Genomic DNA, 113,187 nt, shown 5'->3' on the forward strand with positions numbered 1-113,187 from the left:
GACAATCTCCTCTGAGTTTGGAAATGCACACAAATCTATATTCCCATATAAGAGTCAAGTTTTCTTGAAATGCAAGTATTTCCTTTGCCAAAATTGGAATGAAATAACACTGAAACTGAGATAAGCTTGTCAGTGATTTCCTCGACTGTTTTCTCCATTAAGCCATGCTGCATTTAGACTCCTATAAAGTCATTTAATTAGCCTTTAATTGCAACCCTAAACCTTAAAACACACATCTATTAAAATGAAAATGGATAATATAGTTTTTAATGTTTGTTGAGTTGCTCACATGCATTTTTTTAGGATCAGTGAGCACATTTGAAATGTGGCTCCTCAATGCAACCCAGTTATAAAAATGCATAATGTGTTGCCCCCCCCCCCAAAAATTGGCATGTACATTGATTGAAATGATATGAATGCATTGCAGCAAAAGTAACTCCAGAAGACGTTTGGCAAAACAAAAAGAAAATGTGTGACTGCTCACCAACATATGAAAAAAAGCGGACAGAATTTTACTTTCCCTTTCAATCATGGACATTGTGAAAATTCTCCTGAGCTCTACAACCATCAGTTTGTTAAAAGGCTGCATGTCATTCGTGATATGTTTGACAGAAACAAGCGTATAGTCGTTTCTGAATGGAATTATAATTCAAACCTGAATTGTTTTCTGGGCGGCCCGGTAGTCCAGCGGTTAGCACGTCGACTTCACAGTGCAGAGGTACCGGGTTCAATTCCAGCTCCGGCCTCCCTGTGTGGAGTTTGCATGTTCTCCCCGGGCCTGCGTGGGTTTTCTCCGGGTACTCCGGTTTCCTCCCACATTCCAAAAAAAACATGCATGGCAGGCTGATTGAACGCTCTAAATTGTCCCTAGGTGTGAATGTGAGCGTGGATGGTTGTTCGTCTCTGTGTGCCCTGCGATTGGCTGGCAACCGATTCAGGGTGTCCCCCGCCTACTGCCCGAAGACAGCTGGGATAGGCTCCAGCACCCCCCGCGACCCTAGTGAGGATCAAGCGGTTCGGAAAATGGATGGATGGATGAATTGTATTCTTTTAAAAGTGCCGCTCTAAAAGACATACGGAGCTTATGATTGTCTCGGAAATTCTCAAATGGAGAAATAACCACTTGAGAGAGGAGTTTTTCAAGATATACTATTATCTAAGAGCAAAGGAAAAAGCAAAACTGCAACACATTCTCACCGGTGGAAGACCCTGTTGAAGTTCACAGATGACATTTCATACAGTTTTCTACTTTTGCTGTCTCTGTCAAGGCCATTTATTGCAATTGTGTACGATATCAAGGCCCTAATCAATACACTGCCATGCCATGTCATAAACTACAGCAAACTATTATTCTTATCCATGCATCCATTTTCCAATCTGTTTCATACTCACAAGGGTCGCGGGGGGTGCTGGAGCCCATCCCAGCCGTCTTCGGGCAGTGGGCGGGGGACACCCTGAACTGGTTGCCAGCCAGGGCACACATAGAGGAACAACCAACCGCGCTCACACTCACACCTAGGGACAATTTGGAGTGTTCCATCAGCCTTCCACCCATGTTTTCGGAATTTGGGAGGAAACCAGAGTACCCGGAGAAAATCCGCACAGGCACGTGGAGAACATGCAAACTCCACACTGGAAGGCCGAAGCCGGAATCGAATCCTGCCCCTCTGCACTGTGAGGCTGACATGCTTACCAGTTGCCCATTGTGCCTTATTATTATTATTATTATATTGTATGTGTATTTTTTATCCTGATTTGTCTTCTCAGCAAATAACTGCTGTCCTTAGTTGATCTAACGGCTGGCGGGTATGATTAGTGGACATAACACTGATGACATTTTCAGAGCAAGGTTATATTAAGCGCTCTGTGCTTTGGATCAGCCTGCGTCACCAGTGGGATGAACGGTAGAACAGGATGACATGAAGTAGTCGCACTTATTTCGTCCTGTGTCTGTCTGCGACTGTGTGTATTTGGGGGCGGGTGGGGCAAGGTGCATCTATTTCATGAGCTTAAGGGAGGATAACTACAGCATCATTACTAGTCATTCACCCTTTCCCGCACCCTGTAACCTGATAACATAAGCTGTTAACTGTAGTAACCGCTGTCCCTGAAAGGATGAAAGAATGAAAGCTGCCACTGCTGATGACGTTTTGGTGATTCTCTCATTCGTTCACTGTCACTTAAATCCTATTCAGAGTGGTACGTGTGTTTCAGAATTTGTCATCAAAACCGTCTTGAGCAAATGATGAATGAACTTGTCAGCATTCGAGGAAGCAAAATCATTATCCGAGATTGTTTGAGTAACTTTGTGAAAAATGAACAGGACCGAACTCCAGAAGCATTCGAGGGAACGAGTCTGTTTCCCCACAAGACATTTGTAGAGACTTCAGCAGGTAAAATTATTCACACTGTCCTCCACTTTTCGACGTGTACTGCAGCCGTTGATAGATTTGTTCGACAATCTCACATCGTGACGCCGACGTCATGTCGGAGACGGCTGCCAGGTCGCGACACTCATCATTGTGATGGCAGGTAAACACATGAAGACAAATACACTCACCGACCATAACATTAGGTGCACTTCCATCGTCTAATTATATCAAATGCAAGGGATCTCACACATTTGCTGCCTTTGCAAAGGCATTGCCAATATCAGGATGGTATTCATTTAACACAATGGTATCCAAACTATGGCCCCGGTGGCATTTGCCCTCCATTTTTCAGCGGCCCGCGACATGACAAAGACCAAAATAAATAAATAAATAAATAAATAACCCTCACTAAAAATGACATTTGACATAGGCCGCAAGATTTGTTAAAAAAGGTGATGGCGGGCAGAGTGAGAAGGGAGGCTGTCAGAATTATGTGCGCCATTTCTATTCATACTTTAGTTGAGATACTGTAGAACCTTTGTCTGTCATTGAAGATACAAGTGTATATACAGTATATATATATATATATAGAGAGAGAGAGATGTATATATATTGTTTGGTTTGGTTTTTTGTGATTAAAAGAATAGAAGTTTATCTTCAAAACACTGTAGTGAATAAAGACAATTCAATTTTTGAGGCAAAAATAGTTTCTTCCACTTTGTGGTCTATGGCTTATTTATGAAGACATCACATGAATTAGCCTGAAGTAATTGAAAAATGTCACCTTACTACAGTTTTTTTTTCTGTTTTGGGGGTTCTGAATGTGGAGGTGGAACTACTCTGTGAGCTAGACGGCTGTTTGCCACCCCAAAAACTTGGAAATCCTTTCACAGAAAGCTGATGAAATTAACTAGATAATCCAAACAGTATAAAGTAACCCTTTCATCCTTCCATTTTTCTCTCTGTGGCTCTCAAACGAAAAAGTTTGGGCAGCCCTGGTTGAACGACATATTTATGTATTTATGATATCGTCTCACACACACTCCATTGGTTTTCTTATCTACCCCCCCCCCCCCCCGGTTGACCACTTGGATGTCAACATCGGGTGCCGTAAAATGTGCATGCATTTGTATTTTATGGTTCTATCTCCTGTGGTTTTACCCCGATGATGCAACCTAAATGGTGTGCTGCGGAATAGTGCTATCAAATTTCGAGTCATCTGTCCACATTTGCTCAGGCTTTGTAAACAACATTTCTCTGGCAACATCTTGGTGATTACGTGTACAATCACCCAAATCAGGCCATGCAGAATGTGCCAGAAATCATGAATATTTCAATTTCGACACAATGTAAACCCAATACAAATGGGGGATCCATCCATTCATTTGCTCTGGCGCTTGTCCTCATTAGGGTTGCAGGTAAGCTGGCCTGAACTTGAACGGCTCATCAGCAAAGTGACAATTAATATGAATTTTATTCAGTTTTATGCAACACTGTGCCAAACCCCATTGAGAAGAGGGCAGGCAATTCACACGTTAAATATGAGTCTTTCAAGTCAAACAGCCCTGAGGTTGTGCAATCTTGAAATCCCAAACTTTTGCAGAAAATAACCCAAGTGTAAAAAGTAACACAAAATTGTGTCGTACTGTACATACAAGATGCTAGCCAGTGAGAGCTCAGCTCCACCTCACAAGATGTAAATACTCACCTCAGATACAGAGGCAGACTTAGCATTAGGAAAACACGGGCAATTGCCTTGAACCCCAAGAATTTCAGAGGGCGCCAAACATCTCTTAAAATCGATTAATCGGATTAATTTAACCTTTTCATGCACTCTGTTACCTGATAACATGATAAGCTGTCCACTGCCGCTGTCCCTGAAAGCATTGAAGCGATTATTAGTACTTCCACAAGTGCTGGCATGTCATGCTTTGCCCCAACTAAACTGCGCAGCGAAACCCTTGTCTGCCAACTTACCCAACAAGTGGCATCAGGTGATGGCCATCCCTTAAACCAAGCTGGTTCTAGTGGCGACACGCCGAGGGCCTCAGACTTTAAAATCTCTTGGCCCCTGATCCAGCCACACTACCGTCCTCCCCGGCTCTAACTTTGATCTTCTTAAAGCTTGGACCAACAGATGAGAAGAAACTGTCAAACCAAATCAACTCACAGTTCTTCTCAATAGGAAAGTCCCAGCTGGAGCAGAACTGCCACGAAAGGACTCGGTGAAACTGAATCGCCTTTGCACCGTTGTGGGCCATTTAAGCAACAATATCATCACTTTGAAACAGAGGTGTCCAAACTATTGCCCGGGTGTCATTTGGGTATTTATAAGCAGCCTGCAGCATATCCTAAAAAATGATATCTGTTACTAGTGAATTTGTTTTACATACTGTATAGCTTTTCTAAATTTGCATGGATGCAAATTAACTAAATACAATAACATTTTTCTTCATGATGACAATTCAGGATGACACTAATATATAATTAATATGCAATTGGTTTATTAACTTATTTTGGTGTGTTTCAATATTTCTGTATTTGGAGGAACAGGTTTGGACACTACTGCCTTAAATGTATGGTCCAAATCACATTTTGACCCAAAAATAGAAAGTGAGAGAGGGATTTTTTTTTCCATTCATCCATCCATTTTCAGAACCGCTTTGTCCTCACAAGGGTCGCGGGGCATGCTGAAACCTATCCCAGCTGTCTTTCGGGCACAGAGACAAACAACCATCCACGCTCACACTCACACCTAGGGACAATTTAGAGTGTTCAGTCAGCCTACCTTGCATGTTTTTGGAATGTGGGAGGAAATCGGAGTACCCAGAGAAAACCCATGCAGGCATGGGGAGAACATGCAAACTCCACACAGAATCGAACCCTGCACCTCTGCACTGTGAGGCCGATTGACCATCAATCAAACAAAAATGACATCACTGTTTCTATTTTTAATGTCTTAGTGAGAAGCAACTCAGCATTAGTATTTCACAACGCAAAAATAGTTACTATTATAAAATAAAATGACTATAAAAACTTTACTTTTAGAAATCCGTGCCTCAAAATACATTAACATCTTGGTGGGTGGGCACAGAGAGACATAGAACACTGCCAGCTTTCTTAACCGGCTGGATTGATCATTAGTGAAATGGGTGTCAGTAGGTGCTTTGTTATGTTCTGTGACTGTACACTAGGTGACAGTGTTGCTATAAAAATACTGTTGACATGAAAAAGGTTGTGCTGATATTAAGAAAATTAAATGGCAACACTATGGCCTTTTATTTTGTCCCCTGACACCACATACTTAACCTGGTAAGGGACAATTAAAGAGACGGATGAAAATCCACTTCCGTCCTTGCTAGTCTGTCCTTTTTTATAAAAAATCCTCATGCTCCATTGTGTGTCCCAAAAATGGGCATCCATGGACTGACAGACAGACTGTTCCATCCCAGGGACAGAATGCCCTCAGAAAATAATGCGCATGTTACACTGCATCGGCTTCAAGCAGCAGTCATCTAGACAAAGTTACCAGAGAAGGCAGCGAAATTCATGAGCTCTGTGCACTTCTCAGTGATCCCATAGTGAGCCATAGACAGCCGTATCATTGTGAAATTTTCAGAAGTTGAAGTGGCCATAAGTACAGATGACCACATATATTTTGGTACTGATTGAGTGCCGTTCTCTGGACATTATGTTAGGGTTAGGGAAGTGGGACAGGGGCGTGGTATATCGCTCCCTGGAAAAGGGACACTTTGAGAGGACTTCGTTATTTACTGATTTCGCCAAAATGTATTTATACTTTTTACAATGTACCTCAGATAGTCTCCAGTTTTCAACTGACTCATAACAGAAGGAGCCAGAAATGGAATGCATGGAGCGATTGTAATGAGCCTGTTTTTCTGTCTTTTGCAGCGTGATAATACACACTCCCATGTCGCGCAGTTGTGAACAAAACACATTTATGAACCCCGAGCTTTTGAGATGACAAAATATTGTAAGGAAGAAGGTCACCCACACATCCATTTTCTGATCCGCTTTATCCTCACAAGGGTCACGGGGGGTGCTGAATCCTATCGCAGCCATCTTTGAATAGTAAGCGGGGGACACCCTGAACCGGTTGCCAGCCAATCGCAGGGCACACAGAGACAAACAACCATCCATGCCTACACTCATACCTAGGGACAATTTAGAGTGTTCAATCAGCCTGCCATGCATGTTTTTGGAATATGGAAGAAAACCGGAGTACCCAGAGAAAACCCACGCAGGCATGGGAGAACATACAAATTCCACACAGGGAGTCCGGAGCTGGAATCTAACCCTGCAGCGCCGCACTGTGAGGTCAACGTGCTAACCACTGGACCACCGGGCCGACGATAAAAGGTCATGATAATCCTAAAACCTAAGACGTGTACAAACTCTGACAATACCTCTGGGCTATGTGGAGGAAGTCTTATTGGTCGATCACTTTTCTTTGGCTTTTGCCTCTCATTTTCATAACAGGACATTTTCTTTCAAACTTCAACTGACATCTACTGTAATAATCAACGACTGAGCAAGCCAAAACCCAAATGTCAATTTTGTCATCGATAGGAAAAGAATTTTTTGCATTGTAGCACCTAGCTTACCAACACAAGTACTGTGTGGGTGCGCCTGTGTGCGTGCGTGCGCCAGTGAGTGTGCATGTGTGCATTTTCAGCCCACAGGGTGAGCGTGCTGACGTCAGCATGGTGGTTATGAACGTACATAGCCAATGATGGTAACATTGCGCACATACACACACACACACACACACACACACACACACATGCAGACTGCTGCTTGTTGCGTTGTTCTGTGCGGCCACTTGACTTGTTGACAGTTGTTACTATGCACAGGCACGCAGCACATCAAGAGCGGAGTCTTGTCGCACGCACTCTTTGATGAAGCTTTTGGCATTTTGTTGTTTTCGGGCAGCTGGTGTGTCCTTCGTTGGACCCTCTTCACACATCTGCTGCTTTATTGGCTGCACAAGCATTGTGCTTCATCACATCTGAGCGAGATCAGGCCATCTCGTTCAGATGTGATGAAGCACGATTATTTTCACTCAAGTGTGACTCAAAATGCACTCCAAAAGATCAATGAAAATTATAATAGTGTTGTAAAAAGCATCCATCCATCCATCCATCTATCCATTTTCTTCATCACTTGTCCCCATTAGTTTTCGGAGTCAGCTGGAGCCTCTTCCAGCTGTTATTGTGCAAAGGTGGGGTATCATTGTATTTGTATAATGGACAAAAAAAAAAAATTTGGAGCGAAATACTGCCAGATTTGGCGAGGCGGCTCCTTTGTCACTTCCTCCAAGTCGAAGTCGCTGCCCGTCTTCTGAAACAACAACGGCGGAACGTTAGCGTTTCTCTGGCAACCCCATTTTACATACTGGTGGTGCTGTTGTATGTACCGCACAAGAGAAGTGTGGCAATCATTGCCACTTAATGGTATCTGTACAACCAGCCATTTTCTTGTGATTTCAATCAGGCAAGCCGGAGAGTGACATCGGATCTGACACTGCGATGACTGGTGCTAAAACTAGTGTAAAAAGCATAATGCGTGGTGCAAACTGTTCCACTACATGTCTTGGAAAAAAGTATCCTCCTGGTGCCGGTGTCAAAAAATAATTGAAATGAATATTTAAGAAGAAAAAAAAACAACAGTCGCATGGTCATAGAGCATAGTCGTTGTTACAAGACTCTGTTGTGACGTTTTTGTCAACTGGGCTTGTCAACACTGTCATTTGCATCACTGGCTCCAGCACGGCCGACCCTCGTGAGGATCAGCGGATTAGAAAATAAATGGATGGATGCAAGTTTGTGAAGGGGGCAGCACGGTGTCAACGTGTAAGCACATCTGCCTCACAGTACAGAGGTCCAGGATTCAATTCCGGGCTCCTACCTTCCTGTGTGGGAGTTTCTATGTTCTCCCTGTGCCTGAGTGGGTTTTCTCTGGGTACTCCAGATTTTCTCCCACGTTCTAAAAACATGTATGGCAGGTTGATTGACCCCTCTAAATTGTCCCTAGGTGTGAGTGTGAGTGTGAGCGCGGGTGGTTGTTCGTCTCTGTGTGCCCTGCGATTGACTGGCAGCCGGTTCAGGGTGTCTCCCGCCTACTGCCCGAAGACAGCTGGGACATGCTCCAGCCCGCGACCCTTGTGAAGGATGGATGGATGGTTAAATCCTCAGTTTGTATTCACCACACAGGTTCCAAATCATCTAAACTTGAATAAATGAATAAAGTGCTTTTTTTTCAATCACGAATGAAAGGGTTGTAGTTATTACTGTGATTTAAAGTACCGGTAGCGGTAATTCCCGAATGAGCTCCACAAACAACTTCAAACAGTACTAAGACAAAATGAGAGGTGGGTAGGCTGGAGTACAGTATACTCAAGTGGGTGAACAGGTATCATAAAATTGGGACATTATTACTCCATATTTTTACTTCAATTCTAAAATACGGTACAGTATTTCCATATATTCCGATGTCGGATGTTCCTCTGTGTGGATTTGGACAGTAAACACAGTACTGTATATCTGACGAGAGAGACGAGTGCAATATATTCAGAGTGCATGGGACTCAACAAATCATTTCCAGTCCATTTGTGGTTGAATGCATGTTTGCTAGCTCTCCTTTGAAATCGTCAGTCAACAACGAAAAACGTCAAGTCCACACAAAATAATACAATGTTTCCTCTGCTCCATTTAGTTTCAGGTGATATCGTCTCTGTTGGATAAACAGAAACATTGTGTGCATCATAGACTATTTGCTGTGTGGTTAACATGAAGGAAAATTTCAACAGTGTAAAATGTGATTTACGATCCTGTGATTATTTCTAATGACCTTTGAAACCATTATGGTAATAGTCTGTGGAAATTGCAGGTAACTGGTGCGTGTGCATGTGTTGCGACATATGAGGCTCATTAATACGTTTGTCGAGAGGGCAAACGTGTGTGTGTGTGTATGCATGAGAGTGTGCGTATTTCCCTGTTCCCTTCCTTAGTGTAGTTACTATCCACTTCCAATAAATTTGCTGTATATGTAGTTGTTTAATGTCCATTTCATTCCCAGAGGGTAAGCACACACTGTTGGTATATAAATCCTGCTGCAAGAACATCTTCTTTATTTGTTTCCTTAAAAAGACAAAATTTCACTTTAAAATGTGGCTTCGTATGGCCAAATTCTTTTGACTGTCAGGTCAGGAACGATGACTTGAATGTTTAAAACTTGTAGGGCTTCACTGATGAGTTAAGATGGGACTTGTGAGCGTCTGTGAACACCCCCTCCCCCTCCCAATTTGAGGGAACCACACACTGTCGTTTAAACCAGCGGTCCCCAACCTTTTTTGCGGCCCAGACCGGTTTAATGTCAGACATATTTTCAGGGACCAGCCTTTAAGGCCGAATAGATACAACAATATAATATGATATGATCTGCATGAAAAGTGTGGTATTTTCGCAACATAATAAACACGAATCATGACACGAGGAACGTTCGATCTGGCCGCAAAATTCTCTGGTCGCTATGGTAACATTTAAACGTTAAACTTCAAAATAAGATACATCGCCAAAAAAAAAGTGCATGAAAAATACGACTCACCATCGCCGCATGTTATGCAGAGTGGGCTTGTTGCGTGGGAATCTCTGGCTGAAATGAATCTGTATCTTAAGTAGGACTCCTGTACCGTCTTATTAAATGTAGCTTCTTTCTTTTTTTAAGTCGTAGGTTCCTCTTCTGTCTCCTGGCTGGGCCTTGTTCCCTTCCCAAAGGAACTTTCCAAAGACGTTTGTTTTTTAACTCATTATGCCAGCATAATGAGTTAAAAAACACTCTTGGGTTTCATTTTAGCGGTAACCTATCACGTGACCGAGAAGCGCCACCTTCCCCTTGCGTCAAAAGTGACATCATGTCGAGGATATAACAGAATCCAATAATTTTTCTAAATACAACAAGTTTCGGATTCCAAAATGAATAAAACGGAAGTAATGTAAATGACTGTATTTGGTCTTTCTGTGCGACCTGGCACCAAATGTGTCATGTTCCGGTCTCGGCAGCAGGTGGCGGGCTGAGCATTCTTACTGCTGCACACCTGCTGCCAATCTGTCATTATTGCACATGGAATTTAAGGACCTACTTTCTGGCATTGGTTTGCCGGAGAATTGTATGCCGTGCCACTGCTCTTGCCCGTGTGTTAAATTCTCTCGTTCTTGTGTTCGATCTTTTCATAGTTGCTATTGTTCTCCTCGTCAGATATTCTTTGTTGATTCGGTTTTCGTTTTGATAGTCTCGAGTTATTTTCATGCTTGCCTTTTGTGCATGCGCTTTTTGTTGTCGGGTTTTTTGTGTATTTTTCTGGTCCTTAATTTTGACCAGCGATTTTTGTTCCCCTTTCTTACGGTGCGATTCTTTTGTAAATAAACATTTTTTGTACAGAGCTCTTGTTGGAGTCTGCTATTTTGGGATCCGTAAACATTATTTTGTTTCGAACGAAGCGTGACGTCTTCGCTTCGTTCGGAACGTGACAAAATGACCCGTGGACCAGTACCGGTTCGCGGCCCGGGGGTTTGGGACCACTGGTTTAAACTGTATCAGACCAGCTTCACTTTGGCTACAGCTAAATGATGAATGGCCCAAATTGCTCACTTGTTTTTTCGGAGTCATGGGCATGACAAGCCATCCCATTGGTTTCACTCTGCGCACTTCCATATAATCAGGTTTTGTTTTTCATGTTAAGCAAGATGATCAAATACTTCAATTGGAATCCAACATTCCAATTGCTATCCAATACTCCTACACAGATGACATCAAATATTTGTTTAATCCTGAAAGACAGTTTTCATTTCTTTACCAAAGCTGGACTACATCTCACATCGCTCCTTTGTTGACATGAAAAAGTTGCAAATCGCACTTGGAATGTCTTCCTGTCAGGCCATGATGGTATTGGGACAAATCACCGGGAGTTGGCAGCGCGCCTAATGATTTCGCAAAGGAGATTACAGAGTCAGTTGCTAATGGCGAATCATCATACATCATGGAAGCTGTCAGGTGGTAAAAGACAAATGGAAGTGAAACAATCACATGGAACAACTTGTGGATTTCTTGAAGCCCAAGTGAAGAGTGATTCAGCGTTTGTGTAAGGTTGTGCAAGGTTGCAGGTAGAAAAAGATCCTTTTGGTCTGCAGCATATATTATTCAGTTCGTATTTATTCATATCCATCCATCCATTATCTGATCTGCTTATCCTCGTGATAAATTGAGATTGATGCAATTGAATAACATAGTAGTATGGAGTAAATTAACCATGTTAGCATAACAACAACCATTCAAAAGCTGCCCAAACAGGAATAGCACTGACTTAATGAACTGTAGCCACCTAAAGGCACACAGATCCCTCCTCTAAATACAAAAGAAAAAAATATATATAATAATAATAATACCCAGTTGGAAGGTTGAATTTCATGTTGCACCGATAACAAGGGAAAACACTTTCATCAGTATCTGTGAGTACGAACCAATGATGCCATTTACTGATACTTATAGAACTTTGAACGCAGCGCGTTGTGTCTTTAGCTCGCTCGCATGACACTCACTGATGCGTGATCACACGTGTTCAGTACAGGCCGAGTAAACCCAATCACCTCTGACGTCATTTCACTCACAACGCTCAGAAATTCCAGAGCATATTCCAGAGCCCACGTGTGGAAGGAAAATACGACGATACCCAAGTAAGTATGTTACCCCTGATACTTCAAAGGCGATCATTTAACCCGCGATTATTTTACAACCAAGTGTGTGTGCAGTTCTTAAGAATGACAAGAAGAAAACGTTCTAATATTTAGTTTTTTCAAACGGCATGATATCGGTGACTACTGTACAGCTGGGTTTTGGAGTCGGCATCGGGGGCCAAAAAATGGTACCGAAACAATGCTCGTTGAAATCAATGTTCCCTATGGACGATGGATATCATACAAGCAAAGTAACAAGAGACAGCATACAATGTTTCAAACAAATAAGACTGCATTCTGATTATGCTAATGTTCATACGTGTATGTGCGTGCCAGTGTGTGTGTGTGTGTGTAGTTGTGATTCTTGACAAGTGTCAGAGAGGATTTAATTAAACCCCTCACACTGCATTTCTTCATCCCTTGTTGTCCATCTCAGCAGTCCGTGCAGACACACAGGGCTTCATGTCTTATATGAACTAAGATCAGCAAGCAAGATATTGCAGTGGGTGCAATTTAATCAGAACCACACATTTCTGAAAAAAAAAAAAGACCAGAGGATTACTTTTTCCTTCTTTCTTGTTTTCTTTTTTCCTCTCTATAGTACAAACATCTTACCATTGGTATGGTTTTAAAATCTTCGGAATCGATTGTGTTTATTCTGGGAAAATGCATTTAACCTGACATGCAAATTAAAAATAACAATAACAATTTTATTCTAATTAATGAATTCATTGGCTCAGTGCAGTTATGCATGCTTCTGCCTTTCATGAAGACACCCCTGGTTCAATTCCCGCCCCGCGACTCAAAACCTAGCTGCTCCCAGCCCCGCGCCTGGACAAAATAATGAGTGTGTTGCATCAGGAGAGGCATCCATCCATCCATCCATCCATCCATTCTAATCCATTTATCCTCACAAGGGTCGCAGGCGTGTTGGAGCCCAACCCAGCTGACTTCGGGCAGTAAACGAGGGAACACCTTGAACTCGTTGCCAGCCAATAGCAGGGCACACATCGACGAACAACATTCACAATCACAATCACACCTACGGACAACTTAGAGTGATCAATTAACCTGCCATGCATGTTTTTGCAATGTGCTTGGAAGCTGGAGTACCCGGAGAAAACCCACCCAGGCAAGGGGAGAACAAACCCCACATAGGAAGGCCATATCGAACAATGCACCTCTGCACCGTGAGGCCGACGCTCTAACCAGTCAACCACCGGGCATCAGGAAAGGCATCTGGCATAAAAACTGTGGCAACTAAGCCCAATGTTGCAACAACAACAACAATTATTGGCTCCGTCTGAAGTCCTGTTGTAACAAAGAGCAAGAACAATGTTCGTGATCTCTCCAAGCCTATCTTTCTCTGTCCTTCCAGCTCGTCTTGAACGTGCTACATTTCCTCTTTTCTAGTTCAATTTTTGGAACGGTGTCTGTTTGTCACATTTGTATTGGTGCCGGGCTGCCTACAGCAACACACACCGATGTGAGTTGAGCTTCAGCAGCACCCAATGAGCACCCGGAAAGGGGTCAATAATACAGCCTGCCCCCTTTTCCCTTCTCTGCTGTCCTTCTGGTAAGGTTTACCACTCACACCAGTGTTGTCAACACTGTGTTGTTCGATAATTCCATCATGGCAGTGAGGTTTACAGTTTGAGAAGAAAGATGACCATTTACCGCTGGATATGTACTCCATGTGATTGTAATTGGTGTTCAAGACTTTGCATTTACAACTGGTGCATCTCATATGGTTTCCCTCCAGTCAGCTGCCAAATTCAATCAAACCATTCACAAGTCAATCAGATATTATGGCAGTGGCGTCCCGTCAGGGCCAGCAAGGCCTTCTCTGCTGGCCTAAACATTCTCAGAAAAGTAAATTTATTAAATTTACTTTTCTGAGAATAACATAAATTAAATGTATGTTGTTTTATTTTCATAAATATGTAAACAAAATTATTCTCTGTATTCTTTTCGTCATATTATTTCCACTTAGTCGAGTGGCTTTCAATGTTATTTTAAATAATATTTGTAAGCGAACGGGCACAGTCAGGTTGCAAGAGCCAATCAGATCACGAGTCTAGAGACTCGTGATCTGACTCGTCTGCGTACGAGGGCCAGCTAGAAGGCCTTACGTCGAGACTGACCGTGCGCGTTCGGTGATTGGATAAGCGCCTTTTCTGTTTACTGAGAATTGTATCCTGATTTGTTCAATAAAGACTCTTTAAAAAACAAAAGATTGGATTAGCACCTGCAAGAGCTATCACTGCATTTTAACCCAAAATGGCTGAAGGAGAAGACGTTGATCTGGTTGCGGAACAACTTTCCACAATTTTCAAGACGGACCTTCCACGAAAGCTGGATATCGTGCGAAGAGGTCGCCCAACTCCTGCGATAGCTATCCTGTCCCAGCAAGGAAAAGGGTTCATTCTCAGACAAGCAATTATGAACGGTACCCGTGGCTCACTGCCTCTGAGAAACGCTGCAAATTGTACTGCTGGGAATGCCTATTGCTTGCAACTGACCGATTTGGTGTTTGGAGCCACACTGGATTGTTTTACCAAGGCAGCAAGGAAACATCAGAGCACGGCTGGGCACTTACAAGCTACGGTGCGTTTAAAAACGTTTGGGGACACTCGCATAGATCTGCAGCGCAATGAACAGGCACTACATTGGTGAGTAAATGAATTTTATTTTATTTATTTATTTATTCTTGTCATTTTATTTCGTTAGTATTAAATTAATGGTAACAAAATAAAATGACAAAGATACAAAAATGTATCAAATAAATCTGCTCACCTGCAATTTATAATGGCGCATTGTAGTCACCTTTGTGCATGAAAGTTCATTCAATCTCAGCTGCTCAACATTTTCAGTTATTTGCTGTTGTATCGCCGATTTTAAAAATGCAAATGATCTGTTTACTTTATTTTCAAATAATCGTTTGTTTTGTTATTGTTTGGTTGGTGTCTTATATGAAACTGCGACATTGTGCAATTTTTTGGACAGACTTGTTTAAGATCACACAGCGTAATTTGGGTGGCATTTTATTTAGTATTTTTAAATCATCTTTTTATTTTTGACAATGTCTGTAAATTTAGTTTCCTGCTCTTAATTGTGAATGCATACTTGATGGTATTCAATGCTCCTGAAATTAAGTGCTGCTTGACGAGCCTATTGTCACGTAGCAAGGTGGTGGTGGACCCCAAAAAGCAGGCAGGAGGGAGGAGCAGGGTGTATTTGAAGAAGTGTATTGATAAAACATGGAAAACTAAATCCAAAACAAAGTCATGAAAACAAAATGAATCCAAAGTAACAAACAAACACCATGGCAGAAACTAAAAACTCTCAATACAAAAACATGACCAAAACATGACTGAAGCTAAAACATAACAATGAACTAAACATGACTGAAGCTAAAACATAACAACGAACTAAACATGACTGAAACAAACATGACAGAAGCCAAGAGCAAACAGCAACAATGACCCGACAATGAGTGGTCGGGCTGGGAGTCCTTTTAAGGCACTAATGACCTAATGACCAACAGGTGTGCAGCATATTCATTTTCATGCCGGACAAATCTAGTTTTCTTTGTTTGGGAATTTAGCAGCGCCTCACTGGGTAATCCAGCGGGCTGTTTCAATTACATGCCCCCAGAGCGCCTGGTAATTTGGTGACAGAAAGTAGACTCGACATTAGACCACGTGAAACCAGGTCTAAATCGTGGTGCAGGTGGTTAATGGGATTTTGTTGGATTTGATTGAAGCGCAGGCAGGAAGACAGATTTTGAAATGCGCAGACGTGTGTGGGGGATGCCATCATATTTCATTCATAAACTTGATTGATATATTTAATGACAACAGCATGCATTGAACACTCTGAATTATTGTAAAAAAAAAATCAATTCATTTAATTATTTATTATTATTATTCTCATCGTCTTTAACATATGTTTACAAGCATCTGCGGACCGCTGCACGGCTGATTGTGTGTGGTGGTGGGAGTCACGGGGGGTGCAATTCACACACAGATGCAAGGTTGAGGGAGAAAGTCTCCACAGCGTCCAATTTTATATCGTCCATATGAGATCTTGTTGCAGTTCCTTTGAAATGTACTCTGCACATGCCTACCTCCATCAATTAGACCACACGTCTCACCTATCGTATGTTGAATTTAAAGGGAACGAGGGGGGCTGCTTCAATTTTCCAGGAATCAGGCCGACTGTGTTCACACCCACAACGGCGCAACTGCCTATTTACCACAATGCCCAAAAAGAAAACTGGATTTTGTACTAGACTTGCACTGGGCACCAAAATAGGGCCATGAGTGTAATCAAGCACGTGTCATGGTGGAGTTGCATGACACCAGCTAAGTGAAACCAAGATTGAACATTTTGGCCATAATTCCAAAAGGTATGTTTGGCACAAGTGCAACACATACTTACAGTGAAGCACAGTTGTGGAAGCATATGCATGCTTCAGAGCTGTTTTATTTTGGGGGGGGGGGGGGGTTCAGTTAGAACCGGGGTCTTAGAAAAGGTTGAAGGAGTTATGAACAACTCAAAATTGCAGTTTTTGTGAACACAAAACCTTCAGGCTTCTGCTAGAAAAAGGAAAGTGTCTGGGACATCCCACTAAAACATTTGAAATTGATTTAGGGTTAGTCAATGGCGCTTTAAATGTTGGCAGAAGTACTGCCATTTAGCATGACTTTGAATGTTATTGGTTAATTCTGAACACATATCCAAATCCCATTTACAAGAGAGTGTACACTGTTGTGCACCTACATCATTTTATTTGCTTATTTTATTTTATTTTTTTCAATTCCCCTCTCGGTGGCCCGGTGATTCAGTGGTTAGCGCGTCGACCTCACAGTGCCGGGTTCAATTCCAGCTCCAGCCTCCTTGTGTGGAATTTGCATGTTCTCCCTGGGCCTGTGTGGTTTTCTCCGGGTACTCTGGTTTCCTCCCACATTCCAAAAACATACATGTTTGACACTCAAAATTGTCCCGAGGTGTGAGCGTGAGCATGTGCCCTGTGATTGTCTGGCAAGGTCAGGGTGTCCCCCGCCTAGTGCCCGAAGACAGCTGGGAGGATAAGCTTGTGAGGATAAGCGGATCGGAAAATGGATGAATGAATGAATGAATGAATTCCCCTCTCAAAGATATATTTTTTAAATATAGTGATTGAGATTTATATGTTTGTAAATGGTGTTTTTGTTTTCTTACATGACAAAAAACTGGCCTTGAAACAAGGATGTGTACACTTTTTATATCCACTGTGTGTGTGTGTTTTGTGTGTGTGTGTGTGTGTGTGTGTGTGCGCGCGTGTGCGTGCGTGTGTGTGTGTGCTCGCGCGTATGTGCGCACTTTTCATCATTCAGCTTGTAAATCTCTATTGCCAGCCAGTGACAAAAGGCCTCAGGCTGGCAATAAGACTCTCAAAACTAACTGTCAAAACGTGAGCGGGTTGGGGGAAAGGTAATTTGTGTTCCTTCCAAAAGTGTGAAAAATGATCTGTGTTTGTGGACTTGCATTTGGTTTGTTTCATGTGGTCTTGTTTTTCTGCATCACATGTACTCCCATCCCAGCGAGCTGATTGGTTGACACGAGGAACAGAGCTGACGAAAACAGGAGCAGACCAGGACGTATAATGGCCGACAATGTATGTTTTTGTAAAAAAAAAAATGTTTTATGACATTATTCTTATGTGTGGGATGTGTTAAGCGTGGATTTGTCCCTCGAACAGGGTCCAAACAAAGTCCTGCAGACAATCATGATATTTATAAAATAATGAACGTGCTCAATATTCAGGACCAAAAACCTTTGTGTGCGTCTCCCGAGTCATTTAACTCCACGAATGAACTGCGAAGTGAACAGAGTGTAGCTAATCAAAGGAAGTGGAAGTAACCAAAAGAAAATAAGGCCAAACCTGCCGTCGTTTTTGGTGAGAAAGTGAGTTCCCTATTTGCCAAGTATGGGGTCTGTCAAAGATTTTAAAAAATGCTCATGTGTCTACCCGGCCTGACCCGAAACGTTGCTTCCCGAGACACTTTTTTACTGTTAATATCGCCATCTTACACTCCTCTTCGAAAATATGTGGGTGACATGAGCACATCGCTAGGACTTTTTGTTTTGTCTTCTCTGTTTGAGATCATGTGCAGTAACGCCTCGTAGGACTTTGCTTTGAGATCGATGGTGGGACGGAATTTTTATGGGTGTGGTGGTCGGTGTTGAACTCATCGGAGCCAGACCACATGCAAGAAAACTGTTAAATGCTTGATTTTCTGTCTTTATGTGTGAGGTCTCTGTAACAGCCCATGATGTTTCATGTGAGGTTATTGTGTTGTGTGTGCTGGACAATCTCCAAGTGCTTCTCCCTGATTGGCAGCCCTTGTCCTCGGCTCAACCCACCAATCGGTGCAAGGGAAAGAGGCCTGATTCGTGATTGGTTTCCAGGAGTGCTACCAGATTACTGCTATGAGTTAAATAGGATTCTATTGCCTTTAGAGGTGGCTGGCTATTTACTCATGGCTGGCTGTACTGTAGTCAGTTCCTAAGCCTCTGTCTTTTGTACGCAGCGCAGCGCACCGTAGCATAGTAACGTAACGTAATGTAGCGTATTGTGGTCGTGAGTGCCTTTGACTGACATCTTCTATACATTCGTATACAGTACTCAACTGTATCACACTCGGATACTGTCGGGAGGTGTCCAATGTGTGTGTGTGTGTGTGTGTGTGTGTGTGTGTGTGTGTGTGTGTGTGTGTGTGCGTGTGTGTTGGGTTGTGCTCCTGTTCCCAGAATCGTGGGCACTCTTTGTGTACATTTAAAACAAAACCTCTTTAGAATCCGACTTTCACTCTCATCCGACTGTCACTGCCAAGTTGGGGTCTTTCACTGCCAAAAGATAATAACAGTCTGTCACAAATAAGAAATCTTTTATGAGTTGAAAACTCTGTGTGCACGAGGCCTTTCGAAGAGTGAGGTCAGAGATGTGTTGCTCATATGGAAGCAGGGAAAACCACCCGCAAACAGTTGTTATGATGGCCCCAAGAGCCGCGCTAAGGATGTATGAGCGCAATCAGTCCAATGTCAAGTCATGTTATTTCCCTTGAGAAAGTAATTGCCATTAAAACAGCCGTTTGGGACGTTCACCTTCATATCACACAAGCCACCCAATTAATTCCAAATAATGAGCAGAATATGATCTTAGAACATAAATTAGCTGATAAACAAAAGGGTCTGATATGCACATAGGAGTTGATTCATTGTTTATAAGACGCGTACACAGTGAAGCTGTAATTAGGGCAAGATTCTTTTATGAGGAAATTACACTTGAATGCAGGGGGCGCACAAGAGCGAAAATGAATAAACGAACGTCATTACTGGTCTCTTGGTGTGATTTTTTTCCCCAGCGTCTTTTCTTTTTCATGTTATTAACATGAAATTGAGGTCATGCCTCACATTTCTCGGCTTGCATTTGAAAAAAAAAGGAAGAGGAAAAAAAAATCTGGTCGTCGCATCATCTTATTGAATTTTGTTGTGTTGAATTCAATTGTAGGCACACTACAGATAAAGATAGAGTGTACCAATCTGGTGCGTGGAATATTAGTTTAATATGTTCTTTCTGTCAGCCGCCAATGAAATATCAGTTGCGGCTCTGTACTCATCTTTGGCTGAGCGAGCAACTCTGATTCTGCGGTGGCTGAGTGCAACACGTATCCTCACTTTGAATCCTGCAGGGACGCGACTTATTCTTCTGGTTCGTCTCGCGCTGACATGTTGGCCTCTCTTGTTATTGTCACGGTTGAATGAGGGTTGTCCTTTATTTCCATTCAGATCATGGATAGATTTCGCCTGTGGCATGCAGGATGCCCGGCATTGCCCATCTGTACAACATGTATGCCTCTTTCAAAAACGATTTTCAACGGGGTCGATGTCATGTTTTGTAATTTTCATCAAGCACATTACGTTAACCTTCAGGTGCCATTAGGGTTGTGCAGAGAAGGAGCCCACACCAGCTGGCTTCAGACAAAAAAAGTTGACTCCACTGGTCACAAGTCAATCACAGAGCACCTACAGAGAGACAGACACTGTTTTATCAACGTCACCTTTAATAGTACATTTTCAAATAAAGTCAACTTGTTCGCCTAGTTGATCAGAATCACAACGGGTCTGTCAACTGAAGAAGTTCCTGACCTGCAGAATAAAATGTGGCAATTAACTGAAGTGGGATGAGTCATTAGTGGGAGGGGAGAGCTTTGGAGTGGAAACAAACACACATTCCTTGAAAACGGGTATGATGCATGTTTTATTTGCAGTGATGTCAACGTGAGCCATAGACCATCTTTGGTCCAATTAGGCGGACCGAGGGCTCGATCCAGCGGACGTTAACTTCCTGTTCAGACTCATGACCAGTTCGATGCAGCAAAGGGAGCATGAGAAAAGATTCCAAACCCAAGCACAATGAAGCAACACTTGAATGCATTTTCATCATCTGGTTTATAATCTGTCAAGAACACGTACTTATACGGTAGTCAAGTGCAATTGCAAATTATCCCATGTTGAAATTTCAGGGACACGTGTTAACCCCTCTATCACCCCTATTCGAGGTTTATCATTCAAAAAATAATAATGGCCTTCTTTTTTTTTTTTTGCTCGACTATTTTTACCTTATTTGATGGGGGCAACTGATTAAGCATAAAATTATCATGATGCTATTTTTTTTTCAATGTCCTGAACACATATTGCACACATTGATGATCCTATGGGGTCAAATTGACCCCAAGCTATTTTGGCTGCACAAAACATACGCTATCTGTGTGTGTATGCGTGGCCTAACATCCCCACACCTGTAGGTGCAAATCATTCCACATTGTGCTCTGCGCATACTGCGATGGGCATGCTCTCTCATTCGGAAATGTCCTCTGGGAAAAGGTTTACTGTCCGTGAGGTTTTGGAACAGCTCTTTGCCACTGAACGTGAAATAGAGGAGAATGCGCCCGAGAGAGAGGATTTTGAGACCCTTTTTTTTAGGCATTCTCATCTGATGAATGAGAGTTTTGACCCTCCTGTTGTCTCTCAATCACCAGCAGAGACGATCCCTTTCCAAAACAATATGCCTATTCTCGAAAATGTAAATAAGATGATGTGAAAATCCAAGTGACTGTGAAAGAATTTGATTGCAAGCGTTCGTGTGAAGTTGGTGTCACACCAACTTATTCACCAACTTATGTGAGTATTGAGTTGCAAAAAACAAACAAACAGAACTCGGTTTTTTTCATTTGAACATGTCGGTCTCTAGGAAATAGACGAGTATCCATCCATCCATTTTCTGGTCCACTTTATCCTCACAAGGGTCGCGGGGGTTGCTGGAGCCTATCCCAGCCATCCCCGGACAGTAGGCGGAGCACATCCTGAACTGGTTGCCAGCCCATCGCAGGGCACACATAGACAAACAACCATTCACGCCCACACTCACACCTTGGGGCAATTTAGAGTGTTCAATTAACCTGCCATGCATGTTTTTGGAATGTGGGAGGAAACCGCAGTACCCGGAGAGAACCCACACAGGCACGGGGAGATCATGCAAACGCTACACAGGAAGGCCAGAGCCAGAATTGAACCCTGCACCTCTGCACTGTGGGGCCGATGCGCTAACCAGTCGCCCACCGGGCCACCTGGACTTGAGTATGTAATTGGTCAATGTTTTATGTCCATATTCTTCTTGTTTTATGTTGAGAGGGAAGAAATTTCATCTGTGCTGTATGTTACACATACGTACAGCACATTTGACAGGAAAGTTGTATTCAATTCAATTCTGTCTGTTTTGCTGCCATGTAATTCTGAAGGCAGACAAGATCACTTAACTTCTGAACAGCCATCAAATGATTAATGCATGTCCATGATGAACCGTTTGACCAGCCAGCCAGTTATGAAAGTGCTAAAATGAAGGCACAGAGAGATGGTCCACTGCCCAGACCAGGCGTTGGGATCTTGTCAAATTTGTAATATCTGGTCTTGCCACACTCTTCTGGGCGAAAAACTATGGAACTAAACGGCAAAATGGAATAAGAATAATAAGAAGAGAAGAAAGAAACTTTATTCGTCTCACAATGGAGGAATTCCTAATTTACAGCAGCAAAGTTATGAAAGGAAGAAAGCAGAACAAAAGTATCGGAGCTGCCGTAAAGTTTGTATGTGTGGATCATGAATATAAACCCCCTACTTTCAGGAAAAATGATCTTCATGACAATCAGTCATTTTTCTTGACATCCAATATTATTACTACGAGTCTTGATGATTATGTGAATGCATTTAGAATTGAGGAGGATTTGTTGACTGTTCTTGGTGTGTTTGGCCTGGTTGTAGTTTTGGCATAATGGGCATTTTTGACGTGAAAAACAGTACAGTACAGTCTTTTGCCCAACTGCTGTTTTGCGTGACCTGTCTGAAATTGATTTAATAAAAGAAAATTATTTTGATTTGAAATCTTATATGTGTTCTTTAAGGTAGTGAGGCATGGGGTATTTTCCGCCATATCGTATAGTGTTGGCATGCATAGTCATTAGTGTTTGTCAAACCACTCAATAGTGTCATTATGGCGCTTGTCAACTCTCCATTGAGTTGCGGTAATACACTATTGAGTGTTGAACAGGCAACACTTGCAAATGTTACTTTAACATCGGGTAGTGTGGAAGCATATAGATACTTGGCCAGAATTAAAATTAACACTCTACAGCAGGGGTGCCCAAACTTTTTGGACCAAAGATCTACAGTACTTTTCGATCAATTAACCTCCCGGGATCTACCCTAATTGGCACGCGCGCACACACACACACACACACACACACACACACACACACACACACACACACACACACACACACACACACACACACACACACACACACACACACACACACACACACGCACGCCATGATGAGAAACAGCCTGAAACTGAGGCATGCAATGCACTTTTGCAGCCTGGTAACTATCGTAGCTCACACGTAGCGTTTTAAAGTGCTTCCCTGGGCCCTCCTAGATTCCTATTCTTTGCCTGTGCCCTCGGTGAATTGTACACGAAGCAAACTCTGAAGGAGAATAATGACGATAAAAGATAGAGCGCAACAGCTCTGATCACAAGCTGCAATTGCAGACTGCTGAGCGCTGACAACTTCCGGTGACGTCATGACGCGCCACCGTAAATTCAAAATTTACCTGCTTTATTTTATTTTTTAAATATTTTTTTTGTGGAAATGAGACTGATAGGATGATTAGGGTGCAGCGTACATTAACACAAAAAAATATATTACTAACATGAACAAAAACACACAAATGGTTGTTTGTTTTTTTTCTCCTTGACACACCTCGGATCTACTTGGGACCTGTCTTAGATCTACCGGTAGATCAGGATCGGCGTAATGGGCACCCCTGCTCTACAGTGTGCAATTAACACCAGCAGATTTGCAATATGGTACTTTGACTTACCTGTTTAATTTTATTTATTAAATCATTTTCCAGATAGCAAAGAATGCTGTTCCAGCCCACAACAAACCACCACATTTTTAAGGAGGGGACGGATGGATGGATGGATAGAAGAAATTCAGGTAATGAAATCAAGGAATACAGCCTATCATCTAAATTGGTGTGTTGGCAAATGACAAAAGAAAACGGTGCCTTTTTATATTCATTTAAATGTGCACTGTACTTGTTCATGTTCCCATCTTTGATTATAAGCTACAAAAGATGCAAAATGCAAAGATGCCCTGTGGTTTTTTTGCCTTTTTGTAAAGTGCTCTCTCTGTCCAATTATGTTAAGTGGGGGGCGGAGTCACTAAACTGCAGCTATTCCAATCACTCAGATCCACCTGTCTCTAATCAGCAGGGGATAGTATTTAGGTTCTGCTCCAAAAGAAGGAAGGGAAGATGCTTGAGTATCCTTCTCCATGCTGGTTTGCTGCGTGCTGTTCCCGCATAGTTCGTGTTGCAACTGTCACAACCAGTGTTGTCGTTCCAGTACAATTTAAGGTTTGTGTAGTTAAGTCCTACCGTGATATATATTTTTAGGTTATTTTTATTTATTATATATTTTATTTATTGTATATTCATTTTTATTTACTTCTTTGATTTTTCTGTTTTGTTTTTGAAAATGGCGTTTTACTTTCCTTTGCTGTTCGATTCCTCTGTGGCTCTGTCCACCCACTTTTTGTTAGTGAGGAATTCCACTTGTTCTGTTCTCGCAACTAAATTTTGTCAACGTTGTTTTGGATTACTGCTCTTTGTCTGCTCATATCACTGGAATAAAGCCTGTGTCGTTGCTCTCAAGTGATGCATGGTGGTCAATTCTCTGGCGGTAAGCCATAACAAGAATTACAAATCCTAATCTAACAAGTTGAAGTATTAAGATGAGGCTCAATATTCTTGAAAGGTGTACATCTGGGGCGGATATGAGTTACCGTTTGAAGACGAGTGCGGGGCGGCAGATCTGCAAGGAGGCGGGCTGCTCGAATCACATTAGACCAGTGGTGCCAGTATTTATACACGCACTGAGCAGACATACCTTCAGACCTACTTCTTGCCACCAAATTACCGGCAGCATCGCTTGCAGTGCCGAAACCCCCAGTTTAGCGTAAACCGGTCTGGCAAATTGGCAAACTTGTAAGAAGGCTTTCAAAAGATGGAAATCAGGATACGCAGGCAATTGCGCTCTGCTGCATATGTGCCATCTATGAAAATAGATCCTTATTGCGTTCATTTGTTTTTTTCCAACGGTTTTTGATGATTGTAAATGGTGTGGAGGCGGATCAAGTCTGAAGATCTTTTTTCCCCTCCTGTCACTGAATTGATGGGGGGAAAAAAGGATAAAGGGTCAGAGACAGAAATTTGACTAAAAAGCTTGACTACATTTGAGACGCAACTTGAGTGAACAAAATGTGAGTTTGTAGTCAACACAAATACTGATCAGACACCTTGATAATGAAACTCCGTGAGGTGAATTTTCTTCATTTGTTTTCTTGTCGCCGGCATGTTGAAAAAGTGGTTAGCATGTCTGCCTTACAGTGCTGAAGTTCAAGGCTTGCTATCTTAATCTTGACTTTCTTGTATGAAATTTGCATGTTCCTCCTGTGCTTATTAGGCGTCCCTCTGGGTATTGCATCTTACTCCCACATTCCAAATCAGGCGTGTGATTCACTAAAGACTGGATGTGAATGTTTGTTTGTACATAGGTGTCCTATGACAAACTGGCGACCAGTCCAGGTAATAAACTGCCTCTTGCCCAAAGTCAACTAGGATAGACTCTAGCTCAGGGGTGGGGAAACTTTTTGGCTCGGGGGCCGCATTGACTTTTAAAATTTGACAGAAGGGCCAGGTCAGCACGAGCTATGGTACATTAAAAAAAAAACTGCATTTGTTGACAGTCCATATCAAACATCAACAGAACAAAAGCATGAAAGTACGGTCTTCATATACTTTTTTTAAATGACAAAAGTGTTGTTGATTACCTATTTTAGCCTGTGCATCGCTGCAGATGGGTTATGATCAGACCAGTAGAAGTAGAGCGATACAGAGGTACTAGGTGGTCGAAAAGATTGCCCCGCCCCCCCCGTGTTCTGCAACTTCAAGTCAATGCGCCACCTGGCGGTGAAATGCCTGTCATTACAAGTCCAATTGAAATGAATGCAATCATTCACATCGAACCTTAATTGTGGACCAACCTTCGGCGGGCCGGATTAAAAAGACCAACGGGCCGGATTCGGCCCGCGGGCCGTAGTTTGCCCACCACTGCTCTAGCTTGTCTGTGACCCTAATGAGGTCCATAGAAAGTACACGGCTTGATGCCCTCTTGCTTGTGGGGACTGAGATCATGCTCATGACTGAGTCTTACAGGAGCTTCGAATAGATAACCAGATGATGTGAAAATAGTGGCGGAAGGAAGTTGGTGCCATTCAAACAGGTGCCATTGACAGCATATTTGAATGAGAGCAGTTGCTCGTGACAGGAAGATTCAGCTAATATTAGCCTCATTAACATACCTGAGTAGTGTGCGAATGCGCACACGTGGTCCCGTTTACTGGTATATGTTTGAAAAGGGTGTCGTTCTAATACACAACAACAAAAAAATGGCTGGTCCTTTGTGACTTAACATCACACACACACTGGGAGAATGCAGTCAAAATATGTAAAATGTGGTTATGTTCAACAGGAAAATATTGTTAGAGGAATCTATGAGCAAAATTGTATCATGTTTAAAGTTTCATTTAATCTGGGCACATCTAAACGTTTGGGTGCGTATCCAGCACCCCCAAATGCCTGTGCACAAAGGCGGAGGGCTGTTGAAGTCCACAATTAGCACGTCAATACAGGTGGGCGATCAAGGGGGAGAGGGCGAAACTCGGTCACAAAAGGGAAATGAATAATTCGGGAACAGCGGTTGAACAACAAAAGACGAGTTGAGAACACCCGTCGCGCCCAGACGACATTGACCATCCGCAAAGTCTACAACATGCTAATTCGATGTAGACCAGACAGAAAAGGCGCCAACGTACTGGTGGTTCAAGTTTGAAAAACAGTTAACCAATCACTACCGAGGAGCCGGACCGGGGGTGCGGCATGCAAATATCGGGGGCAGTGTTTTCCTTGTATGTTACAATAAAAGCTTGAATTGGCGGGAAGGGAGCTCGAGTGTGATCGCGGAGCAACTAACCGTCGTTCGCTCTCAGAGATCCGCTTCCGCCGATATTGAAGACAATTTTCCTGTGTGCCGAGTCATTTCTTTAACTTTGTCCGAGAAAATCTCTGACAAATATTCAGTAGAAGCTCAGGGAGTCAAGGTTTTATGCCAATAACTATGAGAACAACAGTCAGCATATATTCAGAGGGACAAAACAGAAATGTATACAAGATCAAAAATGAAATCGTCCTTGTTTTGACAAACGACAGGTTATTAAGTATGAGCAGTGTGTGTCTGTTGCTGAGAAAGTATGAGCTCAATTCTTTTACATTCATTTGTTAAACTGACAATTCCGCGTTTTGTAACCTTGCTTTGCCTCATGATAGACCCTTCTCACCCCATAATTTAACCCTTCCATGCACCCTGTAACCCAAATACGGTAAGATGTCCACTGTCGTAACCGCTGTCCCCGAAAGGGTTCATTAGTTTTGTTTAATAATTTTTCCCGGGTATCCCACAAAGCCCGTCGTACTTGTGTCCTTGTAGTACACTGCTTAATATAAATGAATGAATGAATACTTTATTGTCATTGCACACTTGTTACAACGAGATTTTGCGGGAGCCTCCACCCCCAAGTGTAGCGTGAAATATAAAAAATATACAGTATAAATACATTGCACTCCCCGTGACTTACACACAATGACATACACACGTTTAAAAATTGAGATTCAACATTATGGAATGGATTTTTTAAAAATTGTGACTATACACTGTTCAAGGAAGGGTTAAAGTAGATTGTTCTTGCAAAATATATGAGTTTGTATGAATCAGGCATTGACATGAGAATATGTCAAATATTCGGCACTAATTTAGAAGCGGCGGCCCGGTAGTCCAGTGGTTAGCACGTCGACTTCACAGTGCAGAGTGCTGTTCAATTCCAGCTCCGGCCTCCCTGTGTGGAGTTTGCATGTTCTCCCCGGGCCTGCGTGGGTTTTCTCCGGGTACTCCGGTTTCCTCCCACATTCCAAAAACATGTGCGGCAGGTTGATTGAACACTCTAAAATTGTCCCTAGGTGTGAATGTGAGTGTGGATGGTTGTTTGTCTCTGTGTGCCCTGCGATTGGCTGGCAACCGATTCAGGGTGTCCCCCGCCTACTGCCCGAAGACAGCTGGGATAGGCTCCAGCACCCCCCGCGACCCTAGTGAGGATCAAGCGGTTCGGAAAATGGATGGATGGATAATTTAGAAGCTTGTCAATTTCATCGAGTAAATGTAAAAAAACAAACTTCCATCCATCCATTTTTGCGGTACTTGTCCTTGTTTTGTTCATAGGCAGTGGTGTGCAAAGTGGGGGGGGGGGGTCAAGGGGGCATCCACCTGAGGGAGGGGGCATTCCCCCCCACCCCTCCCCATTGTTGAAAGATTATGAATGGGCTGCGAAATTACTCCAGTTGGTCAGTCCACCAGATGAGGATTTGGACGACATCTACATTTTTGGCCTTCCGATAACAGGTATGCTGCTGTTTGGTGTGAGCAGTTTCCTGATCTATCGAAAATTCAACCGACGGGAGCAGCTCTATTGGACGAGGCTGCCGGTCTAAGGATGGCATAACGCGGATGTCCAACACTCAGACTCAGACTGTGCTCAACCACAAACTGTTGCGGGTTTGGAGCGTCACAGCAGGATGGACAACAACTTGGAGAAAACTGGAATCCGTGTTCAATTACTGACTGAAATCATGGATTTGGCTGATCGACGCCACTAAAGAGACATAAGCCACGGACTCAAGGCTGTCTTAAATTCTTGGGCAGCCTGCTACCAAAACAACATCTGCTATCTCGACCTTCCCCTGATGAAAATATGCACGGAAGCTAGTCCCCCACCATCACCCCCTCCCTCATACATTCCCTTGATTCACCGTCTTCATTGTTTATGTCTTGTGACCTGTTGTAACTGTCATATGCTTGTACAGGAGTTTTTTTGCCTCACTCAAATTATCCTCAAAATGAGGGTAGTTCGAGCGTGGGTTTTTTTCTCCCTTTCTCCCTCCCCTGTGGTTTCTTTCTGACCTTCCGGTTGAGTGAACGCTGGCGCGTTTTGGCTGCCGCTGCTCAACCCGTATTGTTTTGTGTTTTTTGTTATTGTAAAGTGTCCTTGGGTGTCTTGAAAGGCGCTTATAAATAAAATTTATTATTATTATTATTATTATTATTATTATTATGTGTATCACCCCCCCAAAAAATGTTTCTGTTCACATCCCACTGTGCCACCCACCCGCCAAATCACTGATCGCGCCAAAACATTCGAAGGGGCATCTGTGTTGGACAAATGGGCATGAAGCTCATCACAGGTTGGATGTATGACAGTGAATGGAAAAATCGACCATACCCTGTTGTCGACATTTTTTTTTCTCAGGCGGTCACCCAGGCATCCACTGTGATTTGCATGCCCCTGGTCACAGGTGGTCTGTCGTTTGTCCTTGTTGATGAGAGGGAGGGGTGCAGCATGGATTGGTCACCAGCTAGCCACAGGTGGTGCAATCATTTGGCAACAGGAGTATTCATGAATGTCTGGTTATTTAGGTTCATGGTCTTTGATAATGATAATACCAAGTCCCATTCAGCACAAAGATTTGTGATCTCACTTTTGCTGCCAGCGGTTTCAACAAGGTTGCGTGCTGAGGATTTTTAATGGGGACGGTACAACAGGGGAATAAAAGATAAGACCTGTTTTTGTGAGCCTCTGCAAAATGCGCTTCAGTCAGTTCAGCCAAAGGATCAATGAAGATCCCCAGTGAGCTTCAATTTTGACAGTTTACAAACTAAAAAGCCAGCAGAGAAAGGATTTCTATCTTTCCTCTAACTCCAGGAATGAACTAACAAGAGAGGAAGACAGCGCTAAGGACCGACGTCGAGTCTACGATGAATTGTTTTCGGAGTGAGCAGTGAGCAATTATTGATCAGAGGTTGAATTTTGGTTTTGACTGGAACTGAAACCAAACCTATCGGCATGAAAAATGCTCGATATGCATCGTGCCAGGTGACTTTGAATGCCGTGAATAAAGATGTCAAGCACCCGATTTATACTTCGGTCAGAAGAAAGCTTTTAAAAACCACGCATCACATTATTACAAAGACAGCGTGTGGCTTTTACCATTAAAGTACGCAAAGGCATTTTTCCACGCCGCACACTCATTCTGCTGTCTTTGCTTTCTGCCACCGCATGGACAGCATCACTTGAGAATCAGCAATACTACAACAAACGTACATTTTTGACGGATTTTTTTTTGTTTGTTCTTATTTTGCCATCAAACAGTTCCACGTGCACACACGCACTTCTGGGAAAATCGGACAAAAGAAAAAGTGACCAATAGCCTACGATTCTCTTTGGGAACATTTGGTCTGAACTTTAATCACAGACGCAAGAGAATTCACCAGAGAAATGCATAAATACGTTTGCTTGCCGACACAGAAGTGACCTGACATGTGTCAACAATTCCTGTAGGTTTCATTGTCCGTCACCTCTTTGCCCTCACTGAAATTGAAATGGCACCAAAGTGCATCGCGCTGCGTTGTCGTTACAAAGATTTGGAGGGAAACAGATTGAAGCTTCTGGCAAGCAGATGACTTTTGCGGTTTTATGTTTGGGTTGTCACGCTCATGTGCTCTGAGTACATCTGTATGTGCACGTCAAAGCCATTTTGCGTGTTCGCATGCGTCACTGGCTTCGGTTTCGGGGCCCGGAGAGGCCCCTCCTCCTTGGCTGGGCCCCACCCCTTCCTGTGTGTGTATAAAACATTGCATCGTCTCTCTCTTGCACTCACAACCTGACCACTGAAGCAAAAAGCTCTTTGCGACGTCCTCGTCAGCACACATGGCATCAGGTAAGTATCAGAAAAAGGATTCTTTTGTGTTACTTTCAGGCTTTCTGTAGGGCTACACAACATTATTTCTATTAGCTCTTTCTAAATGAAATGGTATGCATTGGTGTTTTAATTTTATTTTATTTTCTCAAGTGGAACTCAATTTTACAATATACGGCATTTAAAATGAGGCATGCCGGAGCCTTGAATCCTCAAACTGGATTAAATTGAACCCTTTGAGGGACAACGGTTACTACAGCGGACAGCTTATCGTGTTATCTGGCGACAGGTTATCATGAATGGGGCATGAAAGGGTTAGATTCGCTTGAGTTAAAACAAAAAAAAAGATTCAATAAGTGTCACTGAATTCTGTGAACGACTCAAACCGGACCCAATATTATCAATCAAAAATGACTGATCGGGGCCATTAAAGCCATGTGATGAATCGATAATTAGTGGCCATTGTTGGACATCACGTCTTGATTTTCCCAGCGTTAATGTTTAAAAATGCAGAGTGGGGGTAAAGAGGATGAACAGGTGAGAAGGAGAGGAGTATGAAGACAAGTGGACGTTGGAGGACTTCCACACGTAGCAGCCCAACCATTTGAAGAATAAATGGGCGACAAAGATCGGCTGCAAACAGGGTTCATATTAGCATTGAAAGAAGGACTATTTGCACCCCGCCATTGTGCGAAAAAGAAACGAGACGGCTCAATGAGTGATTTCAAGGAAGCTTTCTGTTTCATTTGTGTGAGGACAACGTTTTATGTCAACAATACGACACGCATCATCTGGTATCAAATCTTTTCCTATGGGTTGAAGTACTTTGCTCATTTATCCCTGTCATCGGTATTACGATAAATATTGACTAACGCCAAACACGCGTCAACAATTTCCAAAATTAAAGAGTATTGGTTGTGTTACTTTGGGATTGTGTTGACACTGCAGTTTACATTCCGTGTGTGTGTGTGTGTGTGTGTGTGTGCAACATCACGACTTCATTGTTTTTGCGCGGCATGAAGGGCTTTTTCCTTTCACACCACTCTTAATTGTGAATGTTTGTCTGATCCTCTCAGCTGGGGAGCATACGTTTGTTTGGAGAGCAGACAGAATGGACTTGGAATGGTTTTGAAGTCATGTAGTCAAACTTTTACTTTTATTTCCCACCTTCACCTCTCGCTGTGCAGGCATGAATGTACTTATCTACGTGGTGGTTTTCCTGGCTGCTGTCTCCAAGGTCTCCCTGAGTCTGCCATCGCAATCGCCTGTAAGTGAAACACACACACACGCACACACGCATTAACCAGCAGTTGTATTATGACTTGAGGTGTGTTGCTTTGCTTTGTGAGGCTGCCACATTTTGTCGACAAGGAAACATTTTCTCCACCACAAAGGTCATATGCCAAAAATTGGTCTACGTACGATAAACACACATATGATATGATGGTTTCAGAGGTCTTAGTCTTCCTTTTGGACCCTATCAGTCAATTTAACTTATGCGGTCCTCACACAGACCAGCATGGGCCAAAGATTTGAACACACCTTTTAGAATAAGGTTAGAAAAAAAAGAAGAAAAAAAAGAAAAGTTGCATTTGAATGGCAAGACACACACACACACACACACATTATTATGAATAGTATTCTTCGGAATACTCGGGAGACGCGGCTCTCTTATCATCTCCAGATGACAGAGAACAGATCTGATGGCGCGGCCCTCGTGTCGGGCGGACGGTCGTACAACCACACGCGCCAGGCCCGCTCTGCTGGAACGCTCCCCTCGGCGCAGCGGTCCAACTACAACCAATCCCCGGAAGACGCCGAGGCTTTGAACACCTTGAGTCAGCTCCTGGTCAGACTCATCTCCAGGAAAGGTGCGTGATGATGCGCTTGGCAAACGGAGAGGATATACCCGCTCCCTCTGCATCCACTCATGCTGGGCTGCGGTCCTGCCATCTGCCATTTGCCGCTTCCCTCTTGCTTTCTCTGACTTCGATCCATTATCCCGCTTTTTCTTTCCCTCTGTCAAGCTTTTCTTTTCACCCCTTCCTTATTTGCTTACGTTCATCGCCTGACATTTCTCCGCATTTTCAAGACACCGTGTTGCTCGGGTAAGTCACCGCTACGGTATAACGGCACATAAATTGCTCGACTGCCTTACAGACATGATTATGACCCATGACGGCCCAAGAAAATTGTAGTACGGTCTTAGGTACATAGTCCGAATACAAAGTATTTGCGATGGCGCAAAGCACTACTTTCTCTTATTAGACAGGGCTTTGGCCTGACAAAATGATACTCCTCGCCTCATTTCAACATCGTTCCTGAGCAACAAGATGGCACAAGAAAGGGCCAAAGCACTACTTTTATATTGGATAGGACTTTAGCCTGCTTCAGCACAAAACAGCAAACAGGTCGAGTATTTCAGCAGGTACCATAGGATAGAGGTTGATATTTTTTTCGGCAATCCGGCGGGATTCCCATGGCATGAGAGTCAACTTTAACTTTCATCACGGGATTTGGATGACACAGGATAAAAAAAGTACACAGGATCAGACAGGAGTGGGATCTCCTTTTTTTTCCAATGTGTTTTCTATTCCATGTTGCACGAAATCAGGAGAGTCCATGAGTAGAAAGGGAAACTGTTCAATAAAATGAGTAGAATACAACTTTATTTCTTCTTCTTCTTCTTAATATAGCCGACCTCCAAAATGGGAACGGTACAGGAGTGGACGATCGTTTTCACCGGGATGCGACAAGATTCATTTGACTTTATTTTTGTTTACTAAGGTCTGGTAATGGGATGGGACAGGAATGAAAATGTACTCTTGTGTCATCCTCTCTACCGTAGGATAAGTGAATTTGTGAGGAGCAAATTGCGATGATGAACTCTGTCTTTTCAGATTTCATTGGTGGTGCCGTGATCATCGACAATCAATCGATCATACTCACATTCACAGCTGTGGATACTTTAGAACAGTGATTCCCAAACACTCTACCATGGCACATGAGTGTTACGTGAGAAATTGTTGAGTGTGGTGAGGGAACATAATCAGGTTAACACTTAATTGGCCCCAAAATGAAACTGTTCAACAAATGTTTACAATTTTTTTTTTATTATAACGATGCAAGTAGACTTTTCTACATGAACTTTTTGCACTGATTACAAAACTGACTTAGTTTTTTTCCCCTCTGGTACATTAGGTTTTCGTCTTCTTCTTCTTCTTCTTATTATTATTATTATGAATTAAGGGTTAGGTTCGGCAATGAGTGGAATTTTTCTTTAGTAGAAAGCACAACACGTGGTCAAATGTGGACTGCGCAAGCTTTTATTGGTCAAACTTTTAAAAAATTCAATACCTCAAAGACCTGATGTAGTAGAAAAATATTAGCACATGTTTAAAAATCATGGTCAAAAACACATTTGGCGACACTTGAAGCCATCTCTGATTACAATTTGCTGTTGACCAATGCTATGATTTATTCACTAGAGACGATGTTCACTTTCTATACGGGCAACATATGACGACAGGCATGGAAGTCATTAAATGCTCTTCCATAGGTGGCAGAAGGTACGATTAACCCGTCTATCCACTGCTTTCCAACAGACTAATAGTTCAACCAAACAAGCACACATTTACGACTCCACTTTTTTTACGTTTGATAGCGTGCCGTGAGATTTTTCTGATGTCAAATATGCACCTTGGCTCCATCCAGGTTGGAATACACCATTGTAGAAGACCAGCCAAAGTATTTCAACCAGTCACTTTGTGAAAGTCATGTGACGCTGACGCACGGTTGTCTTGGGTTCTTCTAGGCATGCCCTACCAAAGCAGATCCTCCATTGCCAGTCGAGCCAGCGGTCTAGCGGCTGAGCACAGGATAAAGGACCGAGATTATGAGGGCTGGATGGATTTTGGGAGGCGTAGCGCAGAGGCGATGGACGTCTCCTAGAGGCGCGCCTTCAGTGCAGCGCTGCAGTCGTCAACATTGCCAAAAAGCACCCCCTCGATATGTCCGACTCGCAGTGCACAAACGGCCAAATGTGACACGAGCGTACAGTTGTTAAGACCAAAATGATTCACACTCTTGCATCATACGTAAAGTTTTATTTGGTGCTTGGAAGTAAATGACACAAGATGGTGGCAAAAGAAAAAAAATCACTCAGGAGTTGAGTTACAATCACTAAAGGACACTCTTTGCCATTTTCCGTCTTTCATTGCTATGTTTTACTTCCTGAAAATTATTCAGATCCCTGATTTTTAATATTCCTAATTTTGAGGGGAACTTCATCTGCTTGTTGTGCTCTCGATCATTTTTGGCATACTCTAGTGCATTCAAATCATCCCAGTGAATTTCAAACAATGGATTTGTCTAACTTGAGAAAAAGTATTAATCATTTTGGAAAATGTAAATAATAATAATAATAATAAGAGGATTAATGAAAACAACATATATATTCATGTATACATAACAGTCTTTTGACACTGCATGACTGTAAACTCCATTTCCCAAATGAAAATTCATTACAAATGTTGCAGGGGTCGAAATAATTTTGGCCTAATTGTATACTGTACGTTTATCACTGGATAAGCCATTTAATGAATAAACACTGCTGCGAATCTTAAACCTGAGATTATAAACACTTTTCAAACTACCGGTACATAAGAAATGGAAACGACAGCGCTTATTTTTATTTCCTTTTTTTCAAGATGCAGATATGATGTACTATATTCATATGATAATCTCATTAAAACATTTTATGTCATTGCCTCTTGGTCCCACGTTGCTTCTGGCTGCTCTCAATGTCACGTGTGACTATTTCTAGCCAGAAAATTTTACAATTTGAGAGAGATGGGCATTCTCTGTCCCTGGGATGGAACAGACCCTCGTCCGTCCCGGGTGGATGCCCATTTTTTGGGGACGGTGGACGGAGAATGAGAAGTTTTTATTTTCTTTTTTTTAAAGGGCTAAGCAAGGACGGAAGTGGGTTTTCGTCAGTTCCTCATCGTCCCGAACCGGGTTAAGTAACTACGGACACGCATTTCACTCAGGACTGACAGAAACGCACCTGTTCTACGTGTATAATCCGCCAAAAAGTATCACATATCACCAGTGAGTCTAGTGACCGATGGTGGTTGTGTTGGGAGCTAAGTACTATCTATCTTGACACTGAAACAGTTGTAAACAATTCATTCCAGCCCGTTAAGAAAGCTGGCTTTGCCTGACCTTCCTGTCCCACATCGTGTGTGTGTGTGTGTGTGTGTGTGAGTGCGTGTGTGTGTCTGTGTGTGTGTGTGTTTTACTTTAGTGGGCTGCGTCTGCTTATTCATTCGCATGTGTGGAACGGTTTAGACGCCGACGCGAGGCAGCCATACATTCATTTCAACGTGCTGGTTTCTGAATGATATGGTGCGCTTTTCCTTGGAGAGGGGATAGGGTGGTGGAGGTCCAGAGTGATAGCCAGGTGATGTTGAGGTTGGTGCGAGAGCAGTGGTAGTGGTACCAAACCCAACCAGTTCACATGCACGTTCACCGAACCTTTCATTAATGAAAAATAAAAATAGGATTTTTTTTTTTACATTCAAGTCGATAAACATTTATTAAAAACAGAAAAAACGTTAATAAAATGACATGGCATATGTATAGGTTTTTAAAATTGTATGACGTACTATCACGACAGTCACACGGTGACAATAAGCGAATTAAATTTTCCGCGGCACTGATTGTACAAGCAATGTGATCATCTGCAGACAGCGATGGACAAGCGGGCGTGTCATCACTAATTGACACGTTGAGTGGGGTATGTTTTAACCTCCATGGCAGAGGCTCTGTCGAACCCCTGAGACCGATTCACCGAACCCCAGGGCCTAGGGTTCGATCGAAACCAGGTTAAGAACCTCTGTGCTAGAGCAGTGGTCACCAAACTACGGCCCGCGGGCCGGATACGGCCCACCTCCACATTTGGTCCGGCCCCCCTGAACAATACCAGAGTCTTTTGATTCATTTTTCATCTATGTATATTTGTATTTTATCATAAAATTTGGCTTTTGCAATAAAATATTCCTTAGTTATGAACTATTTTCATGATTAACTATTAGCTAGTAACAATTTCATAAACACATACAGTATAACGTGACATTTGTTCCATCCTTCTGCGGTCTGTGCCGTTATCTGGCAACCCAAGAAAAAAAAATTCTAAACCCGTCCCTCTCAAAGAGAACGTAATCATGGCAAAAAGGTGAGGTAAGAGAAAAAAAATTATTCAGAATACAGGGAATTTAACACAAAATGGAGAAACGATTTTTTTTTTCAATACAAAGAAAAGATTGTCTGTCTCATCTGTTGGTGGCAGTATTCAAAGAATACAATCTGCGGAGACACTATGAATCCCGTCACAACAACAAGTACGATTTTTTGCATGGACAAATGAGAGCAGACAAACTGTCAACGCTAAAAAGAGGAACGTTAGCTCAGCAAAATACATTTGTACGCCAAGCTCAGCTGAACCAGCCATCTGTTTGGGCTAGCTTTCGGTTTGCTCAACTGATAGCAAGCAGCGGTAAGGAGAGTTTGTCAAGAAATGCATGAATGCTGTCGCAGAGGTGGTGTGTCCCGAGAAGAAAAACATCTTTAATACCGTGAGTGTATCAAAAAAAGTTATTTGATTTTGTGTGGGTTTCTGGGAAACAATACATTTTTACGTCTAGGTACTCTTGCAGTCACACTTTTGCTGTTACAAACTGACCCCAGCCCCCCCCCCCCCCCCCCCATCAGAGAAGCGAAAAGTTATGTGGCCCTCACAGGAAAAAGTTTGGGGACCACTGTGCTAGAGTTTTAGGATGGTGAGACTTACACATGCACACGATAGATAGATATCTCTAGCTTTTTGGCACCCCCATGTGGATCTCGATAAAATTGCACATAAATCGAAGATGCTGAGTACCATTTGGAGGTGTTAATTTGCTTTAGCAAGCGTCGAAAAGTAAATTAATTTCCTGCATATAAAATGTTTCTGAAAAAAATTATAGAGTCAAACTTACTTTATGCATCTCTTTATTTGTCCATTTATACAACGTCTTCACACTTTTCGCTGTGGATACAGGACAAGTGACGCCCCGCCCCCCACGCCCACGTAAACGAGCCATTCGCAACAAGACATGTGAGACACAGACAGAATGGTTCGCGATACAATGCGGAATGTACTAAATGCACATTATATAGTAAACATAAAAAGCCGTATCAGCATAATTTATAAGTTACAAAACAATAAAGACTCATTATAATCACATTTACACAGAAAGTGCTTGAAGATAATTATATCGTCACCGAACATCCCATGACAATAAATACAGATTAAGGAACAGCTGATTGCATCAACTTATCTACAATTGTCGTACTGAGAGTTATGCTTTAATGTGGAGGGCTAACCTCAGTTGACTAAGTAGCTGACCATAGGATAGGAATGTAAAAATGGAACTCATTTATTGTTGGCATATGTATTTTTTAAAGGTAAAACTGCGGATGTTCAAGTGCTACAGAAAAATGAAAGAGGAGGAAATCGCTCCTCTTCTAAAATTCTCTCCCGATCCCAACTGTTGATCGATCAAATATTCACAAGGCTGCGATAAAACCGGCCACACGTGTGAGCGCAGTCGCATGGGAAAAAGAAAACGCACAAAAGACATTCGTTGTGACGTTGATAACAGAAACGGTCTCAAAAAGGCATTTTTGCGCAAATGAATCTGGCTTGTTCTCAAATTAAAGGGTCAATAGTGCATCTACTTCCTCTATGAAGTGTGACATTTCATTGCGCTGCAGGACCAATTCTCAAATGGCTCCTATGTTACAGTGGGTGATGGCATGAACTCGGGGAATAAAACGTGATGAGATCATTTAAAAACAACAAACGGCTCAGTGAGGTTCATTCAGGACATGATGGCTTAAGACTTTGATAGAGGAAATTGCTTGTTTCTTATAAGGGCAAAGACAGCTGAAATATGTGGTCCCAATCGGCCAGGTTGACACATTTACATGTAAAAAGTCCAGTAGCTGTGACCAGATGGTAGCTTGGCTACAGAAAAAAAAAACCAAGAAATCACCAAATAACTAAATATAAAGGTGAATTGTAGACTTGTACTAGTGAAATATTATTTAAAATAAACACCCACACCAAGACACATGTAAAAGTCTACTTTTGTATTTAGAAATATGAGTCATCCAGATATTTAAAGAAACTATTTTTATTCTTATAAACATAATTCTCTCCATGTATAGTAAAAAAAAAATGGCATGTGTGTGGCAGGTATACAATATGACACTGCCATGCCTCTGATACAAACTACTGTCTTTGGTTGCTAAAATAGAAATGGACACTTTCTATGTACTATAAGTGAAGTGTGGAAACACGGTCAATAAAGCTACGTGTGCAGGAGGGTGTCAACATGAACGTGGTGTCGCCTGTATAAGGTCATTAATGGCTTGCAGATTGCGGTTTTGCACCATATATACACACACAGGAATACAGCCATGACCAATTCAAAAACATTGGACTCCTTCATGTTGACGGCCACTTTCCCGCAACTTAACGGCATGCGGATGTTTGCATCAGTGGAAATGTCCCATGGCCTCTGCAGCCTTCACTCTTACCACAGGGTCGGGATCTTGGAGCAGCATCACAAGGCCTGAGGATGAATATACACATACACATACACATTCACATTAAAGATAAATACTTAAGTACAGTGAAGCCCCACTAGATCGCGTTTCATCTTTTGCGCCCTCAATATACTGTATTGTGGATTTTTAAGTACCGGTAATCGTTTTTAATGGGCTCTTCCAGTGTACACGGTGAATCAGAATTCAGTGTTGCGTCTCAACATGCCGGACAGCAAGGAGCTCAACTGGATATACAGTAGATGCAGCGTAATCAAGAGCAAGTAGGAGGCAGAGAAGTGCCCCTACTAAAGTTTTTGAATGCAATGTCTTCATAAACAACAGGCAGTCATTCATCGATGATCACACCTCCCTTTTTTTTTTTTGCAAATCCTTTATCATAAGCAAAACGGTTACTACAAGCACTTGGAAGACCTCTTGTTTTCTCAAAGAACGCTGGGCAACAGTGGCATGAAATTCTTTCGCTTTGCAAGAACAAAACTGTATCATTCAACAAGCGTTTGCCTGAATGTGAACAGTACATCGCACCGAGGCATTTCACCGAATAACTTCATAACAACGGCCAAGAGCAGTTAACGGGACAATCAACAATGCAGTACATTGGCTGACTGGCGATTCGGCATTCTGTAAATGACATCACTTGCCGGAGATTGCTTAACAAAAGCATTCATTGCTATGGGTGAAACTATAAACCTGGGTGGTTTGCTTGAAATAGTTTCAACATTAAGTATTACTCAAAAGATGGTTGGCCAAGTTTACTTCACACTTGACCTTTAAGTATAGATCTGGTTGAATATTTTTGGAACAATGTCTTATTTTCATTTTTCCGAGGAGTATTATGATACAATGGTCTGTCATTTCTTGATGGTGAGAGGGTGAGGAAAAGTGTTCAGGGATACTTTGTTTTGAGTCTAAATGTGTTTCAAGCTTTTGGAGGAGAAAACCCTCAAAAAATTACAGGTTTCCTCTCTCTCTCTCAGATCGCCAGTAGGTCTGGACTGTATTCCCACATAATAACAAGTACTGTGTTCGATTGAAAATATGTGACAGCTGCTTCACCTTTTGTGATGGTGCCCATGTTGAGGTGAGCATAATGCTCCTCTGGAAGGTTCCCCAGCAAAAACCCTGAGAAACACACACAGACATATTAGCAGCTCGGAACAAATTAGCATAAAAACACAAGAGCTTGATTTAGAGAATGTCGATGAGCGATCGGCGACTGAACTACTGCATCCAGACCTATGAACATTGCGGCTCCTGCTCGGACTTCAGACCAGTTGCTCTTGAAGAACTGGAGAACGGAAATGTGGTAGAAGTTCAGCATGCCCGGGAAGTCTTGGATCTACAAAAACACCAAACATATTCTCATGATAAGAGAGATTTCTACATTGATTGTGAGCAATACTCTCAAACCAAATATGGACGACCATTCTGAAAACATCCATCATTTTATTTTGCGCCAACCACATTCAGGTCACGGGTGAGCTGGAGCCTATCCTTGCCGACTTTGGGCGAAATCTGGGCTACACCCTACTGGGCCTGGTCGCCAGTCAGTCCAAGGACACACACACAGCACAAGTTCACTGCTGTCCTGTTCTGAAAAATCTGCCCATGTCCTTTGTATAGCCTGTCTTCATGAGTACGTTAAGATTTGGTCTGTCAGTCTGTCTCACCAGATACTTGGTGAGATCGTTGATGAACTCCCCATAGTGCAAGCTCTTGTCCTCATGGAGATGGTTCTGAAACATGGCTGTGATCTGCTCCGAACCCACCATTGGAGCGCACACACGCATCGCATACTTACATGCCTGGAAACAAATGAAAGCACGTTCGTAGAACAAACAATTGTTCCGTGTGTACCGTGCCACAAGTTGATGCCCATGTGGCAGCGCGTTTCCTACCTTGACCACATGTGGGTTTGGATCAACCAGGTGTAAAAGCAGGCTGACCAATACGTTGTGTATCTGGTCCTTGAACACTGGCTCGCCAGAACCAAACTTGGACAGTTTCCCCATAAGGTGAATAGAAGCACAGCGAATCTCGTCATTCTCCTGGGAGCGTACAAACACAGTCTAGCATGTCTCTTATCTCAGAATATCGCTGATCTGCAAAAAAGACTGCTTTTCAACTTACACTCTCTAAAAATGGTTTGATCTTCATGAAAATGTAAACCACCAGTAGGTGGACATTCTTCTTATCCAGGTAGAGAAGAACTTTTGATAGACCGGACATTGCCTCAAGAGTAATCAGTTTGCCTGCACAAAAGATCAGACACAAAACAAAAACAAAAATCAAACAGTGGCATCTAGTCCAGGTACAGTGGATGAGTTGCTATTTTAATCAACCAAGACTAATAAAATATGGTTCGGTTGCGGTGTAAAAGCGATATGGCCGCCATCCGAACCGATTGGCAAATCAACAAATTACACTTGGTTGCAGTTCGGAGATTCACAATTGAACACGTTCCAAAAGCATGACACAAAAACTCTTGCATCTCACACTATATTCTGGCATTTACCGGTTTATGGCGACATGCCATGTGTGGCACACGTTTTGTGTTACGCTAGCTCAGGAAAGGGCAACTCGCAGTTCGCAAACCGCTTGCACCCCGCCCCAACCACACTGAGTGACCCTTGATTCAGGAAAAAAATAACAATTATACAGGCACACACAGTAATCCCTCACCAATTTGTGTTTTGCAGTTTTGCAGCTTCAGTGTTAAAAAAAAGTAGGCTTCTCGGCGGCCATATTGCGGTTATGCTAGTTATGTCCCGATTACATTTTTTTAATCACAGAGCCAGAATCCGAGTCTTTGGTTATAAGTGGACCTGTCAAACGATTAAAATATTTAATTGATTAAAAAAATGTAATTGATTAAAAACGCAACTGTCATAATTAACTCATAATTAATCGTGATTACTCACACTTTTTTTTATAGTTTCTGAATTTCCTTTTATATTTTGTTTGTCCGATTTTTTCCCGTTTTAATGCTCTCATCAACATGGAATCATGGATCAGTTTTCTATGTGCAAAATGCAAATACTGAAACAATAATTTCGATTTTCAATTTTACATGAACATTTTTCACTTGGAGCAGTTATTCACACAATATTACTGTCCATCAACAACAGTGAAAAAAATATTTTGTCACACAAAAGCTCCTTTAACAGCTCTTTTTATGGAATCAAAAGCAATATAAAGAGCAATATAAAATTATAAAGTGCACATCTAAGGTAAACTCGTACTCAGCCTACAGTGGATTTAAACCATGGTTGCATACTTCGTTTTTCTCAAGTTTGCTTTGAACACAGCAGTCAGGCTATGTTAATTCTGTTGGTCCTTCTTGCATGGAAGTCTATCTATGGTTATGTGTCGACATCATTTCGGATGACTACAGTTGGTTCGAGGCACAACACTGGAGACTTTTTCTTATTTTCAGCGTGGTCGCTACCACTGCACCGCTGAACTCTGGACGTGCCTTTCGCGCAACTGTCACTGTCAGACAAACACAGGGAAGCTCCACCTGCTTTATTTATGTGGACACGGAACACGGTAACCTTCCACACAAAATAGTTCCAAATAAGTAACAATCGCGTCAGTGGCATACATCGTATTTGACAGGCTACCTGCTCTTTTTTCACCAGAGACTCATCAACCTTGTCTCTTATTTCTCTCCCGAAACAGTGTCTTCTCCCGCTTGGTGTACCTTAGCCTTCTCCGCTACGTACAATCTCTGTACACAGCTTGTAATGGAGGCTCTCGCTGGCAATCCGTAGTGGAGTCGTTAGATGCAATGCGAATGATTTCAGCTTGAGTCGAGCTGTGGACAATGTTGACAGGCTTGCATGCAGTAGCCATACATTTAGCTATGGCTTCAGCAAATTTGTTCTTCGTCGTGTTCTCCATTTTCTTCGCTTTGAAATGATCCATAGCTGTCTGTCTTAGATGAGGGGGTGGAGTACTCAAATCAGCTGTGTGCTTGGCCATTAAGTGGTATTTCAGACTCAACGTGCTGTGATGATAGCTCAGTTTACGACTGCAAAACATACAGGTAACTTTGGTCTTGTCAGTGGAACTATCTGGCAACTTTTTAAAAGTAAACTTTCCATTCATAAATTCTTTCAGTATCAGTTTTCGGTGTCTTGGCTGCCGTGGCTGGCATAACAGACATGGGCGTGGACCTGCACAGCGCGCTTGTTTTTTTCCCCGGTTTACTTCTAGAGCAACGTAACATCCGCTGTGACGTGTTGCCGCATTAATCTCGCGATAAAAATTTTAATCACGTTAAAATTGATTTAAATTAATGCAGATAATAACGCGCTAAACTGACAGCTCTAGTTATAAGTATCTGCCGATACCAAGTCCCGATCCGATAATTAGGCAATGCATTATGAAAAAAAGAGTGCGCATCAGATTTTTTAAAAAAAACAGTTATGTGCAAACAGGAATGTATATACTGTACATCAATTTGTATTTCAATGTCGTTAGACACAGTATTCATATTACATGGACCATTCCACCAAATCAATGCCAATTACATATTGTAACACTCTCGAAATAAACCCAACCCAAAGTTCGATGTTTACCTTTCTTTTTTAAGCACCACATGTGATGATACACATGTTGAGCAACTCAAAATATGCATTTGTCCATCTCAGGCTTGGTTTTTTTTTTCATGTCATTGTTTTTCTACCAGAACGCTTTGTGGAATTTTAGCATTTAAATGATCAAATGCAGGAACTATCGCCACGGCATTTATGCAAATTGAATGTTCACGTTAAACCTAAGACACATGAATGTGGAGGACGCTTTATAAAAATGACTGATGCGCACGTACACCACTTATGTGGCTACAAAGATGAATGCATGGATTTTTATTGCAATATGAAAAGTAACCAAGACCGAGATGAGAGAGCTATTAACTGTCTCAGACCAGAGAACAGGAAATACCCGTAACATACTGCAGTGCAGTTGTCCAACCTGACAATTACCTGGGTCATCTTTTTCCTCCATGCCTGAACTCATGGCTGCAAGTAGTTCTTTGGCATACTTGTTCACCTGCAGAGAAGAAGGCAATGAATCGTGAACTTGCTTCAGTTTTACCAGCGTTCACACTTGCGTTTACATGCACGTGTACCTTTTCAGGCGATCCGACAGCGATGTTTCCGAGACCCCGCACGGCCAACATGCGGACCGTGCAGCATGGATCCGATATCCTTTCCATCATGTTGTTCATTAACACGTCAATAAACATCAACTCCGTAGCCACGTGATGGTTCAGGAGCTACAAAGAAAGAGTCATTCGTTTCAATATACTATAAAGAAAACCAAAAAAAAAAAGAAAACATTTTGTGAATACGAAAAGATTTCACATGAAAAATGCATAGCATGTGGTTTTACTCGCTCGCTGTCACCTCAGAGAAGAAAGCTGTGACGGTGATACGCTGACACTCATAAATGTTGTTCAAGGTAGGGCATAAACACTCGACAATGGCAGGCAACCTGGGACCGGCATGTTTCGCCATTGCTCTGTTGATGAGAGAAACGGATCTGAATTGAGACCTTCATGGGTAGAGGGAGGTATAGGGGAATGGAAAACGGTGAAAAGAACCTAATTCTTGAGACAACAAGCGGTACCAATTGTCATTTGTTCGGATTGATAACCGGAGGCTTCTACACTTCCTATCCCATTGTTCTGTTCAGAACTCATATTCTTGCAATTACTGGCAGCAATCGTACGAATAAATGTGGTCCAAGTAGCAGTAGTACAAACCCAAATTCAAATGAAGAACTTGTGGAAGGAAGTTGAATACAAAGATGGGCGAATCTTTTTCGATCTATTTTCAATGGAACGAACTCCAAAGACAAGATATTTCTTGTTGAAACTGATAAAAACTTTTTTTGGGGTGCAAATATTAATTTTTCATTTGAGATGCCTGCAATATGTTCCAAAAAAGACGGGACAGGGGTATGTTTAACAGTGCAATTTCGCCTCTTTTAACAACACCCAATAAGCATTAGAGAAGTGAGGACACCAATTGTTGAAACTTAGCTCATGCTCTTTCTGATTCTTGATTGACATACAACTTCAGTTGCTCAACAGTCTGGGGCGGGGGTCGGCAATACGCTTATAAATAAAATCTACTACTACTACTACTACTACAGAGCCGCATGCAGCTCTTTAGCGACATCTAGTGGCTCCCTGGAGCTTTATAAAAAATGTTTGAAAATGGAAAAAGATTTTGATAGTAGGCTAATATAGCTCAAATAGATATAATAATAATAATAATAATAGATTTTATTTATAAGCGCCTTTCAAGACACCCAAGGACACTTTACAATAACAAAAAACACAAAATAATACGGGTTGAGCAGCGGCAGCCAAAACGCGCCAGCGTTCACTCAACCCAAAAGTCAGAAACAAGGGAGGGACAGGGGGAGAAAAAAAACCCCACGCTCGAACTACCCTCATTTGAGGATAATTTGAGTGAGGCAAAAAACTCCTGCACAAGCATATGACAGTTACAACAGGTCACAAGACATAAACAATGAAGACGGTGAAACAAGGGAATGTATGAGGGAGGGGGTGATGGTGGGGGACTAGCTTCCGTGCGTACTTTCATAGAGCTATATATCCTTTTCAAGGATTGCTCGTGGGATTCTAATGGGTGGTTCTCAACCTGCTTACGATAAATACCAATTCGCTCTGAATCAATTGTCAATATTGACCTGTAAGAAAAAAGATAATACAAAGTGTAGTGCATTTACCTTGCCAGTAGCGTTACTCCAGTGATGTGCGTCTTCTCTTCCCTCATTGCGTCCCAAGCTTTATCCTCTTCGAGTCTTTTTAACACCTCATCTAACTGAGCTCTCGCTACCAAGATTCTCAGCGCATCAGCCGCAACTCTGTACAAACAGACAAGACAACATTATGCGTCACGAGAATCTGCTTCACATAGGTGACACACACACACACACACACACACACACACAATGACAAATATGATGCTAACCCTGCAACGTGGACGGAGGCCGTGCGTTTGGTGGCGTTATCCTTTGGTGCAGACACACCAACACTAGCTGCCAGTCTGACAATGAGACAAGAGAAGAGCTGAGAAAACTTGCTTAGCGCTGGCTCCTGGCTCTGGCCATTTAATAACAATTCCTTGAGACCACATGTCATCTGGGGAAAAGAAAAAAAAAATCAAATCCCACATTTGTGACAATCATGCACTGCAAAACCGTGATGGCAGCATGAAATGTGTTTGTCACTTACAGCAAGTGGCTTATTTGTAGCCACCTTAGTTGTTCCTCCTCTGATCAGTGACTCTTTCTTGTCCACGTAGGGCGCCAAGACAGAAAGTTTCTCCATCACTATCTCTATGATTTGACTGGCCACTATGGGGTCTGCTCCCAAAGCCATCCACATCTCACTGGTCCAGCTGAAAAGATAAGAACTAGAACTATAAAAAAACTGATTGATATAGACAGTCTGCGGGGCAAAGGGCTGCCAAGTATTTGCATGAATTCTTTCATGGCACTCAAGTGTGTAGTGACCATATATTTAAAAAAAAAAAATGGGTATAATTTGTTGTATAACTACCTGTCATACGGTAGAGGTTGGTTAACTAGCGTATTGACAACAGTCTGGAGATGTTGAGAGGCCATGATTAGCACCGTCTGCCCAACTGCCACTCTCACCTAAATGCATATACAAGTTATTTGCATGCATAAGACAATCGTGCATTGTTTTGGTTACCATTTGAAATGTGAATACTAAATATTGCCCAATAAATAATTAAAATGGCAAGGTATTGCCAGAGCAAACCTGCTCCTCAGTGACGCTCTGCAGTCGTACATGAAGCACCTCCAGCATCTCTGGTACCTAGCGCAAATAAATTAAGACTGTATGAGACCACAACAATTTCAAACAAAGCAAAAAGTACAGTGTGCAGCAATCAAAGGAAGGCTGGCTTTAAGCAGTTGCACGACCATCTCTTGCAGTGCCCCTCCTCTATTCTTCAGCAACGTGTTCAGGATGACAGAAGAAGCTCTGCAACAGTTTGTCTGACTGTCAACCAGACCCTCAAACAACATGAACACCAATGTGGTCATCTGTGGCTGAGGCAGGCGCTTGCTCATCACCTGAAGTGCATTAGAAAATGGACAGGGATATCACATTGGTTACATTGACATGCAGTTTGATTAAATTGCGGACTCAGTGTAAAGCAACACAGAGTATGAGAGCATTGCTGCTGAATGAATGAAAGCTCCATTCAATAGTCATTGACTGGATATGTGCTGAAACGTACCTTGGTGAGCTCAGAGCAAGACTTGTAGAGGATTGAATGGTCTGGGTTTTCCAGTTGTGTTTTAAGGGGCAATAGACCTTCCACAGCGTCATCTTTATAGTCAAGAGCGAAACCTGAATTTGATATTCAGAAGGATAAATTAAATTAGATTAAAATGCCTTGTATGTCATTATCTAGCAGATGGACACAAGCACACAAAAAAAGGGATGCAAGCACATGCATTTGAAGAAATCTTAAGACTGTACTGTACACCAGGGGTGCCCATTACATTGATCGCGACCGACCAGTAGATCAAGGACTGGTCCCAAGTCCATCCGAGGTGGAGAGGAAATTTTTTTTTTTTTAAAACATTTGTGTCTCTGTGCATGTTAGTAATATATTTTTTGTGTTAATGCACACTGCACCCTAATCATTCTATCAGGCTCACTTTCACAAAAAGTATTTTAAAAAAGAAAATAAAATAAAGCAGGTCATCTTTAACCTACGGTGATGTGTGACTGCGTTGTTAGCGCTCAGCAGTCTGCAGTTGCAGCTTGTGATCTGAGTTGTTGCGCTATATCTTTTATCGTTATCATTATTCTCATTCAGAGTTTGTTTTGTCGGGCAAAGAATGGGAATCCGGAGGGCCGAGAGAAGCATTTTAAAATGGTACGCGTGAGCTACGATCGTCAACATTCTGCAAAAGTGCGTCGTGTGCCTCGGTGTCAGGCTATTGCTCATCATGGCATGCGTGTATACGTGCGTGCGTATGCGTGGTAATGGGTCAATTGCGGGAGGTTGGTTGATCGAAAAGTAGATCTTTGGTCAAAAATGTTTGGGCACCCTGCTGTACACCAGAGATCCAGCAGAGTCGTTTTTTGTAAATCATGTATGCTTTAGTCAGAACAGTTGGAAAAAGGCATGTTTTCAGTTTGAACATGCCTTTGCCTCAGTGCACAAAGCATTGTAAATCAGTAAAATCCATAGTTGGGTTAGTTCCACAGGTGGTCATTTGTCAGTGCCTTCGTCCATCAGTGAGCTTTCATTGATATTTCAGGCTTGCCCAGTCAGTCCAAGTCAGCCAAATGGCGTCGAAAACGGACTTACCGGTAACGCATCAGAAGCGGGTGCCGCATACCTGACACTCAGCCAAATTATAAATAAAGAAAACAGTGTTGTCTACCTTTCAGTCCCACAGAATACAATGACATGTGTACCACATCGTTTTCATTTCACAGATCACTGTGTGTGTGTGTGTGTGTGTGTGTGTGTGTGTGTGTTATTTTTTCTTTATTTGCCTGCATGTCTGTGCTGCGCCTGCATAACGGACTGGGCCCATGTGGGTCGGCCTGAAATACTGATGGAAACTTAGACGATGGGTGAGAAAGAACCCTTTTTAGCTGCGTTTTTTGCAAGCATTTTGTCAATGTATGTCAACCTGAAACTAATGAAAGGGGGCGGGGGGATAATAAATAAATAAACCAGAGAGCCAACACACTATACAAACCCAATTCCAACAAAGTTGGGATGTTGTGTTAAACATAAATAAAAACAGAATACAATGATTATCACATGCTCAACCTATATTTAATTGAATACACTACAAAGACAAGATATTTCATGCTAAAATTGATCAACTTTGTTATTTTTAGCAAGCAATCATTAACTTTGAATTTTATGGGTGCAACACGTGCTAAAAAAGCGGAGACCGGTGGCAAAAAGGACAAAAACACCTGTTTGGAACATCCCACAGGTAAAACAGGCTAATTGGGAACAGGTGGGTGCCATGATTGGGTAAAAAAGGAGCTTGGTCATGCACAAGCAAAGATGGGGCAAGGTTCACCTCTTAGTGAACAACTGCATGAGAAAATAGTTGAACAGTTTTAAGGACAATGTTCCTCAATGCACAATTGCGAGGAAATTTCATCAAAAGTTTCAGAGAAACCAATCGTGCGGCAAGGCGTAAAACCAACTTTGAATGTCCATTACTTCTGATCCTTCATCAAAACCCAACATCAATGTGTAAACCAATGTCAGTCAATACATTTTGACGCTACATCCCTAAGTGCAACTTAAATCTCTACTATGAAAAGCAAAAGCCACTTATCACCCAAAAATGCCGCTGGCTTCTCTGGGCCTGAGCCTATCCAAGATGGAGTGATGCAAAGTGTTCTGTGGTCTCAAATATTTTGGGGAAATTGGGGAGGTTGTGTCCTCCAGGCCAAAGAGGAAGAGAACATGTGGGCAGTTATGGACGCAAAGTTCAAAAGCCAGCATATATGATGGTATGGGACTGTGTTCGTGACAATGCTAGGTACTTAACACGGCTGTGACAGTGACTAATGCTGAAAGGTACATACAGGTTTGGAGAAACATGTTGCCATCCAAGCAACGTCTTTTTCATGGATGCCCCTGCTTATTTCAGCAAGACAGTCAAACTATATTCTGCACATGATACAACACCGTGGCTAAATAGTAAAGGAGTACATTGAGAATTAATACGGATACTAGCCTGACCTGCATGCTGTCCAGACCTGTCTCCCATTAAAACTATGTGGCTCATTATGAGGCATAAAATCAAACTGTTGAACAGATGAACCTGTACATCAAGCAAGAATGGGAAAGAATTCCACCTCCAAAGCTTCAACAATTTGTTTAATTAGTTCTCAAACATTTATTGAATGCTGTTAAAAGGTGATGTAACACATTAGTAAACAGGACTCTATGCCAGCTTTTTTTTAACATGTTGCAGACATAAAATTCTAAGTTCATGATTATTTGCTAAAAACAACAAAGATCATCAGTTTGAACTTTATGATTTGTATCTTGTTTTTATCACAACATCCCAACTCCATTGGAATTGGGTTTCTATTAGATAACAAATGAAAAGTTGAACAATGTTAATAAATGAAAAAATAATAAAAAAATGTGTCCTCACCTTCATAGCGTAGTTGGATGATGAGCAGTATGTATACACAGTCAATGGCGGTGGTGCGGACAGCGAGGTGAGGGTCGGAGCAGCGTGGAGACAGACGTCCCAGAAGAGCTCCAAGGTTGTGGAAGGACATCATGTTCTAGACAAGGCAGCACATGAGAAAAGTCTCAAATAAATGTCTTGCAAAAGCAGTTGGGTCATGCAGTTAAGCGGCACCCGAGTCTGTGTTCACCTTTACTGTCATATTGTCCAAGTAGTGAGTCAGCATGTGAGCAGTGGCCAAGATAGCTCTCTCTCTCTCGTGGTCTAGTGTTGAGGTCAGCCAGCATTCTATGTGCTGTGTAGGACATGACAATGAGAGACAATAAAGCGCAACGGACGGAAACATGAAGGTTACCTATTCATTTTTAGGTTGCAACAAGACAGAATACAAGTTAGGCTTTCAATTAAATGAACTTGAAACTTGCAAAAATGTGACAAAGTCTTCCCGCTGTAAACAACTGTTACAAAACTCACCTTTGGTTGTGTATTAAACTTGTACGCATGTATTCATTAATTAATAAATGTAATAATAATAATAAATTGGATATATTTTATCCCCCTCAGGAGTATTATGGTAAACATCCCATTAAACGATGCATTACAAACATGAAAAATTTGGGAATTACCGGTAATCAAATTTGAGGCATTTATGAGCTTAACTTGTCTCAAACCTCACATTTAGAAACAGTAAAAATCTTGTGGAACTTAAACCCAGAGAAAAGCGGTGACAATATATAATGCAATGCTTAGTTGAGCACCCCGAGTGATTTGTCATAGATTGTATTTCCATTTACAAGAAAGAAACAAATACAATAACCAATGCCAGTCAGGTGTATTGCTTTTAAATGAGTGACATTCAGCTTTTCATCTCACAGTAAGTCCCCCCCCCACCCCCCGCCAAATAAGGCACTGTAGTTTATACTACAGTAACTGATATTTCATTCTACAATTTCCTTTTTTTATTCTGTGCCAATTTCCTCTGGCTTTTGCTCAAGGAAATGTTTAATTCAAGAGAGTTGATGCAGTGTAATTTTAGCAGCTCAGAGTTGTTGTGTATTATTTTACCATCAGGCTTTTGTATTGTATTTAGTCACAATGTATCTCAAGCAACTACAGTGTATGTGGAGACCATGATCTCTCTCCGGTCGGTTTGTTTTGTATACAGTGGCTTTGTTACAAATGAATGTTTTATAGAATAAAACCTATGTTGGTTTTTCCACATTGCTTGCGCATGAAAGTGAAGACTAGTATCGCGATTGGCTCACAAGGATTTTTTTAAGACAAAATCATTGGAAATGATGGTGCACAAATGAGGACAGCCCTAATGAATGTCAGTGGACTACATATGTCTAACGATGTGAAGTGACATTTCGGAACATATATAGAGAACTGAATATACAACGTTTATTATGAGCACAGTAAGTCAGTAATTCATGATCATGACTATTGCCATTGCTACAAAGTAACAAAATACGAGAAAAGCTACACGGGGTAGAAAAATAAGAGGCCTACCTTGAATACACTCTGTAAACTATCAGGCGCGGGATCCTTACCAAGCACACTGCTCAGTAACTCATGCAGTGAAGACAACGTGTCTTTGTACAAGGCCTGCACACAAGATGTGTTGGTTTGGCTAACAATATAGCGTGATAAAAATGTAGTACATGTGCAAGGTTGTATATTAAGCCTCCATCCCACTGAGCGGCGAACAAATGTGAGTGTTCCGAAGGCAGCGAAAGTTCCGTTCCCGTCAAGGTGTGTTCAAAGTCACAAATGTTCACCTGTACTTTTCTTATCACAAGAGACAACACCAAAACTGTTGGCGAACATCTGGTGAGTGTTTTGCGAACATTTGCGACCTTGAACGAACCTTGATGGACTCTGACATATACCCACATTTTTTTCCTACCTATGCCAAGTGGGATACAAGCTTTAATGTGAAATTGTGCTGAGTTCACCTTTCTTTGTTTGGGGTCTAGTATTTCTTCTTCTTTTGTTATTTTCTCTGGAGTGTGCGGCTCAGGTGGAAGAGAAAACACACTGTTCACACACACCTTCAGCAAGTCAAAGGTCTCATTCTCACTCAGTGCAGGGTCGAGAGGCCTGAAGCACTAAAAGGTCAAAGGATAAAACACTGGGGAAATGAAACGAGTGTCACATCAGAAAGTAATAACATCAATTTCACAGGTCTGTTTTCTTTAGTTAGCCAAGATCCGCTGTCAATAGACCTTTGTTGGGGAAAAATGTTTGTTTGTTTGTTTCAGAGACTAAACATCAATAGCTAGTCTACTTCAACTGTGAGAATCCTGAGGAACATAGCAGGATACATTAGGTTGGCACAAGTGCTCATGACCAGGTGGCGCACTGGAGTCCGAAGCGCATCAGCAGGTTCTGCCTTAATAAAATCCTGTCCAAGAAAACAAATCAGAGAAGAATTAATCAACCAATAAAAGTGACAAGGTATTGTTGTACTTGTTGTTTGTTGATGAGCAGCATCACCCCAAAGTTATACTAGCAAACATTTGGGGCAGGGTCAATGTGCATAGTAAAAACCACTAAAGGTGACGTTAGTGAAAATGTACTTTTTCACTGCTTTTATAAATTCACCGTATCAAGTATGAAATTAAACAACCAATTCAATTTTATGTGAGCTCCTCGTCTGTTATCAAGCAATTCTTTCTGATTTTGGCCCTATTGTTACTTCACACCCAGGCAAAAAATTCCCACTCAATTAAATCTTGAATTTAAACTAACACGCATGTATTTGGAATACAGTAGGGTGTCAAGAGTACCTGTCGGACAACCATGCAAACAAGGAGAGAGCATGCAACATCCAGGAGGAAGGACTAAGCACAGTAGACGGTCAGGCACACGCCGCGCTAATCATATGCTTCATCATTTGCTTTATGAAGCAAATTAAAGTGCTGTTCACTCACCTGGATAAGAGCAATGAGTTCTTGTTTGCGGGAGAAGACATAGCCTTGTTTCTTTACACACTCACTGATGGCTTTGGCAACAAGGCCAACACTCTGGATCAAACTTAGTTTCATTGTCAAATCCTATGATTTGGCCACACACACAAACACACAATTACGGGCACAGAAAACGTAGGACACAAAAGAGAGCAAGGTGAAAGGACAGAAACATCAAGATTTTGTTTACAGGCTCAAAAGCCACAGTTCTGAAGAATGTTCACCACCGCCAGTAGCATATTTTAGAAACAGCAAAGCAAAAGTAAATGCTAGAATCAAGAGCAACATAAACAATCTAGCATTAAGATTGAGCCACCGTTGTTGTAGATGAAGAGCTTGAATCAGCGTTGATGAGAGGAGGTTAGTTAAACAGCCACGAACATTCTATGGTCTAGAACCGGGGTCCCCAACCGCCGGTCCGCGGACCGGTACTGGTCCGCAGGGCATTTGGTACCGGGCCGCACAGAAAGAACTTGCCTTAATTCCGTTTTATTTATTTCGGAATACGAAAGATGTTTTATTTAGAAAAATTACCGGATTCTCCGTTACATCCGTCTCTGTCACGCTTGAACCGCGTCAAACCACGCTTCTGCATCACGTGACCGATTACACAAAAAAAAAAAAAAAGACTAAAAAATGAGTAAAAAAACTGCTGGCGATCGCAAATGACTGTGGCCTTAAATGACGTTCGAGACAACTGGATTAAAGTTATGGCTGAATATTCTGAGATCACCACAATAGCACTGTTGCTATTTCCGACATGCTACTACCTGTGTGAGGCAGGGGTTTTCTGCAGCAACAGCGACTAAAACAAAATTACGAAGTAGACTGGACATAAAACACACACTTGAAGTGTCATTGTCTCCTATTACCACGAGATGGGACCGTCGGGTTGCAGAAAATCAAGCTCGGGGCTGTGGCGAGTCGTCATTTTCATGCACTTTGAATTTGCATTGTATCGTATTTTGAAGGCATTAACCATTACAATCGTGATCAGAGTGTTGCGGCCAGATTGCTGCTCCTTGTGTTTATTGTTATTATATTTCGAAAACGCCACAGTTTTCATGCAGCCATACCATATTATTTTGTTGTATCATTTCCGCCACACCTTAAATGCCGGTCCTCTGACATAAACCGGTCTGTGGGGCAAAAAAGGTTGGGGACCCCTGGTCTAGAAAGTGACAGACCTGATTGAAGCTGAGAACAAGCGGTTAGGAGTCAAGAACAAAATGAAATGTAGCCTGCTCAGCATTCATGGAGCAGTCCCCAAAATCTAATCAGAACTTTAGATATTGAAATGAATTTTAATTTGAGCGAGATAGAGATCACATTGTTGAAAACAAAGCAATTACAAGCAATAATGATCTTGTTCATTAATCGTGATCCATGAATGATGCAAGAAGTTCGTCCAAAATGTTTTGTACGGTTGTTTTGTTCACTTTTATGAGCAACAGAGAAAGACTTTAAAAGCAAACCATAAAGCATTTTATGCATAACAAAATACTCCATCATAGTGCCAATACCACTGACAAAATGATACCCTTTGAGTGGAGAAGTTGAAAATGTAAGGTTGTTAAAAAGTTGGCTTCAAATGAAAATGCTTTATGCAACAAACTTATTTATGACTTTTAAGCTTTAGGCAAATTTTCAAAGACAGCATCACTGCAAATGTATCCACCAGAAAAAGGGAAAAGACCAGGAAAGTAAGAAAGTTAACTTTGAAGTTATGACACATCAATTTAGCCCCTCTATCCCTGTGACAATACCTTTGTCTCTACTTTAATCCCAAGAACCTGTATGAAATAGAGGTATTATAGTTACAAGGCCAAATATAAATATTAAGGTTGAAACCCAAGATTAGAAACAAAAAAAACGGCTGCAACATACAAACTAAATTTGTAAGATTTTGCTACTGTTGAAAAAAAGAATGCTAAGATATTGATTATGGAGGAAAAAATACAGACTAAATTTTAAAAAATGTTTCTTCCATTGTGTATCACCACAGTCTTTGTATTACCTTTGTGTTGAAGTGTTTACTGATGCAGCGAAGAATGTCTTGATCAATGCGATTGAGGATCTTTTCTGGAGGAGCATTCACGGCCACTTGACCGTAACACAAGATTAAAGTACTTTTTACCTTCTCCGTCTCAACCTCATTTCGATCCTAAGGAGACAGAGAAATTGAGGATCAACTGATTACGTCAAATGATGAGAAATGGATGGAAGGATGGAATATCTTTTACTTTGAGCAGGTTGAAGATACTTGGGGATTTCTTGAATGCATCAGACTTTCCAAACTCGTCAAGCTTGGCCAGAGTTCCTTCTAAATGACTGTTGGCACACAAGCCAATGCCCAGGGCCACACCCTGCCAAATGAGGAAACCAAATTACTTACGTTCAATTTATTCAAATCCAGTACAATTTTGTCAAACTTATGGGAAAGATTCAAATCAAAATGTTCTACTTTCCTGCTCGTAAACTACTAAATATATCTATCCAACCGCATTTATTGAGAAAGAACAGTTTATTTCTCAGTTGTAGTCATTTTCAAAATGAATACCAAAATCTGATTGTTTTTTGTTCCAGTTTTTTAATGTGCTATTTACTCAAATATTACAATGTTTACTGAAGATGAACTTTCACATTATAAAATAGATGACCATTAAATACAGTGTTTATTAATATTCAATATTGGCAAGCACCCATCGAGCTGTCATTTCGGCTCAGTGCTTCAACCCCACAAAAGTTGGAATTATTTGAGATATGAACTCCAAGTTTAAGTCGAGTCAATTGCTCTCGGCAAATCCAGCTCATGAGAATGTAATAACTTAAAATTGACAGTACCTCTCTTTCAACAGCATCATTGTGTCGTGCTATGAGGAGGATTTCCTGCAATTGTTTTTTAACAAAGTCCTTGTTAAAAGAATGCTGGAGGGTCACTCCAATACACTGATACAGGAAGCTCTGTCAAGGAAAGAAAATAAACATTTAAAAATATTACTTCATGTTGCAATGGGTTCAGCCTTTAAGGAAGTAGACGTGTACCTTCTCGTCCAAAGCATTGTTATAGGTGGAAAGATAACTTGTTGCTTCTGCTGCAAACTGGCAGACCCACTTGTCATCTTCAACAGCCACCAATGTTTTAGCCAGGAGCTGGAGACATACCCATATGGTGAAATTGCATTTCCTTCAAACTTAAAACTTTGATAAAAGATATATACGAACAATCATCATGATTCTGAGTGCAAAACCATATCACTGGCATCAGGTGGAATCCTTACATCACCAAAAATATCACTTTTCACACTGCATCGTCAAAGAGTGTAAGCCATTTTTGAGACTTCAGATTGATTGGTCAATCCATCCATCCATTCATTCTCTACCGCTGATCCGGGATGGGGTCACGGGAGCAGCAGCTTCAGCAGGGATGTCCAGAATTCTCTCCCCACAGGCACTTCTTCCAGCTCTTCCCCGGGGATCCCACAGCCGGCCAGGAAACATCATCTCTTCAGTGTGTTCAGGGACATGCGCGGAACACATCACCAGGGAGGCATCCAGGAGGCATTCTAACCAAATGCTCGAACCACCTCATCTGGCTCCTTTCAATGTGGAAGAGCAACGGCGCGACTCTAGAGCCCCTCCCGGATGAGCGAGCTTCTCATCTTATTCAAAGGGAGAGCCCGGACACTCTGCAGAAGAAATTTCTTTTGGCCGCTCGTATCTGGGATTTCGTTCTTTTGGTCACAACCCACAGCTCGTGACTATAGGTGAGGGGAGGAACGTAGATCGACTGGTAAATCAAGAGCTTCGTCATGACCGACCGAGACAGAGTACACTGCACTTATCTGCCTGTCAAAGTCCCGCTCCATCCTGCAATCACTCGTGAACAAGACCCCAAGATACTTAAAACTCCTGCACTTGAGGCAAGGTGTCATCCGCGATCCGGAGAGGGCACTCCACCCTTTTGCTACTCTGACAATGGTCTCAGATTTGGGGGTGCCGACTTTCATCCCAAACACTCTGCACTTGGCTTCAAACCGATTCAGTGAGAGTTGGAGATCGTAGCTTGAAGAAGCCAACAGCACCACATCATTAGCAAAAAGCAGAGATGCAATACTGAGGCCACCAAACCGGACCCACTCAATGCCTCAGCTTGCACCTCGAAATTCTGTCCATAAAAGGTTATGAACAAAATTGGTGACCAAGGGCAGCCTTTGTGGAGTACAACTCTGACCGGAAATGAATCCGGCATACTGCCGCCAATGCAAACCAAACTCTGACATCGGTGGTATCGGGACCAAAAAGCCTGATCAGGGGTTTGGTTCCTCATACTCCCAAAGCACCCACCACAGAACTCAGAGAGAAATAGTCTATTCAAGGCCACAAATCACATGCAGACTGGTTGGACTGAATCCTATGCATCCTCAAGGACCCTGCAGACTGTGTAGAGCTGGTCAACTGCTCTGCGGCCGGGAAGAATACTACCCTGTTCCTCCTGAATCTGAGATTCAACTTTCCAATTGACTTTCCCCTCCAGCTCCCCTAAATAGATCTTACAGGGAGGCTGAGGAGAGTGATCCCTCTGTAGTCGAAACACACCCTCTCTTAAAAAAAAAAAAAAAAAAAAAAGGGACTGTTGAACAGGACAGTACCACAACATCCAGAGCCTTCAGGAACTCCAGACAGATCTCATTCATCCACGGGGTTTCACTACCAAGGAGCTTTTTAACCACATCTATGACTTCATTCACAGTGATAGAAGAAGAATTCCTCCCACACTCGAGTTTTTGCCTCGGTAAGTACCGAAGCAGTGTTCTGCCACCCGGTACCCGTCACCTGCCTCAGGAGTCCCCAAGGCTTGATAAGCATCACTGACTGCCTGTGCCCACCAGCGGGTTGGGGGATTCACGCCACAACAGGCACCGACCACTTTTGGGCCACAACTCCAATCGTCTGTCTCAACAATAGTCACAGAGCAGGATGCATTTGGACTCAATGTTCCCTGTCTCCTTAGGGGGTGGGAGTTAAAACACTTTCTGACAGGGGATTCTGACAGAAAGCAAACCCTCACAAAAGGTTTGGTTCTGCCAGGTGGGGCCGGCATTGTCCTCCACCATCAGAGCAAACTCAGCACCAGGTGGTGACCAGTTAACAGCGTCGGCCCTCTCTTAAACCGATTGTCCAAAATGTGGCCACAAATCCGATGGCACGACCACAAAGTCAATCATCAAACTGCGGCCAAGGGATTTCTGTCATCGAGTGCACATGGTGTTCTGTTTGTTATGGACAATCTGTGACGACCACAGAAGTCCAATAACAAAACACCATTCGGGTTCTGACTGGGTGAAGCCATTCATTCCTCCCAGTCACGCCCATCCAGGTCTCACTGTCATTGCCCATGTTGAGCATTAAAGTCGCCCATAGAATGAGGGAGTCCCCATAGGAAGTGCTCTCCAGCACACCCTGCAAAGACTCCTCAAATGGTGGGTACTCTGAGCTGCTGCCTGGTGTATTGGCACAAACAACAGTCAGGACCTGGCCACTCACCCCAAAGGTGTAGGGAAGCTACCCTCTCATCCACCGGGTCGAACGCCCATGCACAGGCACTGAGCTGGGGGGCAATGAGTATGTCCAAATTTTGACAGAGGATTCCGCCTGACAGTGACGATATTCTAAAATACACGTTAATTAAGGTTATCCAGTTCAAAAGGAAACAATGGTTATACCTCAGACTGTAGGATATTAGTAAAGTCATACCTCGGTTTTTGATCATAATCTATTCCAGAAGGCTGTTCGAAAACCGATTTGCTCGAAAACCGAAATCACACTCTTTAAAAAAAAAAAAAATCTTTATTGAACACGTCTGCTTACAATGGAACGCTACACGAGGAAGCGTCACTTCCTCGTCTACCCGAGGAAGTGTCACTTCGTCGTGCCAGGAAGGCGACAGGAGTCAAGTGGTGCATTCAAGTGCGCTCAGTTTGGTCGAGAACCGATTTTCGGTCGTAATCCAAGGCATAAAAAACTCGAAATTTTTGGTCGAAAACCGATTTGGTCGAGAACAGAGATGTTCGAAAACCGAGGTTTGACTGTAATTAATTTACTGAAGTGTACATAATCTTACACTTCAAAAACCCACCTGCAAAAGATTTTCATTCCAGCTTTTCTTATTAAGGTCCTCTGCAGTTGTCTCTGAAAAAGGACAAGAAGCACATAAACATTTGAGTTTGACAGATAAAGTCAAAAAAATACTAATAATAATAATGATAATTTTTTAAAAACAAACAGTCTTCTTTAAGCTTGCTTGGTTTAACGATTACTTTCATGCAGTAGTAGATCATTTTTTTTGTCAGGAAACATCTTACCTTCCAGTACTGTCAAAAGAGGGGGGATCTCTTGGTCCCAAACAGCCTCTGTGTTGCGGTGAATGTTAACAGAGAGGATTTGTAGGAGGGAGAGTGATGGAGCTCCATGACCTCTGCTATTGAATGGAAATGCTGCATTGACCTGGAATGAGGCAACATCAAACATAGATAGGTATGGTGAATAGAAGCTACATACACATTTATTTTCAGAATCAGGACTAAATGTTACTCCGTTAAAACCCTATTAAGTTCGAGTGGATATTAAGGGATTTGATATCAACTAACTAAAAGCACTTTGTACTTTTGATTTTCCATTTGTGTGATCACATGGGGCTTGTACTTACTAGCAGTTTGATCATCAGTGTTTGAGGTGAAGGAAGATTGACTACAAGAGAGAAAAAACATTTAACTTGCTATTATGTACAAAAAATGACCAAATCCAGATATGTAATAGAGAGGGTTAAGTTAGTAAGATTAATCACACATGACGACATTTTTAAATATGCCTAAGAGTGTGTGAATTGCTCACGGTATTCTTCTATATTAGGGTTTAGATTTCACATCCCGTACTTATGCCATACTGTACATATTAACAAAGATAGTTAATGTTGCACCTACCTTCCTGTGAAAAGTCTATATTGAAGGTGGGTTCCTTGTTGTCTTTCTTTTTATTGCCAAGTACAATCAGACTCTTACACAGTGGAGTGGTGGCATTGCTGTACTGTTGTGGGGTAAGGTAGTAGAGCAGCTTTGGCCAAAGCACCTAAAACAACATTGTCAAGAAAATGTATATATGAGTTACCTGGTCAAAAAATCAGTACTTATAATAGACATGTACAAGTACAATGGAGTGACTGGTACTTAACATACATCAGCCAAACGTCCAACAGTTGTTGTCAGTAGATGAAGGGTGTTGTCACACATTGTCCTCAGTGACTCGTTTGTTACCTCTTCTGGATCTGCAGGTTTCTGTCCATGCTGTAGGAAGACAAGCACAAACAGAATTACAGTAGAAAAGACAAATACTTGTGTACTTAATCTTCATTGCATCATGAATTTGTGTCCCCCGATCAGAACCCAAGCAGTGTTCTGTTACTGGACTTCTGAGCTCGTCACAGACTGTCCAAAATGAACACCCTGTTCAAATATAAGGGTGTCCATATGTGCACATGGCTCAACGACACCATTGGCCGCAGATCGATGATCGACTTTGTGGTTGTGGGCGAAGATGCCAGTCCAAACTGGCAGACCCAAACGTATTGTGAGGGTTTACTAGGAAGGTCTGACAGAATCCGCCGCCAGAAAGAGTTTCAACTCCCACCTCCGGCAAAACTTCATCCACATCCCGGGGAGGTGGCGGACATTGAGTCCAAAAGGGTGTTCACACGGCAAGATTTGCTCCGGTGCTATGCCGGCGCTGCGCCAGTAGAGCGTTCACACGTGCAAATTAGCTCCGGCGTAGCCCCGGAAAACAGCTTACACCGGAGCAAATTTGATCCACCTCAGGGAGGTGGTTTAAAAATTTGCTCCAGAGCAAATGCTGGTTTGCGAAGCAGCACCGATGTAAATTTGCACGTGTGAAATCTCCGATTTGCTCCAGAGCAAATGCTCGAGAAGAGTTGATTACGTATGGCGAGAATGTGTTGTTTTCGGGCTCTGTCGGACTTCAGTCATGTGTTTGTTTAATAACGACACAAGACATGGCTAGCAACAGTAAGCCAGTAAGTAATACCATCTCAACTAGAACGGGGGGGGGGGGGGGGGGGGTAGTCCCCAAACGTCATCTTTCCTTTTGTAGGAGACTGGACTGTCTCGGAGTTGTTTGTGTAGTTTGTTCCTTTGTTGTGTGTTCACAACCGCCCGCCCCCCATAGAATTTATTTTGTGATTTCCTCTCTTGATTTTCTGTTTGGCGTATTAGATGTTTGCTTTTCTGAGTGTCATTGAAGTCATCGTTGATTTACGTTTTCGGGGGCGGTCACTCTCGAGCAGAAGAAGGAGAAGGACGTGCCTGTCCAGTAGTCGCTTGAGTTGTGTATACGATTTAAAAAGAACCAACACGACAGCTCTCTTTTCTGTCGTTTTGCTCCGCTGCAGAAACTGCCATGTGACCGCAAGTGGAGCTGACACGCTCAGCGGCTTTGTACGTGTGACCACTCCACAAAATTTGCTCCAGAGTAAAATATATTGCAACAAAATACATCGGTGTAGCGCCGGAGCAAATGTGTGCCGTGTGAACACCCCTCAAGTGGACTTAAAATCAGAGGTAATTCGCTGGCTAGCTTAGCGCCGTTCTTTGCGCATGAGAGGTGATTCAGTTGTCATCTGACTGGTTGCCCTGTATGTCAATCAAATAAGGGGATTGACGATACGCTGACATCATAAGTACTGCTGTACATAGCGCCATTGTTTGAATGTCAGCGCCACCACGGAGGCGTTTTCGACCCTTGTCATGTGAAAGCCCGTAAGTCGCATTAAACCAACCAAAGAGCCGCATGCGGCTGGCAAGCCGCGGGTTGGCCACCCCTGCCTTAGACCCTTGGTCTTCATGGAAGGTGTAGGGTGGGGGATCAACACTCAAGGCTCATGTGTTGACCAATTTCAAACGCAAAGTGATGTGGATTTGGAGTCTCTTCGCAAAATGGAAAAGAACAAGGAGTAATTTACATCCAGCCTTGAAAAACTGATCGAGGATTCGGCAAGTTGATGCCATTGAGAGTCACAAGCTAAAAGACTTTCAGGGCTGTCTGAAATAATTGATGGCCTGTTCCCGAAACAACTGTTTTCTGGACTTTGCCCTGGATGAAAAATTTGCACAGACGATAGGACCTATCAGCTCCTAACCTGTCCTTCCCAAGCTTGATATGCCAAGGATGTTTTCACGGAGACAATCCTCCCCACTCATTACATGTAAAGTCTCGAGATTTGTTATACGTCTTTTAAATGTACGCCGCATGTGCTAAAGTTATTTCTCAGGCTCAAACTATGCTCCCATTCTGGCTCCCTCTATTGGTCATTGTTTTGTTTATGATCCTTTGGATGGGTTATGACTAGGAAAGTAAATTACTTGCGTTTTATATACTTGGCTAATAAATGTGATTCAGATTATTCACTTTAATAATTATGTTCTAATACATTTGCTCACTTGAAAAGTTGGTGGCTTCAAGCAAAAGGTGCTCTGCCTGGAGGTGTTTTTATTACATCTACATCTATTTCAACTGAAAATCACTCACGGAGTTCCTCAGGGGTCAGTGCTTGGTCCAAAACTATTCATCTTATATATAAATGATATCTGCAAGGTCTCAAAACAATTTAAATGTGTCCTATTTGCTGATGATACAACTTTCTACTGTTCTGGAATAAATCTGAAACGGCTCCTGACAACCGTAGAAAACGAATTAAACAAATTAAAAAACTGGTTCGACAGAAATAAATTGTCACTTAACCTGAAAAAATCGAAGTTCATTGTTTTTGGCACAAGACCAATCAAACACCAAGCTAAAATTATGGTAAACTCAATTGAGATAGAAAGAGCGTATGAAACCAAGTTTCTCGGATTAGTAATAGACTCAAAACTATGTTGGAAGCCACATATCGATAACGTAAAAAGAAAAATAGCCAAAACCGTAGGGATCCTCTACAAAACCAAGGAAGTGCTAAATAAGAGATCTTTGTACACATTATACACTTCATTATTATTACCATATATGACCTACTGTGTGGAAATATGGGGAAATGCCTGCAAAACAAACACACTCCCTATTCTCAACCTACCAAAAAAAGCAATTCGAATTATTAATAGATCAAAATATACGGAACCCACAAATCCACTATTTATCAAATTAAATACGATGAAATTTTATGACCTGGTTGACTTTAAAATCGCCCAATTAATGTACAAAGCACACAATAACCTGCTCTGCCAAAACATTCAGAAGTTTTTCGAAATTCGAGAAAGCAGCTATGATTTAAGAGGTACCAACTTATTCAAAAAACTCAAAACAAGAACAAACATCAAGCAAAGAAGGGTATCTATCAAAGGTGTTAATCTGTGGAATAATCTCGAAACGGACCTGAAAATGAGTAAATCGCTCGCTGAGTTCAAAAACAAATTCAAAAAAATAGTACAAACAACCTACATCAATCAGAGTTAAAATGATAAATTCAAAACATTAAATATAATGATAAATCAGAACTAAGTTGATAAATAGAGAAAGGTATATAAATATCCATTATGAATACAAGAGAAAATTGACACAAGAGTGTCAGGGTGTGGAAGTATATAATCCCGATACAAACCAAAAGTTGTAAAAATATCACGGTTAAGGGTAAAGTATGAGCCTTAATGGAGACTTCTTTCTTCTTACTTTTTTCTTTTCTGATTGATATAAAAATGATTTATTAGATATAATCACATAACGGGGTAGGACTAGATAAGTTTTTTACTTCTTCCTACTCCCTTGAACATAATAACTGTGTTGAATGAAGATTGATTTCTTTCTTTTTACTTTTTTTTATCTACCTTATTTTCTGTCAAATTATTACTGTATATATGTTTTATGTTCAATAAACAAACAAACAAACAAACAAAAATCTAGATGTAAATACTGTACCATGAAATAAAACCTGGACTTTTGAACTTGCGTCTCATATTTATCTATTGATCTGAAACCGAAACGTCTTAACTATACAGCAAAAACAAAGGAATTGACCTTGCTGTATATCCAGATGTACAGTAAATACCATGAAATAAAGGCTAGAAGTCTGAACTTTCATCTGACATTCATCGTTTCATCTGAAACCCAAGTAACGAACAAAAGCCAAATTAACTGACCAGGCCAGTCCAATGCTTGTGGAGGGGACTGTGCATATATAGGAAATACTTAAATGTGTCTCAGATTCATTAAAAAAATAATAATAATAAATACCTGATATGTGTCCGGTAATGCACAGTGTTGCACTATGAATCGCACCAGTAACTCGCCTCCATCCAACTCCAAGTAACCATGGTGGGCCATTGCACTGATAACCTGGACCACACGCTTCTTAACCTAAATCCAGAGACAGAGTTCATGGTTGTCTAGAAGACAATCAGTATTCTGAATCTAAACATGTGTTACCTTGTTACTGTGGTCAGCCATTGGTTGCCTAATGCTGGCTAGAATCAGAAGCTTCTTACTCTCCATCATGGATGCTGCAACACATTTACACTAGTAACAGATTATCACATAAACAAACAGGGAAGTTGTACAAGAAGTGTAGAACACTTCCATCCATTCATCCATCTAGTTTATACACAGTTTTAATCTCATTACGGTCACATTTGAGATGGAGCCGATCTCAGCTGACTTTGAGCGGGTACACCCGAGACCTGTTGCCAACAGATCAGAGTGCAACAACCTCTCACACCAACATCCACACCTATGCACAATTTAGAGTCTTCACTTAACTCAACATGCAGGTTTTTGTAATGTGAGCAGAAGCAGAGAATATGCAAAACTCCACACAAGAGAGACTGAGTTGTGATTTGAACTCAGAACCTTTTGACGGTGAGGCGCACATGCACCCATGAGAACCACACCACTGAGTTGTCACAGGAAACTGTTAAACACATACTAAACTTTAAAAATGCTCCTCCCAAATAAGAAATATGAACGGGATCAGTGAGGGATAGAAATGGTGGATTTGCTCACTGCTCGAGTTGATGAGGTGACGCAGGACAGCCAGGGAGCCAAACCTACTCCGTTCATTGCTGTTCTCAAGCCTCTGAAGAACAAACATGACCACTCGGTCGGGGAAGGTGTTTGCTAGAATAGAAGATGTAGGTCAAAAGATATTCAAGCATCAAAATCCACAAACTGTGACCAAAATAGTATAAAAATGAGATTTTAAAAGTGTAGACAAATGTGTCAAGAGTGAAAATCATCAAGAGTGAAAATTGATTATACTAAGGCTCAATTAATATGATTATACTCAAAGTGACATGTCTGACGCCAAACACAGGTGGATCTCATTATTGTTCTTGTGACTCAATAGAAATACAGAAATACAATTACAGCTGATAAACACAATTGTCTGTATACCGTGAATAAAAAAAAAAGGAAAATGTTTTGCTACCTAGCAGACTGAAGCAACGAAGAACCTCATTGTGGTTCTTGACTGTAGGAGGGTTATTGTAATCGGCAGAGGTGGACACCTGAGGGGAGAAAAACACTTTCACACATACTGTAAAACTGTAAAAGTTAAAAAGGCACTACCAATCACAAAACAGGGAATAAAGGATAAAGACCGAGCATTGTTAATTGTGAACATCAACGCTCAAAATAAGTGGATTCGCATCGCAGTTTGCAAGTCAAAATAAATATTTTGCACCTCAATCACTGACACTCAAAACTATAAATGGCCGTTTATAGTACAATCCCATGAATGACACATTTCTTTGCAAATAAATAAATAAATGAATCTCGAATTGAGGGGAGGGCGGTATTATAAAGGGGGCTTAATAAGAAACAAGAGTGTTTCACATTGTTAGATGTTCACCAGTACCAAGACCAAGGGTGCCCAACCAGTCCATCGCGTTTGACTAGTCGAGGGGTGTAGAGCTGGGATCTGAAACTCGCGGCCCGGAGGGCGCTAGTTTGAGGCCCCCACCTTGATATGAAAGTTTAATGTTTATGTGGCCGGTGCGAGTTTGATAAGGATGCTGTATGTGTTAGCACTACCTCAGTGCTAAATAGTTACCGGTAGGTCTGTCTGATTCGAAGGCAGACAGCTTAGGAGCACCCGGATAATAGCAGCAACCTGACTGTGCCTACGGTGCCCCGCACCAGCTTGAATTCACATGTAAACCACAGATTTAAACAACCCGCTGCTGCTGAATACACATTTCAACAGATAAACAAGACGCCAGTGTGGCCGTCACCGGAGCCAGGTGCTCCGAAGCACCAGACCTCATGTTACACATGCACAAGAACGGGGAAAATGAGTGCTAAAACGCTAACACTGAGCTAGCACTATTCCATACACACAAGCGAAGTTTTATGTTTATGTGTCCGTGTTAGCGTTAGCTCCATGCGAGCCAAGGTCAGAACCTTTCAAACTTTAATTTAATATTAAATCGCCACTACAAACACTTTGTGTTTACATGGTTTCTGACCTTCAACCAATCAGTAATTGTGCCATGCTTCACGTCATATGCAGGCGTAGGACCCTGGGCCGATCTGGTACCAGTGGAAATTAAGTTCTTTGATTTATTTATTTTTGTCATCTTACTTTGTGAAGAAAAATAAAAATTAAGATATTTGAGAACAGTGGGATGTTTTATCAGAGCTTTTCTTGTAGAAAACCGGAACCAAAGCACTGAAAAAGTGTAGGGCAGGGGTGCCCAAACTTTTTGGACCGAAGACCTACTTTTCGATCAACTAACCTCCCGGGATCTACCCTTACCGGCACGCACACACGCACGCACACGTGCGCGCGCGCACGCACGCACACACGCACTATGATGAGAAACAGCCTGAAACTGAGGCATGCGATGCACTTTTGCAGCCTGTTAACTATCGTAGCTCACACGTACCGTTTTAAAGTGCTTCCCTGGGCCCTCCTAGATTCCTATTCTTTGCCTGTGCCCTCGGTGAATTGTACACGAAGCAAACTCTGAATGAGAATAATGACGATAAAAGATAGAGCGCAACAGCTCTGATCACAAGCTGCAATTGCAGACTGCTGAGCGCTAACAACTTCCGGTGACGTAATCATGCGCCATCGTAAATTCAAGATTTACCTGCTTTATTTTATTTTTTAAATATTTTTTTTGTGAAAATGAGACTGATAGGATGATTAGGGTGCAGCGTACATTAACACACACAAAAAAAATTACTAACATGTACCAAGACACACAAATGGTTGTTTGTTTTTTTTCCTCCTTGACACTCCTCTGATCTACTTGGGACCTGTCTTAGATCTACCGGTAGATCGACGTAATGGGCACCCCTGGTGTAGGGTATAGCAGAAGCAAAAGCATTGAAGAATACATCTTTTTTTTTTTTGGTAAGCCTGATGCAGCCCAGCCTCACCCAGGCTCTAGCGGCCCCCAGGAAAATTGAGTTAGAGACCCCTCGTGTAGAGGGAAATCGGATTCGGGTGGGGATAGGGGGTTAGTGTACACTGCACGCTAAGCATCCTATCAATAAATAAAAAAGGATTCCAAAACAAAATTAAAAAGCAGGTCACCTTTAACCTACAGTTGCGCATGATCTGAATTACCAGACGTTGTCAGTGGTCAGAAGTCTGCAATTGCAGCGAGCGATCGGAGCTGTTGCGAAATACAGTAATCCCTCGCTAAATCGCGCTTCATTTATCGCGGCTTATGTACGTCACGTTTTTTTCCCAAAGAACTGTATTCAGAAAAAAAAACGGCAAATGACTCAGAGGTTTTGTACATGCGTGTACTGTATATACATGTCATTCACATTTTGCGGTACGGATTTTACGGTATACAGTATGGCAAAAATGCGGGACTGTATACGGCAAAATGCAGAGCTGCCAAACGTCACGGAAATCATTGATCACTAATTTGTGCACCGGTAATGCGCCGTGATTGTTCCGAATATTGAATAAATAAATAAATCTGCGTGGCCAATGTGTTAGACTGTCTTTGCACCAAAATTGACGCATTTTATTGGGATATGCGTATTGTGTGTCGATGGTCGTGCAGTTCATATTAGTTCTCCTTACTACTAACTATACCTTCTGAATCAATGCATGAGCCACAGTTCGCGTATGACAGTCTGTTTGTGATGTCACCGGGGAGTCATTTGAGGCCCAACATATACACAAGTAATGACCCACGATGACCACCACCTAACTCTAATTGAGGCCACTTTGTTCTGCTTTTGAAATGAGTTGCTATTACCTGACAGCATAAGTTAACCTAATTATATTACCATCGAATACTTAATTTTATTACTTATCTTATTATATTCCTGTAATTCATTAATATTTCGCATCAAACAAAACCGAGAAAATTCTCTGACTGACTGAGCTTAATCGTCCTTCAAATCCTTCTTGAGGATTATTATCGAACAAATGAACCATCTAAGCAGTTTTACTGTAGTTGATGAGAACATTACCGGTAATCAACATTTACTGTAGTTTACCATTTCTACTGTTTGCTCTTGAGGTGTCTTCATTTTAACCATGAACACTTTCAAAACTTCTACTAGTACAAAGAATAAAACTCAAACTCACAGCCATGAACCTATGATATGATTGTGTTGCATTCTAAAACGCTAGTTCCTCAAGTTGAGTTTAACCACAGAATATTCGGTAGGATATTTGAATACTAAAATATTCTATAGCTGCAGCTCTGCATTCAACCTCCTCGTTATAATTTCGTAGTTGTATTGGTCAATAAAACCCTATGGTTAACAAACGGAAAATTGCTCCTCAATATTAGTAAGTTGCTCCTCAATTGAAGTCATTGATTAGCAAAATTGCACGTCATTATTTAGAGTCCTGAACAGCTGAGCGACAATACAGTGCAATGAAATTGCACCAAACAGGGAAGAACTGTATTATCGCATCTGCCCATTTATCAGTCAAACATTTCACATATCTCAAAGAACTAAAGGCTCTAATGAACCATGTTACCTGCTGATGCAGTGCAAAGAGCAGATTGTCCAGTTGAGTCTCCAGCACCCTGCTTCCCATGTTCACAGAAGCATCAAGAACATGGCAAAGACTCTATACATAAAAGGGGAGATGAAAGACGACAACAAAAAAATGTACTTCTTTGAAATAGGTCAATTATCAACATCATTATAGTTCTACAATTGTTATGTTACAATTGTTATCAAAGATTTAACCAAATATAATTATAATTAGGGATGGGCTCCCAAGTGCGCTCCTGCACCGGTGCGCCAGCTCATCAGCGAGACCGTGACGCCCCGGCTCCACCACTGCGCTGCCACGAATAACACCACCTACCACACCGCAGCCCCACAAGAAGGCAACAGGCCTTCTGGCGAATGCGGTATTTCTAATGCTACCTGAGCGAGGACGTGGCAAGGTCGGCCTCCCCTAGCCTCCGCCTGCGCACCCACTTTCAGCAGCAGCCGCAACAAGTAAGCAAGGATGCGCTGCGGTGCTCTGGGCCGAAAAACCAAAAAGCAAACGGAAAAGCAAACAGTACACGTGTTACATGGGTGCCTTTCCAATGTTCTTAAAGGGACAGTGTGTAAAAATTGGTTGATTTTTTTTCAATGTTAATTATTTCAAAAAGCCACGATTAATTTCAATCACTTACGAAAAAATGTATGTTCTATCACATTGTCTTGTTTTTTTTACTGTAATTGCAGGTGAAGTAATTACTAATTACAACAGGAGGCCGCCATGTTTCGCCACCATCTTTCTGGTAAGGATACCTGAAGAAAACCAATTTAGCAAACGTAGTTTCTCAACATTATGACTACAGCATCTGCAGCAAATGCCACGCATGCACTTGAGAGAATACAGTGCTAGAAGTCATTTGGGATGACGTTTTACTTGCACCTCTGCTGAAGAAACTGGTGGCAGGCTTGCGAAGCGTGGTCTCTCTGAGGAATCGTAGGATGCATGCTTCAGAATGCACGCTAAGAGTTTAGGTCGTTACGTTCTATTTTGTTCGCCGCTAGATGGCACTAAATCCTACAATCGATCGGTCTGTTGATGAACTCTATGAATTACATTAAAGTTCCTTTTTACACTTTTCTGTAAAAAATTAAATTAAATTAAAAGCGCCAAATCTTCGACTCCTGCACAGTCACAAGATAGAAAGACACGCTTTGGAATCGAAACACGATCCTGTTTGATTTTATGTGAATAGGTGCTCGGTAATATCAACCCAAATGGATCCGTACCAAATAAAGGTATCCATCCGTACACATCCCTAATTACAATTTAAAGAAAGAAAAGATGTTGATTCTTAGCATTCATGAGCCTTGCTTTGAAATCTTAAGAGCCAAAATTACTGGTGTTGCAACTCAGGGGCACCTTGCTAATGATGTAGTGCTCGTTGTTTTTCTTATACAAGGACAGAATGGCAGGGATGAGCTTGGGGATGTGTTCCTCCAGTTTATCGCTAGCCATCAGATGGCACATTGAGCCCACTGCCTCAGCTACTGTCAGCCTCAACTGAAAGAAAGACAGGACATATATATATATATATATACAAAAATGTGTCTTCAAACAAAAGGTGATGACAGCAGTGACATTGTTAGATCAAATACTTAGATCTAATAAAACAACTTTCGCAAGATGAAACTTTCATTTACGGTAACTAAATAAGGTAAAAACAGCCCTCTGTATCACAGCAAAGAACAAGCATACTAAGCATACTATTGGGAGTGGTAAATGGATACCTCCCAAATGTTGTTCATCACAACTGCGCAGAAATGCTAAATTTTTCTCCAGTTCTTCTTTAGTGTGTCGTTAATATTATAAGCTCCACCACACAAATGGGTGTTGAATATTGAAAAGGAATAATGGTTTGCTGCTGTTTGGTTGTCCCCACACATTTTATCTCAACAATCTAAACTTCAAACTCCCTCCATGCCTCAATCCAGCCATTTTTTTCTTTAGCCTTTTTCTTAATTAGGATCTACACAGTAAAGTTGGAGCCGAGATTTGAACTGCAGACCTCAGAACCACGAAGCGGACATGCTACACACCACTCTACCATGCTACCTTTTCACCAAAAGCGATATAATGTACTATAATCTTGATGACAGTATCTTATGTGTACGGATGTGATGTTGTGCAAATTGGATTTTTGGATTGGATACAACTTTATTGTCAAATGGGCCATACAGCACAGGTGAAATTTCTTCCAATAGCAATAGATATTTTGCTCGTATGACATTTAATGCTTTATCAAGTATTTTGGGAAGCCATATAATCTGTCTTAAATTTAATTTGACTTTGTGAAAACAAATGCCAAGCTTGAGCAGGCTTGTCGCAGCTTCCCACCTTACAGTAAAGCCCGAGTGCACATGACTTCCAGGCTGTACAGGTGGACCAACCTCCAGTAGCAAAGTTGTGTGCGCTTACCTTCGATTCTCTGCTCTGTAACCAGTTATTGAAAAGGATGTCAAACGCAGCACAGATTTCACTTGAGAATGTGTCCTGCCTGACTGTGGGATCTGGTGCCTTGTCGAGATTGGCAAGGTACTCCAAGATACTGTCACTGAAATGGCGCAGAGCTGAAGAAAAGCCACAAACAGAGGAACAGAATCATATCATTCATTTTAAAGATTCAACTTTTGTTGTTGTCAAAAATAACACTGAAATTCCAGAACTCCTCCTGTGTTATTGATGGAGGTGAATATTTACAGCAGCAATCCACCTACAGAAGGGAGTTAAATACTATCAAAAACTTGAAAATCAAAGTCGGTTCCTACCGGAGGAGAAGACCCACTTCATGTTGTCTTGTTTGGTCAGGCTCAACATAGGCAACATGGTGCCAAGAATAGCGTTTAGGAAAGGCACCATGCCATAAACTAGAGAAAAGCGGAGAGTATGGTGTTAATAAAAACAGTTATATATATATGTATATATGTATATAATTTCCCCCCCAAAAAACAAAATCTTCAATACCCACTAATATACATTCAATGTCAGTTTCCCATGAAAAAATGTGTATAAATAAGTTAATACATAAATGAATGACTAAATAAACGTTTTTAAATAATTGAACAAATTTAAGGGGAAAATGTGCAAACATGGTTTCGTTTCAACAAGCCAAAGTAAATGTGTTTTGTAGTGATGGGTCCAGTGACACCGATGCGTTGACGCATGCACCGGGGTCACAGAGCAAACCACGTGTCGGTGCATGTGCTGCTTCATTACGTCACGTGATTGACACGTGAACTGCACCGGCGCAGTTTAGACTGCATCGGCTGCGTTGACAGTCCAGGCTGCTAATTGACACGTGAACTGCACCGGCGCAGTTTAGACTGCATCGGCTGCTTGGCACAGTCCAGGCTGCGCCACTTAGTCCAGGGGGCGTCGACTCAGTGCAGGGGGCGTTGACGCAGCAAAAGCCCGCACAGTGTATCTAAGGAAGTGCGTCTGGCGACACGATGCCGATTGCAGAAACAAGTAACTTTAATGAGTACCGGTATGTAGTTTTAAAATCAATTTACTTAACTTTAAAACCCACCCGTTTTAAAACGGTGGGCAACTTTGGTCTTCGAGGTCCGCTGTCCTGCAGGTTTTAGATGTTTCCCTCCTCCAACACACCTGATTCAAATCATCAGCTATTCAGCAAGCTGTGCAGCAGCTGGATAGCAATTATAGATGATGTGATGACTGATTCCTTGATTTTAAAGGGAATGAAGTTAACTTGGTTTGAAAAGAAACTAGGTAGGTTACTTTACTTGGTTACTTGCTTTTAAAATGCAACTAAGTTATTTGATTTTAAAACTAAGGTAGTTTTCTGCTTACTTGATTTGAATAGTAACTAGGTTACTTTGCTTGAATTCATTCAATGCCAGCCGTTTTTCTCAAATTGGGAGAGCTGGTGAGCCAGACATTTTTGGCCACTGTGAAAAATTGTTTGAAGGCCTACAGATAATTGAGTTCTCAAGCTATAGAAGCATTGAACTTACCAAAAGAAAGCTTAAAACCCTCTTCTTTCATCAAGAAAAAAAAAGTCTCATGTTGGCTCACACATGTATAAAATGTGCTTCCACCAATGCTTAAAAAAGTATTAACCGCAACTACTCCTGGAAAGCTCCTAGCGTGTAACAGCAAAACTAGACCATATGGGGCAAAATGAATGGTACTTTAGTGCCAAAAACTCCCTCCCACGTTCCAAAAACATGCCTGGCAGGTTGATTGTACACTCTAAATTGTCCCTAGGTGTGTGTGTGGGTGCAGATGGTTGTTCGTCTCTATGTGCCCCGCGATTGTCTGGAAACCGGCTCAGGGTGTACCCCCGCCTACTGCCCGAAGACGGCTGGGATAGGCTCCAGCACCCACCGCGACCCTCGCGAGGATAAGTGGATCGGAAAATGGATGGATGGATATATCATCTTTTTTTTTAATTGCCCAACGTGCAGTTTACTTGAGAATGAATGTGCAAGTTTTCCTACCATTGGAATCAGACAGGTTGGCCAACGTCTGGACCACAAAAAAGTGAGGCAAGACTCCAGGTTGAAACTTGCTCAGTATCTCCTCCATTATCTCATTGATATGTTTGTTGCCAACAGCTACAAGAATGTTACTGGCTTCCTGCTGCCAGTCAGGGACAACTTCCTTTGTGAAACAGAAACAAACTAAATAGATGATCAAGTTCCCCAAAAAACAAAACAAACCTAATGTGACATTGGTCACCTTTGAACGTGTCATCTCATCTGAGGCCAAGGAAATGATGCTCTTGATCCTGGTGTAAGGTATTGCGTCTATCCTGCTGCCAACAATCAGCTCAATGGTTTGAAGAATCACAACTCTGTGACTCACCACCAACTGGAGTAAGAGGACAGGAGGCAGAAAACACAGCAAGACAAAGTTGATATTAAACACAGTTAAGTTGTTTGTCAAAAATTTCAACACAAACTGGGTTACGTATCCATGGTAGAAGATTTGCATTTCAATTGTGGCCAATGGAAAGTTCTTTGGAAGACATTTTTTACTGAGCAACAGGTACTCATTGATATGAGTGTGCAAATCATCGCATCTCTCCCACGGCGTCATGCACGGACACTTTTTTCCCCCCCCTCGGCGGCACGGACTGGTGAAATATAAGAACGGAAGCACTTTAAAAGGATGAGGAAGGACGGGGTCGAAGGGTGATTATTTTATGAATAAGAACGGAGGGACGATGACGGAAGGGCGCGCAGGTCACGGATGGAGGACGGACCGGCAAAGTAGGGTAAAGCGCCCATCGCTGCTATTTATACAAGAGAACTAACTTCCTTTGCATCACTTTTGTGGCGGCATCACCAGAGCGACCAGGAGGAGGAAGCCGTTGTGCAAGGTATGTTGTCAAAAACAAGGCAATACAGCAAACCTGTTGAATCATTTGAACAAGTAACACCCAAGTGATAAAGTGGAAAGCATGGAAATGTGATCCGTTTGCTCAGTCTGCTCACGTAAACATTATCAGTTCAGCCGTTAATAATCAGCCGGCAGCCACTGGACAAAAAGCAGCAATCAAATGCGTCATCTTTTGATCATGCACATTTACAAGTAGCAATGGATGGAGGATCAGAACTTAAAGTATTGTTTTCGTTTTGAGGCATGTTCATTATTATTCTTAAGGAGCCGATCTTTAGTAGTTCACCGAGTTATTTTACTGTTGTTGTTGTTGCTGTACTGTTGATTTAATTATGTTTATTTCTCTGTACCAATGCATTAAAACTGTTAATTTAACAGCAAAGAAAAAAAATTATTTTTATAGCCTCCCCCAAAACTAGGACGAGATCAGTCATGTGACCTTGCACGCAAGTGTTGCAGGAAAAACCCAGTCCAACCAACCAAATTCCTCCCTTCAAGTTTGGCATGGACAGCTACTGCCAACCAATGACAATCGTGCAAAGGGTGGGGATGGTGGGAGGGACAGAGACAGGCAGAGCAAGAGACAGCGTGATAGAGAGTGCGAGAGATAGAAAGAAGGCACACAAAGCTGCAGCAAGACAGCAATGGAGGACATGTGTGGCACCAGGCCGAGCGGAGTGGTGTTGTTTGGGGCTAATGGAAGCGTATGGACTTATTGACAGCTGTTGAACAAAGAAAGCAATTGTTTTAGCAAAAGCCCTGCCCACCTGAGTGACTGGCGATGTTTGAATTTTTTTTTTTAATGTATTTTTATACAATTGTTTTCATGTCAGCGGAATAGACGTTATAAACATGTAAACAGGGGTGTCCCAACTCCGGTATTAAAGGGCTCCCATCCTGCATCAGAATCATTATCAGGCTTCTCTGTGTTTGCTAATGAGCTGATCATTTGAAAAAGGTGTGGTGGAGGAGGAAGCCATCGAAAGTATGCTGGATAGGGACCCACATGGACCGGAGTTGGACATCGCTAATGTAAACATTAACTGTTATACGTAATGTTTATCAGCATTTTTTTGGAAGAACTTTTTGGGTTTCAATTAGAAGTTTTTCAATGCGTTTTCGCAACCGTAATAGATATAATGCTCCATCTTGATTGAATTGGTGATCGAGTATCGTTTTTTTCCAAACTCAGCTGATCGACACGAAAACCACTGATCACATAAAGCATAAAACGTATAATTTGCTTCTCAGATGTATCTTTCCAATTAAATGCTAATTTAATAGACATTGTGATGTATTTTAAATTGGAACGATTGGATTTGTTTTTACGCACACGCATCTTCTAAATCAAAAGCGATTTTACGATTCAAATGATTTTCCGTTACGTCAATATTAGACAGTGGCCAGGTTTACATGTAACCCTGTATTCCGAGAAGAATCCAAAAGAACAAACGGAATGAAAAGGCTCCAGACAAACACCTCATTCAGAAAAGGCTGAATCCATTTTGAATTTCATTCCGCCAATCTGAACAAGCGACATGTAAATAGTTCAATTGGAATAGCTGTGTCCAGTCTGTGCATGCTCTGTTGATGTAACTGACTTTTGATGTCGTAGAATATTCAATTTAAAAAGGAGCAACATGCCAGAGCTCTTCTGTGATGGGTAAACTTGATTTAAGGTACTTGTAAATCGTTTTAATTAAAATGTTTCCTTAATAAAAATGCTAAAATAAAATACTCATCACTACTGTGATAAACTGACAAGTTAACTCCATCTTGACAAATCGTGATGTTCACATCTACCTCCGTATGTCAAACAGCTGTAACACGAGTGATCTGATTAACATAGTGGAGCATGTAACGTAACACATTATTTCACATGTATACAGGTTTCCTTTGGAATTAATTCAATGGGAATGGGACAAGATAAGTCTCCATGTGAACCCAGCTTGTGTTTTTTAAATAATTTTCTAATGCTGGAAATTACAGTGCAGTGAGGTATTACCTTTGGGTGTTTTAGCAGGTAGTCCTGACACATAGCAAGCACTCGGTCAGGCTGCTCATTTGCTAAAGTCAGCATCGACTTCCTGACCTGAGTCTGGACTTCAAAGTCTTTATCATTGGCCGCATCGAGCAGAGCCAGGGTCACCTCTGGAGTAAAACGCAATACGACAGTCACAAATCGCAAAGGTTATCAGAATATTTGTTGTAGAGTAAACATGCAACATAAATGGTGAGATGTGCAAAACACAGAACTGCAGCTGCCGACTGTAGTCTGGAGAAAAAAATAACTAGTCTCTACATAACCATGTTGCGAGTATGTAATGAGAAAAACTAATGAATCAGCTTTAGATACACTTCAAGAAAGAACTCACGTTCCACATCTGTCTCGGCCATCGTGGACAGAGGGCTGGTTTCCTGGGCTCAATGACCCTGAAACCTGCAAGCATTGCAACATACATTACGACTTTTGCATAATCATTATTACTTGACACCCGCCCCCACGCCCCAACATTATGTATGACGAATAAAGACGTTTGTTATTGCATTTATTGAATTCTCTTGGGCCACATTGCAGTGGGTGGAGTATCTTAAGCAGAAGAACTGGACATTAAAACATACTTTAAAATAATAGCACCATATGAAGCGACTTCGCACCAACATATCAAAACCAGACAGAACCTACAAAATCCCAAAGCGTTCCTTTCCACAAGTCACGTCAAAACCTTCCACTACTACGTGGTCTCCTAATTTACGATTAGCTTTAGCTGCTGCTACGGAAGAGCCACAAACGTCCTCAACACAACAGACTAGCGAAAGGCGGAGGCTGGTTAATAGCCTTACTTACCACGGTTTCTGAAGTTGACCGCTGAACAAATAAGTAGGCTTTGCCACGGTTCGCTCTTCTCAAAGTGTGACAGCGAGCAGTTTACCTGTGCGCTGACTGTCACTGCAAGCGTAAACACGCTCGATCATGTGGTCATGTGCTTCTGGTCAGCAGGAACCAATTTGTTGTGTCACGTCACACCCACCATCCCAGTGCTACTTCTTCTATAATGTTATGGCTTCAAACATCAAAGGGCCGCATACCGCCATCTACCGTTGGAGAGGAGTACTGTACTTCGGTTGCCAATCTGGTACAGTATTTCAAATTTGAGTTTGCCTGTCGTTTCTTCCCAAGGGTATTTTCCGATTGACTACTTAATTTAATGAGGATGTATGGAACTTATGTAAATATATAACAGAAGCGATCAATATTTTTTTCAGTGGTCTCAATATCGTTATTATTATCATGATTAGTTGTAGTAGTAGTAGTACAGTAGTACAGTAGTAATAATTATAGTTGTTGTAGTAGTAGTAATAGTAGTAGTAGTAGAAGTAGTCTTCGTCGTCGTAGTAGTAGTATCATTGTCCATCATTCATCAATATTCAGTGGCGAGTCATCGTTTTGTACCTAGGCCTTAGTTGGTTGACCCTGCCTCTTAGTATGACAATTCAGCAAACTATCAGTACTTTAACAATACTCAGCAGCACTCATCAGTACTATGCAAACTATAACTATCTGACAACACTGTATGAAATCTTTACATGTGACAACAGTGAAGACACAGCTTGTATAACAGGGTGTACAATGACCTTCCTCTTTAACTCAACACTTACCCATGAATGTGTAAACCGCTGGCAACAAAAGTGAATACACCCATAAGTGAAAATGTCCAAACTGGTCACAGCTATGTATTTTCCCTCCCCAGTGGCATGTACCTCATTAGTCTTAAAGGTCTCAGGTGTGAATGGGGATGAGTTGTGTTTAAGTGTTTTTGCCCAAAGTTATAGAAGAAGATTGCACAATAATAAAAACCCCATTCAAAACATACTGTTAATATTTTTACTGGATATAGCTCAGACAGTGATTAACATAACATATCGGTACATATATACAACCACACACAGCTTATATGACTTGTGAGCATGATCAACTTTTTGTCAAAGTAAAAATGCTGCATCCGAGTTTATTCAATAAGCAGACTCAAACGGGAGTATAAACTATGAGCTTCTTTAAAATATATTAGTTCATGTTCTTTTTGCCTTAGGTCCTGTATATACATTACGGTATTTTCATAACAGTGATAAATGTTGAATGGCCTATGCTAGTTGGTTATAGCTCAAAATGAAAATCAGGATAGCAGCCTCAGCAAAGGATTTCTAAAAAGTTAATATCCATCCATCCATTCTTAGAAATGCCGATCCATCCATTTTCAACAGTGCTTGTCCGATCAGCCAGCTCCTATCCCTGCTAATGTTGAGTGAGCCTACTCTGTACTGGTCTACCCACGACTCATCGCCGGCGAATCGCAGAGCACATTCATAATACACGAGCAACCATTCACACCAATGGGTCATTTAGAAACTGCAATGAAGGTAACGTTTTTTATGGACTATAGGAAGCAATGGAAGTACACGGAGACATTCAAGCAACAATAAGGGAGACCATACATACTCAACACAGGTTAGCCTGAGCTAAGATTCTAACCAGGAACCTGCTGATCGTGACGCAGCCGGCGAATAACTACCGGTACTCCGCCAAGCTGCACAGACAGGCATTTTTGATGTTAAACAGCTGCACTTGATCCTGTTCGGAATAAACAAACCTTTGTTTGTTTTTAACATTGAAAACATATGCATGCCAATTTGAGAACATTGTCATTTCAAGAATAAATTACAAACACCTTTACCCTGTAAAAGACCGATCTCAAGATTACCCTAGCATGAATGCATGACAGTTTAGGTTAAACTCAACTGAGCCAGCAAACTAACAACAACATGACATAAAATCTCACTTGTCACTTTATCCTGTCTTCTTGAAGTTCCTACCAACTGGGAGGTTTTCATGATGAGAAGATGTGATGTCAGGAGATGCTCAACTTGCTTCTTGTCCTCTTAATGTTCATACACCAGCAGCACAGAGGAATCAGACAAATAATCATTCATTTGTTTATACTGTACTGTTGACAATTCAAATTTCCGCTTCGAATTATCTTCTCTTCAAAAAGATTAGGTTTGAGGTTGTCTCTTTGGTTCTCTTTTTTAGATGTTGGCCTCATGCATCTGCCGCAGGCACATTTCTGTCTGGCTGAGTTTTCCTGTGGGGGGTTGGGAAAAAATGGATCACAGATTATTCTTAAATTAATTATTCTTCACTACAACATAAAAGGTCACTCCAAAAGAACACCTGAAAGCTTGGGGAAGTTGTCACAGATTAAATGTGAAATAAAATAATTGAGAACATCAAAGTAACAGACAAATTGAGAGCTACAAGCAAAACCAATACATTGTGTTTATTGATTATTTTTTTTACATTTCCTATTTTCCTAAGAGAATATATCCCGGTTGAGTTACTGTGACTGAGTGTGACTGCACATACTCATGTTTAGTCAGAGAGGCTTTGTCGCAGGTGACCTCTGTGAGTGCACCGCCTTCCTTTGAGGGAAGTGTCTGAACTTCCATTTGTCGTCTGTCGCCTCTTGGAGTGGACACGCCGTTCATCTTGACTTCCCTAGAGCAGCATGCATAAAATAAATGGGATTAGAATCATGCTAACCTCCTTGTAAATCCAATTCACGCGGAGCCCCTAAGCCGGGGACATGGAAGAAAAATAAAAGTGTCCATTTACAAAAAACTGTTTACATTTTTTTTCAAATGCACCTTTTTGTACTTCCGAGTCAGCTTGGCTCATGTAGGTTGTCGTGCACAGCTGATTGAGAGACGGCACTACTTCGGGGAAGGACAGAATTATGGAGCAGGACTTGGAAACTATATTTAAGATCAAGAACACATTTAATATATTTGAATTTGGGTTTTTTTAAACGTTTGCATTATCTCGCAATATTTGCGAGGAAATGCAAAACTTTGTGAGGGAACGCAAAGTTCTTTTTTTCTTCCATATCCCTTTAGGGACTCCTTAAATTCAAGGTTACCCCACCCCTGCCCCCTCCAAAAAAAGATGAATACAAACTTACACACCTACTGTACTTACCCATTAGGACCCCCCTCTCCTTCTTCAAACCCTTTAAGGCCTGGAACTTTCTGTCCAAAAAGTTTCACAGCGATGGACATAAGCAGGCCACAGCGGTTTCTGTAGCAGCAAGTGGCATCCACCAGCAAGAAAATCACCAAGAAGATCACCATGACGATGCCCGCCACGCTGCCTTTGGTCATGCCGCTTCGCACTGTGAGAACAAAGAGAATGAAGAAGAGAGTGAAGTAGAAAGAGGACGCTCATAAAGAATGGAGATGTGAAGATCGTCATTTATGTTTGAGACGATGAGAGGATTACCAGGTTTCTCTGCAATGGTGAAGTTGAATGTTACAGGGAGCGAGGAACCGTTAGCATTGATTGCTGTGACTTCCAGTTGATAGTCAGCGCCAAAGTTCAGGTCTATGAGGGTAATGGAGTCACTGTTGGACGACAGCTGCTTCTTTTTCCATTCAGCCCGATCTTTATCCTGGGCAAAATAGAGACAGATAGTGTTGAGGCACCAAGTATGGGGCATAAAATGAGTAAAGATAATTTGCATTTAGAAATATTTCAATGACCAAGAGTGTTTTGACGTCCACTTATTGTGTAACAGTCCTTTGCCGACTACCTCACATGAACATGGATGATACCACAGGGCAAAGGCATGCAGGTGCATGTTGAGCCTGACCTCATGATATCGGAGATTGTAGTGCAGGAGAGGAGTGCCGCCATGATCAGTTTGCTTGAGGGGGATGAAGAAGGAGTTGCCCACTACTTTCATCTCATCACATGACAAAACTGGGCTGTCTGGTTCACCTGGGTGGCAATCGAGAAAGAAAATGCAGAACTTTACACCTCCTTGTAATTGTGTAGACTCAGATACATGGAACCGCCGGTGTGTGTGTCTTACCTCCTGTCGATGGAGGATAGGAGATTGGATGGTGTCATTATGATGACGACGATGGAAACATTATCCAAGACAGAATAACAGATGAATCACAAAGTGTGTAACAACAGATTGCGATAAATACAATTTTTATGATCGCACACATGCTTTAATGCACATGAATAGGAATATTTTGACCATAACATTGACATATGTATTTACAAATACGTTATGAGATGACGCTGGAATTGCAAAGACCTAAAACACAGGCGTAGGTCCGTGATCATAACGTTGCGGGTTCAAGACCCGCACACCAAAATACGAACATTGCTGTGATGTTCTTGGACGTCGTGTTCTCAGTGGCACATCACTATTGTGCTGCGCCTTCGTCCTTATCTTTCCCTTGCATGCATGCCGTACAGTGTTTGTGCATTTCGAGTGTAATCTTATTCCTGAATACAAATTACTATGTGAATTCACATGCATGGATTTTGATGACGGGCGGCCCTGTGGTCCAGTGGTTAGCGCGTCGACCTCACAGTGCAGAGATACCGGGTTCAATTCAAGCTCCGGCCTCCCTGTGTGGAGTTTGCATGTTCTCCCTGGGCCTGCGTGGGTTTTCCCCGGGTACTCCAGTTTCCTCCCACGTTCCAAAAATATGCATGGCAGGCTGGTTGAACACTCTAAATTGTCCCTAGGTGTGAGTGTGAGCGTGAGCGTGGATGATTGTTTGTCTCTGTGTGCCCTGCGATTGGCTGGCAACCGATTCAGGGCGTCCCCCACCTACTGCCGGAAGATAGCTGGGATCGGCTCCAGCACCCCCCGAGACCCTTGTGAGGATAAACGGATCGGAAAATGGATGGATTTTGATGACTACTGTACAATGTATTTCACAGCACAGGTGCAAACTGTAATTGCTTGAAATCTTAGATATTTACCTTAAAAATATGTAACAAAACAACAACACCCCCAATTCTAAAAATGTTCATCAACACACTATTTTGTTCATTTCAGGTATTGCGTAGTAAGTGGTATGGAATTTGGATTTATTGTGCCGCTGCCTTCATATGCTGTTAATGTGTGATACTCACGTATTCCTAGGGTTCGGACAGAGTTTGCATCTGAGAATTGGCCGCGTCCCGCTGCATTCAAGGCAGCCAAACGCACAGTGTATAATGTGTAGGGCATGAGGGAGGTCACTGCCAGGGTATCTACGAGCACAAACATAAAAGTGCACGTCGAGGATTACAGCTGATTTTAACCTTGTAAACGGACAAATTACCTGAGGCTGGGACGGTGACTTCTTGCCATTTCTCGGCTGCATTTTGTCTCCATTGCAGGATGAAGTTTGTAATTGGTGTTCCCCCACTGATGGGTGGTGTTTTGAGGGAGAAAAAGACTGAGGCAGGTCCAGGTGAGACTGACAGGTAGGGAGGTGGACCAGGCTGGGCTGTGGGTCAAGAGAACACCGTGGTAAAATGAGGTACTTACACTGGTAGTTGTAACTGATGTGTTCAAAATTAGGGCCTGATCGAGGACACTATATAGATATTTATGTCCAGTTTTAATGTCATGGACATATTTATATACATTGATGTATGTTTCTTCTTTTGGATGACATGAGACCACTGCTCTAGCACTGTGTATAGTGAGATGTGCTTTAAATGGTTTTTTTTATTTTCTTTTTTTGGGTATATGTAGCTGCCTAATGTATTACAGGTATTTACCAAGCACAATGATGCGATTGTTGAAATAATACAAAATTGAGCTTTTTTTTTTTTTTAACAAATGTATGGCTTATTTAGGTGACTCAGTGAGGTGTCCGGTGAGTGCAGAATTACACCGCAGAGCCAAAGTTAATGACTTACTGTGAATTGCAACGTCTCTTGAGGCATTGCAGATGCTTCCAACAGCCATGCAGGAATAGAGGCCACCATCAGATGGCACAACTGAATCAATCATCAAAATGCCGCCCTCAACACGGATGCGACCAGAAGGTGAGTCCTAGCCAGGCCAAACACAAAAGATGTACAGTACTGTGAAACGCATGCTGGGCTAAACATACAGTAGAGTGATGAAACCAAATGTAATGGTGGTCTTTAGTTTTGTTTTTTGTTTTTTTATATCGATTTATGTCCCAAAAATGTCTCAGTGGGGAGCTACGGGTGACACAACACATTAGTAAAGGACAGCCTGGCATGCGTCAATCATTCTTTTACATTCCATCCACAATGAGGGTTACGTGAACTAAAATTCACACTCAATGGTTCTATTCATTCAAATCATTTCTAAAAAGCACGACGACACAAAACTCTCTTAATTCTTCACAATTCTAAATGGGGTTTTTTTAGCCTGTATTATGACTGTGTGGTACAGTAAACAGTACGTGTGCATTTTATTTCATGAAACCATGACTGTGGATTGGTAAGATAAACAATTACTTCTCTGCCATGTCGGTTTACTTGCTGTGATGTGAATGCATGGTTTTGATGCTACAGTAACTGTAAGAATTGAATGCTCTTTACTTGACACGGATCATTTACAGAATTACTTTCTAAATATGTAATTAATATAAAAAATGAAGTAACAAACGGGTCGAGGAACACTGCATCTGTGTAAAATTGGCAGATATTAAAATTTCCCCCTTGGTATGGGGGTGGCCACAGACTGACAAGGGGTGTCTTTTGCCACCCCTGGCCATCCTGTAGCTCTGCCCCTGCGTACCACTCTTACCAGGGTTTGTCCATTGCGCTTATTGATCCAGTGCAGGTCTGGCTGAGGAAGTCCGGAGACGTTACAGGCCACTGCCACGCTCTCGCCCACACTGACATTCTGCTGCTCTACAGACAAAGACACCTCTGGGGTCTCTGAAATGAAACAACTCCATTATCACCGCAACAGCCACGTTTGAATGCAAATGTTATTTTGATACTGTACTTTGCATTCCATAGGGAGTCAGAAAAGAAGAAAACCAACCAAAGACGTGAAGCATAACGGTAGCACTGCTTTCGCCAATCTTGTTGGTTGCGGTACAGATGTACTCCCCGTAGTCGTCCCTGACAACGGACCTAATGGTCAACTGGCTGCGGTCAGAGTTGAACTTGTGATGCCTGGGGTCGTATAATGCTGGCCTGTGAGACAGAAGTTTAAAGTGATTGAAGTAAGTTGCCATTATAATGCAATGCACCTATCGTAGTCCCACTATCTCGTGAATTTTCATTTCCATTTTTTGGTGTTGAAATACATATACGAGTGTATGGGAGGGGTAATTTAAGACTTAATCTCCAAAGCAAATCTTTGTGCTTTTTATTTTTCGCGTGTGTTTTCTATTCGTTTTATGCTTGCACATTATTTTGTTCCAACATATTTACCATGTGTCGGAAGAGTGATTGTTTTGAAAGAGTCCCAATCCCAGAGAAAATGAGGTGGGTTGTGTCAGGAAAGGCATCCGGTGAAAAAACTGTGCCAAAAGTCTCATGCAAGTGACTTGCTGTGGTGACCCCTGACGTAGAAAAGCCAAAAGTCACTTTTCCTTCTTCAATATGGTCTGTCTGTATCGTAGGATTTTCTTTGCAAGGGGCTTTGCAACATACTCATGCCTGGGATGGATGGGAGAGCTCTGTCCTAAAAATAAAGCTCAACGTATGACTCCACAAGTAACGTTTGCTGTTGGTTTAAATTAGGCTGATACTTGTTAAAACATTATGGCAGATTGTAAAGAAGAAACCGAGCTTTAATGCTGTGTTTCCATGGGTCGATGGTCAGGATAATATTTGTATCATATACACGGAAAACAATGATTATCCACTGATACAGATCCAAACATCAGAAACACACCAAGAGCGCACTCGACATATTCACTAACCAAAAACATACAGTATTTCGGTACAGATGCCTTTACTAATAAAATAATTCACCGTTTTGACACATTCCACGAGCTATCAAGTTGACATTATTAGTACTTGTGGTTTGCTGCAATGTTGACCTGCACTAAAACCTTTGGTTACTTTATGAAGGTGAAATAAACGTATTGTGGAGAGTAGTTTGACATAACCGTAACCTATCACCACAACGCAAATAATATTGATGATATTAAAACTAAACACATACTGCATCACTGTTAATCAAAGGTGAGAATGAATTTTAAGGCAAAGGTGAGCAAATTGTGTTTGATTTAATTACCCGCCCCCCGCCTTCCCTAAATTGCTGTTTGTGTCTCGCAATAGAATGGATGCATCTTAATTGATAAACTCAGGTCTTACATGCTCCAGGTGATATTTGGTTTCGGTTGGCCGTCGACCAAACACAGCAAGGAAACGTTTGTTTCTGGTCCAGCGATGACTTTCTTCACCTCTTCTTTCAGATGGACAGTGGGAGGAGCTATATTCAGAACACTCTTGTTATTGTCAATGTTTCAGAACACAGACTGGACTTGATGGAAATTCAACTATCCCAATGATTGCCTGCTCTCCGGAAATCCGTACGGTCAGCATGTCATGCTTGATTTCATACTGTAAATGATGATGCAAAGAAGACACACCATTGACCACAACAGATATGGGAAGCTTATTAAAGACGGGCCTCCCTCTGATTTGGGCCTGGCACACGTACATCCCAGCATCCTGTCGCTCCACTTTCTCAATGAGGAGCGTGTTATCAGGCAGCTGCTGCACATTTTTTCCTAATACAGACAAAGACAAAAAGATCAGAAAATCACATCCCAAAATCCATTTCAAATCCAAAATCAGATTTGCCAAATGATCATATGGAGATGAGCTCCCTGAGCGTACACTGACCACGAGACGGCATCTCCTTGCTGTACGTCCAGCGGACTTCCACCGCCGGCTGGCCAGACACCCGACAAGGCACCGCTCCATCTGTACCCTCCATAAACTCATGGTAGGTGGGGGTGTTTTCAAATGATGGACCCTCTGACAACAAATCCAAGATGCTTGTTTTGGGTGTGGTAAATTCTTAGACCGGACAAGTATGATCTCAGCAGCGCTTCAAAAGATCCACTGGCCACAGCAGCATCTGCACAACCCAATGACTTGCCCAATTTTTAATAGTCATTTTGATTGACGCCGTCAGAGAGGTATTTGTTACCTCTGCCAAGGATGTTATGTGAACTACTACGCCACAACGGCATTGTAATTTTGTTTTAAAAAATTGGGCAGTTAATGGAATTATGAGGGGCAGTATGACACACTGCTCTCAGTAAGATCCAATCCAGTTATTCAACAACTCAAATTAAAATACATTCTAATAAAGGTATTGTGCATACAAATACTTCTCTGACTTGATCATTTAAAACTGACAGAATCACTGATAGGCCTACCAGCTGATTCAGTTTTTTAGGTGTTGTGGCCAGTTTGTCTGCCAAAGGTGTATGATGCTCTTACATACCATAAACATAAATCTGTGTCTGAACATCATCCATGTGGCCGTTGTCAAATTCACACAGGCAGGTGTACCTTCCTGCATCCTCCACAGAGGCACTCTTGATGACCAGTTTCGAAGAGGACTCATCCACTGTTGATATCAACTCTTCATCGATGTCCTCGCTATTCCTTTGCCATGTTATATGTCCTTCTCCCCCAGCTAAGACAGGATAGCTTATGCATCAAATGGAATTTAAAACCGATATGTGCCACAGGCGCGATGTACCCAAACACAAAAGAGCATACATAAAGACATAAAAGATCAGATCAGATAAGAAAACCTTTATTCGTCCCATACTGGGGAAATTTGCAACCGACAGCAGCAGAATTGAAGGTGGGGGGGGGGGGGGGGGTAGAAAAGAAAAACAAAGTATTGCATGCACAAAATAAATGTTTCAGAAAAAAGAAATGTACACAGTACAGAATGCAATATAAAATACAAGTCAGCCATATTGAAATTACAGATGGAAAACTGACCTTTACAGAAAAGTAAAAGCTCCTCTCCAACTTGAATATCTTGCTTGCTGGTGATGATGTCCATTTTGGCATCTGACAAAGAGAGGAAAGAAACATGTGCCATCAAACGCTTGTCACTATTTAGTGCACATTACACAACCTCTACATGTTTATCACCTAAAATTACTGTTCTAGTAGTATCCCGAAACTTTAGATAAAAGATAAAAACAACACACCAATGAATCTCTCAGAGAATCTAACACACTTGAGGTGACGTTTTGTGTTTACAGTTAATTACTCCACACAATATCAAATAGCAGACCTTACCCGTGCTATGCACAACCAGAAGCAACAAAAACAAGGCGATTTTCATGTTGAAAATTGTCACTTTGGCCACGGTCACACTGAAAAATCTGTCAAGTTAGCTGGTGAAGGTGGATTTTCGAGCCTCAAATATGACACCTACTTTCAGGGTTCTTGCTATGGGGAGGGTCTGTATCTTGGGTTATATAGGGACGCAAGAGGGGAAAGGAAGCAAAAAGTGGGCAGAGAGGAAGCACATGTCTCTTATCTCTTCTTGTCATTCATGAGCACAAATGGCTGTGAAACAGATGCTTCGTCCATTTCACCACAAAGTCTTGTTATTATTCATATGTCAAAGTAATAAACACATGCAAGTCTCTGCTCTGGCATCACTCGCACCACAGTACAATTACGTATTTTGGTCAGATCGTAGGCTACATGAAATTATTTGATGGTGATAAGTTTTATGATAAGTTCATATTTTCCATTCTGTTCTCATAATGTTATGATTGATTACATTACGGGTGGCACAGTGATCTAGTGGTTAGCGCGTCAACCTCACAGTGCAGAGGGGCAGGGCTCTGGCCTTCCTGCGTGGAGTTTGCATGTTCTCCCTGTGCCTGCCTGCATGGGTTTTCTCTGGGTACTCCGGTTTCCTCCCACATTACAAAAACATGCATTAAACACTCTAAATTGTCCCTAGGCGGATGGTTGTTTGTCTCTGTGTGCCCTGCGATTGGCTGGCAACCGGTTCAGTGTGTCCCCTGCCTACTGCCTGAGGACAGGTGGGATAGGCTCCAGCACGCCCGTGACCCTTGTGAGGATAAACAGATTAGAAAATGGATGGATGGATTACATCTCTACAAATCTGCCTAGCCATTACCACATCATCAGGGCTCTTGCTGTTTAACCTTGGACAAATGTTACGTTTCACATTCTGTCTCTCTGTCTATGATAATAATAATAATAATACATTTTATTTATAAGCGCCTTTCAAGACACCCAAGGACACTTTACAATAACAAAAAACACAAAACGATGTGCTTTATCATGAAATATTTCAGCCTCATTTGGACTGTATGTATGAGGAGTGCCATTCCTTATGTGGTTAAATGATGCTTGTTGGGCACTGGATTTAAAATTTTAAAAAAGGGCTTGCTAAAAAAAAAAAAAAAAAAAAAGTGTTTCTGTAACACCCAAATATTACACTATGAACTAGGCTTTCGTCACTGTTCTTTCATCTTACTAAGTACCTGTTCCTGTGGGTCCTATCACTTTCATTTGCTGCACGCCAGGCTGCCCCACCCGCCTCACATTGATTGCCTGTCCGTATCTCCACATTCGAGACCAAGCAGCTAATCAAAACATAAATAGTCCAGTGGGGGTACCTATCACGTTGACTATCAGGAGGTGCTATTATGGCTCATTAAATTGGAGTGTGCTCAAAATGAGGGCCATTAACATGGGTGGGCATTCATGAACCACCTCTCTTTAGTTGCGACATTCATACTGTAACTTCCACTGTAAATGTTTGTGCAACAAGTGGGGCACAGGTAAAGAACTAATCATCATTGGACAGCTGAAATACCAAAGAGCAAATTAAACTGAAGCACTTCTCAAATATCCTGCAAATCCCCCCCGAGGGCTGCGAACAGTAAAAAGTTTGACTTTTGAGCAATCTGACTCAACACTTAGCAAGTGATTTGAGAGAAAGATGCTTTTGGCAACATTTCTACCAAGCATGCAGTATTCCATTTGTGTTATGCTTTCTGTAGGCAGTGACTAGGAGGATTATACCGGAATAAAGGCAGTTGGTAAAACAGTGTGCCCTGAGACTTGAGGAAAAATGAAGAAAGACATATACAGAATATATATATATATTTTTTAACTTGGGCCTTTTTAAAGGGGAACATGGTTCGTTAACTCCTTCAGAGAGCAGTTTAGGGCCAGTGTAAAACTCGTTCAGGGCTTTAACAGGAGTTAGAGTGAATGCAAATTTTAGACAACAAAACCAGTGCAAATATAACACAGTCGTTCAGAAAAAGTCAAATATGATTGTACTAGTGCAGTGGTTCTTAACCTGGGTTCGATCGAACCCCAGGGGTTCGGTGAATCGGTCTCAGGGGTTCGACGGAGCCTCTGCCATGGAGGGTAAGAAACACCCAACTCAACACACCCACTTGGCCAGCACTGGCTGCAGATGATCACATGACATTGCTTGTCCAATCAGTGCTGTGGGAAATTTAGTTCTTATTTTATTTATTAACTTTTTTCTGTTATTAATAAATGTGTTTTTTTAATGTCTTGAATTTGTGAATAAATACATATATATATATATATATATACAGGTATATATATACTGTATATATATATTTGGTACCTCTAAGAAGGTTAAGAACCACTGTACGAGTGTGATGATCTGAGTTTTGAGGACTTGAATGTTCCAAACAGGTGAGACTCGACCAAAATTAAGTTGTGCCCGTTTTCATGATGAGCGTAAGGGCGACTGTCTTCCAAAATAGGGACCACGTTATTATTCTGTTGCATGCTAATATGCTAGTGGTTCAAGTGAAGTTGCACAAAGGCTGCTAAAAAAAAATAACAATGATTTGATGCCTAATGTTTGTGAGACAAGAAATGCTAAGTTCAAGTTAAAATTCCAATTTTTTTTTTGTATTAAATTGCCCCACGGAAAATGTTTAGACACAATAAAATACAGTTTACAATGATGCACAAAGTGAATTTAAGGAATAAAAACAGTCAATTATATAAAAAGGAAACTCATAGGTTTTTCGTTATTTAGTGAAATGCATGAAGAAATAAATATAGTTTATCCAAATACGTCATTTTTCTACACAATTTCCAGTTGGACACTCAAATGCTGAAATTCGACACCTGCAGCCCTACGTGCAACCTTGCTGTTTGATTGTCACAGATTAACCTGCAAAAAATTAATTGCTCATTGCTCAAAATGTTACACTTGTTCCTCAAATTAAGTTATCGAGATGCTAAATTGCTCATCAAAGAAAAAAAAAAGTGATCTCAAGCCTTATATGGTGATTGATGGAACCATGAGTTATGCTCTTGAGCCCAAAAACTCCTGAGGCAGACTCTTCAGCCATCATTTTGTGAATTCAAGTGTATTTGCATTCAACGATCCAAACCACACCAGCGAATAAACTTGTGAATGTCTTTCAAAAAGCCAAAATGAAGATTTTGAAGCGGCCTAGTCAAAGTTCATGCTCGAATATTCTACAGTGTTGCTGAATAACAGAAATTCTGCAAGGGTGGGCCAAAATATCTCCAAAGATGTGAGGGTGCACACTCAGTTGTTCTACGTGGTTTCAAGCATACATTGATACAAATACACTTATCACTGATGAAATGCTGTGGGCATTCAAGAAGTCCAAATATGGGCGTAGTTTACGAGACGCTTAAATGAAGCTGTTCCGCATGTGTTTCGGGGGTCAGGTGGTTTTATTAAATGACACGTTTTCCATTATTTATGAGCGGACAATGTGGGACTATATTTGTACAGATTTTACTTTGTATTGAGACTTGATTAGTTATGCTTAAAATGACCAGTCTGCTCAAATAAAAGTAACAAACTAGGGTTGATTTTATTTGTGTCAGAAATTTCTATTCGATGCCACGTTCTATTTTGATACTAAGGTGGTTTGAATTTTTTTTGTAACATATCAAGTAACTTTTTATGAACTCTATAGATATAAATATCCCAATGAAGTTTCCTGTTTCTAGCAAATAGAATCAGAATCAGAATCAGAATCAGAATCAGAATCATCTTTATTGGCCAAGTATGTAGAACACACAAGGAATTTGTCTCCGGTATAACACGCTGCATTAGTATCATCGTAAACAACAAATCATTGAACCATTTTAGAGTAACCAGTAGCAGTATTTGTAGTACAAGAAGAGTGACTACGTCAGTGACTGTTTAAGGAGTTAATGGCTAGAGGGAAGAAGCTGTTTAAGTGTCTACTGGATTTGGTGCGCATGGATCTGAAGCGTCTGCCTGAGGGGAGTAGCTGGAAAAGGTGGTGGGCAGGGTGCGGGGGATCCAAGAGGATTTTCCGTGCCCTTGTCTTGATTCTTGCAGTGTGCAAGTCCTCAAGAGTGGGTAGGGCGGTGCCAACGATTTTTTCCACCGTCCTAACTGTCCGTTGAAGTCGGATTTTGTCCTTTTTTGTGGCGGCCCCAAACCAAACCGTGATGGAAGAACACAGGATTGATTCGATGACTGCCGTGTAGAACTGTCGTAGCACCTCCTGTGGCAGGCCATGCTTCCTCAGCAGCCTCAGGAAGTACATCCTCTGCCGGGCCCTTTTCAGGATGGAGATGGTGTTGACTTCCCACTTCATGTCCTGGGAGACTGTGATTCCCAGGAACTTGAAGGTCTCGATGGTTGACACGGGGCAGTTGGATAGTGTGAGGGGCAACTGTGGAGAAGAATGTTTCCTGAAGTCCACGATCATCTCTACAGTCTTGAGCGTGTTCAGCCCGAGGTTGTGTCGGCTGCACCAGAGCTCCAGCTGCTCCACTTGTTGGCGGTACGCAGACTCGTCGCCGTCTTTGATGAGACCGATGACCGTGGTGTCGTCTGCGAACTTTATGAGTTTGACAGCTGGATCTGTTGAGGTGCAATCGTTTGTGTAGAGAGAGAAGAGCAGTGGAGAGAGGACACATCCCTGTGGGGCTCCAGTGCTGGTGGTGCGTATTGATGATGTTGTTGCTCCCAGTCTCACCTGTTGTGTCCGTCCCGTCAGGAAGCTGAGGATCCACTGGCAGATCGTAGGGGACACACCGAGGTGGAGATGTTTGGGGGTGAGGAGTTCCGGGATGATGGTGTTGAACGCAGAGCTGAAATCCACAAACAGAATCCTTGCATAGGTCCCTGTGCTGTCGAGGTGCTCGAGGATGTAGTGCAGACCTATGTTGACTGCGTCTTCCACAGACCTGTTTGCCCGGTAGGCAAACTGGAGAGGGTCCAGCAGGGGTCCGGTGACGTTCTTTAGGTGGTTCAGCACAAGGCGTTCAAAGGACTTCATGACCACAGACGTCAGGGCGACAGGCCTATAGTCGTTCAGTTCCGATGTTGCCGATTTCTTGGAAACTGGGATGATGGTAGACTGTTTGAAGCAGGATGGGACCTCACACAGCTCCAGAGATCTGTTGAAGATTTGTGTGAAGACCGGAGCCAGCTGGTCAGCGCAGACTTTCAGGCAGGAGGGGGACACTTTGTCGGGCCCCGCAGCTTTCTTGATCTTCTGCTGCTTGAAGAGCCGTCTCACATCCTGTTCGTGGATCTGTAGTGGAGAAAAAGAGGGTGGGGGGGTAGGTAGAGTGGTTTCTGGTAGAGGTGGGTGTGTGTGGGAAATGGGGGTGCCCTTTTCAAATCGGCAGAAAAACATGTTTAGTTCATTAGCAAGACCCTTATTGTTCACTGTTTGGGGGGATGGCATTCTATAGTTAGTGATTGCTTTCAGGCCATTCCATACAGATGCAGAGTCGTTAGCAGAGAACTGGTTTTTCAGCCTGTCTGCATAGCTTCTCTTAGCGATGTTAATTTCCTTTGTCAATTGGTTTCGGGCGTGTTTGTACAGTGCCCGATCTCCACTTCTAAATGCGGCCTCTTTCTCTTTCCTGAGTTGCCTGAGTTTGGGAGTAAACCATGGCTTGTTATTGTTGAAGGAGCGGAAGGACTTCGTTGGTACACACATGTCCTCACAGAAACTGATGTATGATGTTACAGTGTCTATGATAATAATAATAATAATACAAAATTGTCACTTTGGCCACGGTCACACTGAAAAATCTGTCAAGTTAGCTGGTGAAGGTGGATTTTCGAGCCTCAAATATGACACCTACTTTCAGGGTTCTTGCTATGGGGAGGGTCTGTATCTTGGGTTATATAGGGACGCAAGAGGGGAAAGGAAGCAAAAAGTGGGCAGAGAGGAAGCACATGTCTCTTATCTCTTCTTGTCATTCATGAGCACAAATGGCTGTGAAACAGATGCTTCGTCCATTTCACCACAAAGTCTTGTTATTATTCATATGTCAAAGTAATAAACACATGCAAGTCTCTGCTCTGGCATCACTCGCACCACAGTACAATTACGTATTTTGGTCAGATCGTAGGCTACATGAAATTATTTGATGGTGATAAGTTTTATGATAAGTTCATATTTTCCATTCTGTTCTCATAATGTTATGATTGATTACATTACGGGTGGCACAGTGATCTAGTGGTTAGCGCGTCAACCTCACAGTGCAGAGGGGCAGGGCTCTGGCCTTCCTGCGTGGAGTTTGCATGTTCTCCCTGTGCCTGCCTGCATGGGTTTTCTCTGGGTACTCCGGTTTCCTCCCACATTACAAAAACATGCATTAAACACTCTAAATTGTCCCTAGGCGGATGGTTGTTTGTCTCTGTGTGCCCTGCGATTGGCTGGCAACCGGTTCAGTGTGTCCCCTGCCTACTGCCTGAGGACAGGTGGGATAGGCTCCAGCACGCCCGTGACCCTTGTGAGGATAAACAGATTAGAAAATGGATGGATGGATTACATCTCTACAAATCTGCCTAGCCATTACCACATCATCAGGGCTCTTGCTGTTTAACCTTGGACAAATGTTACGTTTCACATTCTGTCTCTCTGTCTATGATAATAATAATAATAATACATTTTATTTATAAGCGCCTTTCAAGACACCCAAGGACACTTTACAATAACAAAAAACACAAAACGATGTGCTTTATCATGAAATATTTCAGCCTCATTTGGACTGTATGTATGAGGAGTGCCATTCCTTATGTGGTTAAATGATGCTTGTTGGGCACTGGATTTAAAATTTTAAAAAAGGGCTTGCTAAAAAAAAAAAAAAAAAAAAAGTGTTTCTGTAACACCCAAATATTACACTATGAACTAGGCTTTCGTCACTGTTCTTTCATCTTACTAAGTACCTGTTCCTGTGGGTCCTATCACTTTCATTTGCTGCACGCCAGGCTGCCCCACCCGCCTCACATTGATTGCCTGTCCGTATCTCCACATTCGAGACCAAGCAGCTAATCAAAACATAAATAGTCCAGTGGGGGTACCTATCACGTTGACTATCAGGAGGTGCTATTATGGCTCATTAAATTGGAGTGTGCTCAAAATGAGGGCCATTAACATGGGTGGGCATTCATGAACCACCTCTCTTTAGTTGCGACATTCATACTGTAACTTCCACTGTAAATGTTTGTGCAACAAGTGGGGCACAGGTAAAGAACTAATCATCATTGGACAGCTGAAATACCAAAGAGCAAATTAAACTGAAGCACTTCTCAAATATCCTGCAAATCCCCCCCGAGGGCTGCGAACAGTAAAAAGTTTGACTTTTGAGCAATCTGACTCAACACTTAGCAAGTGATTTGAGAGAAAGATGCTTTTGGCAACATTTCTACCAAGCATGCAGTATTCCATTTGTGTTATGCTTTCTGTAGGCAGTGACTAGGAGGATTATACCGGAATAAAGGCAGTTGGTAAAACAGTGTGCCCTGAGACTTGAGGAAAAATGAAGAAAGACATATACAGAATATATATATATATTTTTTAACTTGGGCCTTTTTAAAGGGGAACATGGTTCGTTAACTCCTTCAGAGAGCAGTTTAGGGCCAGTGTAAAACTCGTTCAGGGCTTTAACAGGAGTTAGAGTGAATGCAAATTTTAGACAACAAAACCAGTGCAAATATAACACAGTCGTTCAGAAAAAGTCAAATATGATTGTACTAGTGCAGTGGTTCTTAACCTGGGTTCGATCGAACCCCAGGGGTTCGGTGAATCGGTCTCAGGGGTTCGACGGAGCCTCTGCCATGGAGGGTAAGAAACACCCAACTCAACACACCCACTTGGCCAGCACTGGCTGCAGATGATCACATGACATTGCTTGTCCAATCAGTGCTGTGGGAAATTTAGTTCTTATTTTATTTATTAACTTTTTTCTGTTATTAATAAATGTGTTTTTTTAATGTCTTGAATTTGTGAATAAATACATATATATATATATATATATACAGGTATATATATACTGTATATATATATTTGGTACCTCTAAGAAGGTTAAGAACCACTGTACGAGTGTGATGATCTGAGTTTTGAGGACTTGAATGTTCCAAACAGGTGAGACTCGACCAAAATTAAGTTGTGCCCGTTTTCATGATGAGCGTAAGGGCGACTGTCTTCCAAAATAGGGACCACGTTATTATTCTGTTGCATGCTAATATGCTAGTGGTTCAAGTGAAGTTGCACAAAGGCTGCTAAAAAAAAATAACAATGATTTGATGCCTAATGTTTGTGAGACAAGAAATGCTAAGTTCAAGTTAAAATTCCAATTTTTTTTTTGTATTAAATTGCCCCACGGAAAATGTTTAGACACAATAAAATACAGTTTACAATGATGCACAAAGTGAATTTAAGGAATAAAAACAGTCAATTATATAAAAAGGAAACTCATAGGTTTTTCGTTATTTAGTGAAATGCATGAAGAAATAAATATAGTTTATCCAAATACGTCATTTTTCTACACAATTTCCAGTTGGACACTCAAATGCTGAAATTCGACACCTGCAGCCCTACGTGCAACCTTGCTGTTTGATTGTCACAGATTAACCTGCAAAAAATTAATTGCTCATTGCTCAAAATGTTACACTTGTTCCTCAAATTAAGTTATCGAGATGCTAAATTGCTCATCAAAGAAAAAAAAAAGTGATCTCAAGCCTTATATGGTGATTGATGGAACCATGAGTTATGCTCTTGAGCCCAAAAACTCCTGAGGCAGACTCTTCAGCCATCATTTTGTGAATTCAAGTGTATTTGCATTCAACGATCCAAACCACACCAGCGAATAAACTTGTGAATGTCTTTCAAAAAGCCAAAATGAAGATTTTGAAGCGGCCTAGTCAAAGTTCATGCTCGAATATTCTACAGTGTTGCTGAATAACAGAAATTCTGCAAGGGTGGGCCAAAATATCTCCAAAGATGTGAGGGTGCACACTCAGTTGTTCTACGTGGTTTCAAGCATACATTGATACAAATACACTTATCACTGATGAAATGCTGTGGGCATTCAAGAAGTCCAAATATGGGCGTAGTTTACGAGACGCTTAAATGAAGCTGTTCCGCATGTGTTTCGGGGGTCAGGTGGTTTTATTAAATGACACGTTTTCCATTATTTATGAGCGGACAATGTGGGACTATATTTGTACAGATTTTACTTTGTATTGAGACTTGATTAGTTATGCTTAAAATGACCAGTCTGCTCAAATAAAAGTAACAAACTAGGGTTGATTTTATTTGTGTCAGAAATTTCTATTCGATGCCACGTTCTATTTTGATACTAAGGTGGTTTGAATTTTTTTTGTAACATATCAAGTAACTTTTTATGAACTCTATAGATATAAATATCCCAATGAAGTTTCCTGTTTCTAGCAAATAGAATCAGAATCAGAATCAGAATCAGAATCAGAATCATCTTTATTGGCCAAGTATGTAGAACACACAAGGAATTTGTCTCCGGTATAACACGCTGCATTAGTATCATCGTAAACAACAAATCATTGAACCATTTTAGAGTAACCAGTAGCAGTATTTGTAGTACAAGAAGAGTGACTACGTCAGTGACTGTTTAAGGAGTTAATGGCTAGAGGGAAGAAGCTGTTTAAGTGTCTACTGGATTTGGTGCGCATGGATCTGAAGCGTCTGCCTGAGGGGAGTAGCTGGAAAAGGTGGTGGGCAGGGTGCGGGGGATCCAAGAGGATTTTCCGTGCCCTTGTCTTGATTCTTGCAGTGTGCAAGTCCTCAAGAGTGGGTAGGGCGGTGCCAACGATTTTTTCCACCGTCCTAACTGTCCGTTGAAGTCGGATTTTGTCCTTTTTTGTGGCGGCCCCAAACCAAACCGTGATGGAAGAACACAGGATTGATTCGATGACTGCCGTGTAGAACTGTCGTAGCACCTCCTGTGGCAGGCCATGCTTCCTCAGCAGCCTCAGGAAGTACATCCTCTGCCGGGCCCTTTTCAGGATGGAGATGGTGTTGACTTCCCACTTCATGTCCTGGGAGACTGTGATTCCCAGGAACTTGAAGGTCTCGATGGTTGACACGGGGCAGTTGGATAGTGTGAGGGGCAACTGTGGAGAAGAATGTTTCCTGAAGTCCACGATCATCTCTACAGTCTTGAGCGTGTTCAGCCCGAGGTTGTGTCGGCTGCACCAGAGCTCCAGCTGCTCCACTTGTTGGCGGTACGCAGACTCGTCGCCGTCTTTGATGAGACCGATGACCGTGGTGTCGTCTGCGAACTTTATGAGTTTGACAGCTGGATCTGTTGAGGTGCAATCGTTTGTGTAGAGAGAGAAGAGCAGTGGAGAGAGGACACATCCCTGTGGGGCTCCAGTGCTGGTGGTGCGTATTGATGATGTTGTTGCTCCCAGTCTCACCTGTTGTGTCCGTCCCGTCAGGAAGCTGAGGATCCACTGGCAGATCGTAGGGGACACACCGAGGTGGAGATGTTTGGGGGTGAGGAGTTCCGGGATGATGGTGTTGAACGCAGAGCTGAAATCCACAAACAGAATCCTTGCATAGGTCCCTGTGCTGTCGAGGTGCTCGAGGATGTAGTGCAGACCTATGTTGACTGCGTCTTCCACAGACCTGTTTGCCCGGTAGGCAAACTGGAGAGGGTCCAGCAGGGGTCCGGTGACGTTCTTTAGGTGGTTCAGCACAAGGCGTTCAAAGGACTTCATGACCACAGACGTCAGGGCGACAGGCCTATAGTCGTTCAGTTCCGATGTTGCCGATTTCTTGGAAACTGGGATGATGGTAGACTGTTTGAAGCAGGATGGGACCTCACACAGCTCCAGAGATCTGTTGAAGATTTGTGTGAAGACCGGAGCCAGCTGGTCAGCGCAGACTTTCAGGCAGGAGGGGGACACTTTGTCGGGCCCCGCAGCTTTCTTGATCTTCTGCTGCTTGAAGAGCCGTCTCACATCCTGTTCGTGGATCTGTAGTGGAGAAAAAGAGGGTGGGGGGGTAGGTAGAGTGGTTTCTGGTAGAGGTGGGTGTGTGTGGGAAATGGGGGTGCCCTTTTCAAATCGGCAGAAAAACATGTTTAGTTCATTAGCAAGACCCTTATTGTTCACTGTTTGGGGGGATGGCATTCTATAGTTAGTGATTGCTTTCAGGCCATTCCATACAGATGCAGAGTCGTTAGCAGAGAACTGGTTTTTCAGCCTGTCTGCATAGCTTCTCTTAGCGATGTTAATTTCCTTTGTCAATTGGTTTCGGGCGTGTTTGTACAGTGCCCGATCTCCACTTCTAAATGCGGCCTCTTTCTCTTTCCTGAGTTGCCTGAGTTTGGGAGTAAACCATGGCTTGTTATTGTTGAAGGAGCGGAAGGACTTCGTTGGTACACACATGTCCTCACAGAAACTGATGTATGATGTTACAGTGTCTATGATAATAATAATAATAATACAAAATTGTCACTTTGGCCACGGTCACACTGAAAAATCTGTCAAGTTAGCTGGTGAAGGTGGATTTTCGAGCCTCAAATATGACACCTACTTTCAGGGTTCTTGCTATGGGGAGGGTCTGTATCTTGGGTTATATAGGGACGCAAGAGGGGAAAGGAAGCAAAAAGTGGGCAGAGAGGAAGCACATGTCTCTTATCTCTTCTTGTCATTCATGAGCACAAATGGCTGTGAAACAGATGCTTCGTCCATTTCACCACAAAGTCTTGTTATTATTCATATGTCAAAGTAATAAACACATGCAAGTCTCTGCTCTGGCATCACTCGCACCACAGTACAATTACGTATTTTGGTCAGATCGTAGGCTACATGAAATTATTTGATGGTGATAAGTTTTATGATAAGTTCATATTTTCCATTCTGTTCTCATAATGTTATGATTGATTACATTACGGGTGGCACAGTGATCTAGTGGTTAGCGCGTCAACCTCACAGTGCAGAGGGGCAGGGCTCTGGCCTTCCTGCGTGGAGTTTGCATGTTCTCCCTGTGCCTGCCTGCATGGGTTTTCTCTGGGTACTCCGGTTTCCTCCCACATTACAAAAACATGCATTAAACACTCTAAATTGTCCCTAGGCGGATGGTTGTTTGTCTCTGTGTGCCCTGCGATTGGCTGGCAACCGGTTCAGTGTGTCCCCTGCCTACTGCCTGAGGACAGGTGGGATAGGCTCCAGCACGCCCGTGACCCTTGTGAGGATAAACAGATTAGAAAATGGATGGATGGATTACATCTCTACAAATCTGCCTAGCCATTACCACATCATCAGGGCTCTTGCTGTTTAACCTTGGACAAATGTTACGTTTCACATTCTGTCTCTCTGTCTATGATAATAATAATAATAATACATTTTATTTATAAGCGCCTTTCAAGACACCCAAGGACACTTTACAATAACAAAAAACACAAAACGATGTGCTTTATCATGAAATATTTCAGCCTCATTTGGACTGTATGTATGAGGAGTGCCATTCCTTATGTGGTTAAATGATGCTTGTTGGGCACTGGATTTAAAATTTTAAAAAAGGGCTTGCTAAAAAAAAAAAAAAAAAAAAAGTGTTTCTGTAACACCCAAATATTACACTATGAACTAGGCTTTCGTCACTGTTCTTTCATCTTACTAAGTACCTGTTCCTGTGGGTCCTATCACTTTCATTTGCTGCACGCCAGGCTGCCCCACCCGCCTCACATTGATTGCCTGTCCGTATCTCCACATTCGAGACCAAGCAGCTAATCAAAACATAAATAGTCCAGTGGGGGTACCTATCACGTTGACTATCAGGAGGTGCTATTATGGCTCATTAAATTGGAGTGTGCTCAAAATGAGGGCCATTAACATGGGTGGGCATTCATGAACCACCTCTCTTTAGTTGCGACATTCATACTGTAACTTCCACTGTAAATGTTTGTGCAACAAGTGGGGCACAGGTAAAGAACTAATCATCATTGGACAGCTGAAATACCAAAGAGCAAATTAAACTGAAGCACTTCTCAAATATCCTGCAAATCCCCCCCGAGGGCTGCGAACAGTAAAAAGTTTGACTTTTGAGCAATCTGACTCAACACTTAGCAAGTGATTTGAGAGAAAGATGCTTTTGGCAACATTTCTACCAAGCATGCAGTATTCCATTTGTGTTATGCTTTCTGTAGGCAGTGACTAGGAGGATTATACCGGAATAAAGGCAGTTGGTAAAACAGTGTGCCCTGAGACTTGAGGAAAAATGAAGAAAGACATATACAGAATATATATATATATTTTTTAACTTGGGCCTTTTTAAAGGGGAACATGGTTCGTTAACTCCTTCAGAGAGCAGTTTAGGGCCAGTGTAAAACTCGTTCAGGGCTTTAACAGGAGTTAGAGTGAATGCAAATTTTAGACAACAAAACCAGTGCAAATATAACACAGTCGTTCAGAAAAAGTCAAATATGATTGTACTAGTGCAGTGGTTCTTAACCTGGGTTCGATCGAACCCCAGGGGTTCGGTGAATCGGTCTCAGGGGTTCGACGGAGCCTCTGCCATGGAGGGTAAGAAACACCCAACTCAACACACCCACTTGGCCAGCACTGGCTGCAGATGATCACATGACATTGCTTGTCCAATCAGTGCTGTGGGAAATTTAGTTCTTATTTTATTTATTAACTTTTTTCTGTTATTAATAAATGTGTTTTTTTAATGTCTTGAATTTGTGAATAAATACATATATATATATATATATATACAGGTATATATATACTGTATATATATATTTGGTACCTCTAAGAAGGTTAAGAACCACTGTACGAGTGTGATGATCTGAGTTTTGAGGACTTGAATGTTCCAAACAGGTGAGACTCGACCAAAATTAAGTTGTGCCCGTTTTCATGATGAGCGTAAGGGCGACTGTCTTCCAAAATAGGGACCACGTTATTATTCTGTTGCATGCTAATATGCTAGTGGTTCAAGTGAAGTTGCACAAAGGCTGCTAAAAAAAAATAACAATGATTTGATGCCTAATGTTTGTGAGACAAGAAATGCTAAGTTCAAGTTAAAATTCCAATTTTTTTTTTGTATTAAATTGCCCCACGGAAAATGTTTAGACACAATAAAATACAGTTTACAATGATGCACAAAGTGAATTTAAGGAATAAAAACAGTCAATTATATAAAAAGGAAACTCATAGGTTTTTCGTTATTTAGTGAAATGCATGAAGAAATAAATATAGTTTATCCAAATACGTCATTTTTCTACACAATTTCCAGTTGGACACTCAAATGCTGAAATTCGACACCTGCAGCCCTACGTGCAACCTTGCTGTTTGATTGTCACAGATTAACCTGCAAAAAATTAATTGCTCATTGCTCAAAATGTTACACTTGTTCCTCAAATTAAGTTATCGAGATGCTAAATTGCTCATCAAAGAAAAAAAAAAGTGATCTCAAGCCTTATATGGTGATTGATGGAACCATGAGTTATGCTCTTGAGCCCAAAAACTCCTGAGGCAGACTCTTCAGCCATCATTTTGTGAATTCAAGTGTATTTGCATTCAACGATCCAAACCACACCAGCGAATAAACTTGTGAATGTCTTTCAAAAAGCCAAAATGAAGATTTTGAAGCGGCCTAGTCAAAGTTCATGCTCGAATATTCTACAGTGTTGCTGAATAACAGAAATTCTGCAAGGGTGGGCCAAAATATCTCCAAAGATGTGAGGGTGCACACTCAGTTGTTCTACGTGGTTTCAAGCATACATTGATACAAATACACTTATCACTGATGAAATGCTGTGGGCATTCAAGAAGTCCAAATATGGGCGTAGTTTACGAGACGCTTAAATGAAGCTGTTCCGCATGTGTTTCGGGGGTCAGGTGGTTTTATTAAATGACACGTTTTCCATTATTTATGAGCGGACAATGTGGGACTATATTTGTACAGATTTTACTTTGTATTGAGACTTGATTAGTTATGCTTAAAATGACCAGTCTGCTCAAATAAAAGTAACAAACTAGGGTTGATTTTATTTGTGTCAGAAATTTCTATTCGATGCCACGTTCTATTTTGATACTAAGGTGGTTTGAATTTTTTTTGTAACATATCAAGTAACTTTTTATGAACTCTATAGATATAAATATCCCAATGAAGTTTCCTGTTTCTAGCAAATAGAATCAGAATCAGAATCAGAATCAGAATCAGAATCATCTTTATTGGCCAAGTATGTAGAACACACAAGGAATTTGTCTCCGGTATAACACGCTGCATTAGTATCATCGTAAACAACAAATCATTGAACCATTTTAGAGTAACCAGTAGCAGTATTTGTAGTACAAGAAGAGTGACTACGTCAGTGACTGTTTAAGGAGTTAATGGCTAGAGGGAAGAAGCTGTTTAAGTGTCTACTGGATTTGGTGCGCATGGATCTGAAGCGTCTGCCTGAGGGGAGTAGCTGGAAAAGGTGGTGGGCAGGGTGCGGGGGATCCAAGAGGATTTTCCGTGCCCTTGTCTTGATTCTTGCAGTGTGCAAGTCCTCAAGAGTGGGTAGGGCGGTGCCAACGATTTTTTCCACCGTCCTAACTGTCCGTTGAAGTCGGATTTTGTCCTTTTTTGTGGCGGCCCCAAACCAAACCGTGATGGAAGAACACAGGATTGATTCGATGACTGCCGTGTAGAACTGTCGTAGCACCTCCTGTGGCAGGCCATGCTTCCTCAGCAGCCTCAGGAAGTACATCCTCTGCCGGGCCCTTTTCAGGATGGAGATGGTGTTGACTTCCCACTTCATGTCCTGGGAGACTGTGATTCCCAGGAACTTGAAGGTCTCGATGGTTGACACGGGGCAGTTGGATAGTGTGAGGGGCAACTGTGGAGAAGAATGTTTCCTGAAGTCCACGATCATCTCTACAGTCTTGAGCGTGTTCAGCCCGAGGTTGTGTCGGCTGCACCAGAGCTCCAGCTGCTCCACTTGTTGGCGGTACGCAGACTCGTCGCCGTCTTTGATGAGACCGATGACCGTGGTGTCGTCTGCGAACTTTATGAGTTTGACAGCTGGATCTGTTGAGGTGCAATCGTTTGTGTAGAGAGAGAAGAGCAGTGGAGAGAGGACACATCCCTGTGGGGCTCCAGTGCTGGTGGTGCGTATTGATGATGTTGTTGCTCCCAGTCTCACCTGTTGTGTCCGTCCCGTCAGGAAGCTGAGGATCCACTGGCAGATCGTAGGGGACACACCGAGGTGGAGATGTTTGGGGGTGAGGAGTTCCGGGATGATGGTGTTGAACGCAGAGCTGAAATCCACAAACAGAATCCTTGCATAGGTCCCTGTGCTGTCGAGGTGCTCGAGGATGTAGTGCAGACCTATGTTGACTGCGTCTTCCACAGACCTGTTTGCCCGGTAGGCAAACTGGAGAGGGTCCAGCAGGGGTCCGGTGACGTTCTTTAGGTGGTTCAGCACAAGGCGTTCAAAGGACTTCATGACCACAGACGTCAGGGCGACAGGCCTATAGTCGTTCAGTTCCGATGTTGCCGATTTCTTGGAAACTGGGATGATGGTAGACTGTTTGAAGCAGGATGGGACCTCACACAGCTCCAGAGATCTGTTGAAGATTTGTGTGAAGACCGGAGCCAGCTGGTCAGCGCAGACTTTCAGGCAGGAGGGGGACACTTTGTCGGGCCCCGCAGCTTTCTTGATCTTCTGCTGCTTGAAGAGCCGTCTCACATCCTGTTCGTGGATCTGTAGTGGAGAAAAAGAGGGTGGGGGGGTAGGTAGAGTGGTTTCTGGTAGAGGTGGGTGTGTGTGGGAAATGGGGGTGCCCTTTTCAAATCGGCAGAAAAACATGTTTAGTTCATTAGCAAGACCCTTATTGTTCACTGTTTGGGGGGATGGCATTCTATAGTTAGTGATTGCTTTCAGGCCATTCCATACAGATGCAGAGTCGTTAGCAGAGAACTGGTTTTTCAGCCTGTCTGCATAGCTTCTCTTAGCGATGTTAATTTCCTTTGTCAATTGGTTTCGGGCGTGTTTGTACAGTGCCCGATCTCCACTTCTAAATGCGGCCTCTTTCTCTTTCCTGAGTTGCCTGAGTTTGGGAGTAAACCATGGCTTGTTATTGTTGAAGGAGCGGAAGGACTTCGTTGGTACACACATGTCCTCACAGAAACTGATGTATGATGTTACAGTGTCTATGATAATAATAATAATAATACAAAATTGTCACTTTGGCCACGGTCACACTGAAAAATCTGTCAAGTTAGCTGGTGAAGGTGGATTTTCGAGCCTCAAATATGACACCTACTTTCAGGGTTCTTGCTATGGGGAGGGTCTGTATCTTGGGTTATATAGGGACGCAAGAGGGGAAAGGAAGCAAAAAGTGGGCAGAGAGGAAGCACATGTCTCTTATCTCTTCTTGTCATTCATGAGCACAAATGGCTGTGAAACAGATGCTTCGTCCATTTCACCACAAAGTCTTGTTATTATTCATATGTCAAAGTAATAAACACATGCAAGTCTCTGCTCTGGCATCACTCGCACCACAGTACAATTACGTATTTTGGTCAGATCGTAGGCTACATGAAATTATTTGATGGTGATAAGTTTTATGATAAGTTCATATTTTCCATTCTGTTCTCATAATGTTATGATTGATTACATTACGGGTGGCACAGTGATCTAGTGGTTAGCGCGTCAACCTCACAGTGCAGAGGGGCAGGGCTCTGGCCTTCCTGCGTGGAGTTTGCATGTTCTCCCTGTGCCTGCCTGCATGGGTTTTCTCTGGGTACTCCGGTTTCCTCCCACATTACAAAAACATGCATTAAACACTCTAAATTGTCCCTAGGCGGATGGTTGTTTGTCTCTGTGTGCCCTGCGATTGGCTGGCAACCGGTTCAGTGTGTCCCCTGCCTACTGCCTGAGGACAGGTGGGATAGGCTCCAGCACGCCCGTGACCCTTGTGAGGATAAACAGATTAGAAAATGGATGGATGGATTACATCTCTACAAATCTGCCTAGCCATTACCACATCATCAGGGCTCTTGCTGTTTAACCTTGGACAAATGTTACGTTTCACATTCTGTCTCTCTGTCTATGATAATAATAATAATAATACATTTTATTTATAAGCGCCTTTCAAGACACCCAAGGACACTTTACAATAACAAAAAACACAAAACGATGTGCTTTATCATGAAATATTTCAGCCTCATTTGGACTGTATGTATGAGGAGTGCCATTCCTTATGTGGTTAAATGATGCTTGTTGGGCACTGGATTTAAAATTTTAAAAAAGGGCTTGCTAAAAAAAAAAAAAAAAAAAAAGTGTTTCTGTAACACCCAAATATTACACTATGAACTAGGCTTTCGTCACTGTTCTTTCATCTTACTAAGTACCTGTTCCTGTGGGTCCTATCACTTTCATTTGCTGCACGCCAGGCTGCCCCACCCGCCTCACATTGATTGCCTGTCCGTATCTCCACATTCGAGACCAAGCAGCTAATCAAAACATAAATAGTCCAGTGGGGGTACCTATCACGTTGACTATCAGGAGGTGCTATTATGGCTCATTAAATTGGAGTGTGCTCAAAATGAGGGCCATTAACATGGGTGGGCATTCATGAACCACCTCTCTTTAGTTGCGACATTCATACTGTAACTTCCACTGTAAATGTTTGTGCAACAAGTGGGGCACAGGTAAAGAACTAATCATCATTGGACAGCTGAAATACCAAAGAGCAAATTAAACTGAAGCACTTCTCAAATATCCTGCAAATCCCCCCCGAGGGCTGCGAACAGTAAAAAGTTTGACTTTTGAGCAATCTGACTCAACACTTAGCAAGTGATTTGAGAGAAAGATGCTTTTGGCAACATTTCTACCAAGCATGCAGTATTCCATTTGTGTTATGCTTTCTGTAGGCAGTGACTAGGAGGATTATACCGGAATAAAGGCAGTTGGTAAAACAGTGTGCCCTGAGACTTGAGGAAAAATGAAGAAAGACATATACAGAATATATATATATATTTTTTAACTTGGGCCTTTTTAAAGGGGAACATGGTTCGTTAACTCCTTCAGAGAGCAGTTTAGGGCCAGTGTAAAACTCGTTCAGGGCTTTAACAGGAGTTAGAGTGAATGCAAATTTTAGACAACAAAACCAGTGCAAATATAACACAGTCGTTCAGAAAAAGTCAAATATGATTGTACTAGTGCAGTGGTTCTTAACCTGGGTTCGATCGAACCCCAGGGGTTCGGTGAATCGGTCTCAGGGGTTCGACGGAGCCTCTGCCATGGAGGGTAAGAAACACCCAACTCAACACACCCACTTGGCCAGCACTGGCTGCAGATGATCACATGACATTGCTTGTCCAATCAGTGCTGTGGGAAATTTAGTTCTTATTTTATTTATTAACTTTTTTCTGTTATTAATAAATGTGTTTTTTTAATGTCTTGAATTTGTGAATAAATACATATATATATATATATATATACAGGTATATATATACTGTATATATATATTTGGTACCTCTAAGAAGGTTAAGAACCACTGTACGAGTGTGATGATCTGAGTTTTGAGGACTTGAATGTTCCAAACAGGTGAGACTCGACCAAAATTAAGTTGTGCCCGTTTTCATGATGAGCGTAAGGGCGACTGTCTTCCAAAATAGGGACCACGTTATTATTCTGTTGCATGCTAATATGCTAGTGGTTCAAGTGAAGTTGCACAAAGGCTGCTAAAAAAAAATAACAATGATTTGATGCCTAATGTTTGTGAGACAAGAAATGCTAAGTTCAAGTTAAAATTCCAATTTTTTTTTTGTATTAAATTGCCCCACGGAAAATGTTTAGACACAATAAAATACAGTTTACAATGATGCACAAAGTGAATTTAAGGAATAAAAACAGTCAATTATATAAAAAGGAAACTCATAGGTTTTTCGTTATTTAGTGAAATGCATGAAGAAATAAATATAGTTTATCCAAATACGTCATTTTTCTACACAATTTCCAGTTGGACACTCAAATGCTGAAATTCGACACCTGCAGCCCTACGTGCAACCTTGCTGTTTGATTGTCACAGATTAACCTGCAAAAAATTAATTGCTCATTGCTCAAAATGTTACACTTGTTCCTCAAATTAAGTTATCGAGATGCTAAATTGCTCATCAAAGAAAAAAAAAAGTGATCTCAAGCCTTATATGGTGATTGATGGAACCATGAGTTATGCTCTTGAGCCCAAAAACTCCTGAGGCAGACTCTTCAGCCATCATTTTGTGAATTCAAGTGTATTTGCATTCAACGATCCAAACCACACCAGCGAATAAACTTGTGAATGTCTTTCAAAAAGCCAAAATGAAGATTTTGAAGCGGCCTAGTCAAAGTTCATGCTCGAATATTCTACAGTGTTGCTGAATAACAGAAATTCTGCAAGGGTGGGCCAAAATATCTCCAAAGATGTGAGGGTGCACACTCAGTTGTTCTACGTGGTTTCAAGCATACATTGATACAAATACACTTATCACTGATGAAATGCTGTGGGCATTCAAGAAGTCCAAATATGGGCGTAGTTTACGAGACGCTTAAATGAAGCTGTTCCGCATGTGTTTCGGGGGTCAGGTGGTTTTATTAAATGACACGTTTTCCATTATTTATGAGCGGACAATGTGGGACTATATTTGTACAGATTTTACTTTGTATTGAGACTTGATTAGTTATGCTTAAAATGACCAGTCTGCTCAAATAAAAGTAACAAACTAGGGTTGATTTTATTTGTGTCAGAAATTTCTATTCGATGCCACGTTCTATTTTGATACTAAGGTGGTTTGAATTTTTTTTGTAACATATCAAGTAACTTTTTATGAACTCTATAGATATAAATATCCCAATGAAGTTTCCTGTTTCTAGCAAATAGAATCAGAATCAGAATCAGAATCAGAATCAGAATCATCTTTATTGGCCAAGTATGTAGAACACACAAGGAATTTGTCTCCGGTATAACACGCTGCATTAGTATCATCGTAAACAACAAATCATTGAACCATTTTAGAGTAACCAGTAGCAGTATTTGTAGTACAAGAAGAGTGACTACGTCAGTGACTGTTTAAGGAGTTAATGGCTAGAGGGAAGAAGCTGTTTAAGTGTCTACTGGATTTGGTGCGCATGGATCTGAAGCGTCTGCCTGAGGGGAGTAGCTGGAAAAGGTGGTGGGCAGGGTGCGGGGGATCCAAGAGGATTTTCCGTGCCCTTGTCTTGATTCTTGCAGTGTGCAAGTCCTCAAGAGTGGGTAGGGCGGTGCCAACGATTTTTTCCACCGTCCTAACTGTCCGTTGAAGTCGGATTTTGTCCTTTTTTGTGGCGGCCCCAAACCAAACCGTGATGGAAGAACACAGGATTGATTCGATGACTGCCGTGTAGAACTGTCGTAGCACCTCCTGTGGCAGGCCATGCTTCCTCAGCAGCCTCAGGAAGTACATCCTCTGCCGGGCCCTTTTCAGGATGGAGATGGTGTTGACTTCCCACTTCATGTCCTGGGAGACTGTGATTCCCAGGAACTTGAAGGTCTCGATGGTTGACACGGGGCAGTTGGATAGTGTGAGGGGCAACTGTGGAGAAGAATGTTTCCTGAAGTCCACGATCATCTCTACAGTCTTGAGCGTGTTCAGCCCGAGGTTGTGTCGGCTGCACCAGAGCTCCAGCTGCTCCACTTGTTGGCGGTACGCAGACTCGTCGCCGTCTTTGATGAGACCGATGACCGTGGTGTCGTCTGCGAACTTTATGAGTTTGACAGCTGGATCTGTTGAGGTGCAATCGTTTGTGTAGAGAGAGAAGAGCAGTGGAGAGAGGACACATCCCTGTGGGGCTCCAGTGCTGGTGGTGCGTATTGATGATGTTGTTGCTCCCAGTCTCACCTGTTGTGTCCGTCCCGTCAGGAAGCTGAGGATCCACTGGCAGATCGTAGGGGACACACCGAGGTGGAGATGTTTGGGGGTGAGGAGTTCCGGGATGATGGTGTTGAACGCAGAGCTGAAATCCACAAACAGAATCCTTGCATAGGTCCCTGTGCTGTCGAGGTGCTCGAGGATGTAGTGCAGACCTATGTTGACTGCGTCTTCCACAGACCTGTTTGCCCGGTAGGCAAACTGGAGAGGGTCCAGCAGGGGTCCGGTGACGTTCTTTAGGTGGTTCAGCACAAGGCGTTCAAAGGACTTCATGACCACAGACGTCAGGGCGACAGGCCTATAGTCGTTCAGTTCCGATGTTGCCGATTTCTTGGAAACTGGGATGATGGTAGACTGTTTGAAGCAGGATGGGACCTCACACAGCTCCAGAGATCTGTTGAAGATTTGTGTGAAGACCGGAGCCAGCTGGTCAGCGCAGACTTTCAGGCAGGAGGGGGACACTTTGTCGGGCCCCGCAGCTTTCTTGATCTTCTGCTGCTTGAAGAGCCGTCTCACATCCTGTTCGTGGATCTGTAGTGGAGAAAAAGAGGGTGGGGGGGTAGGTAGAGTGGTTTCTGGTAGAGGTGGGTGTGTGTGGGAAATGGGGGTGCCCTTTTCAAATCGGCAGAAAAACATGTTTAGTTCATTAGCAAGACCCTTATTGTTCACTGTTTGGGGGGATGGCATTCTATAGTTAGTGATTGCTTTCAGGCCATTCCATACAGATGCAGAGTCGTTAGCAGAGAACTGGTTTTTCAGCCTGTCTGCATAGCTTCTCTTAGCGATGTTAATTTCCTTTGTCAATTGGTTTCGGGCGTGTTTGTACAGTGCCCGATCTCCACTTCTAAATGCGGCCTCTTTCTCTTTCCTGAGTTGCCTGAGTTTGGGAGTAAACCATGGCTTGTTATTGTTGAAGGAGCGGAAGGACTTCGTTGGTACACACATGTCCTCACAGAAACTGATGTATGATGTTACAGTGTCTGTGTATTCATCCAGTGTGCCCGTTGAAGTTTCAAAGACGCCCCAATCAGTGCAGTCTAAGCATTCTTGTAGAGCTAGCTTTGCTTCATCTGTCCATTTTTTCACAGTCTTAACAACCGGTTTAGCACATTTGAGTTTCTGTCTGTATGTAGGTATTAAGTGGATTAAATTGTGGTCAGAAAGACCCAATGCTGCACGGGCGACCGATCGGTATGGATTTTTGATTGTTGTATAGCAGTGGTCTAGAATGTTGCCTTCTCTGGTGAAACAGTCGATGTGCTGCTTATATCTGGGAAGTTCACGGTTAAGATGTGCTCTATTAAAATCGCCCAAAATTATCAGGGGTGACTCTGGGTATTTTAGTTCGAGTTTGTTTACTTGTTCGGCTAGCGTTTGTATCGCCGTGTTAGCGTTAGCGTTAACTTTGAATTTTATGGCTGCAACAGGGCTGGGACAGGTGGCAATAAAGACTGAGAGAGTTGAGGAATGCTCACCAAACACCTGTTTGGAACATCCCAAAGGTGAGCAGGATAACTGGGAGCAGGTGGGTGTCATGATTGAATATAAAAGGAGGTTCCCTGAGTTGCTCAGTCATTCACGAGCAAAGATGGGGTGAGGTTTCCCCTCATTGTGAACAACTGCGTGACAAAAAAAAGGCACACAGTTTCAGGGCAATGTTCTTTGATGTACACTTGTAAGGAATTTACAGATTTCAAGTTCAAGTTCAAGTCAACTTTATTGTCAAATGTGCTACATGTGCAACATACAGAGCAGATTAAATTACTTTCCTCTCAACCACAGGAGAGAGAGGAGCCGCTGCGGGTGCCCGCACCGGCGGTGCGGCACCGCCATCAAAAGAACAATATCTATGTTCCACAATATCATCAGAAGGTTCAGAGAATCCGTAGAAATACGAATAATAAGAATAAGAACAAGAAAACCTTTATTCGTCTCACAATGGAGAAATTCCCAATTTACAGCTGTCATGATTCGGTTTAGGGACCAACAGGTGGCACTGTAGGGCTCCCCCGGCAGCTGCACACCTGTTGGTCATTTGGTAATTAGTTGTATAAAAGGACTCCTGCCCAAACACTCGGTGCCGGGTCATTGTTGCTTCTTGCTACTGTCATGTGTGTTGCTGTTTGCTCTTAGTTTCTGTCATGTTTAGTTCATTGTTATGTTTTAGCTTTAGTCATGGTTTTTGTTTGATACTTTGGACTTTGTGATTTAGTTTTCTTTGTTTTAAATACAATTCTTCAAATACACCCTGCTCCTCCCTCCTGCCTGCTTTTTGGGGTCCACCACCGCCTCGCTACGTGACAACAGCAGCAAAAATATGAAACGAAGAAAGTAGAAGAACAAAAAGTATAGTAGCTGCTGTAAAGGCGGCAAATCTCGCGGCACCATCTTGGAGTCATAATAACAAGGCCACAAACCAACATTGAAGGGTCGTGATTTTCGATCCTTCAGGCGGCACTGCATCAAAAACCAACATCAATGTGTTCAGGATTCACCACGAGGGCTCAGGAACAATCAGTACTTTAATAAGAGCTCTTTCAGTACGGTGACGAGGTCGGACTCCTGATTGTAATTTTCTCAAAGAGCTCAAGAATTTGCTGAATTGATGAAAAAAAAAAAAAAAACACTGTCCGTCAGGTTAATTGAATTATTCCTGAGTAATTTTAAGTGCTGCCACATTTTGTATTTTTGATGGTTTGTGATAATGCTTGACCCGATGAATTACTTTGTGCTATGTAAGTAGTTTACGGCTATCTTCCAGTTATGACGGGCAATACAGTACGTGAAATCTGCTGTGTATCCACTGTAGTAAATACATTTATGCAGTATAATGTATCTACACATTTTCAGCTCTTTGTTTATCGCTGCACCGGAAAACAATATATACAAACAGTGCCATGTTATGCAGCAACACAGAAAAACAATGAGAGCACAGTGAAGGAAGACATGATGGCGAGACAGTAGGAAGTGAAAGGAGAGGCACACACGGACGCTTGTGACTGCACAAGACACACCTCCCATGCTCCTTTCACTAAAATCTGTTTGTGTGCGCGTGTGCGTGTGTGTGTGTGTGTGTGTGTGTGTGTGTGTGTGTGTGGGTGGGTGTGCATTTAATAAGAATTGATGTTGAAGGTTTTAGGCCTAAATGTGGA

At 42.1% G+C, this 113,187-nt stretch overlaps 3 protein-coding genes across 4 annotated transcripts; 1 reads left to right on the forward strand and 2 right to left on the reverse strand.

Moving 5' to 3' along the window:
• Nucleotides 1-30,621: 30,621 nt before the first annotated feature.
• LOC147203332 (cholecystokinin-like) lies at nt 30,622-35,428 on the forward strand. The gene is made up of 4 exons (XM_086114598.1): nt 30,622-30,679; nt 31,846-31,925; nt 32,343-32,529; nt 34,473-35,428. The coding sequence occupies exons 1-4, from the start codon at nt 30,670-30,672 to the stop codon at nt 34,607-34,609; spliced, it is 414 nt and encodes a 137-aa protein (XP_085970724.1). The 5' UTR covers nt 30,622-30,669; the 3' UTR covers nt 34,610-35,428.
• Nucleotides 35,429-37,694: 2,266 nt separating this feature from the next.
• On the reverse strand, nt 37,695-77,971 carry mroh1 (maestro heat-like repeat family member 1). Of its 2 annotated transcripts, XM_086113109.1 has the most exons (45): nt 77,820-77,971; nt 77,347-77,411; nt 76,977-77,122; nt 74,309-74,440; nt 74,068-74,230; nt 72,373-72,471; nt 72,023-72,174; nt 70,967-71,107; nt 69,587-69,679; nt 66,053-66,131; nt 65,629-65,742; nt 65,056-65,129; nt 64,864-64,986; nt 60,807-60,914; nt 60,555-60,699; nt 60,281-60,321; nt 59,937-60,078; nt 59,711-59,763; nt 56,617-56,724; nt 56,416-56,535; nt 55,815-55,937; nt 55,589-55,735; nt 55,338-55,364; nt 53,536-53,658; nt 52,927-53,006; nt 52,558-52,702; nt 52,112-52,207; nt 50,790-50,894; nt 50,561-50,696; nt 47,644-47,756; nt 47,324-47,476; nt 47,160-47,216; nt 46,935-47,032; nt 46,608-46,773; nt 46,345-46,514; nt 46,100-46,237; nt 44,746-44,860; nt 44,469-44,615; nt 44,323-44,389; nt 41,465-41,586; nt 41,233-41,382; nt 41,005-41,139; nt 40,571-40,673; nt 40,391-40,456; nt 37,695-39,339 (listed from the first exon to the last, which is right to left on the reverse strand). In XM_086113109.1, the coding sequence occupies exons 2-45, from the start codon at nt 77,366-77,368 to the stop codon at nt 39,263-39,265; spliced, it is 4,914 nt and encodes a 1,637-aa protein (XP_085969235.1). In that variant the 5' UTR covers nt 77,369-77,411; nt 77,820-77,971; the 3' UTR covers nt 37,695-39,262. The 2 variants fall into 2 exon arrangements, with proteins under 2 accessions (XP_085969235.1, XP_085969236.1); XM_086113110.1 differs by lacking the exon at nt 55,338-55,364.
• An 872-nt stretch (nt 77,972-78,843) lies between these two features.
• ncam3 (neural cell adhesion molecule 3) lies at nt 78,844-88,262 on the reverse strand. Its single transcript, XM_086113906.1, is given in 17 exon segments — nt 78,844-80,080; nt 80,082-80,112; nt 80,394-80,525; nt 81,006-81,198; nt 81,306-81,474; nt 81,676-81,805; nt 82,964-83,084; nt 83,156-83,323; nt 83,742-83,877; nt 84,607-84,740; nt 84,850-85,004; nt 86,136-86,253; nt 86,414-86,554; nt 86,670-86,804; nt 87,280-87,474; nt 87,792-87,863; nt 88,098-88,262. Coding segments are annotated over 17 exon segments (2,100 nt in total). The 5' UTR covers nt 88,144-88,262; the 3' UTR covers nt 78,844-80,056.
• Between the last annotated feature and the right edge of the window lie 24,925 nt (nt 88,263-113,187).

This window comes from Hippocampus guttulatus, chromosome 6, assembly GCF_054856545.1.
Source record: "Hippocampus guttulatus isolate MCC_2025c chromosome 6, RoL_Hgut_1.0, whole genome shotgun sequence".
NCBI classification, from domain to species: Eukaryota; Metazoa; Chordata; class Actinopteri; order Syngnathiformes; family Syngnathidae; genus Hippocampus; species Hippocampus guttulatus.

Coding starts and splice junctions, on each gene's coding strand:
- LOC147203332 (XM_086114598.1), top strand. Junction 31,926..32,342: donor GTCTGCCATCGCAATCGCCT/GTAAGTGAAACA, acceptor TATCATCTCCAG/ATGACAGAGAACAGATCTGA. Junction 32,530..34,472: donor CAGACTCATCTCCAGGAAAG/GTGCGTGATGAT, acceptor GGGTTCTTCTAG/GCATGCCCTACCAAAGCAGA.
- mroh1 (XM_086113109.1), bottom strand. CDS start 77,368: ATGGCCGAGACAGATGTGGAAC. Junction 64,987..65,055: donor TGGCTGACCACAGTAACAAG/GTAACACATGTT, acceptor CTCTGGATTTAG/GTTAAGAAGCGTGTGGTCCA. Junction 55,938..56,415: donor ATGATGCTGTTGAAAGAGAG/GTACTGTCAATT, acceptor CTCATTTGGCAG/GGTGTGGCCCTGGGCATTGG.